Source organism: Elephas maximus, chromosome 25, assembly GCF_024166365.1.
Source record: "Elephas maximus indicus isolate mEleMax1 chromosome 25, mEleMax1 primary haplotype, whole genome shotgun sequence".
NCBI classification, from domain to species: domain Eukaryota; kingdom Metazoa; phylum Chordata; class Mammalia; order Proboscidea; family Elephantidae; genus Elephas; species Elephas maximus.
In genome coordinates this window covers 36,606,613-36,743,811 of record NC_064843.1, presented here as the reverse complement: position 1 = coordinate 36,743,811, position 137,199 = coordinate 36,606,613, and the positions used below count along the sequence as shown (strand labels likewise).

The 137,199-nt window shown below is 45.2% G+C and overlaps 2 protein-coding genes across 5 annotated transcripts; both read left to right on the top strand.

Annotated features, from left to right (window-relative positions):
• The first annotated feature begins 1,921 nt into the window (after positions 1-1,921).
• MAPRE1 (microtubule associated protein RP/EB family member 1) lies at positions 1,922-32,922 on the top strand. 4 transcript variants are annotated; one of them, XM_049869096.1, is made up of 9 exons: positions 1,923-2,022; positions 4,868-4,956; positions 5,064-5,187; positions 15,634-15,779; positions 19,359-19,566; positions 23,944-24,065; positions 29,378-29,530; positions 31,192-31,295; positions 32,198-32,922. In XM_049869096.1, exons 3-8 carry the CDS (start codon positions 5,067-5,069, stop codon positions 31,246-31,248), a joined length of 807 nt encoding a protein of 268 aa, XP_049725053.1. In that variant the 5' UTR covers positions 1,923-2,022; positions 4,868-4,956; positions 5,064-5,066; the 3' UTR covers positions 31,249-31,295; positions 32,198-32,922. The 4 variants fall into 4 exon arrangements, with proteins under 4 accessions (XP_049725051.1, XP_049725053.1, XP_049725050.1 ...); XM_049869093.1 differs by having other exon boundaries at positions 31,192-32,922; XM_049869095.1 differs by lacking the exon at positions 1,923-2,022 and adding an exon at positions 2,208-2,535 and having other exon boundaries at positions 31,192-32,922.
• Positions 32,923-41,167: 8,245 nt separating this feature from the next.
• Positions 41,168-126,362, top strand: EFCAB8 (EF-hand calcium binding domain 8). The gene is made up of 26 exons (XM_049869548.1): positions 41,168-41,620; positions 42,134-42,302; positions 45,214-45,332; positions 47,204-47,307; positions 50,507-50,642; positions 53,614-53,719; positions 56,580-56,664; positions 57,282-57,406; positions 60,025-60,098; positions 61,644-61,774; positions 76,212-76,279; positions 76,609-76,760; positions 78,222-78,356; positions 79,584-79,697; positions 80,656-80,883; positions 81,590-81,660; positions 82,437-82,641; positions 86,172-86,375; positions 88,270-88,401; positions 94,035-94,256; positions 94,847-95,005; positions 99,322-99,490; positions 122,988-123,108; positions 124,328-124,532; positions 124,622-124,720; positions 125,780-126,362. The coding sequence occupies exons 1-26, from the start codon at positions 41,429-41,431 to the stop codon at positions 126,017-126,019; spliced, it is 3,765 nt and encodes a 1,254-aa protein (XP_049725505.1). The 5' UTR covers positions 41,168-41,428; the 3' UTR covers positions 126,020-126,362.
• The last annotated feature ends 10,837 nt before the right edge of the window (positions 126,363-137,199 follow it).

The following is a 137,199-nucleotide window of genomic DNA, read 5'->3' as shown; positions in this document are numbered from 1 at the left end:
CCAGATAACCTTAGTTTGCTTCCTCCTTACAGAAGGGAGTGGACTCTAAGCAGCTCAATCTATTTGGGAGCTCTCCTGGGAGGGCAGATGAGGTTTCTTTCTGAGGCCTTTGCTCAGAAGCCTCTTGTGACTTCCTGTGTCTCCAGAAGCAGGTCCAAACACTTTTGCCTAGTACTTGATGTTCTTGGCTTCCTTGATTGATCATATCTCCTCACCCCCATCCAAAATGGCCATCCAATTAACTGACGTTAGGGGGTTTATTTTGACATTTGCCAAAAGGATGAATTACTAGCAATCAAAAATCACTAACATTTATTGAGCATGAACTATATGCTAGGAGTGGTCTAAGAACTTTACACACATCTCATTTAATTGTAATTCCTAACAGAGCCAGGATTTGAACCCAGGTCTGCTGGCTATGTCACTTATGAAAGTCACAGACTCTTGGAACCTTAATATGTCTTCATGTGTAAAATGAGGGTAACACATGTCGACATAAAAGGATTACAAATATCTACTCAATGTTAATATTATTACTTTAATTATTTGGTAATAGGGCTCTTTGCTGTTGCCTCTTGCAGACAAGGTCACCCTTTGTTATTCCAACCCTTTGACCTGGTAAACTCACCTTTTAGGACAAGTGTCATCTCTGGAAAACTGGCACTGCGCAGGTGAGGTCAGGTATCCTTGTGATGTGCTCTTTGAGGGACTACCAGCAGTACTTGTGGTTAAAATAATTGGAATACTTCTGTACTGGCCAATAAACAGCTCCTGCCTCAGGCCCCTACTCCACTCTTCTTTGAACACCTCCTGGGGCTTCACCAACTAATTGGGTGCAGCCTGACTCAGAAGGACACTCAAGGACCCTGCTATCATGAGATTATAGGTGCCATCATTCCATTCCTGTCTAGCGCTAAATTTGGCTTGTAATTAACCAGTTATTTGTGTCAATTATTTCCTCTGCCTCCCCTGCAACACTGGAAAATTTTAAGAGGTTCAGAGGTTGTGTGTGGTTTTTTAAAAAAAAAAAAACTCAGTGTGGTTTTTGCTCACCATAAAATCCTCAGGCCCCGATCTGGAAAAATAAATATTGAATACATGAATAAACGCTATCTAGACAAGTAAAAAAAAAAAAAAAAAAAAAAAATCTAAACCTGGATCTACCTCTGTAATACTGGGCAAGTGGATTGACTTATGTAAAATGCGCGTAATTCATTCTGTTGAGAACTTATACTCGGCAATAGGACCAAGGTCCTTGCTTCCATGAAGCTTACTGGAAATAAAGATATAAACAAATAAGATGACTGTAATATGGTACTAAGGAAGAAGTAAATGTATGACGAGACTGGAGGGTCTTTACAGATCCCTAGAAAAAGATGGCAGTCTGCTTCAGTAAAGATTAAAGCCTTGGAAATCTTATGAGGGCAGTTCCACTCTGTCCTGTAGGATCTCTATGAGTCGGAATCCACTGGTGAGCACGGTTTTTTTTTTTTGATAGGGTTGGAGAACACTCCACAGCACCTGGTTTTTACAGAAAGGGTGGCCACAGAGTGTGTCTCCGAGGTGACTGTAAGCCTTTCCCCTAAGCGCCTGTCAAGTACCTTTATTACCCGATAATCCACGTTTGTAGAGATTCTTTGTAAAACCAATATTTCTTTTTTTGCCACCACCGAGGACAATTTGTAAGTAGAGCCCTCCTTCTACAGGGAGTCACGCCCGCCCCAAGGCGGGACTTCATTGGCTACAGTCAACCACGTGACCAGTGTCCGTTCCGGCAGTCCGCGCCCCGCCCCTTATTGGTCCAGCCGTCAGTCAAGGGCCGGGCCCCGCCCCGCGGCGCACAGCCGAACCCCTCTCTATAAAAGGAGCCAGCGGGCGATGACGAGCCTTTACGTCGGTGCGTAACGGGGGGTGCGTGTGAGGTCATCGCGCGGACGGGCGGGCGGGGTAGGGCGGTTTGAACGAGACGAAGACGGAACCGGAGCCGGGTACGGACACTGGACGCGGTTCAGCCGAGACCCGGTGAGCTAGCTGGCGAGGAGGCGCGGGGCCGCAGCCATGCAGGCAGCCGGGTGGGCCGCGGGCCGGGCAGGCGTCGGCGAGTCCTGGGTCCGAGCGCCCCATTCGGCGTGCGGTTCAGGCCGGGTGGGGGAAGGGCGGGGCTGTGACCCGACGCGTGCGGACTGGGCCGGGGGGCGCGCGCTCCGCTCCCCGTGCGGGCGGGGCCTCGGGCCGGAAGTGGGGGCTGCCCCTTAGCCGCGTGAGGGCTTCTGGGCTGCGGCGGAGGTCCGCGGCCGGAGGTCCCGGGTTAGCCAGGCCAGTGTCGGGTGTGCGTGGTGAAGGTGGGCGCTGCTAGAAACTGAGGGTCCCCACTGTAGGAGGCCATATCACCTGATCAGAGTGTGGGTTTGGGATTTAGGCCTGGGTTCGATTTCCTGCTGCGCGACCTTGGGCGGGTGCTTTAACCTCTGGGGCCTCAGCTTCCTCATCTGTGAAATGGGACAATGATAATACTGTTGAGAAAGCTCTTAGTAGGTGAGTGACAAAAGTAAGCCAGGTTGTTGGACTCTTCTTCCTTCTTTCAGCAGATACTTGTCGAGCGCCTACTAAATGGTAGGCACCGTGTTAAGTGCCGGTTATACACCCGGGAACAGGAGGGCAAAGGCCTGCTCTCTAGGAGCCTACTTTTGGTGGGGAGGCAGATAGTAAATTAAGGAAATGAATACGTGGGCAAGGTGATTCCATATAAGTATTAGGAAGACAGTAAAGCAAGGTGATGTGAAAAATGCTCTGCCAGTCCCTGCCTCTGAGCAGCCCTCTGGTGCTGCAGGGCAGAGCTTGGCGTCTTCCCCTTCCTATTTCGCCTCTCCCTTTTAGGGAAGAGAATCCTGAGGAGGAGGAGAGTGGCACCAGCAAAGAGCTATGTGACCCTGGCTATACACCCAGGAGCAGGGTTAGACACCTCACCTCTCTGGGACACACACTTGGCACACACTGTTTCCTTGAAAGCAGTAGGGAGCTTGTCAACCAGCATTGCATTAGAATGCTTTGTGAGCCTAGTAGGAGAATTGAAGGAAGAGAGATACCTGGGTAGGCAAGAGGGGGCTTTTTCAGGGCAGTCGAAACCTGTATCAAGCTGTCTTGTAAGGGTGAGGTTTGTGTGGTAGTCATGGGGTCTTCCATTGAGGCCAAGTGTCGGAATTGTTATGGAGGAAGGGTGAGCTCTAGCTGTAGCTCTGAGAGCTAGGCTCTGTTTTGACTGCCTGGAAGAGACAGTGGATGTTTATTGGATATCCACAGGGTGCCTAACTCCAGGTATTTAGTGGCTGCAGAGTGTTTGGAACACATGGGACTGTGTATTAATGCACTGCTAATGAAAGAGTTTTAAATTATATGATGGTGTAAGACCATTAACGTTTTTCTGAGCTGGGGTGTGGTCAGGAGACACACGTGGCTTTACCATCTGCTTGCATTTTATGGTAGCGTGACACACACAGTACCCGATGTATGTATAAATATGACCAAAATAAATTCCAGGCGCTCAGCCTGGGACTGTGTTTTTTTGTTCGAATGTGTATCTCCTTGATAACCTGATAATAGCATTTTGTACACAGTATGCATTTCATTCATTCAAGGGACTTTGACAGTGGAGACACTTGATCTGACATATGATTCAGAAAATTCTCTCCAGCTGCTGTGTGAATAACAGCTTGAGACAGTGAGATTAATTTGAAGGCTGTTGTAGCTGATCCCAGTGAGAGATGGTAGTGCAGTTCATGGGCATTCTTTTTGGCACTGGGCATATGAGAGTGAGACAAGGTTCCTGCCCTGGACCTTGTTTGTTTAATACCTCGTATGTGTTAGATACCATGCCAAATATATATGATCTCATTTAAACCTCACCATGATCCTTTTCAGCTAGGGGGTAGCCTCATGTCCGTATCTGGTGGTCCTGGCTTCAAATCCTCAGCGCTGCATAGGCCTGATCGCCTCCTGGCCCAAATCTGGTCCGGGAGTGGTTTGGAGATGAAGTGGTAATAATAGTCTACTATGAATAATGCCTATTGCAGAGGTATACATGAAGTGCTTTGGGAACACAGGAGGGATTAATTTCCCAGTGGAGCCAGGAACTAAGTCATGTTGGCCTCTTGCATAACGTGGTTTTATTGACTGAGTTTGGGAGTGTAAGAGCGTTGATGGTTTGCTTTTCTGGGGGGGCGGGAAATATATATGTGTATATATATATACATTTTTCTCTCTTTGAGACTGTCCTGCCAACCTGGAGATAAGTAACATTTATTGAGTGCCTGTTTGCAAGGCACTGTGCCAAGTGCCATGGGAAATGTGAGGGCACAGACCTGGTAAGTCGCTCACCTCTTTAGACCTGTCACCCTTACTCACAATAAGGGGATTGGGTGGGCAGATCTCAGAGGCAGTGCTTAGTAGGCTTTAGATGCTTTCCCCTGCTCAGATGGCTCAGCAGAAAATTAGTACCAAGGACTTACCACTGTCAGGTCATTTACCATTAGTGCCTCTGTAGTACTTAGGTTATTGAAAAGCTTGCTTGCTTTTTCAGTTACAAAAGTGGGTAGAGTCTTTAAAGAAAAATTTGGAACATAGTGAAAACTGTTACAAATTAATAACGGCCCACCATCTGAAGAAAACTGGTGTAGACATTTTGGTATCTTGCTAGGTAAGCTTGGACTGAATCATTTTCTAAACAGAGAAGGTTCTTGTTTGTGCATAACCCTACCTCCATAAAGCGCCTAATCATGCCTTAGGTCTCTCATAATTTAGAATTTTCTGTCATTTACATTAAAATGTGGCCTAAGCTTTAGTCTGACTGGTATTGGGCAATCCATTTCAGGTTGTACTTATGCGTGGAGATCCAGGCCTGTGGCTGGAATCCTAGTGTCTCTGGGTTGGCCTCTCTGGAAAGAAGGCGAGGCTTAAAAAGTGAGTGTTCCCACAAGTCTGCTCTGGGTGACTCTCCAGGAAATGCTTGCCCTCACTTCATGCCTGATATAACGTGAGCTCACTTCTCTCTTCCTTGCATGCTGTAGAAGATGGCAGTGAACGTATACTCGACGTCAGTCACCAGCGATAACCTAAGTCGACATGATATGCTGGCTTGGATCAATGAGTCTCTGCAGTTGAATCTGACAAAGATCGAACAGTTGTGCTCAGGTGAGAGAAATCTACTAGACCGCTTTTCTGCGAAACCCGGCTGGTCCTTCAGAAATGCTTAGCCCTGTATCTGAGTGCAGAAACCACACAGAGGTTCAGGATCTGCCTTAGGGCCACTGTGTGTTTCTTCCTTTTGGTCTACTTCCTCTTCTGAAAGGAACTGTAGCTAAAAGAGACTGCTTCTGGCCTGTACGCCCACCATCTCCTGCTGGAGAGATGAGATTGTGAGGCCTGCAGCTTAGTCCCAACTTCCTGGCCTGTACTCTTGGGCATGCAGGTTTGAAATGCTTTATTTGGAGAAAATAATTGTACAGTTATGTGTTGCTTAACATACATGGTATATTTCTGTGGAGTAGGACATTATGTGACTTGGACATTGCATGAAACCATATTATGAATGAAGGTCCATTCAGACGTTTGCTTCCAGAATAAGGAGGTTTCGATCACATTAAAAATTTGTGGGGCAAATAACATCTCTCTACAATTAGTTTATCTCAGGTTTCAACAAATTCTTCTGCTGCCTTTGCACCAACACTTGAATACTCATCACTCACTTTCACATGAATGCAGTGAGAAATGTTTGAAGCGCTTAAACCGCCCAAAGCTAGCACTCAACTCAGTAATGTAGTCTAGTCTTGCTTTTTCTTTAAGCATCTTTAACAAACGTCGTGTCTTAGCAGTACTGAGAGGGATTCGCTTTTGTGTTTGGTCCTCAGTCCACGTCGTTAACAATTTATCTGATAAAGTTTGCTCTCACATTTTCGTTAGCCTTGTAGCTTTCGGTGGAGCAGATCCTTTAACAGCTTGGAGAATTTTTTTCTTTGTTTTTGAGGATCGTTGGGATTGTCAAGTTTGACTTGCCTAAATCCACTACATCTCATTGTTCAGTCGAGATTTCTAAACTCTTTTATAACCTTTTGGGACCAGGGATGTATATAAGTTTGGGTGTTGCCTGAACAGGTGTCATGCGGTGCATGGCTGTACTACTGTTCCAGTTTTATATTAGTTCACTGGTGGCTTTATTTTTCCCAGGAAGCACAAGACCAGACTCAGGCGGATGCTTTTCTATCATGATTTTATTAAACTACTGTTTAACAGCAATTTGACAAGATAATGTTTTAAAAAACAATGTTTCGTTTCTGCTAAAAAAGTAGTGTGTACTATATTGTATAACACTTAGAAAGCTAGAAAGAAGATTAAATGCCTGTAATTCCATTATTGAGAAAAAGCTACTATTTGCATGTTTTTTTCTGTCCCTTTTTTATGTTTGTATATATTACAGCATTTTTTTGTTTATACAGTGAATATTCACTGTGTCATTAAATATCTTGAAATTAAAAACTAGTTGTCAAGTTGACTCCGACTCATGGCAACCCCACGCGTGTCAGAGCAGAACTGCGCTCCACGGGGTTTTCAGTGGCTGGTTTTCCAGACGTAGGTCACCAGGCCTTTTTTTGGAGGCTCTTCTGGGTGGACTCAAACCATCAACTTTTTGGTTAGCGGCTGAACATGTTAACTGTTTGCATTACCTGTGGTCGCTAATTCATTTTTAAGGGCTGTGTACTATTTCTTTCTGTGGATATGCTGGAGTTGTTTAATATCTTTAGTTTTTTGTTATTTAAATTTGTTTCTAATTTTTCCACTGTATGAATTATGGCTAGGTTGAGTATCCGTTAACATAAATCTCCTGTTTATTTCCTCAGTGATTCCTAGAGGTGGAATTACTAGATGAAAGGGTGTGAACTTGAGGCTCTTGGTAATTATTTTCCAAGCTGTTATCAGTTTAAACCCCATTGATGTGAGATTCTGACTCATAGCAACCCTACAGGACAGAGTAGAACTGCCCCATAGAATTTTCAAGGCTGTAAATCTTTACGGAAGCAGACTACAGCATCTTCCTCCTGCAGAGTAGCTGGTGGGTTTGAACAGCTGACCTTGTGGTTAGCAGCCGAGCGCTTTAAGCACTGCACCAGCAGGTCTCCTTGTTACCAGTTTACACAGCCTGTAAAGACTTCTTGTCCCACCTTTTAAGTTCTACTGACTGCCTCTGTTTTGACATGGTAAGGAAACGGTTAGGGTTATCAAAACTAGATCTAACACAAATAGAAGTTAGGTCAGAAATACGCCAGAAGGAATGATAGTATATGTATTCTGCTGGTATTTAAATTCTTGTCTTGTTCATGGGGTAAAGAATCAGAATCCTCAGCCCTCTAGTAATAAGAACAATAATTTAATTGAACATTTATGTTCCGGGCATCGTGTAAATGCTTGTCAGACATCTCCTCATTTAATTCTCGTTGTACCTAGGTATGGTTATCAACCCCATTTTAAAGATGAGGAAACAGGCTTAGAGAAGTTGAGTAACAGGCCTAGGGATATGCAGACAACAGAATTGGTGTTTGAACCTTCTTCTAAATCAAGAGCCCATGTTGTTCAGCTCTGCACCCTGTTGCCTCTTCAGACTTCCCTTCAGACCAGTGCCATTTGGATTGATTTAAAATTATTACTATCATTTGTATGATTCTTTTTTCCAGAGTTGAGCTTTTGTACTGTCTTCTGTTATAGTTGGGTCTTTGATTCATTTGCTTGTCTTATTTGCTCTGTAAGTTTTAATCTCAGTTTTGCAGATGGACAGAGGGAGAGGCTACTTGTGAAATTGTGTAGTAAATCAGTGATGCCTAATGGTGATTAAACAGTAATTACTTTTTAAATAGTGGGCACAAGTTGTTAGCTTTGGATTTCTGCTACCTTTCCACCGTTTTCTATTCTTTTCCTTAACTTCCATCTCCATACCCCCGTTTGCTTGAGGCTTAAAGCATGTATTTGTCCCATGATGTCTGACTAATGTGGGGATGGGGTCATCTTAGTTTTCACTGAAGCCAGTTTTTTCACCAGTAATTTCTCTCTAAAATTTACCTCTTCCTATAAATATACCCCAAAGTATATTTCACTTAGTTAACTTGAAAAATAAGATCTCTCTTTTTTTTTTTTATTTTGAAGTAAGATATATATTCAGTTTGGGGGAAAAAAAGCACAAAGAAGAAAATGGTAGTCATATTATGCAGTGATACAGCTGTTAACATTTGGTTTGCCTAATTTTAGCTCCTTTGAATACACATATGAATCTTTAAGTAGCTCTAAACTAACCTGTCATTTAAAAAAAAAAAATCCTTATTGTGCTTTAAGTGAACGTTTACAAATCAAGTCAGTCTCTCATACAAAAATTTATACACATCTTGCTATATACTCCTAATTGCTCTCCCCCTAATGAGACAGCACACTCCTTCCCTCAACTCTCTGTTTTCCTGTCCATTCGGCCAGCCTCTGACCCCCTCTGCTCTCTCATCTCCCCTCCGTACAGGAGATGCCCATATAGTCTCATGTGATGAGACCTCTTTTCATGTGTTGTACATGAGCTGCTCAAGTTTATCTCATATAGGCAGGGAGCTGTCACGGTTAGTCAGGACTGGGCATCAGAAGGCTTCAGACTGCTCTGAGCCCTTTGACTTTAGAGGAGTTCCTTAATGTCTGTTTCCTCATCTGTACTATGGGGTAGCAGTACTTGGCTCATCTGTTGGACTGTTGTGACGATCAGCTGTAATAGTGGCTCCCAGCTAGATCCCGTGCCAGACTCTGGAGGTGAGTATAGATCCTCCCAAGGGAGGGCACACCCTCTTAAGGATGAAGGACAGTGCCCATTGGGTCATGGTTTCTGCATTTTAGAGCCTGGTTTTCAACTGAAATCTTTCTGACCATGCAACCCACACTCTTTCTGCTGTGTACATGTTATATCTTTTAGAGAAACTTTTGAAAGAGGATTAAATGTAAATATGTTTAAATTATATATAATTAATTACAATGATATTGTCTCATTAAAAATCTGTGAAGTACTTCAACTTTACCTGATGCCAGTCTCTTTTCTTATCCCACATAAAAGTGTTTTTCCTCAGTAGAAAATGGTAAGGACAGGACACTTAGCTGTGATTTGCGATTTGTAAATAAACATTTATTCATTCATAACCCTTTCTTCTCTCAAGAGCCTTTGTTGGAGGGTTACGAATGAATGTACCATATTTTTTCACAAATAAAATAACACGCCCACACATATAAAGTGTGTAGTGTGCTTAGGAAAATAATGTGCAAGGGGACACAGTTGGCAAAAAAAGCGCTTATTGTTTGCATAAAAATACAATAGATGGTTGCATTGTATTTTATATTAGTGTTTAGAAAACCAAGTCTCAGCTTCCAGTACGAGACCAAACAGTATGAGCTGCAGACACTGTGTCCCTGAGGAAGGCCTGCTTCCAGGGGATTGAAGTCATAGGGGACATAAGGCTCCTCAGCTCCTTGCGTTTATTGAGGCCCAAGGACAATCCCAATAGCCTTTTGTACCGGTGCCTGGTCCTTCTGGTTTCACCTCTGATGCAGAGGATTAAGCAGACCAGAATTTCCCACCAAGTAGAAGGCAGGAATAGGTCTTTCCCTTGAGTAGGCAAAGCGGTGACCTCCTACACTGTTAATGTGTGGGCTGCTTGTGAAATGTCTGAGTTTTGATAGCATCGTAGGCTTCCCCTGCCCAGTACTGGAAAGAGCTTTTGCTTGGCTCTTATCATGAGATAAGGCAAGGATAATTTTCAGTAACAGAGTGGGCACGTTGTTTCGAGATTTATTATTACATCCATAGCTCCCTGTTTTGGAGAGCTTGTTGCCGTTGTTAGTTGCTGCTGGGTTGGCTGTTGACTCGTGGTGACCCCATGCATAAACTTCCGTACAGAGAGGAGCCAGCTTCCAGGGAAAATGACCATCCTCGGAAAAAATCTGTTACTGTTGTTAGCTGCCATTAGGTAAGCCCCTGACTCATGGTGATCCCATGCCCAATGGAAGGAAGTGCTACCTGGTCCTGTGTCATCCCCGTGATCGATTGTGGATTGGATTGTTATGATCCCTGGGGTTTTCATCGGCTGATTTTCAGAAGTAGATCACCAGGCCGTTCTTCCCAGTCCATCTTAGTCTGGAAGCTCTGCTGAAACGTGTTCACCATCATAGCAACACTCAAGCCTCCACTGGCTGTGCATGAGGTATATTGGCCGGGAATTGAACCCCAATCTCCTGCATGGAAGGTGAGAATTTTACCACCAGACTACCACTGCTGCCTTTGTAGAGCTAGTCATTAAGTATTTTGGAAAAATAATCATCTAGGAAAACAAACAAACAAACCCAAAACAACAACCTGATTACAGAGAATGATCCTGACAAGGAATTGTTTGTGTCAAAATGGGGATGCCAGTTGCCTTTTGTTGATTCCCTCTTTGCTCCCAGTTCCATTCCATGTTCAAACCCCTGTACATTTTTGCCATGGCCTGCATGATGCTTAGCGCACGTAAAAGGGCCTTCAGGGAATGTCCTCAGCTTCTCTCCTCTACTTGCACTCTCTCCTCCAGTCTGCTATATAGTTACTGCATTGTGAAGATTTGGAGAGGTGCTCAGATGCCCCCAGACAAATGTTAGGCTTTCTTTTTCCTCAGCACATTGTGGGACCCAGACAGCCCTTGAGTTTATAGACTTGTTCTGGTTGTCTTGTACTGTCTTGTTTGTATTACTCTTGTTCATGTTGTAAATGGCTCAGTCCTGTAGGATGTGACCGTGCCCCTAACCATGTCTTTCCCACTTTGATCTGCCCTGGTGTTTCTATCCATAGGATGCTTTTGGCCCACTTCTAATTCCCTCAGTTCCAACTTTGTTTTCTCCTCAGGCTGGCTTCCTTTCCCAGGTACTCCATTTAGGGCCGTGAATCCACCATTCTTCTAGTATCTCTGGCCTGAGAAGCATCTTTTGAGTCTGGTTTCCCACAAAGTTGTCTTCGTCTTGTGAAGGGTCTTTTGATCCAGCCCCTTCTCAGTTTGCACACTGCTGCGACAGTGGCCTCTTAACTGGGCACCAAATTCTAGGTTCTCCAGGTCCTACCTTCTCTCATACTGCATCAGTCTGCAGCCTTTCTAAGAGACCGTCTTCATTAAGTCACTGTTCTGCTCAAGGACCTTCAGTAACTCGCCAAACTTTTTTGTCTAACTCTTTAAGCACCTCCTTGATTTTTCTTTGCCTTACTAAAAGCAAAATAAATGAAAGAGGGGAAACTTATTTTCTTCTGATTATAAATAGTTAGTTCCTCATTATAGGAACGTACTAAGAAATTCACAATCCTCTGTAATGTTACAAGTTAACGATAGTCCTTGTTCTCTTTTAGCTGTGATTTTTTTTTAGCCTAATCATGGCTTCATGTATTGAGTACTTATGACAGGGCAGGCATTTTCCAAAGTGCTTCGGTTATATAATCTGGAAGGTAGGGACTATCATTCCCACTTTACAGATAGGAAAACTGTGGCTCAGAGAGGTTAAACAACTTAACCAAAGTCACTCATTTTAGCTGTCCTTTTTCCCAGTATTATAATATAGCGTGTTGCTGTTGAGTCTATTGCAGCTCATAATGACGCTTATGTTAAAGTGTAATTAACATGCTGTATATACGTTTTTATTTCTTATATAACCAAAATTCTGAAAATGGTTTAAAATTCAAAAGAGACAGATAAACAGTGAGAAGTCTCCCTCTCACTCCCATCTACCAGCTATACAGTGCACTTCTCAGGGGTAACCAGTGTTATCAGCTGGGTATCCTCTAGAGAGCATATGTACATACAAGCAAAAACGTGCATATTTCCATATTCTGTGTGTGTGTGTGTATTTTCCTCTCTTTCACACAAATGGTAGCATGTTCAATCACACTGTATATTCTGGAGAGTGTTCCATATCTGTGTAGCACGTGCCACTTGAGTTTTCTTTTATGGCTGTGTAGCACCATGATTTTTTTTGGTCAGTCCCCCATTAATGTGTATTTAGGTTGTTTCTAGTCTGTTGCTATTACAGACTGTTGCAATAAATATCATATATAATCACATGTGTAGTACAGTTTATTTTCTGCTTTTTAAATTAAACTGGTATTTTTCCCATGTTAAAATATCTTAACGTGGTTTTTAATGCCTGCATTAATGACTCTTCACAGCCCTCTATTTTCAGATTTTTCATCCTTTAACACCCAACTCAAGCCTCACCCACTCTTGAAAGCCTGAGCACTCTTAACATTTAATAGTCAGTGTGTAAAACCCTGGGAGTTCCTAATCTGGGATCTTCTGGTTGGGGAGCATTCTGTGCAGAATGGTGGCTGTACGTTGAATCTACTTTTCCAAGGGACCCTTGATAAGAAAGAGTTGAGAGCCAACACAGAGCCTGGTAGAGCGGAGCTGTGGCGGGCACTTGTAATCGATGCAGTGATCCTACCCGAGTCTGTCTGCAGCCTCCTGCTACATATTGTTGGGCCAGTGACCATGCTTGTGTTTGCTCTGGTCATGGCCACACTAGTTATTAAGGCAGAAATTGGAAGGGAGGCTCCTTTTTAGCCTGTTCTTCACCTATTTGAGTCATTTACAGGCTGGAGTTTTCAGCTCTTTTTCTGTGAAAAGTGGTTGATATACTCTTTTTCCTTTTAAGACTTTACCCTTTTTTGTTTTCTGATTATAAGAGTAATATGCTTGATCATAAAAGGAATATTTAAAAAAAATCCATTGTTGTCGATTCTGAATCATAGTGACCCTATAGGACAGAGAAGAACTGCTCTGTAGGGTTCCCAAGGCTGTAATTGTAATCTTTATGGAAGAAGGCTGCCATGTTTTTGTCCCATGGAGAGGTTGGTGGGTTTGAACCACCGACCTTTCGGCTAGCAGCTGAGCACTTAACCACTATGGCACTAGGGCTTCTTATAAAAGTAATATAGAAGTACATAATTACATATTTAAAAAACAATGCATTCAGTACCACCTCCCATAAATGACTGCTCCTTGACCATGTATCATCTACAAAAACAGAAATTCCATATGGTTTAACCTAATATATTATTTTCTTTTAGTCCTTTTTCTATACGTATAAAGATATTTTTACATGTAGGAGAATGTAGATACGTTTTTATACTTTGCTTGTTCTTTTATCCATTAAATCTTAAGTTTTACCCCAGAAAGTTTAAAAAAGTATTTTGAGTGCTTGCATAATACTGTGTCACGAGGATAAACCAAAACCAAACTCTTTGCCATCAAGTCAATTTTGATTCAGTAGCGACCCTATAGGACAGGGTAGAGCTGCTTCTTAGGGTTTCCAAGGAGTGGCTGGTGGATTTGAACTGCTGACCTTTTGGTTAGCGACCAAGTTCTTAACCGCTGCACCACTGGGGCTCCATCATGAGGATACACATTGCTGTCAAGTTGATTTCATCTCATAGCGACCCCATAGGGCAGAGTAGAACTGTCCCACAGGGTTCCCAAGGGATGGCTGATGGATTTAAACTGCTGACCTTTTGGTTAGTAGCCAAACTCTTAATCACTGTGCCACCAGGGCTCCATTGTGAGGGTAGGGGTGCTAAAATTTATGTAATTGATCTCTTGTACTGTTGGAGATTTAGGTTGTTTCCAGTTTTAATGCCTGTGAATGAAGTTGTGATAACCAGTTTCATGCATGTATCTTTGTTCTTTTAAAAAAAAAAAAGTCACTTCCTTTGCCTGGGCCCCCGTGTTTGTTAGTCACTTGTATTTCTTTGAATTGTCCAGTTGTTTTGCCCATTGTTATTGGTATTTTAATGTTTTTCTTAATGAATTAACTCTGTTTCAACTAGCAGCATGACATATTTCTTCTGACCCAGGAAAAGCTACTTTACTCAATTATAGGGCGTTATCAGAGGGAGTTACTGTGTAAGAAAGCAGTGAACTGGGAGTCAGGATACCTGGGACTTGTCCTAAGAAGTTTCTGGCTCTGTGGCCTTGGGCAAGTCACTTTATCTTTGGTCCTCAGTTCTTAATTTTCAAATGGCTCTAAGGATTCTTCTAAAATAAAAACAGTGCTAGTTCTTCATGCAGACTTTTTCTGAGAAGCAGGCGACTCTTGCTTTTAAGTGGTTTTGCTTGGTTCTACCTAGAATCCCCCTGGATGTTTTGAAAATACGGTGATTTAAAAAATGCACATTATTTTTCTGTTTGAGAAAAAAGTCTTTCGTGTATAATAGTGCCATGGGTGTAGACACTTAATAGATTATCTCTGTAGTTTTTTTTTTTAAGTTGGTTTGTATCAGTTTCTAAACAAAGTGTATACATTTGCATCTGGTAAATTATAACTCTTAGTGGCTAAATCTCTTTTAAAACATAACAGCCTCGTCCCTCCCCCATCTGTGGTTGAAGAAACTAGGTCATTGTCCTCTACAATTTAGGAAGTGTCCCTGTTTTTAAAAATGTAAACATGGCTAATTCAGTGCCTGGTACATTGAGTGCCCTCAATATATTTTCATTGCATGAGTGAATAAATCAGCCATCTCAAGGCGTTCACTTTCCAAGGCTCCTTTTTATGCTAAGAATGTCCCCCTGCTCGCTGAAGTGTTTCTGCTCTCTTTGAATCTTCTTTCTAAAAATAATCTTTATGCTGAACCTAGCAGTGAGCCAACTTGCCTAGGTCTTAAGTCAAGTATATATTCTATGGTGGCCTTGAGTGTTGTGGAACACTTACTGTTTAGTCCCTGGGTTTCTTACCTCTTTCTCTAGCTTGTTTTCGATGTATTTGCCCTGAAAGAGCAGGAAGTACACAGAGAAGCCTGGCCTGTTAGGAGAGTTCTGTTTGGTAGGCATTAGAGAAATAGCATTTTTAGAAAATTTAAGCACTGAGAAAAACACTTTTTTGGGGTGATGGAAAAAAAAATGGGCAAGAAAGGAAAGGAATAAAATTTGGTGAGCAAATGGGATGCAATATGTGCAATTATTTCTCGTAGTACCCATTTAAGTATTTTTAATGGAGGGACATAAAAATATTGTCTATTCAGCTTTGTTGCTAAAATGATAGATTAGGGTTATTTACAGATGTAAAAAGTCCAGGGACACAAATGTTTTAGAAATTTTTTTTTTTTTTTTTTTTTTGGCTAGAGGATAGATCTCCGAAATACCTGGGGCATTCCTCTCTCCTCCCCAGTGAGGAGGAGGGTTTGTCCTTTTGAAAAATCAGAAAATGTCACCTCTGTTTTCCTCCTTTCTAATCTAGACCCTCACTTATCTCTCTAGTGGTCATTTTATTGTTGCGCTGGTTTCTAATAAAAATTGGGAGTTTTAAGCTTTCTTCTCGTTTTAGGCTTCCAGATTGCAAGTATGTTGTAGAATTTATAAAGCTCCACAGCTGTGTTTCAGATTTTTAAAAAATGACTTTAGTGTCAAGTAGTAATGAAGCTTTTGGGTTTTGTAGTCCGCTTTACAACTTTTTAAATCGTACTTGTGTTAAGTGGGTCTGGGAAGAAGTTCAGACTGTGCCTTTAATAGTAGCATGAAATGACCTAGTTTTAATCTTATTTTTTTGTTGTTGTCATTCATTCAGGGGCCGCCTATTGTCAGTTTATGGACATGCTGTTCCCTGGCTCCATTGCATTGAAGAAAGTGAAATTCCAAGCTAAGCTAGAACATGAATACATCCAGAACTTTAAAATACTACAAGCAGGTTTTAAGAGAATGGGTGTTGACAAAGTAAGTATGTTTTATTGTTTCATTTAGGTTAAAGTTTCTTTACTGATGATTGTTCCAAGGATACAAATGCTAGCCCATGACTTTGGGCTTTTCTTTTCCGAATTTATATGGGTATCTTTTCCTCAGTTGGCACAGAATTTACTGGGAACAAAGCTTCCCTTTATCCTCCCTACCCCTAGTTCCTTTGCCGTCTTCGCCTGTGACTTGGTGCCTGTTAGGAGGAGTTAACTAGTAAATCTGTCCCAGTGCATTTTTTAAAAATATTACTGTTTAATTTCTATTAGCCTGAGATCTAGTCTCTAAAGCTCTGGATTTACTTCTGTGAAGCGTAGCATATGTAGGATAGTTAGCTCCAATAGGGAAGATTCTAGAAATACCTGCTATTTCTGGTCACAGGAGGATCCCTGGTGGGTGCTGTGAAGTTCCCTCCTGTCTCCAAGGTTATTTGAAGGTATCAGAAATATGGTCCAGTAGGCCTCATTAAACAGATATTAGCTCTGCTTTAGGGGGTAGTAGATTATTGCAATATTAGGCAGACTTTATCCCTACCCTCCATCAGAAGGGTTTATTCGTTTAAGCCATTCTTTGGGGGTAACATTTTTACTAAAAAACTTTTAATCATCCCCTAATTAACTTTCTGTTGGTATATCTGGTTTTATTTATGGTGAAATTTAGTTCAGTTTGTATAATGTATAAAATATGTATTTGTATTGTAAGAATACCATTTAGTTGCCAAACCAAAACCCACTGCCGCTGAGTCGATTCAGACTCATAGAGACCATATAGGACACAGTAGAACTGCCCCATAGGATTTCTAAGGCTGTAAATCCTTACAGAAGCAGACTGCCACATCTTTCTCCCCAGGAGTGACTGGTGGGTTTGAACTGCCGACCTTTTGGTTAGCAACCAAGTGTTTAGACCACTGCACACCAGGGCTCCTTATTTAGTTGCCAGGCACAGTTTAAACTAGGTATAGCTTATCATATGTAGTAGTTTTTAAAAAATGAAATTACATTTTACTTTTTTAAATATGGAAATTTTCTAACGTATGCATAAGTAGAGAGAATAATGGTAAGATCCCCTGTGTATCCCAACTATTGTCAACTCCTGGTCAATTTTGTTTCAGTTACAGCCCTACCCCACCCCCTGTGTTACTGGACTATTTTGAAGCAAGTTCCAGATGTAGCATTTTATTTGTAAATGTTTCAGTATCATACAAAATATTCAAAAAATTTGTATTTATTTGATCAGAGGGGTGGATCTAGTTAATATTATTACATTTATTTTTTTTTAAGGTTTAGTTTAATTTGTTATTCATAAAATCTTTATTATTTTAGAAAAATCTTGGTTTAACATGTGATCAGTAATTTTGAAGGTCTGGCTCTAAATGCAGTTTATTTTGGCATTAGGTTTTAAATGACAGTCACATAGTTTAATTTTAAAGAGAGGTAGTAAAAGATACGTAGATACAAATGGAAGATATGCCTCACTAGCATGTTAAAGCATGATGCTAATATGTTTAGTCTCACCCACCAGTCATGTCTAGAAAATTTATGTCTGTCCTAATGTCAGTCAGTTGTTGTGTTCAGAGTAATCAGAAGGTACTTTAGTTTTATATTTTAAATAAATAGCTTCAAATCTGCTGAAATGCTTCACTTGGGAGATTTTAAAATAGATTAGAACATTTTGTTTCCAAGTTGAAGTGTGAAGACGTGATACTGTTGGCAGGTAATATGTTTTTGACAACAAAATCACAAAACAACAGAGTCGTTTTCTGAAAGATCTCTCTACTGCTTGAGTTTCTTCTGAAAAGTAGTTATGATCTCTGACTCTTTTGGAAAGGCATCTTTACTGAAAGGAAGAAGTTAAAGATGGGACTGGGAAAACACTCCCACCTACTCTGGCGTTCGTGTCAGCTCCGGCAGTTTCTCATCATTGACTTGGGTTTGCATTGTCAGTGTTCCCTTCAGCCTGCAGCTCCTTTGCAGAAATCCTTTCAAGCGTAAATCCATTGCATGTTTACTTAAAACTAGGTAGGCTGTAGCATTTGTAAAACCACTTAACCAGTTACACGTAAACTGCAGTGAATCACAGTATGTCAAAAAAATAAGACTGAGTGAAGCGCCACCATCAACCCCTGTGGATACTGGGGCTCCAGCTCTTCTCTTAGGACCAAGTCACATGGGGTCTAAACTATGGACTGAGTGAAGGTACCACTGTCAGAAAGAGTAACAAGCATTAGTAAAGCTTCTTTTTCTTTTAACTTCATTTAAAACTCTATTCCCTTTTCCTTGATCGTGCAGTATTCTTTTCCTTTTTTTAAAATAACATTGTGTTTCAGGCAGAAAGTTTACACAGCAAATTAGGTTCCCATTTAACAGTTTCTGCACAGATTATTCAGTGCTACTACTTAGATTTTTCACAATCTGTCATCATTCTCATTCTGCTCTGGTTGTACCATTTCCAGTACTCTAGTTTCCCTGCCCCCTTACCTGATCACCTTTGCTTTAATTTTTGACCATTTGGTCTCACAGATGATTTTAAAGCAGCTCGTTACTCACAGGTGATACTCATTATTTTATGAGCCAGTCTGTTATTTAGCTAAAAGGTGACCTCAAGGTCTAAAGAGTATCTCAGGGTGACAGTCTTGGGGAGTCTTCTAGTCTCAACTGGTCCGCTAAGTCTGGACTTCTAAAGAATTTGAGTTCCTTTCCACATTTTTCTCCCATTCCGTCAGGATCCATCTATTGTGTCCCTGAACAGAATGGTCAATAGCGGTAGCTGGGTACCATCTAGTTCTTCTGGTCTCAAGGTAGATAAGGCTGCGGTTCACGTAGACTTTTAGTTCCATAGACTACTTTCTTCTCTGAGTCATAGGTTTCCATCTTTCTCTTTTGTTCTGGATGAGTAGAGACCAATAGATGGCCCCTCACAAGCTTTTAAGACCCCATATACTGCGCACCATATAGGGATGTAGAACGTGTACTTTATGAGTTATATTATGCCCATTAACTGAGTTGTCCCATGAGACCATGTTCCTAAGCCTTTAGACCCAAAAAACCAGTCTCGTGAGGTGTTTGGTTATGTCTAAGAAGCACCTGTAACTGTGTCCCCTGTGTGGTTTATTATATATATGGATATACATGCGTGCACACACATACCTAAGAATGTCCAGTTCATTGTAGATGCCTGTATTGGTTTGTGCTGTGGATTTCATACTTTGCTACAGGCATGGTGGCTATGCAAGTTACATGGTGGAGGGGTTTACCCTTTACAGTGGAGTGACACCTGTGTCACCTCTCAGCATGTGCTTGGTGTGTGTACGTGACATGTATATGGATACTTGTTCTTTTTTTCATTTTGGTTGCAGACTTCCTTTTCATAAATTTGATGGACCTCCAGATGGGTTGGTATGTGTAAGTACTGTGTGGAAGGCAAACTGGATGAAGTTTGCATTATAAACTTCTAGGGGCTTTTCTCCTTTTCACAGAGCTTTGTACTGATTTGATGCCTTTACAAGTTTAATGCTTGCCAAAAGCCTTTAGCTCTTGGCTAAACAGTCTTCATTTTTCTCTGCAGATAATTCCGGTGGACAAATTAGTAAAAGGAAAGTTTCAGGACAATTTTGAATTTGTTCAGTGGTTCAAGAAGTTTTTTGATGCAAACTATGATGGAAAAGACTATGACCCTGTAGCTGCCAGACAAGGTCAAGAAACTGCAGTGGCTCCTTCCCTTGTCGCTCCAGCTCTGAGTAAACCGAAGAAACCTCTCAGTACTAGCAGTGCAGGTAAAAGGAAAATCACTGTTTCCAAATAATAGTAACCCAGGCATTCATTCATTCATTCAGTATTGAACTAGAATTTGTTGAATAGCCATAGGCTCTGCTTTTAGGGGGCATAATCCCACTGTGCTGCCTCTTTTCAGGGTCGTGAGGCCATGTGGCAAGAACATGGATTCTGGCATCGGGCCTATTGGTGTTTGTTCTTAGGTCTCTGTACCCCTGTGTGAGCCACTTCATTTGCTCTAATGCGTTGCTTTGAGGCCTGAATGAGCTATTGTATGCAATTTTGACAAGGCTTTTTAGTTGTATGGAATAGAAATCCCTTCAGGCTCACATAAAGGGGAGCTTTAGTTTGAACACTAGGGCATTTATTTCACAAAACCCTAGAATGAGAATTTAAACCAGGCCTGAATTCCCAGGAACGGAAGGAGCTTTCTAGGTCTCTCAGGGACTGTTCTTTGCTGTCTGCATCATCATTCTGTTGACCAGCTTCCTACACTTAATCATGGCTCTTTTTCCCCTCCCTAGAACTTTAGCTGGTAAGTGGCTTTGGTTTGCTATGATGGTAGCTGAGTCAAGGAGGCAGGGAAAGGCTGTTTTTAGAGACCTTCAGAAGGTTTTGGCCTGGGTAAGTTTTCAAAAATGTGTTTGTAATGGTATAATTATAACACGTGTATACAAATTCTAATTCTTCCTTTTCCAGAAGGTGGCACGAGCATTAGTTAATGTCTCATAGTACCTTGAGAGAGTCTGATCCATCTGGTAGGTGGAGAGGGATGTTGAGTAGTTTTTATTTTTAGTAGTTTTATTGAGATATAATTCACATGCCGTACAATTCACTAGTTTTTGGTGTATTCACAGAGTTGTGCTGCCATCACCAAATCAGATTGCGAACATTTTCATCACCACGGAAGAGAAACTCCATGGCCATTAGCAGTCACTTCCCATTTCCTCCTAACCCTCCAGCCCTAGGCAGCCACTAGTACACTTTCTGTCTTTATAGGTGTACGTATTCTGGACATCTCATATAAATGGAGTCATAGAATGTGTATTCTTTTGTGATTGGCTTCTTTTGCTTAGCATAATGTTTTCACGGTTTGTCCATATTATAGCATGTATTAGTATGCCATTCATTTTTATTGCCAGATAATATTCCATTGTATGGATTCATCTCATCATCATTAAATTGGCAATTGGCTTATGTCCACTTTTTGGCTGTTAGGAATAATGCTGCTGGATGTAACATTTTCGTTTCTCTTAAGTATATACTCTTGGAGTGGAATTGCATGGTCGTATGTTTAACCTTTGCAGAAATGCCTGTTTTCCAGAGCGGCTGTACCATTTTACATTCCTGTCAGCAGTGTATGAGGGTTCTGATTTTTCCAGCTATCGAGTAGTGCTTTTATTCCTTAGCTGTTTAGAATGGGTCCAGTATAGATAACCATGTGCATTTCATGTTTCAGATGCTGCTGACAATCTAGTTGAGACTTGTATTCAGCATTTAGTCTTTGGAATGAGCATGTAGTAGGGAGGGCCATGCAAAGGAAATGGCTGTTGCTATGGGTGAAAGGCCTGCGGTTATTGAATTTGAGGTGTCAGGAAGATCACATGTTCCTAAGCCTGGTATGTGGTACAAGCTTTACAAAATGATTGCTGAATGAATGAATTAAACCATGAATAATGTGTTTACGTTGAAAGTATTCTTGATTATTCTCACTAGTAGATAAGTTGGCCACATTACTGGTTTTTCATTGTCTTTGCCAGCTTTTGGCCGTTATTTTGAGAAGCCCTTAAATCCTAGACAGTTCAATGCTTTTCTGTTTAAGCCCTTCTAAACGCCTTCAAAAAGATGAGCAAAGTTTCGAAGTAATTAGTGGTAAGAGCAGGCTTTAACACCCTTATGGATTCCTTCCCCTTCCAAATCCATGGAGTCTGAAGTTATGAATTAGGAGGCATTTTACTTTCCAGATGGGGAGCCTTGCACACCTGGCAACACCTGGGACCGTTAGCTCACTCCTGGTGTGAAGGTTGTCTTAGCTCCATGATGTGACCCATTTGTGGATTTGGCTGGAGGAGTGTTAAGGCAGATCATCTGTTGTACCTCTTTCAGGTGATAGTCCTCTTCACCCCAGTGGAGAAAAGACCTCACCGAAGGACTTACTTTCAGCACAAATGATCGTGGCTAAAATTGGTACTGAACTCTGCTGGCAGGATAGAAAAACCTACCTGGGCAAATGTGGGCTTGCTGTCTTGCATGCTGGGGCTCTCTAGCATTGGTTCCCTTCACTGAGCACCGTGGACAACAAGGTGCAGCTGCCTAGTCGGTCACAGTCTCCCCTTGTTGTCTTCTAGATTCTTTTTTGTCTTTGAAATTCTCATCTTAAAAAATTCTCTGCTCCCCCAAAGCGATGTACAGATTCAGTGCAGTCCCTATCGAGATCCCAACAGCTGCCTTTGCAGAAATGGAAAAGCCAGTCCTCAAATTCATATGGAATTGCAAGGGACCTAAGTAGCCAAAGCAATCTTGAAAAAGAACAGAGTAGGAGGAGTCACACAGTTCCCAATTTCAAAACATACTGTAAAGCTGTTACTGGTACAAGGATAGACTTACAGACCAATGGAATAGAATTGAGAGTCCAGAAATAAACGTGTATGTCCATGGCCAGTTGGTTTTTAACAAGGGTGCCAAGTCCGTTCAATGGGGAAAGAATAGTCTCTTCAGTAAATGATGCTGGAACAATTGGATTTCACATGCAATTGGATGAAGTTGGACCCATACCTCACACCATAATGAAAATGAATTCAAAATGAATCAGTAACTTAAATCCATAAAACTCTTAGAACAAAAACATAGGGATAATTCTTTGGGACCTGGTTTTTGAGAATGGATTCTTAGATATAACACCAAAAGCATGAGCAACAAAAGATAAAATATATAAATTGGACTTCATCAAAATTTAAAATGTTACACATCTTAGGACTTTATTATCAAAGTGAAGAGATAACCTAAGAATTGGAGGTATTTGTAATCATATATATGATAAGGATATCCAGAATATATAAAGAACTCTTACAACTCAGCAGCAAAGACAACCCAGTCAAAAAATGGACAAAGCACTTTAATAGATATTTTTCCAAAGAAGATAGCAAATGGCGAGTAAGCACGTGGAAAGATGCTCAGTTTCATTAGTCATTAACCTGTTGCCATAGAATTGATTCTGACTCATAGTGACCCTATAGGATAGAGTAGACCTGCAGATAGGGTTTCCAAGGCTATACTCTTTACAGAAACAGATTGCCACATCTTTCTCCCACACAGCAGCTGGTGAGCTGGAACAACTCATGTTTTGGTTAGTAGCGGAGCAGTTAACCACTGCACCACCAGGACTCCTTCATTAGCCATTAACCAAAAACCAAACCAAATCACACCCATTGTTCTCAAGTTGATTGCGCTCATAGCGACCCTATAGGACAGAGTAGAACTGGACCATAGGGTTTCTAAGGAGTGGCTGGTGGATTTGAACTGCTGGCCTTTTGGTTTAGCAGCCAAGCCCTTAACCACTGTATCACCAGGGCTCCTCATTAGTCATTAACCCAGCCCAGTGCCATTGAGTCGGGGAATGCAAATCAAGACCACAATAGATAACACTTCAACTCCACTAGAATGGCTTTTATCAGGAAAATGGAAAATAACAAGTGTTGGCGAGGATATGAAGAAATTGGAACTCATGCCTTGCTGGTGGGAATGTAAAATGGTGCAGCTGTGGAAGACAGTTTGGTGGTTTCTAAAAAAGTTAAACATAGAATTACCATATGATGTAGCAATTCTACTCCTAGGTATATACCCCGAAGACTTGAAAGCAGGGACAGATAGCTTGTACACCAGTGTTCATTGTAACATGAACCAGAATAGCCAAAAGGTGGGAACAACTCAAGTGTCCATCAACAGATGAATGAAAAAACAAAATGTGGTATGTACATACAATGGAATATGATTCTGTCATAAAGAGAAACGAAGTCCCGATGTACGCTACCACATGGACAACCTTGAAAACATGCTGAATGAAGTAAGTCAGGCATAAAAGGATGAATATTGTATGATCTGACTTATATGAAATACCTAGATTAGGCAAATGTATAAAGACCAGATTTTTTTAGTGGTTTCCAGGGGATGGGGCCATGGGGAGTTACTGCTAAGATGTAGTGAATTCCTGTTTGAGGTGATACAAAACTTTTGGAAGTGAATAGTGGTGATGGTTACCCCACATGGTGAATGTAATTAATGTCACTGACTTGTACACATAAAAATGGTTAAAATGGCAGATGTTTTGTTAGGTATATCTCACCACAGTAGGAAAAAAAAAACCTCTGCTCCTCTCTCAGCTCCACAGAGGCCCATTTCAACACAGAGAACTACTGCAGCTTCTAAGGCCGGCCCGGGTATGGTGAGAAAGAATCCTGGTGTGGGCAACGGGGATGACGAAGCAGCTGAATTGATGCAGCAGGTAGGCACCTTCTGCATCTAAGACACAGGTCACTTCAGGGGATATGCCACTTGCCGCACCGCTCGGGAGACTTGTCTGTGTTCTTACAGGAGTGCCTGTGTTGTCTCATTGGCAAAGTAGTCCTGTAGAGTCTGTGTGTCTTCTCCTGAGAGCACCTCACATGCTGTGAGGGGAGCATGGGGGTGTGTGTGGAGGTGGAAGAGGAGAGCTAGGCATTTCTGGAACCTGTTCAATTGGCAGAAACCAAAACCTATAACTTTAGAAACCGACCCGTAGACTAGAACCCTGTTGGATGTTTTCAGGATGCCATCAGGGTTCTGTGGGATTCCAGAGAGTATCTCTTGAACTTTGGCTCTGACAAAAGATAAATGAGGATTCTTTTCTGAATAGTAGTAATAGTAGTAATACAGTCACTGTGCTGAATCCTAATTGTGCCACTTACTTCTACCTGGTGCAAATCAGTTAACCTCTCTGAACCCCAGGTGTGAAGTGGAACTAATTCCACAGTCACTGCTGAGTCACCAGATTGGAGTTGACATTGAAACTGGTGCTGTGATTTGAAATGTCTTGCTTATTCAGGATTAGTTAAATATCCTTAAGGTTCTGGTCAGGGGTCTCTGGATCAAAACAAATTTTGGATTCTTAGAAATTTTCTTGTTAAACCTTATAGTCACTTTGTTTGCTTTTGGATGACTCTCTGGATTCCAGTTTTCAAATCCTGGATGCCCTGTGAATCTAGTGAAGTTGGGATTGGACCTTTTTTCCTTTTCTAAAAACCAGGTCCTAAGAACTGGAAGGAACAACCCTAGTTCAATCCAGAACCTTTGGGCACTGAGACGCGTGATTTTAGGAGATTAGGAACACGAGAGCCTGCCCAAAGGTCACATTTTTTTATTTTCTCGTTTTTGTGTGCCCCACAGTTCTAGGTGCTTTGGGAGTATCATGGTAAATAGGTCACCATCCCTGTCCTTGGTTGACTTAAGCACCCTCTGGGCACTGTCACTGTGGAGTACTGAAGTCCTAGAAAATAAAGAGACTTCCCTATAACTATGTATTTTGAAGCATGGGTGTATACAGGAGGTAGTTTCAGAGAAAAAACACAAAAGTAAGGAATCGTTAATGCCGAGGCAAGGTGACCAGTGAGTTGATCTTGTGCTCTCAGGAGAAGATGCACAGATTGCACGGGACTGCTGCTCTCCACTCAGCTCTGTCCCGTGTTGCATAGATTTAGATGTCCTGACTGTGCTCCTTCTACCGGGGGCAAGTCAGATAACTTACCTGAACCTCTTGCCTCATGTGTGAAGAGGGGCTAATACTTTGGTTACAGTTGTTGAGCGGATTACATGAGCTGATGTATGTCATGTACTTAGAACGGTGTTTGGTACCAACACCACTGGGGGAAATGGCAGTTGTGATTCCTATGGTCTTGTCTGTGGTGTTGGTAGAGTGAATAGGTTCTGAAGCATTGTTCTGAAGTTCAGCTTCTTTTGAGGGGGCTCAAGTCTGACATAATTAGAAAAATAGCTAACATTTTTAGGGTGCCTATGCCATGAACGGTACTAAGCACCGGGATCTCACTTTTACAGCGACCCTGTGAGATTTTACAGATGAGGACCGTGCGGCTCAGAATGGTTAAATAACTTGAGCTGGGATTTGAACCCAGGTATACCTGGCTCCAGAGCCTAGGCCAGTCATTGCTAAATGGGGAAGTGAGTGAGTAGAGGAAGTTGTGTGGCTTATCTAGGGTAATAGAGAAGGTTCTTCCTTTCCTCATACTTACTGTTAGAAATTGTAGTTGTTCACCAATTAATATTGAATAATATTGAAGGCTTACACTGGGCAAATTACTGCTAAGCACTGGGGAGACTATCAAGGTGCAGAAGACCTGGTCTAGGTCTGGAAGGGGCTTTTGATGTAGTTGGAGAGGACTGACTTAGTGGCAGCTGGTGTAGTTGGAGTCTTTTCAAACTTTCTTCCCTGAGGGGGTGACCAGAATTAGCTGGTTTGAATGGTCAATGCAGAACTTTAGTAGTTGAGGTTGGAGTGTTTATGGCCTTAAAGGGAAGGTAGAAGGTTTGGTACTCTGTGTGGTTGCCCGTCTCCAGCAGTGCTTTACAACAAGGGTTCTAGAGTTGAGGAGGGGAAAAAGGGGGCCAGATTTGGTTGAGAGGCTGGAAGTTCACTAACCAGGTACTTCATTGAACTTGTAAGACTGGGGTCAAAGGCTTGTGAACAGCTGATCCATGCATGCCACAGAACTACTTTGTTGGGGCTGCGTAGGATTTTAATTAAAAAAAAAAAAAAAAAATTAAATACGAAGGATTTTAGGCTCTCTCTAGGTTGCCAAAGTCCTGACCCACACTGTTACTTAAACCTGACTATCTTGGCTCATTTACATTATTTCTTGGTCTTGAAAGTGTTTCAATTTGTGGCCTTGATAAAGGTGTGTGGATCTGGGAGAAGCGGCTGATGCAGGAACTGAAGCCAGATGGGCGTGTTATGCTAAGAAAAGAACAATGCGTTCTACACGAATTACTTTGTAGCATTCCTGTGCATGGGAAATCTGTGAGAACCTCACATTCTTAAGTCATCCAGAAGAAATTTACTTTGAGTTAATTTTAGTCCAATGTAGTGCTGTCCAACAGAAGTAGAATGTGAACCAGAACTGTGAGCCACATCTGTAATTTAAAATTTCCTGGTAGCTACTTTAACAAAAGTAAAAATAAATAGGTAACAATAATTTTAATAGAATATTATCCAGTATATTCCAAAAATATTATCATTTCAACGGGTAATCAAGATAAATAATGATCAGTGAGGTATTTCCGTTTGAAGACTGGTGGTGCTGGATCTGTGAGATCTGGTGTGTGTTCATACTTACAGCCCATCTCAGATTGCACTGGCCACGTTTCGGGTGCTCAGTAGCCACATGTAGCTCATAGTTACCCTGCTGGCCAGTGCAGGTCCAAAGCATCCTCCTTGAATAAACCTGCTTTACTCCAAAGAAGGTTCTAAGGGTAACATTGATTACTAATGACAGATTTCATAACCTTATGAATTAGCATTTAAAGGAGTTCTAGGTGAGAGCCAGGGATTTAGTACTTGTTTATTGTGGGTACAGAGTTTACTAGATTTAGTGGAGTGATAACAGACGGATGGAAGACACTGTCCTCATGGCGTGAGTTTGTGGGCTTGTTGAGGAGATAAGACTAAAATTTGAGAGTGGTTGTCTGGTGACTTGTGAGTTAAGTATATAGCTTTTTTAACATTTGATTTCTTAACATGTAATTCTTCAGGAATTAATATCTATTGCAAAGAACAAATCACTTGGTAACAGATGTTTGCCAGAATATGCTTGGTGCCTAGAAACCAGAAGCTACTTAGACTTTTTGACAGGAAGCTAAAAGGTGTCCCCCCATCCCTCAAGAATGCTGCTTTGGTTCCACAAGTGGGATCCAGAAGGCTGGGTGTCTGCTTTGGTGCCCTTGACAATTGTAGGCCAGAGAAATTTTTCATGGTTTGTGAGGGTGGCACAGTGAGCTGTGAGCATCTGGGTGGACTCCAAGCTAGCATTCCATTTTAAGCTACTTTGATTTCCCTCTCTTCCTCAGTCACTAATGCCACCAGACATGTAGTTAGAAGGTCTCTTCTCTGCCTCTTGGTTTGTGGAGCTGAAGCTCTGGAGCAGCTCCCTACCTCTGGGGCTAGTCAACTCTTCCCCTCCTGTACCCTTTTTGTACCCCACTTTGGGGCTAGCCGATAGTTTAAGGAAAGGCAACAAGTAGTGGCAAAGCAGGGATAGGGAGAGTGGGGAAAGATGGGTGATTTAGCTTTGCTGGTCATCAGGCCATGGTAGTACTTTTTTGGAACTTTAAATTATTTTTAAAAGTGATTGCTGGGACTGATAAAGGGATAGTGAAAGACTGTTGAGCATTTTATCTAGAATAAGGACTTTGGTGATGAATTTGTAAGTTAAGTGTTTGACAGAATGGGCTCATTGGCCCCAGTCGCCTGCTGCTCCTCCATACCTTGATGCTTCTTCACTGCAGGTTATGAAGGGGGAGCTTCCTTCCGCCCTTGGACAGGACCTCACCCCTCTGTCGTATCAGGCTGTTGGGAAGCTTTGGCTTTGGCAGCTCTAAGTTCAGAAGGTTGGACTAAATGATTTCCATGGTGCCTTCTGGGTCCCAGAATTCCCTGCTACCCAAACTATCCTCAACTGTTGTACCTTTGATTTCCTGGTTTGGTCTTCCATGCTGCTCTGTGGCCTTAGCTTGTAAGTCCTGTAGGGATTTTATGCTTCACTGTGTGCCATGTAAGAGTTCAATTCAATTCACTTAGCATAAGTTGGAGTACATTCAAGTGAAGATGAAGATGCATCTTGGTTAAAATACACAAAGGATCGCGAGGGTTATTATTTTATTGCTCTTGGCTAGATAGAGTCCTGGCCTAAGCACTGTACCCTGAAACATGCAGGAACTTCTCAGGGATTGAGGAATGATCAAAGGGGGTTTATTTCTTCACAGCCCCTTTGTGGGAATTGTAGCCCCTCAGGGGGCTCTTAGAGGATCCCACTGCATGTGTGGTGAGCCGGTGAGATACTCTATGGAGCGAGCAGTGGAATGTGGTTGGATCTGCTCCTTGCGTCTGCTGTCTTCTCTAGACTTTTTGAAGACTCTTTTGAAGAGTCTGTGAAAGGGAGACAGGGACCAGGAACCTCTCCTCAGATTGATGCTCTTTTAGAGCCATGGATAGCCCTTATCCGCAACATACGGGGAGGGAAAAAGAACCAGGGAGTTTTCCATGTCCAGGCCTCCCTCAGTCCTAGCTGTCTTTGGCTACTATTAGTCATCTTTAGCTAGTCTTTCCCTCCCTGCTCACCCATTTCAACTTTGCTTCTCTGTTCCCCCTGGGCCAGGCTCTCCATTTCAGTGGGCTAGATTGACCACAGTCCTGTTACAGACTCAGTATATGATTGTCAGCCACCTTGTTGGACTGGGTTGTGGGTTCTACTTCTGTATTTGTCTCAGGCTCCCCTGTATTTTTCCCCTTTACTCCTTCCTCAGTCATTGAGAAGTTCCTGCATGTTTCAGGGTATAGTGTGCCCTTTCTTGGGAGCTATTATTTTGGTCAACATTGCTGTGAACAAGTCCATTTTATCTGGGGCTAAAGAAAACTGACAAACTGAAGTGGATCTTTGTGGGTATTAGTTTGGTCAAAGACCACATCTCCTTTTGGGTTAGAAGTTTGTATGATATGTTACTGATACATTAATGTCAGGTGTGTCTCACCCTTTTTAATATCCTGTGCAGGTCAACGTATTGAAGCTTACCGTCGAAGATTTGGAGAAGGAGAGAGATTTCTACTTTGGAAAGCTAAGGAACATTGAATTGATTTGCCAGGAGAATGAGGGGGAAAACGACCCGGTATTACAAAGAATTGTGGACATTCTCTATGCCACAGACGTACGTGTTGACATAAGGATATTTTCTTTCCATTTTGCCACCTAAGGGGAAATGACATTTGATCTCTTGGTGTCGGCAAACGTTTTGCTGATGCTTGTCGTGCTCCAGTGTAGCATTCATCAAAAGGCTTCATCTCGCAACCTTCAGAGTCAGCTAGGTGGCACTTCTGCCCAGCTGTAGTCTCTGCCTTGAAGTCTGTGAGCCTTTGAGGCAGGAATAGGACAAGGAGGTGGCTGGCTTGCCCTGCTTCTGTAGTTTGTGGCCACTGATAGGTGGTGAATGCCATAGACCACACCCTCACCCTACTCCCTCACCCCCACAGCTGGGACCCCTCAGCCTGAGGTGCTGCCTCCATTTTAGCAGGGCCCCAGGCGTGCCTTGGAGAATGGGGCACATGGCCCCTTCTTCGTTGTCTACTTCCCATAGCTGTCAAATTGCTCCTTTGCATCTTCCTCCCAGGGGCCCGCCTGGTTCCTGTTCCCTCAAAGTGCTTTGTGGTCAAGTTCTGTTGGACCTATGTGTGTTACACAGCGGAATCTGCTGGTACTAATCATCACATGTCAGCTGCTCAGGGAAGACTGACGTGTCTTAGCTTTAGGATTTGGTATCCTGCTCTGTCTGCTACTTAATGGTCTTATTTATTTACTTATAATGCTCCTGCGTGCCTGGCAAGGCCTGGAGGACCAAGCCACAGTTTTGTAGTTTGTAGTTGCGTGGTGCACTATATAAATATGAGGTAATATTAATGCCATTGTCACTGTCCTCTAAACATATCTTGTGAATTTTGGGAGAATAAGATGACTGAAAACTTGATAGTAAATATTTAGGGCTTGCTCTGTGCTAGATAACAAAAACAAAGATGATAAAGACAGGGGTCCTGCCAAGTAACTTGGTCTAGTCTGAATATTATTTTAGTGGAGTTACATCTTAAGGAAATGCATCCATAGGGATTCAGTTTAAAAAACAACAAGAAGATGGGTGGTTGAAGGAGAAGGCTAATTGTTACTGTAGTCTAGTCGTTCCCTGCAATGAGGACATGCCAGAATGCCCTGGAGTGAGTGTGTGTGGTGGGGTGTGGGCAGAGGGAGTGTGGGGTCAGTTCCACTCCTGTGGGCATTTTTGGTAAAACATGATTCTTAAGTACATGCCAACAGCTTCTGATGCTCACCCAAAGGACTGAGTAAAGGAAGAGCTGGCTGTGTAGGGCTTATTGAGAGGAGATGGTATAGTACTGAATTTCATGGGTGACTTTTTCAGGGATTTTTGTGGATAAGTTTTCTTTTTTTCTTTAAACAGCTTTATTGAGGAATAATTGACGTATGATAAGCTTCACATATTTCAAGTGTACAGTTTGATAACTTGACATGTGTGAAATCATCTCCGTAGTCAGGACAATGTACATACCCATCACCTCCAAAAGTTTGAGAGTGAATTTGATTGTGCCCAGTTTTTGCCTTACTTGAGGTGCGATTCCACTGCCTAAGAAATAAAATCTTGGCTGCCTCGCCTTGTGTGGTTAAATGCCAAGTGCGTGGTCGACAAAGGAGGAACCTTGGACTTTGAGAGGCTTTAAAAACGAGGAATGTGAAGCCACAGTAGAAACTAGTCCTTCCTTCGGTGTGGAGTAATAATAGCCTTTCCCTCTCCTTTTCCCATTGTAGGAAGGCTTTGTGATACCTGATGAAGGGGGCCCACAGGAGGAACAAGAAGAGTATTAGCAGCCTGGACCAGCAGAGCAGCATCTGAATTCTTCACTCCAAATCATGTGCTTAACTGTAAAATACTCCCTTTTATGATTCTTAGAGGACTCACTGGTTTCTTTTCATAAGCAAAAAGTACCTCTTCTTCAAGTGCGCTTTGCAGAAGTCTCCCTCCTTTTTCCGTAGGTTTGAGTCCGGAGCGTTTTCCTTGTAGCGGAGCAGTATTAACATCTAGTTGGCTCCCCTAGGGCACAAAGAGGCGGGCTGTGGAGCTCGCCATGTGGTTGCTGGAGGAAGGTGTCAGTAGAGAAATGTAAAGACTGAATTAATTTTTAAGCTAATGTGAGATCTTGGCAGAGAACGTTTAATAAATAAATGCCTTAAGAGTATTTAAAATATGCTTCCATATTGCAAAATATAAAGTGTAACATGACAGGAGATTTTGTGTTTGACATTGTTTGCAAAGGAAGGGCCAGACCTTGGCACCTTTGTTGGGACCTGCTGTTGATAGGCTTTGTAGAGCTGCTTTGAATCCTTGGAGGCCTAGACGTTGGCCCAACAGGAGAGTTTAAGTGTTGCTCTGTAAAGCTGTGTGATGTCACTGACCAGTTGCATCCCTGCTAAAAACAAAAATCAAGAGGCGTTGTTGCCCTGATGAATAGAGAGTGTGTTTCAGCCCTGAGATGTTGAGTTGAAGAGCTCGATTTTCAGTGAGCATTTCTCCTCATGATATTCCCAGTAATCCCTGAAATTTCTATGTATTGTGGGGTTTTTTTGGGGGGGGTGGGGGAGGAATAAGGTGTGTCCAGCTTTTCAATCTAACAACTACTTTTGGGGACTTGCCCACACATGTGGGATTTGAATGGGGACTTGTCCCATTTTACTGTCTTTTAAGTTTACATTTAACATGTTTCTTCTCTCTGTTCCCCTTGCCCACTGGGGACTCCTCTTTGTTGGCTCCTTAAAGTTTTCTGCTTAGGGAGGAAGTACAGCAGGCAGGCGATGATGCTGCAAGTTCTTTCTGGACCTCTGGCAAAGGGAGTGACCCGCGAAGGCCGTCGCTACCATGGGATCTGCAAGGCTCGCGTGTCGTCGGTACTTGCTGACCACAGCTCTCCACTGTTAACGGAATCTTGGCCGGTGCACTAATCTCTTTGGAGATAAAATTCGTTAGCGTGTTACTAAATGTTAATTTTCTTTTGCAGAAAATACAGTACCATGTCTGATTTAATTATTAATATTTAAAATATTTCATTGCTTAACTCTCCCTCATTTGGTTTGCCCATGGCCTATTCAGTCCCTTTGTTTGGCAGAATTCTGCAAAATGTGTGTCACCCACTACTGAGACTGTTCAGCCCCTGATGTGTTTGTATTGATTTGTTTCTGGTGATAGCGTGTCCTAAAATGTGTGTAGAACACAGGTATTTTATGATAAAATTGTTGCGTAGTGCATGCTTTGTGTGGAATTCAGAGGAAAACACAAATTCAGTGATTAACAATGCCAAAAAAAAAAAAAAAATGCAAGTAATTAGCCATTGTTCAAATGACAGTGGTGCTATTTCTCTTTCGTGGCCTTTTAGACTTTCGTTGCCCTAAAATTCCAGTTTATTGGGAACCCATTTTCCACCTGGTCTTTCTTGACAGGGTTTTTTTCTACTTTAAACAGTTTCTAAATAAAGTTCTGTATTTCAAGAGTGTCATGTCTTCTGAAATTTGTCTTGCCGTGTTGTTGTTGTTAGGTGTCATTGAGTGGGTTCTGACGTATAGCCACCTCGTGTACAACAGAATGTAGTATATGCTTTGTAGGTTAAGTGATACGGTACCCGTGCTTTCTTATATTTGGGCTGACCTTTTCAGTTCCTTCACTGTTTTTTCAAATGTGTGTATTTCTAAGGTTGCTTCCTGTTTGCTTTATTCCTCACATTAGATTTCTCAGCCTCTCACTGTTTTAATTTCTCATATTACTCTGAAAGGCTTTTCCTCACAGAAGTCTGAGGCTTGGCCCAGCTGCCCTGAAGCCTCCTCATTCTGTTTGCTCCTGAGAAATGCAGCAGCACAGTGCTTGGCACGTGACCATGGGGAGGTTTTCTTTTGTTTTTCCCGTAGTATGTTTCAAAGGCAGTGAACACAATCTTAGTCTAGAAAATAAGATGATCACCCTGGACTTTTTTCCTCCCTGTTTCAATTTTATGCCTTTAAAAATGAGTTCAAGAGTTCAAAAGGAGAGTTGCTGCCATTTCCCGTATTAAAGTTAAATGGGGAGAAAGTTGCTGTTCGTAAGGCCTTTAGAGGACCTGACACAACTGTGGATGCTCTGTAAACCCGACTTGATGATTTTAACTAGAGTTAGATCTGCATTACTTCCTCTAGAAGTTAATGGTTTGATACCTTCCTTGAAATGTTAATGCACTTTCATAAGGAATTTGTCAGCTTACATGTTGGTAATCTACAAGAAGATACCTCCAGGCGGGCATGGAGTTTGTGAAGATATTGGTGGGTGATGTCAGCTGAGACGTTAACCTTGGTAAGGAGTGAAGCAGATTCTGCGTGCACCTTCAACCTGGCGCTTCAGGCTGAGTCACATCAAGTCTTCTGATGTGACTATTTCAGGTTAGGTCATCGGTGCAGTAGATTTGGATAAACTGCTTGGTTTGCTTGGCAAAATCTGTGTTGCAGGGAAGATAGGTAAGCAAATGGGAAGTCCATCCCCAGAAATTCTGAGTCAGGAGATTCAAAATCTGCTTTTTATTATGTACATCAGGTGACCTGGGCCTTGATGTCCTCAGTCTTAGACTTTTTGAGAAATACTGGCTTAGGCGTTACCAGATACCTGCAGCTTTAAGTCTTAACTCTGGCAGGGGGAGCACTAGATTTGAGTCCTTGCAGGCTCCTCCCAGCTGTGAGCTACTCTCTCCACCTTTCTTCTTGTTCTTAGCAGCAAAACAGAGATGATGTTGGCTGAAGTTCCTCACTGGTGCTTGCTGGGATCAGAAGGAGCTGACAGACCAAAAAAGCATCCACGGTGTTAGAAAGCATTGGACAGATGGGAGGATTATGTATGGCACGGGTTCTCGAGGTCCAGTCTGAAATGGTTTACAGATTAGGAGAACTTTAGGACAAGGTTTTTGTATCCTGAGAAGGCAGGAGGGCACTCCTGAGGATAGGCTTTAGGTATTTTGTAAAGTAAATAGCTAGGTCCTTTCTGTCTTCAGACTGTACTTTGATTTTTGTCCTGCTTTTCTCAAGTGAAATTGAGTTCTAAACACTTTTTTTTTTAATGAAGACCCAGTGATTGGATGTTTCAGTGATTCAGATTCATTGATTCAAAAAAACTTGTTTTTTCTTTAAAGTTTATTCTCTTGAATATAAGAATATAAATGGTGTTGAAAAGTAAGCTTTTTTTTTTTTGCTGTAACCGAGATGGCTCTAGAGAAATTTTCCTTTAAGGGTTTTCTTGTAAGTTTTAGTACAAACGGCCCCGTTCATGCTGTGGCCGTGGTGCACAGTCTAGTCCGCGAACAAAACCAGGGCCTCGAGCCTGATGGGCCTCATCAGATGAACTTGCTAGTATGTGGGGTGACCCAGATCTGTGACCATTGTCAACAGAGTGGAAGTAATTGCTTTGAACCAGGCTGAACCCAAGCTTGTGGTCAGTGTTCCTGAATCACCAGTCATTTTGCTGGGCTGGAACTGTTACTGTTGATTTAAAATTAGGAATATTCCATACTTCCGCATTTACAGTTGGATTTGTAAAACTTTAGAATGAGGTGAGTTCATATTTCTGTATCTTCACGATGTTTGTCTTAGTTTTCATGTGTGAATGTAGCTGCTTGTACAGAGTCCCTCATTAAAAGAAAGCCCAAGGAGGGCTTCTCTACTTTTACAACAAACTTGACTGCAGTTAGAACCATTAACCGGGATGGCTAAACAGTCGGCCAGATTGTCATGCAGCTGCCCTTTGTGAAGACTTGTTTCCCTTTTGGCTTAATCTGAATTGGAAAGTAATGCTCCCTTAATCATCCCGAGATTATAGAAGCTTTCTGTCGAAGGAGGTAGTATTCAGGTAGCTTCATTGATTTAGTTTTCTGGGGGAGCAGGCCTAGCCTTAGTCAAATTTCTAGGCCCCTCAGTCCAGAACTTTAAATTTTGGTATATTTTATTTTTATATATATATATATATTTTAATTAAAGTTTAAATAACTCAATTTTCTTTGTATCAGAAAGATTGAGATTCTGAAATGTAAAATGGAAATGGCTTTCAGAGACACGTTCCTGAGTATGGGAAGTATGGGGAGAGGCGATTCTTGGTCCTGTGACCATTTGAAAGCAAAATGATTTATCAGCAGTTTGGAAATCAGTAAGATGTATCACTTTGTATACTTTTATTTGTTTCTCCCTTTTTCCTGGTTTACTTTCAGTTTTGTTTTTTTTGCAGTCTGTGGGAACTGTTGGTGAAAGATAGGAAGCTGGGTGCAGGTACTGATGTCTCTTAGTTTAACTTTCAGTGTGGGCAGTGGAATGAGATTCCGGAAGCTTTGGGTAGATGAGATCAGTCTATAAGAGTAAGTCTCAACAAAGCTGGCTTATGGCTGCTTCTGGTCTCCAGCTGGGGCAGAGCTGAGTTTCTAGGATACCGCCTTGATAAATTATTCACAAAGTACAGCGTAGACTGTTAAAGTCCAAGGTTGAGCATGTGGGGCAGGTGGCTACAGCGCCCCTCTCTGACCTCTACCAAAATCAATGAGGGAGACACGCCATCATGGGAAGGCCATGAACCAGGAGTTGAGACCAGGGTCGTTCTCCAGGCCCTGCATCCCAGTTAGGAGATAGGCATGGATGGTTTCCCCAAGACCTCTTCTGGTTCAGAAAATCTTACTCAGGTCTGTAAAAGACAGTAGGGTAGTAGGGTGAGAAAGAGTGGAGAAGTGCAAACTTCCAACCAGTGTTGCCTCTGGAGGTCAGTTTTGGTCAGCTGATGGGCAGTTTAGGTTCAAAATAAAGTACAGTGTTTCTCATTATGGGCTGCATGTATCTTTCATGTGGGAAATTAAGAAAGGCTCACTAACAATGAAATCATTTGGGAATCTCGTAAACCGTAAGAACTTTTGTGTTTTAATGAAAGTACTTTTGATTTTGGCTCTAAAAGGGGGCTTTGACAGAAATGAGAAGTGCTTCAGCACATGAGTTTTGACTTTTTTTCCACAGGCTCTAAGCTGCAGGGAGAATTTTGCTAATATATCCATCCCTGAATTCTACGTGTTCATGTTTTACCCACAGTCTGTCATGGTTTATCCTTATCTAAGCTTGACAGACCTTCAGATTTCTTCTTTGTCTTGCTTCTTAGTTGTATCGTCATGTTCATATTTATATTTCTCATAATGGCCCATTTATGTATTTAAAGTAGTTCTAGTGATTTTAAAATCTAGTATAGCCTCAAGGTCATCTGGATTGTAGCATTTCACTTAATTTTTCTAACTTGATACTGCCTTGTTTTTAATTTTATGTGTTTTTCTACAAAATAATGTGAGAATTAAACATATATAATTATATATGATTGTTGTTTTTACTTTGAAATTTTAAACCGTGCTTGGGCGAATGGAATAAGCTATCAGTGTTTTTTACAGGTTTTTACAGACTAGCCTCGCTTGCCTGTGTGTGTAAACCCCTTTCCCTGAGAGAGGAGGTAATAATTACAATCAATGCAAAATGAAATAAAATATTTTAAAGAATTTCCTAAGAGTTTTGAACTCTGACTTAATATCATTTCCCCCCTATAGTTTTTTTTTTTTTTTTTGAGACAGGTGAGTAGCTCCCCAACCATACTGAGAATCTGCCTTTGTCTTGAGTCATGGGTTTTGATATCTTTGGTGTTTGAACCTAGAGTTCTCTTTGGCAGTGTGGTGTGACAGGAAGAACAGGGTTTTAAATGTCCTGTAAGCTGGGTTGTTGACTACAACTTTTTGTTGTTAGGTGCTGTGGTGTTGATTTTTGACACATAGCAACTCCACGTGACAGTAGAACTGCCCTTATGGTTTTCTAGGCTATAATCTTTATGGGAACAGATTGCCTAGTCTTTCTCCTGCAGAACTGCTGGATGGGGTCGAACTGTGCCAACCTTTTGCCTAGCAGATGAGTACTTAACTGTTGAGCACCACCAGGGCTCCTCAGACTTCATGCTACTGCCAGCTGAAGGTATGATCTTAGATACTACCTCCAGGATCCTCTTCAGTTCCAGAGTCAATGACTTCCATCTTGTCTGAAACGGAAAAAGCTCCTCTTGACTATCAAGTTGCATCTTAACTTTTGACAAATTATATAGAGCTGAGAAAGATATGTTTCGACATATTAAAAGCCAGTGTTCAAGCTTGAAAGGATACTCGTCTGCGTTGCTTCTAAGTGGGGGTTCGAGGAGGTGCCTTCCCTATAGCAGTTAATTGTAGCCTTGGTCTACCTGAGTTGCTCCCACCTGGCCACATCCTTTTATTAGGGATTAGAATTTCTTTAGGACTGGAAGTGATGCCTGAATGAGTCTCAGGTAGGACTTTAACCTTTTTCTACAATTATCTTTGTAGGGAGGTTTATCTAGGAGATTTTTCTTCTTAATACTTTCCCTCCTAGGTCTTTTTTTAAAAAACAAGCTGTTCATGATCAAATTTTCAGTTGTTTTAGGTGGAAATGTTCTCAACTTTTCCTTAACTAAAAAAGTTAATATTTTAATATTTTCCCTTTTTTCTTTTATTTCTTCCCAGAGAGGGAAAAAATATTTTTACTATGATAGAATTTAGCATGTTTTAGGGCATGTCGCTAAAGTTACTGATCAGTGAAGATAGGTTATACTGAAAAAATATACACTTTGATTAGTAAATACATTGTCTTTGGAAAAATGCAGGACCTGCTTTAAGTAGAAATGATAGCATTGGATGTGAAAGTGAAAGAATTGAACCAAAAAAAGTGGGAAACACGTCAAATTTAGGGCCATCGGCATGGATTTTTTTTCTTAAATAAACCCTCTAGTATATGATTTAACAGGCCTTCTGTCCCTTTCTTGGAAACCCTGGTGGCGTAGTGGTTAAGAGCTACAGCTGCTAACCAAAAAGGTCGGCAGTTTGAATCTACCAGGCGCTCCTTAGAAACCCTATGGAGCGGTTCTACTCTGTCTTTTAGGGTCACTGTGAGTTTGTTTTCTGTCCCTTTCTTGACATTTCATATAACAACCCTACTTCTTATGTCCTACAAGATGACAAAATCCTATGTCTCCATTATTAATGAAACAGGAGCTGAGGTTTTGCTCTGTATTGTAGTAGTGGTGTGTGTTTGTGGCATAAGTCCCGGAAGAATGTCTTATTGATGATCAGTTAACATTTTGGTAACATCTTGTTCATCATTAAGTGTGAATTAGCTGAGTGTCTTTTTAAGTTTGGAATCCGTGCCATTTGTTGAAGTCTCCCCAAGAGATTTACTTTTCACCAGCTCATCCTGCCATATTTTGCCATGGAGTAAAGATTGAACAGTGCTGACTCTGCTCCGAGGTCTGGATTTATAAGACCGCCATCTGATACGCAGTGCTGTTACAGCCTTCCTCGCCTCAGAGAACTGGAGCTCACGCAGAGGGAGGGTTAGAGAGCCGCTGTGCCTGGCACTGGGTCAACTGTGGGAGCCAGTTCGTCTTTTGGTCTGGTGAGCCCTGCTTTTATCATAGGGCTCCTTCTAGTTTTCTCATGACGTAGGTTCTCTGTGCCTGTACTTGTCCTGTGGATCATTTGTTCTCATACTTGGCTTGACTATTTGTGCTATATAGCTCTCGTCACTGTCTGCTGTAAATTCAACCTCGTCAATAAAAAGAATGTTTCAAATTTGATGAAAATGGCTCTGATTATGGTTCATGGGCTGGATTCTGATGATCCATTTGTGTTCTGCACTTGGAATTCCGTCTCATTTCCCTGGTTCTAAATGTGGCCAGCTGATTCTGCATTCAGGCGGAAGCCCTCAGAGTTCCACAGCTACCTCACAGACAAGCTGCCTTGGACTTGGGACAGCTACCAAGATGCCTCAGTCGAGACTGGTATCAAAAACCAATAAGCCTCTGAAAAATGTAGCCAGCAAGATTAGCTGGGAAGATCAACGTGGGTCAGAGTGAGTGAGGGTTTGGGATTAATGTCCTCCAAAAGATTGGACTCCTCAGCCTTAAGATTGTTCATCCCTCTGAAGTCCCCACAACGCATATCAACACCCTAGTGTATATCCTGCCGTATTTTTCAGTGTACTGATAATCTTGTATATACTGACATTACCTCCCTTAGACCCAGGCAAGAAGAACGCTTGCCCTGGACCCTGAGCTTTCCCGGGTCCCACTTTTCTCCCTCCTCTCTGTCCCTCTCCAAGGGGTGAGAAGTCCAAGGACCTAAGGGGCTGTGGCCACACAGCAAACTGCCCTCCTCCTCCCATGCTCTGAGTACTCGAGACCCTGGGATTCCTTGCCAAAATCACGTTGAACCTGATTCCAGGGTCTGTGTGGGCCTGTTCCCCATTCTATCATTTTTGAAGGCAGTCTTCTTGAGGCCTGAGGGTGCCAGGGAGCAGTGGATGTGAGGGATGGAGGTGCAGCTTGGATGTGTTTACTGGGACATTACTACATGTGCCATGAGCCCCTTGAGCAGGACAGAGAGGGGGTCAGGGGATGGGTAGAAGCTGGAGGCTGGCTCTCCCCACATTGCCAAATTCTGGCACTGAATTCTTTACCTCTGCCAACATATACACAAAGTTATATTACAAATATACTTAAGCTGTTTTTCACCAATGATCTCTCTTAAAATTGTTGGAAATATACACAGCAAAACACACCAATCAACAAGTTTCAGATGTATAATACAGTGACATTGATTACATACTTCAAATTGTATAACCAAATTTGCCCTTCTTTTCAGATTTGTTCTCTATTGACATAAACTCGCTCCCCCCTAAGCTTCCTATCTAACCTTTGGAGTTGGCTGTTACCAAATCACTGGTGATCTCTCAATTGCCATATTCAGTGGCCTCTTCTTTCCCTTATAATCTTGGTGCACCCTGAAGCATCCTATCTCCCCACCTGTCTGACCCATCCTGTCTCTTGTGTGTTTCTCCACCTCTTCGTATTCTCTCAATATAGCCACTCCTTTTTAAGGTTCAGTCCCCATGTTTCCAGGTCTTTATTTCCAATTGGATAGCCCAGATCACATGCATTACAACACTTTTCCACCTTATTCCTGTTTCTGGTACAGGTCCTAGTGTTTCCCTCAGTTACCCTGGCTCTTGGCTTCCAAATCTCCTTTGGTTCTTCTCTCTCCTTTGATTCTTATATCTGAGGTGTTGCCAAGGCACTGTTAAGTTGCATTGGCAAGTCTTCACTCTTGCTCTCCTCTCTTTTGTGCTGATGAATATTTATAATTACCTTTGTTCAGACTCTCTGGCCAGATATTTAAGATTCTACATTCTGTTTCCAGATTTTTTTTTCCCCAAACTTCTCTCCAACTATTCCCTCCTGGTACGCTTTGGTCAAGCCAAGCTGGTTCATTTGGTCAGTCCCCTGAGCATGTCTTGGGCCTATTTCTCTGTCATCCCCCTGCCATCCTAGAGTGCTCTCACAACTTCTGCCTGGTAGGACTTGGCGGTTGAGGGGATTGGTGCCCTGGTAATCCTGACAACGTGCTGTCTTCCGTCTCATGGAGTTGCCGCTGACCAGTAGAAACATGCTGTTTCTGTTCTCACAGCAGAGCTCAGTGGAACATCCCTCTCCCACACACTCTTCACCTGAGCATTAAATTGAGGAGAGTTTTCTCAGCTCTCTAGAAGAAACCCTGTTCCCAAGGGCATTGGAGGGTAGGGAGGGGTGCCCTCTACCTCTGGTGCATTCTTTGACCCTTTGGGCATGGCTTGTCCCTGGCCCTCATTTTTCTCATCAGTGAGTTGTAGTTGTGTTGCATGGTCTCCTAAAAAAAAGACCCTTCTAATTCAGTAAAATTGTGTCTTCTAAGACTGTTCTAATTGAGTAAAAGTGTGTCTCCCTTTAGGAAGTCTCTGGTATTGAGCCAAGAGGAAAGTAACTTGAGAAGTCCCAGGGCTTCAGTAGGACAATTCTTTTCCATCAGAGGAAGGGTTAGGTGTAAGCTTGGGAATAGCTCCCTGCTGGAGAAGCCTCTATGGGGCAAGGGATGCTCATCAAATGCATGCTCAGGGCATCTGTGGGCAAGGGGCCTCCGCCTTGACCTTGACTTCTTTTCCCTCTATCTATAGCTGGGCTAGGTCAGCCTCCTACATGGTCCTTACAACAATTAAAGTGACTATGATTCTTCCTTCTAGGTCAACAGTAGTGTCTTTTGAGAAATTGTTAAAAGAGAGCCCTCAGCCTCAAAAGGTAAGGAAACCATCACAGTTAGTAAAGGGAAGTGGTTTGTTCATGGAAAGGAAGGAGAAGGAAAAGCCAAAGACATTGCTCAGATTTCTAATTTGGGGCCTGGATGGATGGTGAAGCATTAACTAGTTCATCTTTTGGGCTCCATGAAGGCAAAGACTCCCACTTTGTTCACTGTTGTAGCTGTAGTACCTGGCATTCAGTTAATGTGGGTAGACAATGAATGAATGAAAGTTCACAGCAGGATGAGTCCAGCGTGCTCTTTAGGCGGGCTCAGGGTGAGGAGAGTGAACGATTAACTCCCCAAAGTCAGGAGAAGCAGTCTAGATTTTTCTTGATTCTCCTAGGCCTAAAAGTGGTTATGAGCTTTATGTTTGCATCAGTTAATAACACCATAAGACTACATACCCTGTCCTTCTCTAAAGAGCCTCTCTTTAAAAAAGAGGTGCTTAAAATTGTTCAGCTCAGGAAATTAACTCTCTCAGTCCCTGGTTCTTGTTGTCATCTTTGCTCCAGTCGTACACCCAAGATGGATCCCAGAGGAGCAAGGAGGTCCTTAGCTCCCCGACGCCATCTACCGCCCCTGCCCAGATAACCGACTTCAAACACGGGTTTGAGCTCTTTGCTGAGCTACAGCTGTCAGAGATGGAGAAAATATTTGAGGATGCTGCTGACGTGACTGGAGGTAAAGCTATGCTGAGGGCTCAGTCTCTGTGGCTTCTGCATGAGGCGACTGCACCTGGGGTGTGTGCAGAATTCAGACTTGACAAGCAAAGTGTCTCCTTTAAATTTTTTTTTTCTTTTTTAAATCATATAACTATTGTGACTATATTGGCGGCTGTTTGAGATCTGGAAAACAACACCCCAGTGTAACCACTGTTAGTATTTTGGAATATTTTCTTCCAAAAAAATTCCTACGTATTATCTGCTGCTGTGTAACAATATTTACACAAACTTAGTGGGTTTTTAGTGGCTTAAAACAACACGTGTTTATCATCTCACAGTTTCTAGGGGTCAGGAGACCAGGCATGCTTTACCTGGGCCTCTGCACAGGATCTTATAAGGCTGCAATCAAGGTGTCAGCCACGGCTATGGTATCCTCTGAGGTTGTCCAGGCTCACTCAGATTGTTGGCAGAAATCCTCCTTCACAGGATCCAATTGCTTCTATAGTGCTAACTCTTCCTCCGTTCCTAGCTGTTCTCCCGGCTTCTCCTCAGACACCAGCTACTCTCACTGGCTCGTTCCTAGCTTCTGCTCAGACACCAGCTACTCTGACTGGCTCATCCACACACCCTAATTTATTTCCAGCCCTCAAGAACGTTCCCTCCTAGTCTGTTACAGGGCAGTAACCCCCTTCCCAATGTTTCGGAAGCTGTTAGCTTATCATTCAGCTTGAGATGAAAGAACTCTTCCTTGTAGAGGTGATGAGCAGAGGAACTAGCTAATAATAAAAATATATATATATATATATATATTTTATTAACTAGCTAGCCACCACAAATTACATTTCCATTCCAAAATACCTTTGTGTCTATTTTCTTGTTATTCCAGAAAACATTTTAGTAGAATGTTTATAAGAAGAAATATATTAGTATGGCAGCAAACAGTACATAGTTTCTTAACTGCCTATGAAAGGACTCTATTCGTATGCTACGATCAAGAAGAGTTTATTCATTAAACACTGCACCAAGGCAGTTTTGCTCCCAGCACTCTCCCGAGGGGAAGTCCAGTGCTCATGGACTGTCATCTGACTCCTATGCTAAGGTGTCTGGCCAGGGCTGAATTACCCAATAAGCAAGGTATGCACGGGTTTACCTGTGCGTACTTACTAATCTGTAGTGCATCATTTCACTTGTTTTTCAACACACCAAAGATGTGGTGAAACCCATGTAAAATGGTGCACTACAGATTAGTAAGTACGCACAAGTAAGTCCCTGAATACCTTGCTTACTGGTTAATCCACCTCTGCATCTGGCCCATCTTCTAACACAAGAGGACCATTAAGTACCACTCAGAACTCATAGGCCTCTTGGCTGTAGCTTCAGGTGATCTTTTCTCAAGCAAGGCATGTTTTGCTCAGGCTTTCGTTTGTTCCTTAGTCTAGCAGTAAATAATAATGACTGCTGCAGCTCAGTGCTGGGTGTTTTCCCCGAGCACAGAGTAGGGTTAAGAGCATGAACTCTGGAGCCGGATTGCTTGGGTTAGCATCCGGTGTTGCCACTTGCTAGCTGTGTGACCTTGGGCAAGTGGCAGCTTCTCTCTGTGCCGCAGTTTCCTGCTGAATCCCTTGCTCGTTAGGCATTAATATGTGTAAACCACAGAAAACAATGCCTGGCAGGCAGTGCTGTCCCCATCACATCCTGGTGCCCATAGAAACACTCATGGGACGCAGGTTTGCTGAGTACTGGGGACACAGCAAAGGGCAAAACATGCTCATACCTGTACTCCCAGAGCTCAGAGTCTGAAAGTGGGAGACAGTAGACAGACAGACAGCTAAATCAGATATGTCAGGTAATGAGGCATGCCGGGAAGAACAGTGAAGATGGGTAGCGGGCGGGGTGGCCTCCTGAGGTAGTTCCTGGGAAGGCTTCCTGTGGAGGGCCATGCAGACTGGGCAAAGGTGGGAGAAACAGTGAGGAGACCATGATGGTTGGAGCAGAGCATGTGAAGGGACAGTAGTGGGAGGTGAAATCTGAGAGGAGCCAGATAATACTTGGCCTTCAGGGCCACTGTGAAGGTTCCAAACGTTTGTAGGAGTGTTTAGGAACACTTAAAAAAAAGTGATGCTTATAAAAACAGATTTTAATAGGGGTTATTGATGCATTTGCAGACAGATTCCCTTAGAGCCATGACACCCAGCACGGGGAGAATATTTTATCCGTGCTGTCTCCTCCTCTCCCCTTCCCATCTTTCCCTCCAGCTGAAGTTTGCATCTTGATAATTGCCTTTAAAAGATGTACTTAGCACCTCCTTCTGTTTGTTTGAAATTGTTGTTTCTTTGCTGCCATTGTTTATTTTTGCTTTTCTTTGGAGAGCTTCCGTCAGTTGCTTTCTTCGTCTCAATGCCTGGTCTGTCTTATTTGTTCAGAAATGGCATCTGAACTATTTTTGGTAGCCCCTCTGCCCATCCACCACTGCTGCAGGGGACCAGCCCAGTGCCCCCATGTAGTAGGTGTTCAGCCAGAATTTGTGGGATGATTGGATGTTGGACTTATAAGATGCAGAAGGCAATCTAGTGATGATGGTAGCTTCAGGAATCCAGCCTAGGTTAGGGTGAGGGTGAGGGGTCTATCAGAGACAGGAGGGAGGGTAGACAGGGCCAGCCGAGTGACTGCATTTGAGGGGTTGGAGAGAAGATACCTTATAAGGCTTCCTCGTCTCTGGATGGAGCCCATCTCCTCTGTCTCCCCTGCAGTGGTCCCAGCTCACAGGTGTGGGGGAGGCTGCAGAGAGACTGCCTCCAACCGAGGACACTGGGTAAATGATCCTTTGCATGCCCGCTTCAGCATCCAGGCACCCCCGAATGTCCCGGCCAGTGATGGGGCCGAGTGGCTCACGATCACGTGGACAGTGTTCTCTCTTCTCTCTTTCAAAGCTCTGAACATGAAGGCTTTTCTTAAGACCATGAAGAAGGCTCTGAGCAATGTGTCAGAGGAGGTGCTAGAGGCGATATTTTTGAAGGTGGACTCAGACTGTAGTGGCTTCGTCACCTGGGTGAGGAGAGTGCCCCTGCTGCCTCAGGTGGCTGGGGAGGGGGGAGGCTGGTGGGGTACAGTCCTTGGCAGATCGGTTGAGCAAATGGAGGGTCAAAGATGGGGGACAGTCAACCCATCAGAAAGCCTTCCTGTGGATTCTGGCACAAGCTGTGGCACTTGTGGAGGAAACCCTCAGTGTCCTTGTGGCGTTCCTCCTGAGGTACCAGACTCATCACAGCTCATTCCCCTCCTGTGTCGCAGGGAAGTGTATGACAAGTGCCAGTGAGCCTTGCGTGAGACCTACTAAGCATGCAGCAGGGAGCAGCCATTTCCCCCCTCACCTGCCACGCAACTCTCCTGTGCACCAGGCTCCTGCCTACTTGTGGGGTTTGACTTGGTGCCTCGAAAGAAGTATTAGCGACCATCTCATGGTCCTCTGAGGTCATTCAGAAATAGGCAAACCTTTGACCATTAAGGAGTCCCTGGGTGGTGCAAATTGTTAACATGCTTGGCTGCAAGGCAAAAGGCTGGAAGTTTGAGTAAACCCAGAGATGGCTTGGAAGAAGGATCTGACGGTCTACTTCTGAAAAATCAGCCGTCGAAAGTGCTGTGGAGTACAGTTCACTCTGACACACGTGGGGTCGCCATGAGATGGAATCAGATCAATGGCAACTGGCTTTTTGGGCTAGGTGACAGTTGAAGCCAAAACGTCAGCGTAGTAATTAGTTATTTTAATAACTAATAAATAATGTATAGTTATTATAAAAAACAAAACGTCTTGCCATTGAGTCGATTCTGACTCATAGTGACCCTATGGGCCAGAGAGTAGAGCTGCCCCCACAGGGTTTCCAAGGAGCGCCTGGTGGATTCATACTGCCCACCTTTTGGTTAGCAGCCATAGCTCTTAACCACTGCGCCACCAGGGTTTATGGTATAGTGATAACAATGCTTTTGTATGTTTCTGATCCTGAATGTTCTACAAGGAACAGATAGCATTTAAACGTACAGGAAAGTACGAAAACTGGCCTGACTGCTTCTGTAGTAATGATGGCAATGATAACTAGCATTTATGCCAGGCATTGTGCTAAGCACTTGCAGTATTATTTTACTTAAACCTCACAGGAATCCTATGGCGTAGGTGCTATTACTTAGCCCCATATGATAGACTGAGAAACTGAGGCATAGAGAAAAAAGAAACTTGCCCCGGGAACAAATCTGGAAGTCTGGCTCAGGAGCCCATGTGTTAGCTGCTGTACTGTATGCCTTTTGTTTTGTTTATTTTAGCTGTTCTTTCTCTTAAAAGTTTATAATAAACATGCTTCCAGTATTCTCTGCTGTCTATATGATGGTTCTTTTTAATCAAGTTCCCTGTTTCTATAATCAGATAGCTTCATATGGTAGTGTGTCTTGGCCTCGACTGTATTTTCATGAGACTAGTCAGTGGAGTCTAGAGTTGTCCCGGTGGCCTGGGCTATGGTCCTCTCCTGCTGTTAACTTGATCTGTGAGCTTGGGCAACTCATATATACTTATGTGGGCCTCAGTCTTACTATCTATAAAGTGGGGTGAATAAACAGATTCAAAGGAGATGCTGGATGTGGAAGATTTCTGAAGATGTACCCCGCGTTAGAGAAACAAGGTAAGGAGGGAGGTGTTGCTATGCTCTTTTCACAAATGCTTGTAAAGGGCCCTTCATATACTAAGGTTCAGGAAGAGGCCTGTCGCACAGCTGCTTCTTTGGCCTGTGCTTAGGAAACGGCTCCTACGGTCCCTCGGAAAGGGCTGGAGAGAGACGAGGAAGGACACTGGAAACCAGGCTTGGGTTTGCAAAGCCTCATGCTGAAGCTGCTTTGCCAACATCCCTCCTCCTTCACCTTTTCTTCCCGAGGCAGCAGAAGTACGTGGATTACTTGGTGCGTGAGTTCCGGGGAAAGGAGGCGATGAGGAGGAGCCAGTACCGCCTCCGCTTCCACCTTCCTATGCGGATCATCCCCCAGTAAGGAGCCTCTTCCCAGACCGCAGGGGGGCACGTCTGATCAGCTGCTGGTGTCAGCCCTGCAGTGAGCCCTGCCTTTCTGAAAGCCACCAGCCACTCTTTACTGGTGTTTCCCAAGTGTCTGGCACTGGGCCTGATGCTTGATACACCTTAGCTCCCTTTGTCGTCACAACTCTGCAGGTGTTTGTGACGATTAAGGGAGATGATTTGTCCTCCTTTTACAGATGAGGAAACTGAGGCTCAGCCGGAAAGTGGTGGCATTGGTCTGTTTGACCCTCCCAGCCCCTACCCTCGCAGTGTACTACGTTGCTCTCCTGCTTCCTCTGGCAACCTGTCTGTTAACCACTGTGTGCCAGTGGGTTTGGCAGTTCCATCCACAGGGGCACAGATGGTTGTGTACCTCTGGGAGAGTGCTTTCCTGTGAGGTGGCAGGGGTAAAAGCCATCGTAGGAAACTGCACCTTGAGCCCATCCAGGCCTTGAGGCCTCAGCATTGCTGCGCCTCCGAGAGACACTCCATTTCTCTGTCTCTGCCTTGACTTCTGCCTAATCCTGCCTGCTTGCTCTTTTGTTAGGCTCCTACTGCCCACTTTGCCCACCGGGCCTTGGCCTCTTTCTCTTCCCATGTCTTCTGTGTGTTCCCCCCTCCAAACTCTGGGAAAGAGGAGTGCTCCAATGGGTCTGAGCTACTGTCCCAGAGCAGACCCCCTGCAGTCAGAGCTCCCGACTCCTGGAGCTCACCTTGAGTGGAACACCAATTCCTGCCAGGTGAGGTGGCCGGGGCCTGAGAGCTGGGTCCTGTGGTACAGTGTTTGGTGGTCTCCATTTGTGGCATTGGTTAGGAGGGGGCTGTGGGCGTGTCTGTTCTCAGAGGACGGCACCCAGAACAGTAGAACAGGGAAGACAAAGAACTAGAAGGTAGTCCCTGCCCTCAAGCAGCCCGGGGCTTAATAGAGAAGAGGTTTAACTGAAAATCCATGAAAGAATAACTTGTAAGTACTGACTTCAGGTGACACCCAGCAATTTCACTCCCAGGTATATACCCAAAAGAACTGAAAGCAGAGACTCAAACAGATACTTGTACACCAGTGTTCATCACAGTGTTATTCACAATAGTCAAAAAGTGGAAACAACCCAAGTGTCCATCAACAGACGAATAGGTAAACAAAATGTGGTATCTATATAAAAATATACAATGGACTTTTACTCAGCCATAAAGAGAAACGAAGCCTGATATATGATACAACATGGATGAAACTTGAAAACATTATGCAGAGTGAAATAAGTCAGTCACAAAAGGAAAAATATTGTATGATCCCACTTATATGAAATATCCAGCATAGGCAAATGCGTAGAGACCAAAATAGATTGGCAGTTACCTGGGGCTGCGGGGAGAGGGGGGTGGGGAGTTATTGCTGAAGGGGTACTGAGTTTCTGTTTGGGGTGATGAAAAAGTTTTGGAAAGAGATATTGGCAATGGTTGCCCAACATGGTGAATATAATTAATGTCACTGTATTGTACACTTAAAGATGGTTGAAATGGCAAATTTGATGTTTTATATATTACTACAATAAAGTTCTAAAAGAAAAGTAGGCTCGCCTTTACTGAGCCTGGGCCAGGCTCACCAGACGCACCATCTCGCTGACCCTGCAGCAGTGCTGGGAGGTGGAAGCGCTCTCCTCCCCATCGTGGAGAGGGGACACCGAGACTGTGCTGAGAAGACATTTCCGTATGGGCTCCCCTAACTTTTCATAGCTTCCCCACCTGTTGTGTCTGTCCTCACAGTGGCCTGTGAAGCGACAGTGAAGACTCTTATCCTTTTTAAAGTGAGAAAGCTGAGGCCTCTTGGCCCTGGCAGAAGTGGCAGAATTGGAAGTGACAGAGAAATGACTGAGAATATCAACCATGACCTGTACGGAGCTGTGGGCAAAGGGCAGGAGAGAACGTGTCCAGCTGCAAGTTTTGCTCCTCTCCTGCAGAGATTCTAGTGGCAGTAGAATTTCACAGTAATGTGATTTATCCTTATGCCATAGGTCAGTTATGTCCACGCGACATCTGAAAAAGGCTCTGGAGTAGGGGTCAAGGTGTCTGCGGTCTAGTCTTAGCTCTACTGGTAACTCAGGACATGTTGTTGTTGTTAGGTGCCGTTAAGTCAGTTCCGACTCATAGTGACCCTATGCACAACGGAACGAAACACTGGACATAACTCCAGACAAATGATTACCCCCTGGGGTACCTGAACAGTGAGGTAGCATTACCTGCCCTGCCTGGGCCCAGAGATATGGGCCCATCAAGTGGGAGGTGTGTGCCGTGCCACTGCAGAAGTCAGAATGGCCGTGACTCTTACTGGCCAGAGAGCTGGCTTAGCCAACCTTGGGGCAGGAGAGAAGCCACTGGAAGGTAGCACGGAAGCACTGGGGGGAAGGCTGTACGGTGACATCCTATGAGGCCAGGCCTGCCTCAGGAACTGTTTACAGTGTTCAGTACTGTCCTTGGGTTCACACCATGTCCTCATTTCTCACGGTCCCCTTGTCTACTTTTCTCTCTCTCGGGCTCTACTCCTGCTCCACCTCAGAGCACGAGAGCAGTTGCTGGAAACAGTGTTATTTCACAGTCATCAGTCACAAGTTCCACTCTACTTGCCCTCTGTGGGTGGCTTTTCCTGTAAAAGAAGGTTTGCAAAAGGTTGCTGTCCTGGCTCCTCTCTCTGATCACACATGAGGAAGCTGGAATGTTCTTTCACAGGATAAACTTACTGCCTTTGGACCCCGTCTCATACCTGCATCATACTTGGGTCTCTTTCTTGGCCATTGCTGATAATCCAGGAGCCCTGGTGGCTCAGTAGTTAAGAGTTCGGCTGTTAACCAAAGGGTTGGCAATTCGAATCCACCAGCTGCTCCTTGGAAACCCTATGGAGCAGTTCTACTCTGTTCTATAGGATCACTGTGAGTTGGAATCCACTCGATGGCAATGGGTTTTGTTTTGGTTTTACTGATAATCTAGTGGAAATCTGCGTGGAGAAGGGGGCAGAGTCCCACGTCTCTTGTAGCCCTGGGCAGTACCTTAGTTGTGAGTGTGTGTGTGCATGAAGCGTCTCTTGCTTTGGTCTTTCCTCTTCTGTGGCTCTGTTTGATGGGGTGCACTCTCCTCTCTGAATTGTTTTTGTTTGGGCTCTTGACTGTCTTATCACCTTCCACAGGAATCATGGTTGTGAAATTGTGAAGGTGGAGTATTTAATCCATCGATTCAAGAAGATGGGCCATTTCCTGACTGTCACCAAAAACGGAACCCTACAGTTCTGGTCTGAGTCCTTCTTGCTGCTGAGTTCCTTTAGGGTGAGTGGGGCCTGTGGAGCACATGCCGGTCATTGAAGAGCCTGATTGCAAAGTTGGCAGAGACCCAGAGCAGGAGTGTTCTCAGAGTTCATGGCCTAAGCAGCCCTGGACGCGATGTCACAGGGCCGGGGTCCAGGCTCTGACTTCACAGTGTGTGACCTTGCACCTCACATTTCTTTTCTGCCACTTGGATGGCCTGCAGACAGCTCAAACCCAGTTTGTCCAAACAGAGTGCCACTTTGGCCTTCCCCACCCACCTGGCTTCTCCTTCTGTGTCCCCATCTCACTGAATGGCGTCAGCATCCACCAAGGTTTCCATGCCAGAAATAAGCCTCTTTCCCTTCCCCTGTCACATCCAAACCATCACCAAGTTCTGCTGACTCTGTTTCTACAATGACTTTCAAATCCTTGGCCTGAACCAGGCAGGAAATCATGGCGATTGTGAGCGTAGGCTCTAGAGTCCCACTACCAAGGTCAGAATCCCCACGGCACCACATACCAGCTCTGTGACCTTGGACAAGGTACTATAGTTTTTTGTGCCTCAGTTTTCTTTTCCATCAAATGGGGTTAGTAATAGTACTCCCTCACAGGCTTCTTAGGAGGATTTAGTGACATAATACATGTCTAGTGCTTAGAGTAGAGCAAGGCACTCACCAAGTACTCAAGAGGTGTAAGCTGATGTCATTTTTGTCTTTGTGCTGCCAGCTCCTGGCCAAATGTAGTAAGTGATAAAACACTCAGGAAAAGCCACTATGCACTTATTGTTGCCAGGCCAGTCCAGAATCCTCCAGCAAGTGAGGAAGGCTCAGCTCTCCAGAGAAGAAAAGCTTATTGAGAATGCTGCCAACAGCTTGAAGGGTTTTGTAAACCGTGTGGAACCGCAGAGGTTTTTATAATTGCATCAAGTGTCATTCCTTGGTGGAGGAGGGGCTCTGGCAGTATCCTCCCCTGCCCTAGTTGCTTAGGGAGGGGACTGAGGCTGGTGGAGTTCAGTGACTCTCCTGGGTGCCCTTGGTAGCCCAGGACCAAGTGGGATTCACATCCATGTTCCTTAGACTTGCGGTTCTGACACCACCCCACCTCTTTTTCTGTGTGTGTGGGGGGCGGAGTGCATTGCAGCCTGACCTCCTGGTTTGGGCTGCTACATAGTCACCATGCCCCTCAGGGGTCAAAGGTCAGGAGGATGGTGGAGGGCAGAGGAAAGCTCCTGGGAGGGCCTGAGTTAACCTGGAGATTCTTCCTTGAGGAGCTACTTTGGCAAGTAGGTTTTGGTAAGAATGAGCCTCCAAGTACCACCCGTGGACACTAACTGTCTGCCCATTCTCATGCAGATGAAAAGCCTGGGAGTTTGGGGTGACCTTGGGCAAGTTGCTGAAAACCCTAGGGCTCCATTGTTCAAATGTTTTTCATTTGAACAATGCGGGGTGTGTGGGTTAAACCCTAGTGTTGGGCACAAGAAAGGGCGTCTGGGGCCCCTAGCCCATTGTCCTTGCTGCCTGAGCCATCTTGGGGCCCTGGGCAGGCCTCCCTGCTCTTGAGGCTGTCTGCATCCTGATGAAACAGTTCACTTCCTGCCTCTGTCATCTCTTCTGAATACGGAGGAAATGCCTTAAAATGACTCCTTACGCCCCCCCCCCCCATTTCTTTTTCAGATCATACTCCTTTCTGCCCCAGTTCAGAGCCTGTGGCCTTATTCAGTGAGCAAAATACAAATTCCCTAGCTGGCCATGCCTAACTCTTCTGCCAGTCTTCCAACCCCAAGTCCTATATCCCCTGGGCATAGCAGCTCCTTCCTCCCGACGTGCCTGTGGCTTCCCCCACCTGGAGCGCCAGCCCAGACCCTGTCTTCATAGGTGTCATGCGAGACTGGCACCAGAATGAGGCAGGGCACTGGTATTTCCTGAGCCCCTGCCAAGTGCCAGGCACTACACCGGATGCTTTAGCTTACCTTATTCAACTCATTCCTTGAAACCTGGTGGAAGGATTGCCCATTAATAAGCTACTTTGACTAGATGATGTCTGCAGATGGTAAATGAGGTCCAGACATTCAGAGGGGCAGGCAGTGGACTCATTCTCTCTTCCCAGCCCCTAGACCCTAGATTCTCTCCCTAGAGGCAGCTGCTGAGACCAGTTTTGGGGTGTTCTTCCATGGATGTGTTTACCTGTAGGCCCCCTGTTTTTTAATTGTGAAAACACACACAGCAAAACATTTGCCAGCAGAACTCCACCCTTCACAGTCCCGTGATGTTGGTTACGTTTTTCACGTTGTGCCTCCATTATAGTTATCCTTTTCCAAAACAGTCCTCTACCATTACCGTAAACTCAGTGCCCCCAACCAAAAAATCTTCCTTTCCCTTTCCCTCTCCCTCCCACCCCTGGTGACCATTAATAATCTTTGTCCTCTCTCTTTTTTAAAAAATATACAAATGACAGCACATAATGGTGCTTTCAACCTTGCTTTTTCTCTTAATATCTTAGTCTCTATTGGGATGTACACAGCTCTCTCGTCCTCTCGTGGTGTGGATTTGTTTGAGCTGTCCTCTCCTGATGGCTCTCAGGTTCTCTCTGGCCTGCTGCTGTCCCAGCAGGGCTGCCATGCCGCCCTTGCGTACATTCTTCTATGAGTACCTGCTAACACATCCATGGACAACGCCTTAGAAATAGAATACCTGTATCAAAGCTATGCATATTTACAATTTTGCTAGGTCTTGTCAAACTGCTCTAAAAAGGGCTTGTGAGGATAGGTGTTTTTTAAGCCCATTTTACTGATGTGGAAACTAAGACTCAGAGATGTTGGGGAATTTATTCAAGGCCGAGTTGGTGGTGGTAGCTCTGGGCTCCACACTAGGTCTGTACCTGGTTCCAGGGTCTCGTAGGGCAGGAGAAGGTTCACAGGGACCTTGTGCCCATAGCTGTGCTCTGCTGGGCAAGCATTCCCAGCTGTGGGTCTCCTCTGCTCTTCTCTGGTCAGCTTAACCAGATCCAGCGACCCTACAACCAGCAGATGTGGGTCATTGACATGGTGTGTCTCCACAACATGGACCTGATTGCCATTGCGTCTGCTGACCAGAAGATAGGTGAGTCCCTGGGTCTGCTCTTGGCTACCAGTACCGTGCATTTGCCCTTGGGAGAGCTCTGTCGGCCTAGCCAACCACAAGCATGGGTTGGGGCCCTCTGGGGATATTTGTGGGTGTGAGGCCTTAGTAATCAGGTGGTTAATGAGGACCAGCTTAGCACCAAGTGCCACAAGAGGGGCCAGGAGGGCCAGGTCACTCATGTTGTTGGCTGTCCAACTGCCCCACATGGTGTCCTGATGGTGAGTAGGCAGAGGGTACATAGTGAATGCTTGAATGACTCAGGACTTTTGAGCAGCTCCAGATTTACAAGCCAGAGGCTGTCACCGGCCTGTCTCCAAGTCCTGTTTCTACCACCTATCTCTTGCCATGCCTTGTCCAGGCCACCAGCACCTCTCTCTCGACAGCAGGAACGGCTTCCCCACTGCTCACCACACTAGCCCCACAGAGCAGCCAGGATGAGCTTTTAAAATGCCTCTCTGCTCAAAGCCTTCCACCCACCTCCATTGCTCCTAGAATGGAGATTGGATCTGTAACACGGTATACGAGGTACCCAAAGGTTTGGCCCTGTTGCCCCGGCAACCTCCTCCTCTACTCATCCTCTCCCTTTCTTGTGAGGCCACTGTAGCCTTCTCTCACCTCCTCTAATGAGCAGTGTGGCCTCTGCCTGTGAGCTGTGCTATCCCTTCCACATTCCTCCCTGCCCCCATAGCTTCTGCTTTTCCTTTGGCTCTCATTCCAGTTGTCACTTCCTCCAGGAAGCCCTCCCTAATCACCTAGTCCAAGTCAGGTTCCTCTTTTCAAAAGGCCCTCATGAGATTGAACATCTTTCCTTCAAACCCTTTTTATTCAGTGTGATCATACATTTATTAGTGTGATTCTTTGTTTAGTATCTGTCTCCTCTTCTAGGCTGTAAGCTCTATGAGGGCAGGGACTGCACCTGTTTTGCTTCGTTCTGTATCTCAGTGCCTAGCTCATCCTAGAGGCCCAATGACTATTGAATGGAACGATGGATGAGTGAATGACCAATGCTTCTGACTGAACAAACTTACAAAGCGGTCAAGGAGACAAAAGTAATATATGAAGCTGTAGCCAATGATGCAAGACTAAGTGGGAAGAGAGAGCATGGGCTGTTCTGGAATGAGCAGGGCCTTTGGAACCAGATGGGCCTGGGTGCAGACCCTGGTCCCGCCACTCTGTAGATGTCTGACTTTGGGCAATCACTTTGCCTTCTTGTGCCTCAGTTTGCCCAGATGTAAAATGGAGCCAATAATACATACCTCCAGGGTAAGTGTGGCGTAGTGGTTGGGTATGTGAATCCCCTGGCATGGTGCCTGGTACATAGTAGGAGCCAAATCAATATTAACATCATTAGAAAGTAAGTTGTGCTACGCAGGGACAGTGGTCAGTCACCAGCCATGGCTAGAGCGTGCAAGAAGGTGTTTGTGACCCATTTGGAGCTTCAGTTGTAACACCCATTTCCTGAGGACCTGGCGCTGTTCCGACTGTTCTCTCTTTGTCATCTGCAGATACCCTGAGAGTTGGTGTTATAGCCCATTTTAGAGATTACCGTAGCACCATGGCTGTCCCAACTGAGCATCTGCCGTTTGCTCGGAGGCACTCAGTTGAGGCCACAGTGGGTGGAAGTGGCGCCGCATGGCCATCTGCCTCTGTGGCTCTGGCTAGGCATCCTTCCACCTGTGACCCACAGCCCTTCTTGAGAGGCAGTGCAGGCCGTGAGGGTGTTGGCTCATTAGACAAGTGGAACTGAGGCTGGATCTACTGGAAGGAGCCAGATTCTTGAGAGAGTTCAGATTTGAAGCAGTGGGTACAAGGGCATCATTGAAGGCTTTTGACCAGGATGAAAAGAATGTTTGTGAAAGAATAATCTGGCAGGGCTGGTGCAGGATGTTGGAGGAAAGGGGTCATCCTGCAAACGCAGTTTCTGTAATCCATCCCTCACAATGCCTCTGTTTAATCATCTCCCCTTGTCTCAGACTTGCCTGGAGTTTTTTGCAGTGGGGATGGTGGGACTGGGGTCAGATCGGCCTGAGCCCTGACGCAGGTTCTCTGCTTCCGTCTGCTCCCAGCATCTGTAGGGAGGCACAGAGAGCAAGAAAGAACTAGGCTGAGGACGGAGGGGACAGAGGTTCTCAGGTACCAGTAGTGCCTGGCTCTTAGCATTTGCTCACTCCTTTGCTTGTTACCCTCACCCTCATTCAGCTTAGCTCCATGGAGCCCCAGGTGCTGTGCTAGGCCCAAAGAATACCATGGGGAATTGTACAGACATGCTCTCTGTCCTCATGGCATCTACATTCTGGAAGGAGAATACCCAAATACCTAAATACCCAACAAAAAATAGAGCCTGAGATATGCGCAGTGGAGGAAACCAACAAGATGCAGAGAGAGAAGGGCAACAGGGTCCTGGTTTAGACAGGGTGGGGGAAAGGTGATGTTTGAGCTGAATCTTGGAGGACTCTGTCTGGGAAGTGCCATGAGTGTTCTAGGTAGGGGAATAAAAGTGGAAAAAACCCTGAAGTGGGACGAGCTTGATGTGTTTGAGAAACTGAAAGGCCAGTGTGGCTGGAGCCTGGAGAGCCAGGGTGCAGGGTGGTGGAGGAAGGGGTGGGATGGGGGGACAGTGGTGTGAGATAGGATTGCAGAGGTCCACAGGGGCCAGGCTGTGGTTGGGAGCTGGATTTGGTTCTTGCTGCAATGGGAAGACAATTGGAGAGTTTTTAGCAGAGTGCTCCCTGGTGGGTTTACTTTGGGAAAGGCCTCCTCTGGCTGTGGTGGGGAAAGGACTGATGCGGCTGCCCTCTGTCATCCAGAGACACCCGAGGCCCCTCTGTCTCTTCCCCAGAGTTCTTTGATATTAGTAACCACAAATGTGACCGGGCCTTCACCTTCATCGAGCTGGATAGCTGTGTTCTGGTCATGGACTACTGGTGAGTCTCCTGGAAGATTGGTGCAGGGTCTTGGCCTCGGCCCCATCACGTGGTGGGGTTGGGCCCCCCAGAAGGCCTCTCTTCAAATGGCCCTGGAAACATCCCTAGCCCGTGGATCTGAGGCCCCCTTGGAGTGCTGGTGAGTGCTGGTGTACTCTTTCATTGCAAGCCTGCTGCTCTTGCGGGCCATCTTTCGTGGTCACTCAGACCATGGAGTCATTGCCATTGAGCCCTCTTCCTCTTCCTTCCCCACCAAATCAGCCAGGAAACCCTGGGAGAGGCTGGTTCTGCTGTGGCTGAGGACTCTGGGGACCCTAGAAGTCGTGGTCCATTGATGGCAGGGGTGGGGGAAGCTTGACAAAGCACAGCTGGAAGACTGGGCACTCATTTATTTTAGTTTAAGAAAGTGCTGATTTCTTTTGGACCCAGTCCAATGATAGTCTGGATCTGGGCCCCTGAGCCCGTGTTTGTCAGCTCAGCAGATGCTGAGGGCAAGGCTGGAAAGTCTTGTCAGAACTGCCTTTGCTCCAAGGTGGAGGAAGGTTGCAGAGGGGTAGAGAACAGCAGGTGGGTACCCCCAGCTGGTACCTAGCCTCTCTGTCTCCATCTTTCCCCAGGTCTGACTATCACAGAGGTGTGTTCTGCTATGGAGATACCAAGGGCAACATCTTCATTTTCATCTCCGACAACATGGCGAATGGGCTGTTCAACCCCCGCATCCTCCCCAGGACATCCAAATGGGGTGGCTAAGAGGCTTGGGAGTTGGGCAGAGGCCTGGGCAGTGGGCTGGAAGAGGGTGTGGAGATCCTGTGGTCCTGAAGGCTGTCTCCTCACTCCAGGCCTCCTTGCTCTCCAGCCTCTGGGAAGGCAGGCTCCTTGAGAAGCTGGCATGTGGAAGGGTGTAGGAGGTGGGGTGACAGCAGAAGGTGGTAGGTTGTGAAGTAAGGGTGGGGGCTTCAGGACCCTCCTCATCCCGGGGAGAATGGGCCCTGGGAAGTCACTCACCCGCTGAGGCTCAGGACAGTGCTGATTTCTTAGATGGCTTCTGCCCTCCTTGGCTCTTGGGCTGCCTTGAAAGGGGCGGGGGAGGGGGGCGGTGGTGAGGTGGAGGCTGCACTGAAGGTGGCTTGATGGGGCTTGGAGGAAAATCTGGCTTGACAAGAACAGGAATAAACACCAAGTGCTGTGTGCTGAGTACTTTGGACACCTCATCTCCTGGGAACCTCCACCCACTGCCAGGGGCTGGTACTGTTATCACAGCCAGTTAGAGGAGGAATGGAGGTTTGGAGGGGAAGTCACTTGCCCAGTCCCCACAGCTGCTAAAATCTCAAGTTAGGCAGTCTGCCCCTGAGGCGTCCTTTTTTAACTACTTGCTGGGCTGCATCCCAAGTTGATTAAATGTTGAAGGAGTATTCTTAGAACTGCTCTGCCAAGGGACACCTATATCCCAGGGCTGTCTGGGTGACTCATCTGAGCTGGCCCCTGCCCTGACCGAACCCTAGGTGTGCGTACACTGTGTTGGAAGTCCAGGCCCCTCCACATCCAACTAGAGGGGACCCAGGCCAGTAGAGTACCTGTAGGGACACGGAACTTCCCTCCATCCAGGATACTAGGGCTGCCCCTTGGACTTCCAGCCAGGGTTTCAGAGCAGGACACCCTCCAGAGGTTCCCAGGTGGTGGTGACACTCTTCTGCCAACTTGTTTGGGGCAGCAACCCCCACTGGCAGGGCAGAAGACAGATCCTACCCTGGACAAAGCAGTGGCTGGCACCCTCGTCTGGCCTTCCTCATCATCCTCTGCCCCTAGTGGCTGCCTTGCCCTGGCCCAACCCACTGAGCTGCCTGGCCCTGGGCACTCACTCCATGTCACCCTGGGAATTAGGATGGGAGGTTGTGGTGGTCTTTGAGCTGAGTGGGGGATGGGACACGAAGGGGGGCAGATGAAGCTGGAGTGTTGGGCAGGGTCCTTCTATACCACCTGCTGATCGAGGGCTGTGCTGAGGGGAACAGACTGAGGACAAGGTGGTTCCAGCATGTTGAATTGGGAGGAGATGGACAAACCCAGATATGCATCTCAGCCCTGTGTGACCTGGAGCCATTTTCTTAACCTCTCTGTACCTCAGCTTGCATATCAGTCAAATAGTTCAGGGGCTTTGCTGTAAGCATGGAATAAGAAAGCATGCTGTTAGGTACCTAGTATGTGCCCAATGACTCTGCTTTCCCTACCTGCCCTGGGAGCTCAGCCCCAGAGGAGAGACAGGCAGGTAAACAGCTTGTAATAAAGCTTTCTCCTGTGCCCATGCTCTGCCTGCCCTGCTTTCGCAACCTTGAGCAACATCCCACTCCCTTGACACTTCCTTTTCAAGTTTCTTCCTGCCCTTGGAAGATGGAGCTGGTAACTTTGTAGCAGTAAAATGCTTGTCATGAGCCCCCAGATTCCCTCTCTCCTCTTTGCTGCATGTTCCCCTGTCAGACTGTTTTGGCACTTCTGACCTACCTCAAACTCTGCTCTGAGAGTGGACCAACCTATGCTTGCCCCCTGGCACTGTTGGCTCCACCCCTCTGTGTCCAAGCATTTAGCTCACATCAGGTGGCATAGTGGTTAAGAGCTATGGCTGCTAACCAAAAGGTCGGCAGTTCGAATCCACCAGGCGCTCCTTGAAAACCATATGGGGCAGTTCAACTCCGTCCAATAGGGTTGCTATGAGTTGAAATCGACTCGAAGGCAACGGGTTTGGTTTGGTTTGGTTAGGGACCATATAGTGCTTTCCCTGGAGATTCATCAACTGTCTGTCTTGGGTAGTTTCAGTGGCCAGGAGAGTCTAAGCCCCATGAGGGCAGGGCTGTGCTCAGTGCTGTGCCTGGCACATAGCAGTTCCTTCAAGCATACTTGTGTTATGATAAGTGCGTGCAATTTCTTCTTGGAACTTGTGTTTTCTGGACAAGGAGCCCTTGTAGTTGGGGGCATGATGGCAAACTCCCAAATGATAACTCTTCAGAATGAAGAGAGCCTAGGATCTCCATTCCTTTACTTCAGCAAAGGTGGCGCCTCAGAATGGATAATCAATTTAAGGTTTCAGTAGTTAGGGAGAGTGAGGAACCCTGAATTCTGGTTCCGGCTCTTCCATTAGCTGGCGCAGGGGACTCTGGGCAGAGAGTTAGTCTGCCTGTGTCTGTTACCAGGGGGAGGGAGGCACCCACTGAACTCACCAGGGTGCAGTGAGGCTCAAACGAGAGTTTGGATGGGAAAGCCTTCTGAGTAACAGAGGAGTTGCAAACCATCTCAAGGTGTCTTCTGAGGGTTTGCTTGTCTGGCAGAGGGGAAGAGCTTCTGAGCAGGACCTCGGTTTCCCCCCAACAGATCATTGGATCGCAGTTTCTATGCAGAAGCTCTTAAATGAGAAGTCCACTTCACATAAAAGTTACCGACTAAAGGTAGGTGTTACCTTTCTTTGGCCTGTCATCATGGTAATTATCCGTGCACAAGCCCCACCCAAAAATAAATGCAAACAGTGGATGTCCCCCCGCATTCAATCGTAGGCCTTGGTGCTTGGTCTTTGGGAAGAGGGCCGAGGCAGCCGTTGGACCTGCCAGCTCTATCTGCATAATACGTACACATCCCAGGCGTGGCCCCTTCTCTCACTCCCTTCCTTGCTAAGCCCTAGTCCTGGCAGCATCACCTCTCTCCTAGACTGCTGCAGTGCCTTCTAGTGGATTCCCAGTTCCTTTCTCCACCCAGTGCTTTTTCTACTCAGCAGCCAGAGGAATCCTGAAATAGAAAGACAGCCATGTCACTCCCTCGCACAAAATCCCGCTGTACCTTCTTACCTTGTTTGGAACAAAACCTCAAGCCCTTGCCATGACTGTCAGGACACCAGGGAACCCGGCCCCTGGCTCGCTCTTGGTCTTGTTTTCTACCTTTCTTCTCCTATTCGCTTTGCTCCAGATACGCAACTCCCTTGCTATTCCCTGAACATACTAAGCCTTTTCCCACCTCAGGGCATTGGCACATGCTGTGTGTCCCACTCTTCTTCCTCAGGTCCCTGCTGCCTGAGTTGGGTGGCCCAAGCCTTCTAAATGTTTCTTTCTGAGCAGGCCAGGTAATTCAGACCCTGAATTACACTCTTAATAAATCATGCAGTAGCACACCTCTTTTCCATCTTCTGTGTGAATCTCACCTTGGGCTTGGTTTTCCCTCCAAGGTGTTGTGTCCCCATTTTAGTTCAGTACCTTCATTAACAGACTATGCCAGGTACTTGGTGAGGTAATGCGTGTGAAGCCTAGCTCAGGGCCTTGCATATAGCAGGGGGTGAAAAATATTTGGTGACCCCTCCAACTTACCCTCTCACCCTCTCTCCTCCATTCTTCTCCCAGAGAGGAAGATCTCCTATTTGGGAGGCCAGGCACTGGCTTGGATCACCGAGCTGGTGCTAGTGAATCAGAGCCTGTCAGGCCAGGCCAGCCCCTTGACTCATGTGTCTCATCCTTTTGGTGCCCAGGTTGCAGGAGATAATATCCTCATGCACTGCACGCTCCCTGGAGCCAACCGTGCTCTGACCAACGTGGAGGGTAGCACTAGGGCCAGGAAGCACAGGGTTATCTGTGGCGGGAGCTCCCTGTGGACTATGCAGACTCAAATCCATCCTTTCTCCCTCCTTGGAATACAGGTGACAGAGAATGATATTAGTATTGTCCTGATCTTGCCTATCTTCTAACTTATAAAATAGGAAATCAACAGTAGACTTAGTGCTTTTAAGTTTTTTTGTTGACAAGTGGTAGTCACACACCCCTGGTCACAGGACCTGGACTAGAACTGTAGGGCGATAGCAGTTTGTCAGAGCTATGATTACTAAGAGAAGAGCACTAGACTTGATGATCTCTGGGCTCCTCCAGTCCCTAACACCTGGCCATGTTCTGGGTTCTGGGCCTAGAATGCTGTCCCTGGGTTGAGTCTCCCATCATTATCCCTCTCTTTTGCAGGCTGTCCATCCCAACTGGTGCCAACAGATCAAGTTCATTCCTCAGCTGAATCTGGTGGCCTCCTGTTCAGCCACTGAGAAGTCCTCCCTGGTGCTGTCAGTATTGCCATCCAAAACCCCTGACAACCTCAAGTAAGAACTATCTGAAGCAGTGGGGTTGGGAAGGAGGTGGGTAGTGAGCATACCTTGGGTGGTTCTGGCTTCATATGGGCCACGTGTGGATGTCCTTCCCAAGAGTGGGCCCACTTCTTAGTCAGTAGCGTCTCCGATGGACAGTGTCGTGCCCTGTGGATCATGTCAGGTCCAAGGAAGCACTCCCTGTCCTATCCAGAGATAGTGGAATCTGGTCCTTACAGCATGGCTTCAAAAGTTGGATTTAATCATCTTTCTGGTCTTGCCACTAGTGGTGACACTTATCTACCAACTTATACCCAAAACTCAGCATAGAAGCTGGCACATAGTAAGCAGTCAAAAAAATTTTTTGAATGAGGGAGTGGAAGTGAATTACTTTGCCTCTCTGAGTCTTAGTTTCTTTGTGTGTAGAAGGGGGATGATAGTAGCACCTACCTCACAGGATTGTTCTGAGGACCACTTGAAAGAATGCTTTACTACGTGGTTTGCGTTCAGTAATTGGTAGCATTTATTATTATAAATGTATCTTCTTTGGAGGTGGTTCTTACCTATTTCCTTCTGAATTCCTCTACCCCAGAGTAAGCTTTCTTTTTTTTTCCTTTCCTTTTCTTTAAAAAAAAAAAAAAAAAATCAGTTGTTAGTCACACATGCACACACACATAAAAATCAAACCCATTGAGGTCAAGTCAATTCTGACTCACAGCCACCCTACTGGACAGAGTAGAACTGCCCCATAGGATTTCCAAGGAGCAGCTGGTGGATTCGAACTGCCAACCTTTAGGTTAGCAGCCTGAACTCATAACCACTGTGCCACCACAAGTACTAGGTAAATGAATTGCCCCGTGAATAATTAAAACATTGTAAATAAGGCTGGCCCCCACGTGTCTGTCAGTTTGCCCTACTGTGGGGGCTTGCGTGTTGCTGTGATGCTAGAAGCTTTGCCACCGGTATTCAGATACCAGCAGGGTCACCCATGGAGGACAGGTTTCAGCTGAGCTTCCAGACTAAGACAGACTAGGAAGAAGGACGCGACAGTCTACTTTTGAAAAGCATTAGCCAGTGAAAACCTTATGAATAGCAGCGGAACATTATCTGATATAGTGCTGGAAGATGAGACCCCCCAGGTTGGAAGGCACTCAAAAGATGACTGGGGAAGAGCTGCCTCCTCAAAGTAGAGTTGACCTTAATGACGTGGGTGGAGTAAAGCTTTCGGGACCTTCATTTGCTGATGTGGCATGACTCAAAATGAGAAGAAACAGCTGAAAACATCCATTAATAATCGGAACCTGGAATGTACAAAGTATGAATCTAGGAAAATTAGAAATTGCCAAAAATGAAATGGAATGCATAAACATCGATATCTTAGGCATTAGTGAGCTGAAATGGACTGGTACTGGCTGTTTTGAATCGGAAAATCATATAGTCTGCTATGCTGGGAATGACAGCTTGAAGAGAAATGGTGTTGCATTCATCGTCAAAAAGAACATTTCAAGATCTATCCTGAAGTACAGTGCTGTCTGTGATAGGATAATATCCGTACGCCTACAAGGAAGACCAGTTAATACAACTATTATTCAAATATATGCACCAACCACTAGGGCCAAAGATGAAGAAACAGAAGATTTTTATCAGCTGCTGCAGTCTGAAATTGATCGAACATGCAATCAAGATGCATTGATAATTACTGGTGATTTTAATGCAAAAGTTGGAAACAAAGAAGAAGGGTCAGTAGCTGGAAAATATGGCCTTGGTGATAGAAACAATGCTGGAGATCGAATGATAGAATTTTGCAAGACCAACGCCTTCTTCGTTGCAAATACCTTCTTTCATCAACATAAACGGTGACTATACACATGGACCTCGCCAGATGGAGCACACAGAAATCAAATTGGCTACATCTGTGGAAAGAGACGATGGAAAAGCTCAATATCATCAGTCAGAACAAGGCCAGGGGCTGACTGTGGAACAGACCATCAATTGCTCCTATGCAAGTTCAAGGTAATACTGAAGAAAATCAGAGCTAGTCCACGAGAGCCAAAATATGTCCTTCAGTATATCCCACCTGAATTTAGAAACCATCTCAAGAATAGATTTGATGCATTGAACACTGGTGACCAAAGACCGGACAAGTTGTGGAATGACATCAAGGACATCATACATGAAGAAAGCAAGAGGTCATTGAAAAGACAAGAAAGAAAGAAAAGACCAAGATGGATGTGGGAGGAGACTCTGAAACTTGCTTTTGATCGTCGAGCAGCTAAAGCAAAAGGAAGAATTGATGAACTAAAAGAACTGAACAGAAGATTTCAAAGGGGGGCTCGAGAAGATAAAGTATTATAATGACAGGTGCAAAGACCTGGAAATGGAAAACCAAAAGGGAAGGACACGCTCTGTGTTTCTCAAGCTGAAAGAACTGAAGAAAATATTCAAGCCTCGAGTTGCAATAGTGAAGGATTCTATGGGGAAAATATTAAATGACGCAGGAAGCATCAAAAGAAGATGGAAGGAAAACACAGTCATTATACCAAAAAGAATTAGTCGATGTTCAACCATTTCAAGAGGTAGCATATGATCAGGAACCGATGGTACTGAAGGAAGAAGTCCCAGCCTCTCTGAAAGCATTGGCAAAAAACAAGGTTCCAGGAATTGATGGAATATCAACTGAGATGTTTCAACAGACGGATGCAGCACTGGAGGTGCTCACTCATCTATGCCAAGAAATATGAAAGACAGCTTCCAGGCAAACTGACTGGAAGAGATCCATATTTATGCCTATTCCCAGGAAAGGTGATCCGACCGAATGTGGAAATTATAGAATATTATTAATATCACACACAAGCAAAATTTTGCTGAAGGTCATTCGAAAACGGCTGCAGCAGTATATCGACAGGAAACTGCCAGACATTCAGGCCGGTTTCAGAAGCGGATGTGGAACCAGGGATATCGTTGCTGATGTCAGATGGATCCTGGCTGAAAGCAGAGATTACCAGAAGGATGTTTACCTGTGTTTTATTGACTATGCAAAGGCATTCGACTGTGTGGATCCTAACAAATTATGCATAACATTGCAAAGAATGGGAATTCCAGAACACTTAATTGTGCTCATGAGGAACCTTTACATAGATCAAGAGGCAGTTGTTTGGACAGATCAAGGGGATACTGATAAAGTCAGGAAAGGTGTGCGTCAGGGTTGTGTTTTTTCAGCATACCTACTCAATCTGTATGCTGAGCAAATAATCCAAGAAGCTGGACTATATGAAGAAGAGCAGAGCATCAGGATTGGTGGAAGACTCGTTAACAACCTGCATTATGCAGATGACACAACCTTGCTTGCTGAAAGTGAAGAGGACTTGAAGCACTTACTAATGGAGATCAAAGACCAGAGCCTTCAGTATGGATGCACCTCAACATAAAGAAAACAAAAATCCTCACAACTGGACCAATAAGCAACATCATGATAAACGGAGAAAAGATTGAAGTTGTCAAGGATTTCCTTTTACTTGGATCCACAATCAACAGCCATGGAAGCAGCAGTCAAGAAATTAAAAGACGCGTTGCATTGGGTAAATCTGCTGCAAAGGACCTCTTTAAAGTGTTGAAGAGCAAAGCTGTCACCTGGAAGACTAAGGTGCGCCTGACCCAAACCATGGTATTTTCAATCGCATCATATGCGTGTGAAAGCTGGACAATGAATAAGGAAGATCGAAGAAGAATTGATGCATTTGAATTGTGCTGGCGAAGAATATTGACTATTCCATGTACTGCCAGAAGAGCGAATAAATCTGTTTTAGAAGTACAACCAGAATTCTCCTTAGAAGCAAGGATGGCGAGACTGCATCTTACATACTTTGGACAGGTTGTCAGGAGGGATCAGTCCTTAGAGAAGGACATCATGCTTGGCAGAGTACAGGGTCAGCGGAAAAGAGGAAGACCCTCAGTGAGGTGGATTGACACAGTGGCTGCAACAATGAGCTCAAGCATGACAAGGACTGTAAGGATAGCGCAGGACGGGGGAGTGTTTCGTCCTGTTGTGCACAGGGTGGCTATGAGTTGGAGCCGACTCGATGGCACCTAACAACAACAAATAAGGCTGGAGTTCGATGTGATGTTCTTAGCCAGTCCCCATTGTCCCACTCCCTTACGGAAGTCCCCACTTTGGTCATTTTAGTGCATTCCTTTCACTATCCATTTTACTGTTGATACGTTCTACCTGTAGGGTCGCTGTGAGCCGGAATTGACTCAACAGCACAAAACAACAGCAGCATCTTCTACCGAGGATTCTTTTAGCCGTTTCCTTGAGCATTGCGTTCCTTTGGCTGCCTCCTAGATGTCCTCTTTACTTTTGTTTTTTAGCAGTTTGAATCTAGGGATTATTTTTCTGTTTATCCTATTTGTGGTTCTCTGAGCTCCTTGGACCTGTTTTTGATTTCTTTCATTCTTTTCAGAAAATTCTAGCTATTATCACTTCAAATATTTTTTCTTTCCCATTCTCTCTTTCTCTCTCCCCTCTCCTCGTTCTGAGATTCCAGTCACATTCTCAACCAGTCTTTGAGATTGTCCCACAGCTCTTGGATGCTTTTTTGTTTTGTTTTGTTTTTCGGTCTTCTTTCTTTTTTTGCTTCAGTTTGGGTAATTTTTATTTACCTATCATCAAGTTCATTGATTCTTTCTATGACCTGTCAAAGATGTTCTTCATCCCCGTTACTGTGTTACTTATTCGTAGCATTTCCATTTGACTCTTACAGTTTCCATCCTTCTGATGAAGTTCCTCACTTGTTCATGCATGTTGTCCATCTTTTTCACTAAGGTCTTTAGCATGTTAATCGTAGTTCTTTTAAATTCTCTGATAGATCTAACATCTGAGTCATCTGAATTTGGTTCTACTGATTGCTTTGTATTTTGACAGTGGACTGTTTTTCTTTGCTTACTTTTGATGTCTCATCATTCTTGATTGAATATTGGACATTGTAAATAGACTATTAAAGAACCAAAAAACCCCAAACCTGTTGCCGTTGAGTCAACTTGGATTCATAGCGACCGTATAAGACAGAGTAGAGTTGCCCCACAGAGTTTCCAAGGAGTGGCTGGTGAATTCGAACTGCTGACCTTTTGGTTAGCACCCGAGCTCTTAACCGCTGTGCCACCAGGGCTCCAGTAAAGATAGGTAAATAGTAATTATGCCTGGAAATGGCATGCCTCTTCTTTTGCTAGGCTGTCAGTATGAGAGGTAAAGTCGATTTAGTCAGGAGCTGACCTGGGTTTGGATTTTGTAATTGCTCTGGTTACCCTCACTGTGCCACCAGTTCCAAATTCCTTTAGCTGTTTCTAGAGCTTAGAGTGGAGGTTGGGGCTCTGTAAGTTTTTTCTCAATGTCCTTATTCCCTTGTATGTCTGCACCACATAGAGGATCTCTCTCTGTGATCTTCCTCCTCCCCCAGCAGTAGATTGCTGATGTGTGTTACTCAGCGCTTGCTAGCCTGGTAGTGGGAGACAAGAGAAGGGGATTATGACCCTGGTCCAGCCTCAATCTTAGGCAGGGTCTCTGGGTGGGGTCTTCTCAGTGAGCCAGTCCCTCCTCCCCATGGCACTCAGATCCTGCCCTGTACCTTTGGCAGATCTTGTGAAGGAGAGTGTTTCTTGTCCTTTCTTCAGAGGTAGTGGACCTCAAATTGTCAGAGTCCAGGGCTGTTTCCTGCCTCTTTCCCATTTCACATTCCTAACAGTAGTGTTTGAGGGTTTCCATTTCTCCACATCCTTGTCAACACTTGTCATTATCTGCTTCCTTCGAATTCAGATTCAAGACCAGACCACAGGGCAGCCAGGAGGCTTAGCTGAGAGTCCCAAAGCTTCCCTGGCTCCTCCCAGCTGGCTGGTGGTTGGTGGGATCTCCTGCCTTTGTGAAAGTCCTTTCTGGGGCTAGATTTCTCTTGCCTCTGCAGTCTTCCCCCTGCCCTTGGTCTTTACCCGCTAGAGACTTTGGGTCTGTGATATTTTGGTCCTGAAAAAGCAGAATAATGAGCCTCAGGTGAACGTTCTTGGTTGGGGGCACAGCAGGAGATCTGAGGACTGTATTTCATTCTGTTGTGCATAGGGTTGCTATGGGTCGGAACCGATTTGATGGCACCTAACAACAACAACAACAAATTGAGAGAACAGCTGGGTGAGGCAAAGGGGGAATACTGAGGGCCATTCTGTCAATCCCTTTCTGTCCTAATTGTTTTCAGAGGGAAATTCAATCCTGGGTGTTAGGGCTAATTTAACTCAACTGCTCATTTTACAGATGGGAAACTGGAGTCTTAGGGAGGGGAAGTGCCTGTCCTAGAGCAGACGTCTGAGCTGGGGTTTGATCCCAGACTTCATTATCAGTTCGGTGCCTTTTTAACCAAAAAGTACTCTCTGCACATTCCTACCCAGGCCGTGGAACTAACTGCAGGTTGCAGGAGGGGGCCTCCGAGAATGTCTGGTACGATAGGGAGTTTTTGTCTTGGAATCAGTGCTTTGAATTGGGGCAGTGTGGCAGGATTTTGCTTGGAGCTGGTTTGCTGAGGTTCATCTCTCTGCTTTGATGGTGGTATTACCTCACGTCTAGTATGTGTTTCATTCGGCTTCTTGTTTTATCAGATCCTGACAGGAGGATGTCAGGGAGATCCCCTCACTATGGTCATGAGGACCTCTGTGGTCTGGCCCTCCTGCCTTCCTCATCTCCCCTCTTCCACCTTCCCACTTGAAGCACGCCCTGCCTCAGGGCCTTTGCATTGTCTTCTCTCTGCCTTGTATGTTCTTTTTATTGTTGTTTCTAACATTTTTATTAAGGAAAACTTAAGACATATCCAAAAGTATAGGAAATAGTATAATTCCTTAAACACCCAGCCCCAGTTTATATTTCCTCATATCTCAAAAAGTGTCTCTTTACAGACCAGACTTAATGGGCTGACTGATACTAGAAGGACCCCGGAGGTTATGTTCCCCAGACCTTCTGTTAGCCCAAGACAGGAACCATTCCCAAAGCCAGCCCTTCAGAGAGGGATTGGACTGGACTATGGGATAGAAAATGATACTGGTGAAGAGTGATCTTCTTGGATCAAGTAGACACGTGAGACTATGTGGGCAGCTCCTGTCTGGAGGGGAGATGAGAGGGCAGAGGGGGTCAGAAGCTGGCCAAATGGACGCGAAAAAAGAGAGTGGAAGGAAAGAGTATGCTGTTTCACTTGGGGGGAGGGCAACTAGGAGTATATAGCAAGGTGTGTGTCTGTAAGGTTTTGTATGAGAGACTGACTTGATTTGTAAACCTTCACTTAAAGCACAATTAAAAAAAAAAAAAGTGTCTCTTTACAGAGTTTTGAGTCAGTTCTAATCAAGGTTCCAGGATGGTTTTGAGCAGAGGAATGGCGATCTGACTTACACGTAAGAGCATGTCTCTGGCTGCTGTGTTGGAAGTAGAATGTACATGGGAGGCAGTGGGAACGTGATGAGGAGGCCACATATGATGGCGGCCTGGAGTGGAGTGGAGGAGATGGAGGTATTTGAGATTTGGGCGGGGGGTAGGCTGGACCCCCCTACACACATCCTTTTTGTCCAAATGCAATACAACACACTGGCCGGCAGGTGGCACCATTGACCACCTGCTGGTGTCCAGTTCTGGGAGATGACTTTAGGGTGTGGCTTCTGCCTCGGGCTTGGCAATACCAAAGACAACTCTGCTGCTGGAGTCAGCCTAAGCCTTCATGGCAATTTGGGATCTGAAGGCCTGGCTTTCCAGCAGCTGGCGTGATCTGAGTGCTTCAGACATTTGGAGCCTGGCAGTGAACCTATGGGATGGGAGTGGAGGCGTGGTGGGGGCGGGTTTGGGGGGGTTCTGTGTGGAGTGGATGCTGACAGGGAGTGTCTCCCACTTCCTCTCCCACTTCTGTCACTTCTGCCGCCACCTAGTGGAAGCCTCCGTCATCTCCCACCTTAACCCTCTCCGTGGTCTTCTTACCCGTCTGGCTATGTCCCTTTGGCTGCCTTCCATTCCTTTATCTGCGTAGCGGCCATCAGCCAGTGTGATCCAGTCAGGATCCTGCGTGACAGTCCTTTGGCTCCTCGTTGCCCTCAGTTCTGCCAGGGCTATGTGGTCTGGCCCCTGCCCACCTTTCCCACCCCTTCTCATGCCACTCCCTCCTTGCCCACCCTGCTCCAGCCACATGCTGCCCCCTCAGTCTGAAACCCCACCTCCTGCCCCAAGCTCTTCCCATTGCTGGTTCCTTTTCACCTTCAGCTTTAATGTTCCCTCCTCAGAGAGGCTGTTGAAAGTGCGCCTCCTTCATTTATCCTGTCAAGCCACCTGTTTGTTTCCCTCACAGGACACCGTAATTTGTAAATATGCATCTCTCTGTCTCTCTGTTTATGTACTTGCTTATGCTGTTTCCCTCCAGAATGAAAAGTCCATGAAGGCAGGGCCATTGTATCTACCCCTCTGGTCATCCTGGCACGTAGCAGGAGCCCGCAGATATGTATGGAATGAACAAGTGAATCAACCTGAAATAATCTCTGTGGACCTCTTTGTGATCATTCTCCCAGAATATTTCTCCCCACATATACACGTGGAGGGGGATGTATCTGGTTTTACCATAAATGAACTACATGCATTGGAAATGTTCTTGAAGTTTTGCTTTTTAGAGAAATCCTTCTGGCTCTAGAGTGGAGAACAGATTCAAGGGGAGGAAGACAGGAGGTTGAGAGACCAGTGGGGTGGCTGTTACGGAAATGACGGGGCCTGGACGAAGCAGAAGGAGCCCTGGTGGCACTGTGGTTGAAGTGCTCGGCTGCTAACTGAAAGGTTAGCAGTTCAAACCCACCAGCTGCTCCACAGGAGAAAGGTGTGGCAGTCTGCTTCTGTAAAGATTAACAGCCTTGGAAACCCTATGGGGCTGTTCTGCCCTATCCTCTAGGGTCACTGTGAGTCGGAATCGACTTGACAACAACGGGTTTGGTTTTTGGTTGAGGCCAGGGTGGGATGGGAAGTGGGCAAAGAGTACCTGGGGCCCAGCTGAGTGATAGTAATGCAGGAGAGGGAGCCATCCAGACGGTACCCGGGTGTCTGGCCCAGGCCCCTGGGGAATGGCAGTACCATTGGCTAAGAGGGCGGGACAGCAATTCGGGATCAGGGAGAAGTTCAGCGTAGGGCATGCTACCTTACAGGGCTGGGACTCCCTCTAATGGGGGGCGGGGGTGGGTGGAATTAAGTTTTGGTTTTTTTTATTGTGGTAAAATATATATAGCATCAAATTTGCCATTTTAAGCATTTTTAATTATATAATTCAGTGACATTAATTACATTTACAATGTTTTACAACCATTACCACTATCTTTTTTTTTTTAAACTTTTCCATCTCCCCCAGAGACTTTGTACTCACTGAACAGTAACTCCTCATTCCTCCCTCCCTCTGGCTCCTGGTAACCTCTGATCTACTTCCCATCTCTGTGCATTTGGCTCTTCTAGATATTTCATATATGTGGACTCATAATAATATTTGTCCTTTTGTGTCTGGCTTCTTTTCATTTAGCCTAAGGTTCATCCACGTCATAGCATGTATCAGGACTTCATTCCTTTTTATGGCTGAGTAATATTCCCGAGTTGAGTTTTGAAGGGAGAGGTTAAGTAGAAGTTGCTGGTGGGCAGGATGTGTGGAGAGGAGGAGGTGGCATGCGCAAAGGCGCAGAGCTTCCGGGGCTCTCGGGCCTGTGAGGGGCACTGGGCCCTGATCTTCCTGGAGCTCCTGCCAGTCATCGCAGCCCCTCTGCCGCTTTCTTTCTTTCCTGGATCTGCGCAGCTGAGCCTCCTTTCACTTCTGGCCACATCCACCCTGGGTCTGAATTCTCACCCCCATTTTTGCTAGCTGTGTGACCTCGGGCAAGCTCCTTAACTTCTTTCAGTGTCTGAGAACACTCTTCAGAGTGTGAGGGGCAAACCAGGGACCCCCAAGTCAGCGGCCAGTACAGGGACTGTCACATAGTGGGAGCTTCTTCCCTTCCCCTGGCTTTTGGAGTCTGTTTTTCTTCATTTGTGTTGCTACAGTTAAACAACTCCCCAGAAGCCTGGACAATGGTGCAAGACTTTTGGGTCTTATCATTAAATATATCCCTGCAAACCAACCTCATGAATCCCTCAAGAATCTCCCTTCTTTTTTCCCAAGGACTTTACTCACTTTGAAGTATCAGATGGTACATGTTTAGCCTAAACGTTTCTTTTTCCCAAGACCTGTATCTGTGAAATTTTGTATTTTCCATGTGACCTGTTCTTCTGTATTACTGTATAACCTTCAAAAAACTACGTGTACATTCTTTTATCCAAAAACAAACAAAAAGAAACAAACCAAACCTACTGCTGTTGACTCAATTCTGACTCATAGCGACCACAGGACAGAGTAGAACTGTCCCTTAGGGTTTCCAAGGAGCAGCTGGTGGGTTTGAACTGCCGACCTTTTGGTTAGCAGCCTCACTCCATTCTTTCATTCTGAGATTGTAAATGACATATAAGCAAATATCCACTTTGTGGCAGTCACAGCCGTTTCTCTAGAACTGACTGCCTGTTTGCAAACGTCTTTCTCACTCTTAATAGTTGATCTCTTTTATTGTCAGTCTTAATTAATGTTTTTTTAATTTTTATTTTGTTTTTGAGAATATACACAGCAAAGCTTACACCAGTATAGCTGTTTCCACCTGTACAATTCAGTAACACTGATTATGTTCTTTGTGTTCTGCAACCACTCTTGCCTTCCTGTTCTGAGTTGTTCCCCCCGTTACCATAAACTCACTGTCACCTAAGGTTCCTGTCTAATCTTTCGAGTTGCTATGGTCACTTTGATCGATATAGATAGTTCTTAAAAGAACATAATGCTCAAGGCAGATATTTATTACTAGTTAAGTTTTTTTTTTTTAAGCTAAACTATTGTTTGGTGTTTAGAAGACTTCAGGGTTTTTTTTTTTTTTTTGGTTTAAGTTTTAAAATTATCTCGGATCAGTAGCTCCAGGGGCTCATACAGCCACCATGGCTCCAGAAAGTCTGAAGTCCATGAGAGTTGGAAATTTTGTTCTGCATTTTCCCCTTTTTGATCAGGATCCTTCTATAAAATCTTTGATCAGTATATTCAGTAGTGTAGCCAGGCACCATCCAGTTCTTCTACTCTCATGGCAAAGGAGGCAGTTGTTGATGGTGGCAGTTACCCACGCATTTCATATCCCCCTTTTATTCCTGACTCTCCTCCTTCCTCTGTTGCTCTAGGTGAATAGAGACCAATTGTAGTGCTTTGGATGGCCACTTGTAAGCTTTTAAGACTCCAGGCACTATGCAGCGAACCAGGAGGTAGAACAGAAGCACTAAACACGTTATTAGGTCAATTAACTGGGATGTGCCATGAGACCAGGACCCTAAACCTCCAAACCAAGGAACCAAATCCCATGAGGTTTTTGATTGACTTAAGCAGTCTCGGCAACTACTCTTTTTTGTTTTTGCTGGTGTACATATATCTATCGCTCAACTTTTGCCAGTTCAACTTTTTACAGGTGCACAACTTATTGACAGCAATTACAATAATCGGCTGTTAATCACTGTTAACTCCCCCCTTTCCCCCTCCATTCTACCCCTGGTAACCACTCATAAACTTTGGTCTCTATAATAGCCTTTTTTTGTCTATTTATATAAGTGAGGTCATACAATATTTGTCTTTTTGTGATTGACTTATTTCACTCAGTATAATGTGTTCAAGCTTCATCCATGTTGTAGCGTGTGTTGGTTTCTTCTCCTGGTTGAGTAGCATTCCCTTGTATGTATGTACCACATTTTGTTGATCCATTCATCCGTTGATGGGCATTTAGGTTGTTTCCACCTCCTGGCTATTGTGAATAGTACTGCAGTGAACAGTGATATACTCTGTTTGAGTCTCTGCTTTTAAGTCTTTTGGTTATATACCTAGGAGTGGACTTATTAAGTCACAAGGTAGTTCTAGTTTTAGTTTTTTGAGTAACCGCCACACTCTTTTACACAATGGCTGTACCATTTTATGTTGCCACCAGCAATTGATAAGGGTTCCAATTTTGCCACTTTTGTTATTTTCTGTTTTTTTTATTTTTTATTTTTTAAATTGTACTTTAGGTGAAAGTTTACAGAGCAGATTAGTTTCTCATTCGATAGTTTGTACATAAAGTGTTTCATGCCATTGGTTTCGTTCCCCACAGTATATCAGCACTCTCCCCATTCCTGCCCTGGTTTCCCTGTTTCTCTTCATCTAGATTTTCTACCCCTTTCCACCTTCTCATCTTTGATTTTGGGCAAATGTTGCCCTTTTGATCTCATATAATTGATTGTTCTGAGCACATTCCTCTTGGGTGTTATTATTTGTATTGTGGAACTGTCTATTGTTTGAATAAAAGGTGGCTTCTGGGAATGGCTTCAATTCCAGGTCAGAAGGGTGTGTTAGGGCTGTAGTCTTGGGGTTTCCTCCAGTCTGTGTCACACAGGTAAGTCTGGTCTTCTTTGTGAATTTGATTTTTTGTTCTACATTTTCTCCTCCTCTGTCCAGGACCCTCTATTGTGATCCCAGTCAGAGTGGTTGGTGGTGGTAACCGGGCACCATCTAGTTGATCTGGTCTCAGGGTTGTGTGGGCTATGGTTCATGTGGTTCACTAGTCTTTTGGACTATTGCTTCCTTGAGTTTTTTTTTTTTATCTTAGCCATCCTAAAATTCGTTGCCACTGAATGAATTGCAACTCATAGCAACCCCATAGGGCAGAGTAGAACTGCCTCATGGGGTTTCCCAGGAGTGGCTGGTGGATTCGAACTGCCGACCTTTTGGTTAGCAGCTGAGCTCTTAACCGCTTCATCACCAGGACTTCTTAGCCATCCTAATGGGAGTGAAATAGTATCTCGTTGTGGTTTTGATTTGCATCTCTCTGATGGCTAATGACATTGAGCATCTTTTCATATGTTTGGTGGTCATTCGAATGTCCTCTTTGGTGAAATGTCTATTCAAGTCCTTTGCCTATTTTATGATTGGGTTATTTGTCTTTTTGTTAAGGTGTTGAAGTTTTAGATATATTTTGGTTATCAGATTCTTATTGGGCAAAATCTTGTTGTTTTTTATTTTAATTTATTTTATTGTGCCTTAGGTGAAAGTTTACAGCTCAAGTTAGTTTCTCATACAAAAATTTATACACATATTATTATGTGACCCTAGTTTCAATCCCTGTAATGTGATAGCATACTCCGCCTTTCCACCCTGGATTTCCTATGCCCGTTCAACTAGCTCCTGTCCCTTTCTATCTTCTCATGCTGCCTCTGTGACAGGAGCTACCCACTTAGTCTCGTATATCTACTTGAACTAAGAAGCATACTCTTCACGAGTATTATTTTATGTTTTATGGTACAGTCTAATCTTTGTCTGAAGAGTTGGCTTTGGGAATGGTTTTAGTTCTGGGTTAACAGAGAGTCCCAGGGCCATGTCTTCAAGGGTTCCTCTAGTCTCAGTCAGACCATTAAGTCTGGTCTTTTTATGTTAATTTGAGTTCTGCACTCTACTTTTCTCCTGCTCTGTCAGGGACTCTCTATTGTGTTCCCTGTCAGGGCAGTCATTGGTAGTAGCCGGGCACGATCTAGTTCTTCTGCTCTCAGGCTGATGGAGTCTCTGGTTTATGTGGCCCATTTGTCTCTTGGGCTAATATTTTCCTTGTGTCTTTGGTGTTCTTCATTCTCCTTTGCTCCAGGTGAGTTAGGACCAATTGATTTATCTTAGATGGCTGCTTGCTAGCTCTTAAGACTCCAGTTGCCACTCACCACAGTGGGATGCAGAATATTTTCTTAACAAACTTTATAATGCCAGTTGACATAGATGTCCCCCAAAACCATGGTCCCTAGACCCCTGCTCCTGCTACTCTGTCCCTTTGAGTGTTTGGTTGTGTTCAGGAAACTTCTTAGCTTTTGATTTAGTCCAGTTGTGCTGACTTCCCTGTATTATGTTATGTGTCCTTCCCTTCACCTAAGGTAATTGTCTACTATCTAGTGATGTCATGAGTGGGAGGACACCTGTCCCAGTAGAGTGGATACAAAGATTAAGTTAAGTTTGTCCTTCGAATGATGCAAAATGTTTTACAAATATAAACAGTTGCTCCTGCGTTGGGGCTGCTGTCACCTCCAGGCCAGAGGTGTGTGCGTCCTCCATGAGCTGTGGCTTTGGGGCTGAGACCCACAGTGGCGGCATTGCCTGGAACGCTTGGCCCTGACTTGGCCCAGGGTGAGCCCTGCAGCGTTTCTGGGTCCCTCCTTTCCTTGCATGGAGGGGTAGTGTGGTGACTTCTCCCCGGGCCTCTGGCGGCCGTGCCTCTAGCTCTTGCCTACCCAAGAATCCATCTCTGAGGCTCCCCTAAGGCTGCCGCATCTAGCCCTTTTCCTTTGATGCTGTAGGTCACCTGTGCTGAATTTAAGGAGAGGGATTCTTTGCTTCGATTACTTCCCAGACAAAAACTTCCTGGGTAAGTAATCTTCCCCTCAGCCAGAAGCTGCTGGTCCTGTGGAGCTGGAGTGAGGGCTGCAAGGGACATGGGGTCATCAGAGCCAAGAGAAGGCTCTGTAGAACCCAGCCTTTGTCTGACCTCCCCTCCTGCCTCACTTGTCCCAGGGTTGATGTGATGAAAAGGCTGTGTTTGGGGTGGCAATGGAGGGGATGGGGGTGGGAAGGGCAGAGTGATTGAGCAGAGTGACGCCTCCCATCAGCAAAGCCTGGTTGGGGTCCCAGATCTGGCCCCAGGAGAAGGTCCTCAGTGTAGGCTGCTGGTGACCGATATCCATTTCTTGGCCATAGTGACTGGTGGCTATGACCCCCTCATCCGCCTGTGGAACCCCTTGTTCTCGACAAAGCCTGTGTGGCTGATGAAGGGTCATCAGACCTCAGTGACGCACATCCTTGTGAGCAACACGAACTACAGCATCCTCATCAGCATCTCCAAGGACAAGGTGCAGCCCTCATGGACTGTGTCCCTCAGGGCTCCCCTCACCCAATTCCTGTTTCTCAGGAAAAACGCTGGCTCCAAGGGTGATAATCTAGCTCAGCCAGCCTCATGGTCAGGCAGCTGACCATGAGAGGAGCCAAGGCCCAGAGGAACAGTGTGAGCTCCCTGCCCATGGTCCCTCACCTGGCTAAGGGGCTAGAGGGGGTGCCTCAGGTGAGATCACTGGGAGGGAGACTGTGGGTGTCTGAGCCCAGGCTGAGCTGCCAGCCAGAGCTGGGTGCCTGTCGAGCTCAGCCTGGCTTCTTACTCTGTGGCCCTGGGCAAGACCCTCCCTTTTCCTGAGCCTCAGTCTTCTTTTCCATAGAATGGGTTGTTGAGTGGTTTAAGGGAGACTTGGCAGGTAAGAGAGCCGTGCAGGGTTGGGAACGTTGTAGGTGTGTAATGCATGCGAACTGCTCCCTGCACGCCCCGTTTCCCAGACCCAGACTTGCACCTCTCAGCTCTGCTTCTAGCGACCCCTCATGGGCTGCCTGCCCATCACGTTTCTCCAGCCCCCCTCAACTCCCCTGCTTAGGGCCTCTGTCACTTTGCTCCTCTGTGGCTACTGGTTCAGGGTAGTGCCCCACCTGCCAGACTGCTGAGGGTATCCCAGCCAGAGTGGGGATACGGGCCAGGGGTTCCAGGTGGGCAGGCTTTTGTTTTCAGGGACTCAGTAGGTTGAGAATTACGAGGGGCCTTGGGGCCACCTCTTCACTTGTGCTCTTCTATGGAGTTCTCACTGCAGCCCTGCGAGCTGGGCGTCACCACCTGTGGTGAAGGAGCGGAGGCTGGAGGGGTGGGAGACAGGAAGGATTTGCTGAAATCCTCATGGTCAGCGAGGAATTGGCAGAGCTAGGATGTGGGCCAGAGTCTGGTCAATCCAAAGTCCATGTTCTTTCCAGCACACTGTGATGCCTCTGAGCAATGAAGGTCCTGGAACAGACTTCCACTGGGTCTCTAGGGAGTTTCTGAACCCAGAGTGAGTGTGAGGGGCTACTCTTGGTACAAGCAGGCCTTTATGGCTACTATGTTGGTTGCCACTGTCTTTGTGTCTCAGGCTGGCTTTGCCTCACTGAGGCTGGGCTGAGGTGTGGCTGCCGCAAGTGAGGACCTGGTGGGGGAGGGGGGAGATGCTGCCTCCGGGCCTCAATGGTCAGCTGCTCGTGCAGGGTAGGGGCCATGAGTGAAGGCTCTGCAGGGGACGCTGTGCTCTGCCACCCACTCACTGTGTGCCTGGGTTTCCTCGTCTGAGCAGTAAGAATGGCATCTCTGTTGCTGGGAGACACTGAGCACAGAGGATGTGCCTTAGGAGAGGCTTGGACTGTGTGCACCTGGCCCTGCTTGCAGGGAGTGTTCACAAGGGCTCAAGTGCCAGCTGCATCCCCCAGGTCCACCCTCGGCCTCTTTGCCTGTTTTGCACCCCTAGAATATCCGTGTGTGGGACATGCAGGACTACGTGTGCCTCCAGTCCTTCTGCGGGAAGCTCTTTGCCCTGGGGAACTGCCCCATCACCAGTGCCTACTTCCACAAGGACGACACGCTCGTCTGCAGCACCTATTCAGTGAGTGTTGCCCCTGGAGGGTGGTGGGTCATGGCCGCAGAGTATAGAGGTGGCTGCAGTGGCTGGGTTCTGATGTCTCATAGGGCCCCCAAGGGAGGGTGACATCTGCCTGTCCTAAGAATACTCTTCACCGCCATTGGGATGAAGCTGCTGGACTCCATTACCTGGCCCCTGACGCTCTCATCTCTTGTGATTTCCTGAAAGACTATGTGTAGGCCCCTTTCCTGTCACCCCTGTGCTGTGGCTGCTGCTCTCTGCCCATTTTCCTGCCTACATATGCTTCAGGCTGTCCTCCCAGAAGCCCACACGGGCCCCCAGGCTGAGTTAGGAGCCCCTCCTCCGTGCTTCCTTGGTCCTGTGACTTCCCTGGGTCACCGCCCTTATTACTCTGTATTATCACCATTACATGACTGTCTTTCCTGCTAAATCGTGAACTCCAGGAGGCAGAGGCCACACCTGAGCAGCCTCTTCTAAAGAGAGAGCCTGGAGAAAAATGACATGATGACCCTCTGTGAGCTATGACTTAGCTGGTGTCCACGTGAAGACCACCCTGACCCTCATACGGTCTGCTGGCAGGCCGTCCTGGCAGCAGCACAGACACAGTCCTCGTGCACTTGGCTGGCTCTCCTGCAGATGACAGTTGTTGAGAAGTGGGGCTGGGGGTGGACTTCATCTCTTTACTGAGTGCCAGGCTGATGGCCAGCATTGCTTGAATTAAATCGGCCTTTGAAGTTTATTTTAGGTCATTAAACTTTATCAACCCCCTGCTCTTTGACAGAAGCTGAGAATATATTAGACACTGTCCCATCTCTCAAGGAATTTACAGGGTAGAAAAAGAACAGATAATTTTAGTAGAAAGTGCTAAATGTTTTGATAGAGTTGTATGCTTTAGGGAACACAGACAAAGAATCGTCAGCCTAGCCTGGGGCGGGGTGGTCAGGGAAGGCTTCCTGGAGGAGGAGAACACTTCACTGAGGCATTAAGCTTCTAAGAAGTCATAAAGTGAGAGGGACCTTGGGCTAGACTTGGACTTGGGGTTCTAGGAACACTATGGTTTGGGAGGCTCAACCCCAGGGAGTACAGTTAGGGAGTAGGGGTGAGGGGTGTCAGCAGGTCTATGTGCAGTCAGGACATCTTGATGTCTTGAGGTATTAGAAGTTCCTCTCTGGAGCTGGCCACTGAGGCAGAGACCTTCTCTGCCCAGCTGTCTGCCTTCCTTACCTGCAGATTGGAATCTTAAATGGGTACTTGGAGTCCCAGGGGCCTGAGAAAACAGGGGAGAAGACCACAACTCACAGATCCCCGCTGTGTGCTGTCCTCTACAGCAAGACCTTTAAACAGGTGAGTGGGCCAGGGCTCACCTCTGAGGCTGGCGGGAGTGCCGGGTGACACTGGGCACAAGTGCCCTCAGCTGACTGCCGTAGGTTAATTCTAAACAGGCAGCCATCTTCAGAAGCCCTGTGAGATTGAACACTGGTAATGTGAGGTGCCCTGCGAGGTCCCAGTGTGGGTGCTGCTCCTAAGCACCGTCTTCCAGAGAAGCCATAGTTCGGCTTAGTCCATTGTGGGAAAGGAGGAGGGAGGCCGGGCAGCACCCTGGTCCTGAGTACAGATCTCTGAGTTGCGCAGGACAGCCAGGTACACAGAATTGTTCCCCAGGTGTGGGAACAGAAAGGGACTGCTAGGGCCTTGGCCTACTCCCATCAGGACCCTTTTTGTGGCCTGGGCTCTGGGCAGGGCAGCCTTTGGCCCCATGAGGCCGGAGTTACTTCTCTGGGCTTATCTCCCATTCTGGCTCCTGGCACCACCATCCCTCACTGCCTTGGAGCTCTTCAATGCTGTCAACAAGTTTTAAAAAAAATATTTTCCATAGCCTTTCTAGATGTTCTCAGCAGGAAGGCTGGCCTGGAATAGCAACAACAGCAGCAAAATGGGTCATTGGGTGGAGGGGCCATCTCAACATTCCCCTGCAAAGCTCTGCCTTGGGGGTAGCTCATTTCTTTTTTTGGCCACAATGAATGACGCTGTAGTAAGCGTCTTTGCCAAATCAGGGATTACATTCTCTGGAGAGATTCTGATAAGTGCCATTTCGCAGTGAAAGGGGACTTTCACCAAATGGTTCCTTCTAAAAGAGCAGCGCAAGTTTGCACTGCCCATGATGCAGAGAAAGGTTTGTTTTCAAGAGTGACCTTATCCTGCAGCAGGAGGGGAGGGGAGGGAGGGGAGACGCTGGAGGCCACCCTTGGAGAGGGGCTGCTATCCTCTCTGGGAGCCCCCAGTCGTGTGTGCTCCCCCACAGGTGGTGAGTGGCAGCCTGAAGGGCATGGTGAGTGTGTGGGAGGTCATGACAGGCAGGAATATGATGGAGTTCTCTGTGGTGAATGCCCGTCACGTGGAGCTGACCGCCATGGCCCTGGACGAGTCCGAGCGGTGCCTGCTCACGGGGTTGCGTGATGGCACAATTAAGATGTGGAACTACAACAATGGCGAGTGCCTGCGGACCTTCCCCAAAACGGACCAGCTGGAGGTCAGTCTGATACATCAGCAGGAGCCAGGGAGGGCCTCTTGAGCAGCAAAGCACAACTCCCATGGCCCTGGGATGCACTATCTTGTACCTTCCTGAAGGCCATGCAAGCATAGTTCTCAAAGAGTGCAGGCTCTGGAGTCAGACTGCCTGGCTGCAAACCTCCCTGAGCCTGTGTCCTCATGCATAGAATGAAGGTAGTGAGTAACGGTGCCTATACTAAGTAAACTTTCCACAAAGCTTAGTTACTCTTACTCTTTAATTATATAACACTTCTTAACCCACGAGATTGGAATTTTGGATTGCCTGTCTACCCATATTCATCCCTATTTGGGAAATGCCTGACAGGGTTATGGGTGTGGCCTAGAGCAAAGCCAACCACCCCACTTTGGGACTTGACCTATTACCTTGACCTCTATGACACAGTTCTTTACTCAACTCACAAGGAGAACTTGACCAAGAAGCCAGGGATTGAGTAGTGGTCTGGATTCCTACCACTGAGTAGCCATTTGACTTTAGCCAGATCTGTTCCCCAGTTTTATCCTCTATAAAATGGACTTGGATACTTAGTCTAGCTGCCTCGTCTAAGTACATCAGTGTCCATGAGATAATGGGATGGAAGAACCCTCTGAAAAATATACGATGGTATCAATTAGAGGAATTCTTATCATCATTGAGTATTCTGACTGCTTTCTTTCATCTTCAACAGATTAGTGGGATTATCCATATGAGCCAAGTGTTCTACGTGACAGGATGGAGTAGGAGAATCACTTTTATGAGGTAAGTAGGGTGTATGTTCTCTCTTTATTCCAGAGGGGTTCCTCTATCCCTAGCTTTCCTGGTGGCTGGAACTCCAAGCAGGGAATTAGTAGTGGGTAATGTCCATTGTTATACTGTAATGTCCATTGTTCCATCTGCTCATCCATTCATCATTCATTGAGGATAATAAGTTCAAGCTTTGTGCTAGATGCTGGGCATGGATATAAACAACAATTACGGAGTCTCTGTCCTTCTGGATCTTAATAGTTCAGTGGGGAAGGCAGACACTAGTCAAATAAATTTCATTTATAATTACGAAGTATGTTGAGTGCTCTGGAAAAAAAAGTATAGGTTTCTATTGAGAAGGGAGGGGAACCTTGTTTTGTCTTGCGGGGGTGGTCAGAAAAGTGAAGGGTCTGCAGGGGGAGATCTTGGTGGAGCAGTGAAGGGATGTGACCAGCATTTCCAGGCAGAGGAGACAACATGTGCAAGGGCCCGTCCCCTTTAGGCCGTGGTTTCCCTTTCTTTAGACCTTAATCCTTACTCAGGCATCTCGGGTAGATTAAGGTTCATTACCTATAAGATTAGGTTATATAAAGGTCTTCAGACAGGGCCTTTATAGTAGGCATCTCGCAGGTGCTTAGTGAGGTCAGCAAGGCAGGGCTTCACCCCTGCTCTGACACCTAAGGGTATCCTCATCTGAGTCCAATCCCAGAATCCTGATGGCCTTGGTGATCCCCCCAGCAGACCATTAAAGGCTGAGCTCTCAGCCCTCCTGCCTCTGACCATGTGCACAGGTTCCATAAGACCAGGCCGGTGCTTGTGTGCCACCATTGGCAGACCTTCCACACGGAGGACGTCCTGAGCATGGCCAGGTACCAGAACCAGTTCCTCGGGACCTCCTCCTACAATGGGGACATCCTCTTCTGGAACGTCAACTGGTTCAAGCCCATCTTGAAGTTCAATGCCGCTGAGAGCCCTTTGCCTTTGCCACCCAAGAAGGTATGGTCAACAGGAGCATATTCTCCTCTTACCTTTTTCTCAGCTGTGGGCCAGAATCACATAGAGCAGGGGGTAGAAAGAACCCCAGGAAATAGAAGAGATGGTGAGGGCTTTTTCTGGAGGGAGCTGGGGGTTCTATTCTATCTGAAGTTGGGAGGTGGGCACCAGCCCGAACTCTGTCCATGCGCAAAGTTTCCTCCTCCCTTTAAAAGAACACAGACTATTCCTTGTCCCTCATCAAGGCCTTTGACCACTGTGTTCCTGCTGAGCCCCTAGTGTTACAGGGAGACAGAATCTGGGCTAGCGTTAGAGGGATATAGAGGACCCTGATATTTGCGAACCCTACCCTCATATATACCTGCTCTTCACTTATCGACTGTCTTGTTATCCAGCATTTACTACAATAGTAAAAAAAAATCTGCTATCTGACTATTTTGTGCATTAATGACATAAGTCTGGCAGTAACCCTTTCATGACCAGTGGGATAAACAGTGCCCACCTCATTTTTCACTTCTTGGGTCCAGAGGGATATATATGTCCCACATAATTAAAAAAAAAAAAAATTTATTGTGCTTTAAGTTTACAAATCAAGTCAGTCTCTCATACAAAAATTTATATACACCTTGCTATATACTCCTAGTTTCTCTCCCCCTAATGGGACAGCATACTCCTTCTCTCCACCCTCTATTTTCATGTCCATTCAGCCAGCTTCTGACCCCCCTCTGCCTTCTCAACTCCCCTCCAGACAGGAGCTGCCCACATAGTCTCATGTGTCTGCTTGATGCAAGAAGCTCACTCCTCACCAATATCATTTTCTATCTTATAGTCCAGTCCGATCCCTGTCTGAAGAGTTGGCTTTGGGAATGGTTCCTGTCTTGGGCTAACAGAAGGTCTGGGGACCATGATCTCCGGGGTCCTTCTAGTCTTAGTCAGACCATTAAGTCTGGTCTTCTTATGAGAATTTGAGGTTTGTATCCCACTGCTGTCCTGCACCCTCAGGGGTTCTCTGTTGTGTTACCTGTCATGGCAGTCATTGGTTGTAGCTGGGAACCATCTAGTTCTTCTGGTCTCAGGCTGATGTAGTCTCTGGTTTATTTGGCCCTTTCTGTCTCTTGGGCTCATAATTACCTTGTGTTTTTGGTGTTCTTCATCTTCCTTTGCTTCAGGTGGGTTGAGACCATTGATGGCCCCACATAATATTTTGTGATCTGATGTGGTCATCTCCCATTTTTGCGTAATGCCAGTTTTTGCATAATGACCTGAGCTTTGGAACTTAACCATGTAGATAAGTGAAGAATGGGTGTAATTGAGTCCCTGGAGGAGACAGTACTTAGCATGCAGTAATGGCAGTAGGTGAGGGCAGGTTCAGTGGTAGTATTCTCACCTTCTATGTGGGACATCCGGGTTCAATTCCTGGCTTACACACCTCCTCACAGCCACCACCCACCTGTTAGTGGAGGCTTGCATGTTGTTATGATGCTGAACAAGTTTTAGCGGAGCTTCCAGCTAAGATGGACTAGAAAGAAAGGCCTGACGATCTATTTCTGAAAATCAGTGAAAACTATGGATCACAGCAGTCTCATCTGCAGCTGATCCTGGGGGTGGTGCAGGACTGGGCAGCATATCTTTCCATTGCGCACGGGGTTGCCATAAGTTGGAGACTGACTTGGTGGCAGCTAACAACAAAATACCCCCACGCATTTCTCGGTTTCTCGTACTATGGGGGCTCGTGTGTTGCTGTGATGCTGGAAGCTATGCCACCGGTATTCAAATACCAGCAGGGTCACCCATGGTGGACAAGTTTCAGCTGAGCTTCCAGACTAAGACAGGCTAGGAAGAAGGACCTGGTGGCCTACTTCTGAAAAAAATTAGCCCGTGAAACCTTATGAATAGCAGTGGAACATTGTCTGATATAGCGCCAGAAGATGAGCCCCTCAGGTTGGAAGGCCCTCAAAATAGAACTGGGGAAGAGCTGCTTCCTCAAAGCAGAGTCGACCTTAATGATGTAGATGGAGCCAAGCTTTTGGGACCTTCATTTGCTGATGTGGCACAACTCAAAATGAGAAGAAACAGTTGTAAACATCCACTAATAATAGGAACGTGGACAGTAGAGGGTCAGCAAAAGAGAGGAAGACCCTCAACAAGATGAATTGACACAGTGGCTGCAGCAGTGGGCTCAAGCGTAACAATGATTGTGAGGATGGCACAGGACTGGGCAGTGTTTTGTTCTGTTGTACATAGGGTCACTATGAGTCAGAATCGACTCGACAACATCTAACAACAACAACAAAATAACAATGGTAGTAGATGTGAGTCCTTAGTGCTGTGGGGGCATGAGTGAGGAAGCAGATAACTCTGACAGGAAAGAGATTTTCTTGGGGGAGGCTGGAGGGCTTTAAGGAATTATTTTCTGTTTTTAGTTAGTAATAACAAGAACACCAATCACAACTAAAATATGTTGACTTCTTGCACACTGTCTGTCTGCTTTATGTGTACAATATGGTTAAGCCTCACAGCAACTCTGTGTGGTAGGTTCTATAATTATCATCATTTGAACAGATGAGGAAACTGAGGCAGAGAGAGGTTAAGTACCTTGCCTAAGGTCATACAACCAAGAAGTGGTAGGACCAGAATCCAAATCCAGGAAGTCCAATGTGTTAGTCCTGTCCTCTTTAGTAGATTACACCTTCCTAGAAGATGGTTCGGAGCCACGCTGGCACAATGGTTAAGCATTCAGCTGCTAACCAAGAGGTCAGCAGTTTGAATCCACCAGCAACTCCTTGGAAGCCCTATGCGGCAGTTTCTACTCTGTCCTATAGAATCACTGTGAGTCAGAATTGACTCAAGGGCAACAGGTTTAGAAGATGCTTCATTTCATTTTACCACTATTAACCATTATTGCTCACTGGGCTCATGGTAAAAACCCACCAAACCCATTGCCGTCGAGTTGATTCCTACTCATAGTGACCCTATAGGACAGAGTAGAACTGCCCCATAGGGTTTCCAAGGCTGTAATCTTTGTGGGGGCAGACTGCTACATCTTTCTACCGTAGAGCTGCTGGTGGGTTTGAACTGCCAACCTTTCAGTGTGGTCTCTGAATTACTGAATCTTAGCAGATTACAGCTGGAAGGGACCTTGGGGTCACCTCATCCAGTGGTTTTCCGACAGTGTTGGGTGGAGATGCTTGGTGGCTACTGTAAGGGTCAGGGGAGGTTCTGGTGGGTGGGGCTTCCCCCATACAAGCAGATCAGCTTTGATCTGTTTTACCCTTTGGAGCTTCCCTTAAGATAGAAAACAACCTCAAACATATTTGGAAACCACCATGCATTTTACAGGTGAGGAGAGAGTTCTTCCCGGGAGCAGCACCCTGCCTGTGGGTACTTTAAGAAAGCCCAGTTTCTGGGAAGCAAGCCCTAGGATGGTTGGAAGGATCCATGATGTTGTCATTCTAACCATCCCAGACCAGGGAGGCCCCCAGTTCCCTCTGGGGCATTACAACACCTCAGGGGCTGCTTTCTCCCTGGTGCAGGTGCAGGGAACGGACGACCGCCCTTCTGAGAACTACAGGGCCAGCAAGCCCTGTGTGGAGCAGCAGCAGTGGGCATACAAGGCCTCCCCACAGCACATTGGCAGGACTGTGGGCAATGCCATCCTGCGGTGGAGCCTGACATCGGCCCCTCCGGCGATGAGACACTTGAGAGAAAAGCAGCATGATAGACACAGGCCCCCACAGGTGGGAGTGAGGGTCAGACCAGGTGGCCACCCTGGTCAAACATGTGTGTTTGTTTTCTTATTTGAATGTACTTTTTCCAGAGTGCCTTCAGGTCAGTCAACTCACTTATTTTGAGCACTGCAGCCCCTGGCAGGGTACCTCCCTATTTTGGGCCCAACAGTGGTGACGGCAGCAGCTGCCACTGTACCTAACCTTCTCTGCTGCCTTGAGTCTGGGCATGGTGCCTTCCAAGAGCACCGCTGATACCAAGTCTGAAAGCTTGGGCAGAACCAGAAGGGAACACAACCCAGAGAACTTAAAATTGGATATTCGATCCTGTATTACTTTCTCCATCCTCAAGCTCAAGTCATTTGGCTCTGGCCCTGCCCACCCAGGTGCAGAGAAAAGCTGCAGGGACCTGCCCACCTTCCCCCAACAAGCCTCACCTCCCTGGAGACTAGGCTCCAGTGGCCTGAGGCCCAGAAAAGGCAGGCTACTTTCCTTCTCCTCTGGAGTCCTCATTTCTGCCCCAGGATTAACCCTTCCAAGGGTGATTGAACTTGCATCCCAAGGGTGAGCAACCCTCTCCCCTCTCACAGGGGATGGCTTGGCCTCAGACCTTTGGCAACCCAATTCTGAGTACCCCTTGTCTGGGCTGTGGAGGAGCCAGATGGATTGTTTCTGCAATCGAAGCCTGATTCCCACGCCTGGGAGTTAAGGCTTGAATGAGAAAACTCTTACTTTCTCAAAACACAGTCATTGACAGGCATTGGGCCGTCTAGACCTAGATCCAGCATGACCCGCTAGGACATAATTCTGCTGTAACATGCACAGAATTTACATGACTGTAAAAAAAAAAAAAAACACTTTTTCCACAAGACACTCATACCGTCTTAGTCTGAATCATCAGAGACATGTCATTGCATTCAAAGTCCTCTAGACATAATTTGGATGTACCGTAAATGATTACGCCAAGGCTGCCCAAGACTTTAGACACCAACTAAAAATTCAGGGGTCCCCAGAACACCCACACTTATACCCTGCTGGCTACAGATTTAGGGATTTCCACTACATCCCTGAGTTTGATAATTTGCTAGAATGACTTACAGAACTCAGGAAAGTGCTCTACTTATGATCACGGTTTTATCATATTAAGGATACAAAAGAAGAGATGCATAGGAAAGAGCTGAGAGGGTCCCAGTGTGGAACTTCTGTCTCCCTAAAGATGCATCACCCTCCTGTGCATCCCAGTCTGTCACCAAGCAGGAAGTTCACCTGCGCTTCAGTGTCCAGAGGTTTTTTTTGGGGGGGGGTCTCATTATGTAGGCAATGATTGCCCATGTGGTTGAACTCAATCTCCAGTTTCTTCCCCCCGCTCTCCAAGAAGTTGGGCTTTTATCACATAGTGCATCTTCCTAGGATGGCCAGCCCCCACCCAAGATTTACCTCATTAGTATAACTTGTCCGATGTCATAGGAAAACAAAACCAAACCACCCCAGTCACTCAGGAAATTTCAGGGTTTGGAGGTTACCTCTTAGGAACTAAGGACAATGACCAAATTTTGTGGGAATAGTAATTCTTCACCCCACAGGTATATATATACCCTTTTATCCCCACCTTTAACCAGGGTGGCCTCTTCTAGGACAAAGGAAGGATCTTCCTCAAAGGCAAACCCAAGGCTCTGCCCTAGATAGCAGAAGTGCTGGTAACCTGACATGGAGACTTTCCAGCATCCAAGCGTTTTCAGGCCCAGGATCCACTAGACACCAACTGTACTTTCCACAGGGTGATGCATCTACCAACTAGGCTGTGGGATAGCTCCCCTTTCACTGTCTGCTTCTGATTTCTGTTCCCCCTTGAGGTGGAGAGACACCTCATAATGACCTGGGCGGGGGGGTCCATTTTGCTTTCCAGAAACCTGTCAGTGCTGACAGCTCCAGGAAACCAAAAGTCTTTCATGATAAACAGCTATTTTCCAGAGAGACTGAAAAGAGAAAAACGGAACCCCGGAAGAAGATGGTACCTACCAATACATCTGTGGAGAAGGTTAGCCGTGTTCAGCCAGGGTCTGGGATGAGAGCCACGAGTGAGCAGTCAGGATGGGGCTGGGAAACACTGTGTCCTTGAGCCTGGGGGGGCCTGGGCTAGGTACCCAGCCTGACTCCCCCTAGAGACCCTGGAGGTGTGGTAGAGATGATGGTGCCCCTCAGAATTTGGGTCTCAGGTCTGCTGTGTCTGGGGCAGCCCCCTGAGAGTTGGGAGGGCAGGCGCTGTCTAGAGAGGTGAGCAGTGTCACCTCCTATTTGGTAGGTTGGGCTGGGAGGTAGGAGAGGTGGCATTTCTAGGATCCACAGCTAAAATGCCCTCTGTTACCATGTGGGGGTGGGGGGAAGTATTTTGTGTGACATGCAAGTGGGAATTGGTTCATACCTATCCTTCTGTCTTTCTCCTGTACTTGTCTTCTTTCTGACCCTGGATGCTGCTTACTGTAATACTTACTCTCCCTCCTGAAAATATAGTTTTGTTAGGTGGCAGGGCTGCCCCAATACCTAGCTCCAGGGAATTGGGACTGTGTCCTGTGGTGGTGGGGTAGAAAGCCTGAAGTGGCTGGATATTTTCTCGTCCAGTTTCTGAGTGTTTTTTCCTCTAATTAATTAAAAGAAACCTTAAAAAATTTAAAAGTAATACATACTAAATGATGAAAAAGAATAAAAGTGTATAAGACAAAAAATAAGTCCTCCACATTTCATTCCACCCTGCCGCTCCCCACAGTCCAACAGTAGCTACTGCCGAGACTAGCTTTAGCCTTTTGTATTTTTTTTAGACCTGTGATATAAAATTATGTGATGTGCCATTCGCTTTTATTATTTTTTTTAACTTAATAATATATCATAGATTAAGTTACTGGTGTTTTGTACCAATAATTTAGATTTATCTATTCTTTGGTAAGTTATTATATACTTCTTACTAATTGCATGCCAGTACCGGTTGCTGTCAAGTCTATACCGACTCATGGTGATCCTTTGTATGTCAGAGTAGGACTTGCTCCATAGGGTTGTCTATGGCTGCTTCTCAGAAATAGATGGCCAAGCTTTTCTTCTGAGGTGATTCTAGGTGGACTCAAACCTCCAACCTTTCAGTTAGCAGCCCAGCATATTAACTGCTTGTGTTACCCAGGGCCTCTAACAACTGCATTAAAAAAACCAACCCCGTTGCCATCAAGTTGATTCTGACTCATAGCGACCCAATAGGACAGAGTAGAACTGCCCCATAGGGTTTGCAAGGAGTAGCTGGTGGATTTGAACTGCTGACCTTTTGGTTAGCAGCTGAGCTCTTAACCACTGCGCGCCACCATAGCACCCCATAATTTGGATGTCAGAAATGATTAAGCCAATCTCATATTGACAGGCGTGTAGTTGTGTTCCAATCTGCATTGTACAGCCTTGTACATACATTTTTAAGTACTTGTGTGAATAGATTGAAAGACTGGTTCTGGAAGGCAGAATTGCCAGCAGACCCCATCCCTTTAAATTCACGAATCTGATGTTACCTTACTGGCTTGGGAAGCAGAGGTAGCAGGTTGGATGGTGCGGTGTGGAGTGGAGGTGGGTGTTTGTGCTGCACCACGTGATGTGCTTCCGGAAAAGTCCCAGATGTGGTGCAGGGAGAGCTAGTCCAGTCTAGGCAGCTGGGGACCCAGGGTGACCGTCTTGTACATCCCTGTAATCACAAGCAAGAATTTCAACTGCTCTGACTGACCATGTGTACCAAACATTATTCATCTGCCTCCAGTCTTCCTGGTGGCTCTGCTTTCACGCCCATCCCTCTTCCTGAAGTGGCTTCTTGGGCTTAGAGAGGACATTCATTTACATTTCCTGAAACTGGAGCCAGGAAATGGTGTTTTCTTCCAGTCTTCTCCACTGTAAAGTTAAGTATTTTACCCTTGAGAGATGGGGCTAAATGACAAAGTGCGCGGTTATTCCCATTTATCCCCCAGTAACTGACCCACTGAACAACGAATAAAAACAAACACAGACTGAGATCTCAGAACTCTGGATGGCAGCTGAGGTGTGGGAGAGTCGAGATGAGTCTAGAAACGGGAGAGAAGGAGTGGGGGTGACACAGAAGCTGGGAGAATCTACCTGCTAGAATTTGGAGCACTTTCTCACTATGGCCATTTTGGAATGGGGTCAGGCAACACTCTGAAAAAAGAACATAGAATGGGAGCTAAACTGAGGAAGCTGTAGCCCTATTTTTAAGGCTATGCAGATAGGCTGGGGGAGTTCATGAGCCATGCATTCGGGAGGAGTGAAGGGAGATCATGGTGCTGAGAGAGAATGCTGTTGAATTTTACCGACATGAGCTGGACAGGCACTAGGACCAGGAGGAGCTGAAAAGGCACCTATAGATGCATACTTCAGACAGGCAGCATGGAGAGAAATGGCTGTCTCTGTGCTCACAGTGAGATACCATGGGAAAGCATGTTCAGGGGTGCCCATAAGGGAAGGGCATAGAGTGCTCCCCACTTTTGCCATGGGAAAGCCAAACACTACTGCTTACATTAGTGTCTGCGGCGAGTGAAAATCCCCCACGCACGCATATTGAACTCCAGAGGCCAAGCACCCAGAACTCACGAATCAGTGCTACAAAAACCCCTAAGGATAAGACTGCCCTCTAGTGGTTCTTAAGAGAACATACCCAAAAAACCCAGTGCTGTCGACATAAGAGAACATATAAAAAAAAAAAAATCAACCAAGCATGATCAGGAAATTCACCACAAAAATCAGAAAACAGAATTTAAACTATTAAAAAAAAAAAAAGATATCAAAATGGCCCAAGTTCAACAAAAAATAGTAAAACACAAAATCACAAGAGACGAAGGACCCATCAAAAGGAGAACCTGAAAAAGAGGAAATTTCTTCTATGAAGGGCAGATTAATGCAAAAAATAGAAAAATTTCAGACAGTGGTGCTAAATATGTTTACAGAAAACAGAAAGTACACAGAAAACAAAATAACGGGCATCAGAAAACAAATGGAGGAACAAAATTAGAGGCTCGCCAAGGAAATTGAAAACATCAAAAAACCCAAACGGAACTGCTAGAACTGAAGAATATAAAACAACTGAATTAGAAAAAGCAAGAGAGAAACACTCAACAATAGAGTCTACCAGGCAGAAGTTATAATAAGTGAACTAGAAGACAGAATAACTGAATTTATCAAGTCTCAAGAAAAACAAGAGGAAGGAACAAAGTGAACAAATCCAAATGGAAATACTGGATTCAATTAAGAAATCTAACATTAGAATTATTGAAATTACAAAGCACCGTGATAACAATAAAGGCACAGATAGAATTTTCCAAGAGGTAATCAGAGAGAATTTCCCACACCTGAACAGAGAATCAAGCCTGCAAATGCGGGAAGCTACATGGACCCCAATTAGAAGAAATACAAAAAGATCAACTCCGTGCCACATCCTAATAAAATTCCCAAAAACCAAAGACGAGAGAATTTTGAAACCAGCAAGAAAAAAAAATATATATATAACATATACCAAGTGTCTTCCATAAGAATCAATGTGGATTTCTCCCTGAAACTCTAGAGGCCAGGTGACGGTAGAGCAACATATATAAAATATTGAGCCAAAATAATTGCCAACCAAGAATTCTTTACCTAGCAAAGTTGTCATTCAAAAACAAGGGAGAAATCAAGATATTCCCAAATAAACAGAAGGTTTGGGAATTTGCCATTACCTGACTGGCTCTTCAAGTATTATTCAAAGGAGTTCTCCAAATGGAAAGGCAAGAACCTTAAAGAAATACTCAATTCTATACATGGGGGGAAAAATAAGAGCTGGGAGAGATCTCCAAAAAATGCTACAACTCGAGCAGTCGTAAGGACCAACAAGTACAACATATTTTCAGGGAATAAACTCAATAATATTATCCTGCATACTGTAGAACATCAAGTCTGTGAGAAATAAGTAGAAAGCAAACCTAAGAGATCTAGGATGTTCAGTGATGTTAACGGAGACTCACTGTTATAGATTGAATTGTGTCCCCCCCAAAATGTGTATCAATTTGGCTAAGCCATGATTCCCAGTATTGAGTGATTGTCCACCATTTGGTTATCTGATGTGATTTTCCTGGGAGCATTTGATATCTTTGTGCAGCTGCTTGACCCCCTGCCTTCCTCCCTCCCACTTTTTTTTTTTTTTTTTAACTTAGCAATATATTGTGAACAACTTTTTCTCTCAGGGTGCTCAGACCGATCTATCCCATTCTTTTTAATAGCTTCACATGAGGCCTCCTCTAGGTTTTTTGGTGATTCTTTCTGTGTATTTGGGTTCTGTGGGTGATTCTAACTTCTTCATACTTGTGTAAAGTGGGGAAATGCTTGCCCTTTGTCATTGGTTTAGGGGCTCCTGGTTTGTGACCCTGGCACTGGGCCAACCAAAAGCAGGTTGAGCATCTTATTTTGGACCTCTGTGAAATAAGGGTAATTGAGAATTTTTTTTTTTTTGGCGGCATGTTTCAGGGACATATAAGCCCCTACACTGTAAAGTTCTGAGCTAGCAGCAGTCAGGGAGGCTTCCAATTTCTTCTTCCTGGCCTGGCTTCTCCACAACCTGGCTATACTCTCAGCCTCATGCAGGGCCTAGCACACAACTCTTTTCTCAGGCTGACCACAGAGACCAACTTCCCATGTGGCCTCCCAGGACCACAGGGGTGACACACATAGGGTAAAAAGTGAGCAGAGGTGAGAACTGGCAAAGGACTTGATCAAAACAAGACTTGAATGAGAATTTGGTTAAAATGCTTTCTTGTCTTACTGGCTGGAAAATATGGACATTTTGCTACAGATAGCTATGAAGGAAATGAGTTTGTCCTCCAGATCACTTTGAGTTGAGTAAAAGGTCTTAAAAAAATATTATTTGAGACTTATGGCAAATTAAATTTGTATGTGCTCTTTTATTTATTCAAGAAACATTTATTTATCACCTACTATATGTCAGAAGGAAACCTTGGTGGTGTAGTGGTTAAGTGCCACGGCTGCTAACCAAAAGGTCGAAGTTTGAATCCACCAGGTGCTCCTTGGAAACCATATGGGGCAGTTCTACTCTGTCCTAATAGGGTTGCTACGAGTCGGAATCAACTTGATGGCAATGGGTTTGGTTTTATTTTTTTTCGTTTGTCAGAAAAAAAAGTCCCTTGGTGGCGCAATCGGTTTGCCATGAGCTGCTAATCTAAAGGTTGGCGAGTTGAGCTCACCCATTGGTGCCATGGGAGAAAGGCCTGGCAACCTGCTTCTGTAAAGATTATAGCCAAGAGAACCCTATGGGGCAGTTTTACTCTAACACATGGTGTCATGAGTCAGAATTGACTCGACGGCCACAGGCATGGGTTTGGTTTACTATGTGTCAGGCACTATTCAAGTTGCTGAGGATAAGCAGTGAATGAAAAATCACATAAATCTCTGCCATTAAGGAGCTTGTATTCCAGCAAAATATTGCTCCTCACCAGCTAGTTCGGAAGGGTGGCGTCACCGTCACCATCTTACTGGGTATCAAGGAGATTGAGGATCAGATGAGTGTGGTGGCTTACTCTGGGTCCCTTAGAGTGTTACAGCAGCTGGGCTGAGCCTCTCACAGCCCTACTGAGCTGGGCCTCTCTTGCACAGATCCTCTTCCTGCAAACCAGACCTCGCCTGCCACACACGGCTGCCCTGCTGAGCAGCTGCATCGATGGCTACATCTACGCCTGGTCCGTTCATGGGAATGGAGGCCTGCTGGGGAAGTTCCCTGTGGATTTCCAAGACACAGGAGATGTGGTTGTGGGCGCCATGGCCACTGACGAACATGACTGGATTCTTGTCACAGGGGATTGCAGAGGACGCATTAAGGTGAGGAAGAACCGGCACCAAGATTGAGGGGCTGGTGTCAGTCAAGCTTCCGGCCACCCCTTTGTGACATGTGGCCTTTGCCTAGCCTCTCTTCCTCTGGGCACTGGTTTCATTTGTGAAACAGTGGGGGGTAGGGCGGATCACCTTAGAAGTTCTCTCATGCTCTGGTGTGCTCAGCGAAATGAGCAAGAGGCTGCTTTGTTTTTGTTTTTGGCTGGCTTGAAAGACTCATCCAAAAAGCCTTCCTAGTGAATACCATGCTCCGTTGTTCTCTGCTTACAAGTCCCTCATCCCCAGCCACGCATCCAATCTGTGATCAGCTATCTCAGGAACTGATTTTGTGCTTTGTGATGAGACACGAGGCAGAAGTATCTTGTTCTTGGGCCAGCTACACCTTTTCTGCCTGCTAACTCAGAAATGGTCTCTAAGACCCCTCTGTCTCCGAGAGTCTGCGTGTCTCAGAGGGATGAGTAAGATCCATCCCCAAGGTGAAGAGGAGTGGTCTGGGAGGAGCATATAGCATGAGTTGGGGTTGGGGTTGGGGTCAAGATTGAGAGGTGCTGGACCACTAACCCATATTTTGTACCTAGATCTGGGACATCAAAGATTACTGCATATCCACTGACCCTCGGCTGTCCCGAAGCAGTGGGGGAAAGGCTGTCTCTGAAACAGAGAACAAATTCCAGCTCTTAATTCCTAAGCAGTTCTGGGTCAGCCCCTCCAAATACGTGTCCTTGGAGGAGAAGCAGGTAGGATGATTACTGGAGGCCTGCTCCCCAACTGGGAACCATGGTTCTCGTGCTGAGATTCTAAGTCTTGCACGTTTCCTGTTCAAGGTTGTCTGGCTGATGTGGAAAAGTCTCTGTTAACCAGAAGTCTCCATTAACCAGTAAAACACAAGTATATACATACCAAACATACCCTTATGCACATACAAGCATACACATGTACATGTACACACACCCACCCCTTCCAAGGGCTTTGACCTTTGCAACAGAATCATGCATTCTTTGTAAAAATAATTCAAATTGTAATGTATTTTCTTGCAGAAAAAGCTCCTAATATTTCCCTGAGGATAACGAAGTTGAGCACCTTTTCATTAGTCATCAGGAGAAATGCACATTACAACCAAAATGTGATACCTCTACACCCCCATCAGAAAGGCTAAAACTAAAAAGGCAGGCAACGGCGAAAGCTGGAAAGCATATAGATCAACTGGAACTCATACACTTCTGGTGGGAGTGTGAATTGGCATAATCACTTTGAAGAACTCTTTTGCAGCAGCTTACCCTACGACCTAGCAATTCCACTCCTAGTTTGATCCCCAGAGAAATTTGTGCACTAAAAGATACAAATAAGAACGTTCATAGAATTACTATTCCTGGCAGCTGCCCAGTAGAAACAATTCCAATGCCCATCAGCAATAGACTGGAGAAATAAACTGTGGCATGTCCACATGACAGACTAATACCCCCCAATGGAAATGAATGAGCTGTACAACTACTCAGTGTAACACGGGCAATTCTTCAAACAATTTAAGCAAAAAAAGGCCAGCCACAAAAGAGTATGTATTATATGTTTTACGATTCCATTTATATAAAGTACAAAAACAAACAAAACAGATCTATACTGTGAGAAGTGGCGGTGGGAGTACAGTGACAGCAGTGGGCCAGGAGGAGGACACCTGGAGGCAGACGTTGTTCTGTTTCACCATCTGGGTGCCGATCATATAGTCACGTTCAATCTGTAGACATTTATTCAGTGGCACATTTATGATACGTGTGCTTCTCTGTATATCTATTACACATCAATGGAAGTTTAAAAATATCAAGCAATATAGAAAGGCTTACACCGAGGAGCCTTATTTCTATTCCTGTCACCTCAAAAACCAGTTCTTTTTATTCCTTGAAGTAACAGTTCTGTTGATTTTTGGTTATTTTTCCAGTATTTGTCCGAACATAAACGTGTTTTTTTTTTTAAACGTGTATTTTCCGTGTATTTTTACATGAAGGTAGCATAGCATATACACGGATACTCACTTTGCTTTCCCTCATCATATGTCTTGGAGATCTTTGTATATCAGAAGATTGTTTTTTACGGCTGTTGGATGTTTTCAAGGTTCACCCATGTCATAGCATGTATCAGAATTGCATTTCTCTTCATGGTTAAGTGATATTCCATAGTGCGGACGCACTGCATTTATCCATTCATCTGTTGATGGATATTTGGGCTGTTTCCGCCTTTTGGATATTGTGAATACGTTGCAGTGAAGAGTGGTGTACAAGTGTCTGAGTTCCTGCTTGAAAGCCTTTTGGGTATATACCTAGGAGTGGAGTTGTTAGGTCATATGGTAATTCTATGTTTAACTTTTTGAGGAGCCCCATGCACCGTTTTACATTCCCACCAGTGATGTATAAGGGTTTCAGTTTCTCCACATCCTCATTAACACTTGTTATTTTCTGATAATAACCATCCTCTTAGGGGTGAAGTGGTATCTCATTGTGGTTTTGATTTGCAATTTCCTAATGACTAATGAAGGAGCCTTGGGGGCACAGTGGTTAAACACTCAGCTGCTAACTGAAAGGTCAGCGGTTTGAACTCACCAGCGCTCCATGGGAGGAAAAACCCAAACCTACTGCGGTTGAGTCCAATTCAGAGTAGAACTGCCCCATAGAGTTCCCAAGGAACACCTGGTGGATTTGAACTGCTGACCTCTTGGTTAGCAGCCATAGCACTTAACCACTACGCCACCAGGGTTTCCTGGTTTTCCATGGGAGAAAAGACATGACAGTCTTCTCCCGTAGAGATTACAGCCTAGGAAACCCTGCAGGGCAAGTTCTACTCCATCCTATAGGGTTGCTCTGAGATGCAATTGACTCTACAGCACAGAACAATGACTAATGGGATTCACTGTGTAGTGCAGATAGATGGTTAACATGCTTGCTGCTAAATGAAAGGTTGGTGGTATACGTTCACCCAGAGGTACCTCAGAAGAAGGGCCTGGTGATCTATTTCTGAAAAATCGATCATTGAAAACGTTATGGATCACACTTCTACTCTGCCGCACGTGGGGTCGCCATGAGCAGGAATCAGCTCTATGGCAACTGTTTTTTTTTAGACTGTGCTTTAGGTGAAAGTTTACAGCACAAATTAGTTCCTCATTCAAAGATTTATACACAAATTGTTTTGTGACATTGGTTGCATCCCTGCAACGTGTCAGTACTCTTCACTTTTCTCCCCTGTTTCTTTTTTGAATGACTGATGATGAATATTCAAGTGCTCATTGCCCTTCTTCTTTGGAGAAATGTCTATTCAAGTCTTTTGACCATTTTTAAATTCAGTTGTACGCGTCCTTTATATATTCAGATATTAAACCCTCATCAGACATATGGTTCTCAAATATTTTCTCTGATTTTGTTGGTTGTCTTTTCATTTTCTTGATAAAGAAATCTTGGATCACAAATGTTTATTATTTTGATCAAGTTTATTTTCTGCTTTGCTGCTTGTGTTTTCGGTGTATATCTAAGACTCTATCATCAAAAACAAGGTCTTGAAGTTTTACCCCTATGTTTTCTCCTAAGAGTTTTATGGTTTTCTTATATTTAGGTCATTGATGCATTTTGAATTAATTTTCATATACAGTGTGAGGTATGGGTCCAGCTTCATTCTTTTGCATGTGAAGATACAATTGTCCCACCATTATTTGTTGAAAAGACTATTCTTTCCCCATTCAATGGACTTGGCGCCCTTGTCAAAAATCAATTGACCATAGATGTATGGATGTGGTAACCATCTTTGGTAAGTGATGTATAATTATTTTAAAAATATGTGAAGATAGTAACCCGTTGTCTGTCATATGTAGTTCAAACATTTCCCAGTGTCATTTGCCTCTTAATTTTATTTGTAGTGATTTTTAATTACAACATTTTCATTTTCTGTGATCCAGTTTTTCTTCCCATCGTGATGTTTCTCATTGCCTTCTATCACTTTACTATTCAGAGATAAGACAAATATTCAGTCATAATTTCTTTTAGGTATCTTATGGTTTCATTAAAAATAATTCTTCAACCCTTCTGGTATTTATTTGGTTGTAAGATTGTCAGTTAATGATGTAGATTCTCTTAATAGTTAGTCAGCTCATACTCATAGTGACCCTACAGGACACAGCAGAACTGCCCCGGAGGGTTTCCAAGGAGCGGCTGGTAGATTCGAACTGCTGAGCTTTTGCTTAGCAGTCGGATGCCACCAGGGCTCACTTGATAGCAATGGGTTTGGTTTGGTTTTCTGGTTAATAGTTTAGTCAGGTGTTTCAGCACCATCTGTTTCCTATAACCATGAGTTTTGCCGCCACTCTTATATCAGAGTTTTACGTGTGTTTGGGTTAGTTTCTGAGTTCTGTATCGCTTCCTTGCTCTGTAAGCTTATAGTTTGTATCATTGTGACTTAACACACTTGAATATGGTTGGATAAGTCCCCCTTAATTAATCTTGTTTTTTAAAAAATGGGCATGGTTATTTTTGCTCATTTTCCGGTTAAGTAAAGCTTGTTCTGTTATATGTAAGTTTGCTATGAGTCGGAGCCGACCTGATGGCACCTAACAACAACAACAACAACAAAAATGTGATGTATTACCTGCTTACTCTCCTTATTCATCTCCCAATGCCCAGCTGAATAACCTTAGAAGGCAAGAAAACCTGGGTTCTTGTCCTGGCCCCATCTCTTTCTAGCTGTGTCTCTTTGGGTCAGCTACTGAATGTCTCTGACCCTCATTTCTCTCCTCTGTAAAATGGTGAGAGTCATACACATTCCATAAGGTTGTTGTGAGGTTCGAATGGAATAATGTGTGCAAAAGCACTTCGGTAAACAATATAGCAAAGCCCAGAGAAGTGCCAGGACCTACCTCAGGTCACCAGCAAGTTAATGCAGGAATATATCCAGAACTAAAACCCTGGCCTGCGTTCCAGGGCCCTTCCACTAGGCTCTGCTGCTTCCAGTCCTGGATGCTTTCTGATGAGCCTGTGTGGTGGTCTTAGTAAAAATAGTTTTCCTGTTCTGTCCCCTGTAGGTTGTGGATGGCCAGACCATTTCTCTGACTCCCCCCACGCTACTGATTACCTGGAAGGGCCATTTGGAGAGTGTGGAAGACATCCTGTATGTGGACAGCTTCCAGCTGGTTATCAGTGCTGGTCTGGACCAGAACGTCAAGGCTTGGAAACTCTATGGCGATGCTGTTGGTATGGGTCCCGCTGAAGCTCAGCCATGCCCCATGGCCCTTCCTGGCCCCGTCCCTGTTAGAACATAATATGGCATAGATCTTATACCCCATGAGGAGGGGAATTCAGACCATGGCAGCTGTCTTTGCTTAGTAGGTATAACAGGGTGTGAGTCCATGCAGCAGTCTGCCTATTCATCCATCCAGCTGTCAGTCATCCATTCATGCATCTACCTATCTACCCAACATTATTGGCCTCTGTATATTTTTACAAATCACAAACATGATAAGGTATATTCTTTTCTCTCTTTAAAAATAAACTTAATTGTTGCTGTATGACATAAAGAAAAGTATACAAATCAGAAGTATACAGGTTGGTGGATTTTCGGAAAGTAAACATAGACCCCTATAGCCACCCTTCATATGAAGAAAAGAACATTACTGGCACTCTAGGGGCTCCCCTCATGCCCTCCCCCCACCACTACCTACCCCTCTGCAAAAGTAACCACTATCCTGATTTCTAAGTACATAGGTTGGTTTTGCCTGGTTTTGAACAGCACAAATGAGATCACACGTTACATTCTTGTTTGTGTTTGTCTTCTTTCTTTCAACATTACGGCACACCATTATGCTTGTGAAATTTATCCATTTGTTGAGTGAGGTAGTTCGTTCATTCTCATCGGTGAATTGTATCCTGTCATGTGATATACCGTAATTTATTTCTGTGTGCTACTACTGTTGGTGGACATTGGGGTTGTTTCTGGTTTGGGGCTATAAAAAATAATACTATGAACATTCTCACACGTATCTTTTGGTAAAAGAAATGTATGCATTTCTGTCGTGTGTGTACCTAGGAATGGAATTGCAGAATCTTAGCGTATGCTTTATGTTCAGCCTCAGTAGATACTGTCAAACGGTATTGCAAAGTGGTTACCGTTTTTCATGCTTTCACTTGCAGTGAACAAGAACTCCCATTGTTGCATAATTTTGCCTACATTTGGTGTTGTCAGTGTTAATTTTAGCCATCTCGATGGGTGCGTAGTGGCATCTCATCGTGGTTTCATTTGCATTTCCCTGATGACTATGAGATTGAACATGTTTTTGTATTTATTGACCATCCTGCTACATTCTTTTGTTAAGTGATTATTCAAGAATTTTTCCCATTTTTCTACTGGGTTGTCTTTTTCTTTTGGCTTTGAGGAGTTATTTATGTCTTGTGGCTATGAGTTGTTTGTCAGTTATATGTTTTAAAGATACCTTCTCCCGTTATGTTACCTGCCTTTTATTCTTAGTGATACCTTTTGATGAGCAGAAGTTCTCAATTCTAATGTAATCTATTTTATCAGTCTTGTCTTTTGTGGTTCATGCAGTTTATATCCTTTTAAAGAAATATTTGACTACTCCATAAATAATCTTTGGTTATCCTTTAGAAGCTTGATTGTTTTTAACAATTAGGTTTATTGAAGTATAATTTATATACAGTAAAATGCACCTTTAAAGCGTACAGTTCTATGAGTTGTGACAAATGCAGGCAATTGTGTAACTACCATCACAAGGTATAGGACGTCATTCGAAAAAGTTCCCTCATGTCTCCTTGTAGTAAACCCTCCCCCTTCTCCTGGAAGCCTCTGATCTCTTTTCTGTCCCTATAGTTGTGTCTTTTCCAGAATGGCATAAAAGTGGAATCATAAACCTTTTGAGTCTGGCCATGTTCACTTACCATATTGGATTTTAGATTCATCTAGGTCGTTGTATGAGTCAGTAATCTGTTCTTTTTATTGCTGAGTATTATTCCATTGTATGGCTATCTCATAATTTGTTAATCCATTCACCAGTTGAAGGCCATTTGGGTCATTTTCAGTTTTGGGTGACTATGAATAACACTGCTGTAAACATTGTTTTCATTTCTCTTGGGTAAATATCTAGGAGCGGAATTGCTGGGTTGTATGGTAAGTGTATTTTAGCTTTGTAAGAAATTGCCAAACTGTTAACTGAAGTGACTGTACCATTTTTCATTCCCACTAGCAGCATATGAGAGTTGTAGTTCTTCTGCATTCTCATCAGCATTTGGTATGATCCATTAAAAAAATTAATAATCCACAATTAGAGTCAGTGATTTCAATACTGCTTTCAAAAATTGATAGAACAAGTATATAGGAAATCATTAATGACACAGAAGATTTGAACAAGAATTTTATCTAATTGACATTTGTAGATCAACATAATCAAATACATTCTCTTTTCAAGTACACAGAGAACATTTACCAGGACAGGGCACATTCTGGCCATGAAACGAGTTTCCGTAGTTATAAAAGGGTTTAAGTCATACAAAGTATGTTCCCTGATCCCAGTAGAATTGGATCAAAAATCCATAACAGAAAGATTTTTGGAAAATCTCTAACCACTTGGAAACTAAACTAAATAATCCGTGGGTCAAAAAGGAAATCCAGAGTGAAATTAGAAAGTATTTTGAGCTGAATGAAAATCAAAACACAACGTTCCAACATTTGTGGACTGTCAATAAAGCAGTAGTTGGGGGGAATTTATAACACTAAAGGTCTATATGAGAAAGGATGAAGTTAAAGAACTTCAAAAAAAAAAAAATTCCTGACTTAATGGACCCACTGAGACAGGAGGAATCCCTGAGACTGTTATCTTGAGATTTTCTTTAAGCCCCGAACTGAAACTATCTCCTCAAGTCACCTTTTAGTTAAATAAATAGCAGGCTAGCTCATAAAATAAGGAATATCACCCTCGAGTACTGCACTCTTTTAAAAAAACCGTCTATATGAGACCAAATGGTTAACAAATACTCTAAAGGATAAATGAGAAGGTTGGGGGGCTGTGAGATTAGGTCATTGGGAATGGGACAACTAGGATGGAAATAATAATGAGAATGTCGATACATGTGAAGAATGTAGCCAGTATCACTGAATGTGATATGTGTAGAAATTGTTGAATAGAAACCTGTTTTGCTGTGTACACTTCCACCGAAAATGTAAGAAAATGAAATTATTATATAATTTAAAAAAAGAAGCTGAGGTCAGTGATTTAAATCATTGACCTCAGCTTTCACTTCAAGAAACTAGGAAAAAAAAAAAAAAAAGAGTAAATTGATCCCAAAGTAAGTAGAAAGAAAGAAAATGATAAAGATCAGAACGGAAATCAATGAAATCAAAAATTGGTTTTTTGAAAAGATCAGTTGATAAACCTCTAACCAGACTGACAAGGGAAAAGAGAGAAGAAAGAAATTGCCGACATCAGCAATGAGAGAGGAGACATCACTACAGATTATACAGATACTAAAAGGAAAATAGTTAACAACTTTATGCAACAAATTTGAGGACTTATATGAAATTGATAAATTTCTCAAAAAAGACACAAACTACCAAAGCTTACTTAAGAAAAAAATAGATAACCTGAATATCTCTCTGTCAAAGAAATCGAATTTATAGTTAGAAGTATTTCCACAAATAAAACTCCAGGCCTAGATGATGACTTCACTGGTAAATTCTACCAACTATTTGAGGGAGAAACAATATCAATTCTGCAGAAACTCTTCCAGGAAATTGAAAAGGAATGCTTTTCAATGCATAAAGCAACTTGACACCAAAACCTGACAAAGACATTACAAAGAAATAAAACTGCAGACTTTCATTTTGTATGAACATACACAAAAATCTTTAAGAAAATTTTAGCAAATAAAATCCAGCAGTATATAAAAAGAATAACAGCATGAAGAATAGGTTCATCCCAGATATGCAAGGTTGGTTTAACATTTGAGAATCAGTCAATTTAAATCACCATGTTAATGAACTGAAAAAGAAAAACCATGTGCTGGGGTGTTCCCTTTGCTTTTGTGTTTTACCTCTTGCTTTCTGCACCTCCGAAGACTTCTCTTCACCCTGCTGCCCTGCCCCTGCTGTTGGAGGATTACCACAAGGCTGTAGATGAATGACTTTAGTGAGGTTTCCCTTGGTTTACCTGCCCCATACCCATCTCAGTGAATAATTTCTCCTTATAAGGATCAGCACAAAGCTGGTTCCTATGAGGTGGAGGCTAAAGATGTCCCAAATGTCCAACTTTTCCAAGCTGCCGTATCACTCCATCATCTCTAACATCAACTACTCCCTCTCCCCTCAGTACTCTCCCTCCCCGTCCTTGGTCCTTGGTTCCCTAATTTGCTGCAGAACTTACCAACCGTATAAAGGAAGTGGCTCCTGCAGTTGTGGAGGTTGACAGGTTCCAAATTTGTGGGTCAGGCCTAGGCTTCTCCTGACCCACGAGGCTGCAAGAGCAGATGAACCCAAACAGGCAGCTCAGACCACAGGCTGCTGGCTCACAAGGCTGCCAGAGCCGGCAAATCAGTCACATGATAGGCTGCCAATGGACTGTGGAGGCTGGCAAATTCCACTCAATCACTGTGTGTGAATCATGAAGACCATGGCTAGAAGGACCATATTAAGTAATTCATTGTACTGCGCAGTCCTTCGGCTGGCCACTGCCTTGTATTTGCAAGGCCCTGTGGGCCTCAGAGGGTTTCTTGCAAGTCTCCTACCCGGCCCCTAGCCTTTGGCATAAGATTCCCTTGCCCTTGGTAAAGACCTGGTGCCTTTGAAGGATTTCTCTTAGTTCTTCTGCCCTAATTCCAGCTTTCCACATGCTATCCATACCTCATCCCAAGCCTTATCCCCAGCTTTTCTCCACCATTGCTTCAAACAAAGTAAAGGTCTCTAAGTGTCCCAGAGGAGACTTTCAGCTCTTCTGCCCTGCCCACAGCTTTTAGTGTACTGCTACTATACACTTTGGGAATACGGAAAGAAGAGTTGGCAGGTGACTGAAGACTTGATCTGTGGCTGGAATCTCCTGGATTCTAATCTCTCATGCCATATGAGACTGCTAAAAGTTCATTAAACGTTGGTTAGTTTCTCCTTACCTTGTCTATGGAGGATTTCTCTTCTTCCCACTACTGCGTCAGGGTTGAAAGCAGCCATTAGCTCCTTTTTTCCTGTTAAGGGCTTTTTACTTTCTGAACATTTAGTTCATCTAGATTTCTTTGCATTTTCAGCTCTTTTATGGATTTAAAAAACCTCTTAAATTATTTTTAAATTTATTCCTGTTCTGTGGTGAAATCCTCATTTTGTACTTTATATTCTTAAACGTATTAGTCCAATTTCTTTTAAAGTCCTTTTCTGTTAATTCCAATATTTGATTTACTTCTGGGTCTATTTCTATTGTCCATCATTTCTGTTGGTTCAAGGATGATGGAGTAACAAGGGGGGGAATTATACTCCCACTTGAGACACCTAAACACCTGAACCAAATATATGAAACTGTTTTCAGACATTGAACAACAGTAGTAAAGGACATTAATCCCTGAAAGAATGTAAATAAATAAAGTACAGTTGCCCCAGTTTATTGCCTGTAGAGAGTTTCTAGGCTATAGCACAGGGAGGGGAAACCCAAGTAAAGCCTAGCAATTTCTTTAAGCTGAGGAGACAGTTTGGAGTTCAGAGAGGGCAAGGCAGCTAGACTTTATGGGACAGAATACCAAAGTGAAAGACACTGTAGGGAGAAAGAACATTCTGCAGAGGATTTCCCCTCAAGTCTTTAGCTTACTACTGCATGTGAGGAAACTACTGTGACTGGGAAAAGAAACACCAGAAAGCAGTAGGCAGAACGAGTTTGAAGCTAACCCAGGACTGTGAATAGTTTGTCATCCTTTCAGAGTGAAAAGACCTCTTAACACATGGGGCATCTAGGAAAGTCCTCAGAAGGGTATTGCCTTAGGCTATTCTGCACTTATCTGACAAAGCTCAAAAGCAAACCTCAAAAGGATAAAATTATTTCCAGGTAACTTAACTGAGTCCCAGAACAAAGCCAAAAAATATTTAAAGGAGTAAAAACTAAACAAGAAACTTAGGACGCAACAACGTAAAATTCACAATATCTGGCATACATTAAAAAAAACCCTGCAAAGAAGGCAATACGACTGAGAACGAGGAGGAAGATCAATGGAAAAACTACACAAACAATAGGATTAGTATTATTTTCCTGTGGCTGTTGTAACAAATTACCACAAACTAGGCAGCTTAAAACAAAACAACAGAAATTTATTCTTTCACAGTTCTGGAGGCCAGAATTCCGAAATCATATCACTGGGCTGAAATCAAGGTATTGGCAGGGCTGCGCTCCCTCTGGAGGCTCTAGGGAAGAATCTGTTTTCGGTGGATTAATTGTTTTTGTGTGTGGCCTTTCTAGCCATGGTCTTGTAACGCCCACCCCGGTGATTGTGAGATAGGATAGTTGTGGCCCACCAAGGGTATCGGTCAATTTTGCCTTAAAAGAGAGCTAGTTCCAGAGCAAAGGGAGGCGCCCACCACCAAGGAAGGAGAGGCCCAGCAGCAAAGACCTGGCAGCAGGAGACGGCGTGTTAGGCTTTCCAGCCTGTGAAGAGAGAAAGCTGAGTGCCTTTGGGCAGAGACTGAGGGCCAGGGAGAGGAGTGCCTGCGAGCACAGCCGGGGAGAGGCTATCCTGAAGGAAGAACTGTATCCTGAGTGTTCTTGAGCCTGAATTGTAACTGTTACCCAAAAAAACCCATTGCTGTCGAGTCAATTCCAACTCATAGTGACCCTAGGACAGAGTAGAACTGCCCTCTAGAGTTTCCAAGGAGTGCCTGGTGGATTTGAACTGCCAACATTTAGGTTAGCAGCTGTAGCACTTAACCACTATAAAAAACAAACAAACCAGGGTTTCTGTTTTAACTGTTACTTCCCTAATAAACCCCATAATTGTGTGTATGGTCTGTGAGTTCTATGTGGCCACTGCAATGAATTATCGAACCCAGTAGAGAGTGCTGTGGGAGAGACGATTGATGTCAGAGTTGGTAAAGATAATGGAGAGAGGAGGCATGTTTGACCTCTGCTTTATAGGAATCAGCCTTGGGCTATTGATCTTGATTCTCCCTCCCCCTTGGGAAGTTAGAGGAGATCAGACACTGCCCCAAGCCATTTTTACACCATTTCTTATTTCTTTCAACTGGCATTCCTTGGTTGTTGCCACACCACCCCAATCTCTGCCTCTGTCTTCACATTATCTTCTCCTCTGCATGGGTATAAAATATTCCGCTGCCTATCTCTCTTATAAGGACACTTATGTTGGCATCTAGGACCCACCTGAATAAGCCAGGGTAACCTCCTCATTTCAGGATCCTTAACTTAATCATATCTGCAAAGAATCCTTTTCCAAATATAGTAACATTTACAGGTTCTAGGAAATAGGACCTCATATCTTTGAGGTCCATTATTCACCCTACTATAGTCGACAAGGGTGGTAAGCAGCTGTTATAAATATACTTGAGGTGTTACAGAAGGTAGAGGAAAACATCAGCATGGAAAGAAATGGAATATGTACAAAAAATACCCAAACTGATTTTTAGAGATTAAAAATAGCAGTGTCTGAGATTAAAAATACATGGGATGGAATTAGCAGATGATTAGGCACTGCAGAAGAAAAGATGAATGAACATGAAGACATAGCAACAGAAATATACAGGAAAAAAAAGTGTGAGTGAACTATGGGAACAGCATCAGCTGACCTGATGTACATGTAATTTGACTCCCAGAAGGAGAAGAGAGAGAGATGAAAGACATAAAAAAAATAGTTGAAGAAATAACAACTGACAGAATTTCCAAATTTAATGAAAACGATAAGGCCACAGATCCAAGAAGACCAAAGAATCCACAAGCAGAAGAAACATGAAAAAAACAACACAACACCAAGGCATATCATAACGAAATTGCTGAAAACCAGTGATAAAAAGAAAAATCTTAAAAGCAGCCAGAGGAAAAAAGATATGTTACATACAAAGGAACAAAATAATGACAGCAGCGTTCTTGATAGAAACAGTGTAAGCCAGACAGTGCGGCAACATCCCTAAAAGAAAAAAAAAAATGCAAACCTGGAATTCCACACCTTGCAAAAATATCTTTTAAAAAACAAAGATGAGAAGGTAAGGGGACAGGGAAACTAGATTAATGGAAACAGAACAACTAGAACACAAATGATAAGAATGTTCACACATCGTGAATTATGTAACCAATGTCACTGAACAATTTGTATAGAAATTGTTGAATGGGTACTCAAACTGCTGTGTAAACCTTCACCAAAAACACAATAAAATCTGATTAAAAAAAAGTAAAATACAGACTTTTTTCAGACATACAAAGCTGAGAGAATTTATCATCAGTGGACCAACATTATAAGAAATCTTAAAGAAAGTTGTTCAGTCAGAAGGATTATGATACCAGATGAAATTGGGGTATACATATAGGAATGAAGAACAACAGAAATGTTGAACATGTGGATAAATGTAAAAGAACTTTTCCCAAATCAAATAAATCTCTTTAAAAGATAGCTGATTGCTTAAAGTAAAAGCAAAAACAATGTATTTTGGGGTTTATAACACATGTAAAAGTAAAATGTATCACAATGATATTACAAAGGCAGGAGAGGGAAATGGAAGCGTACTGCTGACAGGTTCTTACACTATTCCAGAGTGGTATAATCACTTGAAGGTAGACTGTGGTAAGTTAAAAATGTGTGCTGTAAATCCTAGAGTAACTACTAAGAAACAAAACAAGGTAGTGTATAAGAAGCCAAAAAGAAGATGAAGTAGAATCATATTTAAAAAGTAATCCAAAACAAGGCAGAAAAAGAGAACAAAGAGCAGATGGGACAGATAGAAAACAAATACTAAGATGGCAGATTTAACCCCGACCATATCGATAGTGAAATGAAATGCCGAGCATGTTAAATTCAAGGCTCGAGTTGCAGTATTGAAGGATTCTATGGGAAAAATATTGAATGATGCAGGGAGCATCAAAAGAAAATGGAAGAAATACATAGAATCACTGTACCAAAAGAATTGGTTGACATTCAGCCATTTCAGGAGGTGGCAGCGTATGATCAAGGATTGATGGTAGTGAAAGAAGAAGTCCAAGGTTCACTGAAGGCATTGGAGAAAAACAAAGCTCCAGGAGTTGACAGAATACCAATTGCAAAGTTTCAACAAGGGGATGCAGCGCTGCAGGTGCTCACTCATTTACGTCAAGAAATTTGGAAGACAGCTACCTGGCCAACTGACTGGAAGAGATCCATGTTTGTGCCCATTCCAAAGGAAGATGATCTGACAGAATGTGGAAATTATCAAACAATATTGTGAATATCACATGCAAGTAAAATTTTGCCGAAGATAATTCAAAAATGGTTGCAACATGTCAGATGGATCTTGGCTGAAAGCAGAGGATACCAGAAAGATATCTAGCTGTGTTTTATTGACTATTGGAAACCCTGGCGGCATAGTAGTTAAGAGCCACAGCGGCTAACCAAAAGATTAGCACTTTGAATCCACCAGTTGCTCCTTGGAAACTCTATGGGGCAGTTCTACTCCGTCTAATAGGGTCGCTATGAGTTGAAATTGACTCGATGACAATGCGTTTTATTGACTATGCAAAGGCATTTGACTGCGTGGATCATAACAAATTATGGATAACCTTGGAAAGAATGAGAATTCCAGAACACTTAACTGTGCTCGTGCGGAGCCTGTACATAGACCAAGAGGCAGTCGTTTGAACAGAACAAGGGGATACCATGTGGTTTAAAATCAGGAAAAGTGTGTGTCAGGGTTGTATCCATTCGCCATACTTATTCAGTCTGTATGGTGAGCAGATAATCTGAGAAGCTGGTCTATATGAAGAAGAATGCAGCATCAGGATCGGAGGAAGATATCTGACAACCCGCAATATGCAAATGATACAGCCTTGCTTGCTGTAAGTGAAGAGGACTTGAAGCACTTATGGATGAAGATCAAAGACCACAGCCTTCAGTGTGAATTATACCTCAACATGAAGGAAACAAAAATCCTCACAACTGGACCAATAAGCAACATCATGATAAACAGAGAAAATATTGAAGTTTTCAAGGATTTCATTTTACTTGGATCCACAATCAACGCCCATGGAAGCAGCAGTCAAGAAATCAAATAATGTATTGCATTGGGCAAATCTGCTGCAAAAGACCTCTTTAAAGTGTTAAGGAACAAAAATGCCACTTTGAGGACTAAGGTGTGCCTGACCCAAGCCGTGGTATTTTCAATGGTCTCAAAAAAAAAAAAAAAAAAAATTTTTTTTTTTCATATGCATGTGAAAGCTGGACAATGAATAAAGAAGACTGAAGAATTGATGCCTTTGAATTATGGTGTTGGCGAAGAATATCGAATATACCATGGACTGTCAGAAGAACGAACAAATAGGTCCTGGAAAAAGTACAGCCAGAATGCTCATTAGAAGAAGCAATAGATAATTTGAGGCTTCGGCTAATGTTATAGGTCCAGAGAGGATTTACTTTGCTTCTGGCGGGTAGACAGAGTAAAGGCAGACACCTCAATCCTGTCTGCAGTGGAGCTGGTTTGAAGCTCGGTTCCAGACTTTTATGTGATGACTGGTCTAATTCACATTTACCCTTCCTTTTGTGGGACAGCCCTTCCAGGGTCTCATTTGGATATCTGGGGTGTTTAGCAGGCTTTCTCTTCCTCATCAAGCCAGGCCTCCATGAAACTGATGTCTTCTTAGCTTCTATGCTCCCCTGATGCTTTTGAACCATTAAGTGTGATGTAGAATATTTGGCTCACTTTTTTTTTTTTCTGTGTACTTCTCTTCAGGATTCTGGCCCCTCAAGATCTGGCTGCCATGTTAGCTCTCCACCGCCTTCAAACTTCGTCAGATTTTGTCTAGCTTTTCTAGTTATTCCCTGCGGGCTGGTAGTCTATGACAAGCTATTCTACCATTAATGGAAGTGGAAAATTTGAGTGTGTCTTTTTGATTGTTTTATTTTCAATTTGGGATTATTTCAGATGACAGCTTTTCATGTAATTGGATTTACTTCTACTGTTTTATTTTACACATATGCTTGTTATGCTTTTTCTTTGCCCTGTTCCCTCTTTCTGCATCTTATTGTCTCTACCCTGTCCCCCCCTTACCAGTTTGGAAAACAATATGCATTTTCTTATGTTTTTAGTGGTTAACTTTGAATTTTTATTATCTGTGCTGAACATTGTATTCTTTTAAGAAAGACTAAAGTTAACGTCTTCACTTTTCTCAGGATCAAGGCAAGGACCTGGGTAAGCAAGCTTTAACTTCTTTTGAACTTCCCCTTCCTGCGTTCCATATTTTTGCGTAATATTCTACCTGTTTTTAAAATACAGAGAATATATTTTTTATAGGCAATACTTATAAAAATTTATGAAAATATTTTATCAATTTTTTGATCATTATTTCTTCTTGCATTTTATTCCAAGGCTTAATTTTCTTTTTCCTGGAGTACATACTTTAATGGTTCTTCCACCAAGACACTGAAAATATTAAACTCTCTTGGTCTTTGTATCTTTAAAAAATGTCTTTATTTCACTCTTGCTCTCAAATAATGGTTTAGGTGGTATCATGGATTGAAATGTGTCCCCCCAAAATGTGTGTCTGTTTGGCTAGGCCATATTCCCAGTATTGTGTGCTTATCTACCGTTTTGTGATTTGATATGATTTTCCTGTGTGTTGTAAATCTTATCTTTATGATGTTAATGAGGCAAGATTAGAGGCAGTTATGTTAATGAGGCAGGACTCCGTCTACAGTATTAGGTTGTATGTTGAGTCAATCTCTTTTGAAATATAAAAGGGAAAAGAGAGCAGAGAGGAGGGGGACCTCATACCATCAAGAATGAAGAACCAGGAGAAGAAGGACCATGTCCTTTGGACCCAGGGTCGCTGCACTGAGAAGCTTCTGGACCAGGGGAAGATTGATGACAAGCACCTTCCCCTAGAACCTATGGAGAGAGAAAGCCTTCCTTGGGAGCTGACCTTGGACTAAATTTGGACTTCTAGCCTCCTAAACTGTGAGAGAATAAACTTCTGTTTGATAAAGCCATCCACATGTGGTATTTCTGTTACAGCAGCACTAGATAACTAAGACAGATGGTGTGGTGAAATGAGTTCTTTAAGTGGCCTTTTGCCTTGGTTCTTAGGAAAAATAACTTGAGAGATTTTACCTAAAAGATCTAAGGAGTTACTTTTGTCCTAGTTTCTACCCCAGAGGGTTTGTTTTTTTGTCCAGGCTGATTGACATTTCTTGAATAAGCCGTAAACAAGATGGTTTGATAATTTTTGCCTCACCCTGGGCTGTACCCTGCCCTGTGATTGGTATGCGCCTTGCAGGGATTGGTCAATAGGCTATGCAAATGAAGTATCTGTAGACTACTATGCAAATGAAGTATCTGTGGCCTACGAGAGGGGATTGGTTAGTTGGTGGCCCCCCTGCTGGGAGGGGCCATGCCTTGAAATTGACAAGGAGTTGTGTATATATAGAGGAGCCCTAGTGGTACAGTGGTTAAAGGGCTGAGCTGTTAACTGAAAGGTCAGTGGTTGGAACCCACGAGCTGCTCCGTGGGAGAAAGATATGGCTGTTTGCTTCGGTAAAGATTTACAGTCTAGGAAATCCTATGGGACAGTTCTAATCTGTCCTATAGGGCCACTGTAAGTCAGAATTGGGTTTGTGTTTATATATATATGCAGCCAGCCCCACAGAGGTTTTTCAGACAGGAAGAAGCAGAAGAGAAGCAGAAGGAAGAAAGAAGAAGCAGAGAGAGAGAAAGAGAGGAGGCAAGGAACCTCCTAAAAGAGCTGTAACATGGGTCAAGGGCTGTAACACTGAAGACAGTGAGAGGCCTGGAAGGGGCCCAGTGGCAGAGTTAGTGGTAACAGACCCCTCAGGGGTCCGAGAGGAGGCCTGGACAACCAGGAGGAGCTGAGAGAGCTGTCCTGCACTGAAGAAGGGAGCCGTTGCTTACATGCTTTCTGATCCTGATCCTGAGTTGTAGCCTGTTACTTCCTTAATAAAACACTTAACTATATGTATGATCTTTGAGTTCTGTGTGGCCATTGCAACCGATTATCAAACACAGCAAAGAAGTAGAGCGTGCTGTGGGGAGGACGGCTGGTGTCAGAATTGGTGAAAGGGTTGGAGGGTAAAGGTATGTCTGACCTGCACATTGGGCTGATGGTAATTCTCATTCCCTCTGAAGTTAGATGGTTCTGATGCTACTACTACTACCATTTTACAGGTGAATACGGAATTCTGAGTTGAAGATGATTTTCTATTACATTCTGGTGTAATGTTTAAAACAAATCTGTGGCCAGCGTGGTAGTAGTTCCTTTAGAGGTAATCAAGCTTTTTCTCCAGTAGCTTTTATGATTATCACTTTATCCTAGCTATTTTGAAGTTTGACTACAGTTTGTGTAGGTATGAATTTATCTCTCTGGCCTAGTGTGATTTTAAAATTTTAAGCCTTTTAAGTCTTCAATTCAGCAACATTCTCAGCCATTATCTCCAAGTAACACCTCTGCTGGAATGCCTTTGAGAGATATATTGGAATTTGTTATTTTGTCTTCTCTGACTCTTGCCTTCTCTTTCATATTTCCTATATTGTTGATCTGTATGCTGTATTTTGGGTGATAATAGTTTTATTTCCCAACTTATTTGTTATCTCTTTAGGTGTGCCTAGCTACTGTTGTGTTTTTAAAAACTCACTGACTTCTCAGTAGCTTCACTAAGGTATAATGTATACACTATACTTCACTTATTTTTAAGTGTACAGTTGGATGAGTTTTAGTAAATTCATACAGTTTTCCCCTCAATTGTATATCTGGTCTGGGTCCTCTAAGGGGCTTTTTGGTTTCAAATCACTATCTCTGATATAGTTCTGGGTTCCCTTTTCATTTCTGGCACTTGGATATTTGCTTTTCTTGCTTCGGAGCTAGGTTGTATATTAAAAACAAGCTCTTTTTCTCTCCACAGTCAATATTTCAGTATGTTTAGAGTGAAGTGGGTGTTGGAGTGTATATGTGTGTTTATCTGATTTGCTATCTTGACTGGACCTATATTTATTTTTCTCCCAATTGGTGACAAAGGACCACTGCCTTCAGATGCCACATTTTAATTTAGTCCTTGATAGAATTTTATTGTGTTATGGCCAGGGATTCTCAAATACCCAAAGCCTTCTTTGTCCTAGACACCCATCCTCCCACAAGGGGAAGTGGCCAGTGAGAAATGAAAATACCACTTACCAAACCCAAATCTTATCACAGCTGGGCACTGGAGACAAGAGATGAGAGCACTCACGCACACTCCTCTGTGTGCTTCCTCCACGTGCATTTAAACAAGTGATCCCATTCACTAACAAATGTGGCCCACACAGTATTCTAGAGTCCAGCCTGTTCAGATAAGCAAATGATCTGTTCTTGGAGAGGACCCAAGAAGAGCTTGAGAAGAAGGTTGAGAGCCTTCCTTCTCTCTCCAAACACCAACCATCTGTCTTCTGCTCGGTGTCCTGACCTCACACAGAGGTACATACTGTCAGCCTATAAGAAGAGAGGGAAAATGGTTGTTTCTCTATTTTTCTGTTTTAAAGAAGCTTTGAACCTATCTATGTCCCTATATTTAAATGTGTTTCTTGTAAGCAGCATATAATTGCATCCTTTTTATTCATTTCTCACTGATAATCTTTGTCTTTTAATTGGATGCTTAGTCCATTTAAATACAATGTAATTATTTATACCTCAGGTTTGAGTCTGCCATCTGGATACTTGTTTTCTGTGTACCTTATCTGTTATTTGTTCTTTTATTCTTCCTTTTCTGCCTTCTTTGGAATAATGAAGTGTTTAAAAAATTATTCTGTTTTTCTACTCCATTGGGTTTGTAAGTGTTCTTTTTTTTAAAAAAAAAATTTATTATGCTCTAAGTGAAAGTTTACAAATCAGGTCAGTCTCTCATACAAAAATTTATATATACCTTGGTATCTACTCCTAGTTGTTCTCCCCCTAATGAGACAACACACTCCTTCTCTCTACCCTGTATTTCCATGTCCATTCAGCCAGCTTCTGTCCCCCTCTGCTCTCTCATCTCTCCCCCAGACAGGAGCTGCCCACATAGTCTCATGTGTCTGCTTGATCCAAGAAGCTCGCTCCTCACCAGTATCATTGTCTATTTTATAGTCCAGTCCAATCCCTGTCTAAAGAGTTGGCTTTGGGAATGGTTCTGATCCTGGGCTAAAAGAAGGTCTGGGGATCATGATCTCCCAGGTCCTTCTAGTCTCAGTCAGACCATTAAGTCTGGTCGTTTTGTGAGAATTTGAGGTCTGCATCCCACTGCTCTCCTGCTCCATCAGGGATTCTCTGTTGTGTTCTTTGTCAGGGCAGTCATCCGTTGTAGCCAGGCACCATCTAGTTCTTCTGGTCTCAGGCTGATGTAGTCTCTGGTTTACGTGGCCCTTTCTGTCTCTTGGGCTCATAATTACCTTGTGTCTTTGGTATTCTTCATTCTCCTTTGCTCCAGGTGGGTTGAGACAAATTGGTGCATCTTAGATGGCCTCTTGCTAGCATTTAAGACCCCAGACACCACTCTCCAAAGTAGGATGCAGAATATTTTCTTAATAGATTTTAGTATGCCAGTTGACCTAGATGTCCCCTGAAACCATGGCCCCCAAACCCCTGCCCCAGCTACACTGGTCTTTGAAGCATTCGGTTTATTCAGGAAACTTCTTTGCTTTTGGTTTAGTCCAGTCATGCTGACTTCTCCTGTATTGTGTGTTGTCTTTCCCTTCACTGAAAATGGTTCTTGTCTACTATCTAATACGAGAAGCTGGACCGTATGAAGAAAACGGGGCATCAGGATTTGGAGGAAGACTCATTAACAACCTGCATTATGCAGATGACACAACCTTGCTTGCTGAAAGTGAAGAGGACTTGAAGCACTTACTAATGAAGATCAAAGACCACAGCCTTCAGTATGGATTGCACCTCAACATAAAGAAAACAAAAATCCCCACAACTGGACCAATGAGCAACATCATGATAAACAGAGAAAAGATTGAAGTTGTCAAGGATTTCATTTTACTTGGATCTACAATCATCAGCCATGGAAGCAGCAGTCGAGAAATCAAGAGACACATTGCACTGTGCAAAGGACCTCTTCAAAGTGTTGAAGAGCACTTTAAGACTTGAAGACTAAGGTGTGCCTGACCCAAGCCATGGTATTTTCAATCGCATCATATGCATGTGAAAGCTGGACAATGAATAAGGAAAACCAAAGAAGAATTGACGCCTTTGAATTGTGGTGTTGGCGAAGACTATTGAATATACCATGGACTGCCAAAAGAATGAACAAACCTGTCTTAGAAGAAGTACAACCAGAATGCTCCTTAGAAGCACGGATGGCAAGACTGCGTCTTACATACTTTGGATATTTTGTCAGGAGGGATCAGTCCTTGGAGAAGGACATCATGCTTGGCAAAGTACAGGGTCAGCGGAAAAGAGGAAGACCCTCAACGAGGTGGATTGACACAGTGGCTGCAACAATGAGCTCAAGCATAACAACAATTTTAAGGATGGCGCAGGACCGGGCAGTGTTTCGTTCCGTTGTGCGTAGGGTCACTATGAGTCAGAACCAACTCAAGGGCACCTAACAACAACACTATCTAATTAGTGAATACACCTCTCCATCCCTCCTCCCCACTCTATAACCATCAAAGAATATTTTCTTCTCTGTTTAAACAATTTTTTGAGTTCTTATAATAGTGGTCTCATACAATATTTGTCCTTATGCAACTAATTTCATTCAGCATAATGCCTTCCAGATTCCTCCATGTTATGAAATGTTTCATGGATTCATCATTGTTCCTTATCCATGCACAGTATTCCATTGTGGGAATATACCATAATTTATTTATCCATTCATCTGTTGATGGTCACTTTGGTTGCTTCCATCGTTTTGCTCTTGTAAACAGTGCTGCAATGAACATGGGTGTGCATATATCTATTCGTGTAAAGGTTCTTATTTCCCTAGGATATATTCCAAGGGGTGGGATTGCTGGATCGTATGGTAGTTCTATTACTAGCTTTTTAAGGAAGCGCCAAATCGATTTCCAAAGTGGTTGTAACATTTTACGTTCCCACCAGGAGTGTATAAGTGTTCCAGTCTTTCAACAACGTCTCCAACATTTATCATTTTGTGTTTTTTGGATTAATGCCAGCCTTGTTGGAGTGAGATGGAATCTCATTGTCGTTTTGATTTGCATTTCTCTAATGGCTAATGATCATGAGCATTTTCTCATGTATCTGTTAGCCATTTGAATGTCTTCTTTGGTGAAGTGCCTGTTCTTGTCCTTTGCCCATTTTTTAATAGGGTTGTCTTTTTGTTGTTGAGTTTTTACAGTATCATGTAGATTTTAGAGATTAGATGCTGATCGGATATGTCACAGCTAAAAATTTTTCCTGGTCTGTAGGTAATCTTTTTACTCTTTTGGTGAAGTTTTTGGATGAGCATAGGTGTTTGATTTTTAGGAGCTCCCAGTTATCTTTTTCTTCTGCATTGTTAGTAATGTTTTGTATGCTTCTTATGCCGTGTGTTGGGGCTCCTAGCATTGTCCTTATTTTTCTTCTATGATCTTTATCATTTTAGATTTTATATTTAGGTCTTTGATCCATTTTGAGTTAGTTTTTGTGCATGGTGTGAGGTATGGGTCTTGTTTCATTTTTTTGCAGATGGATATCCAGTTATGCCGGCACCATTTTGTAAAGAGACTGTCTTTTCCCCGTTTAACTGACTTTGGGCCTTTGTCAAATATCCGCTGCTCATATATAGATGGATTTATGTCTGGATTCTCAATTCTGTTCCACTGGTCTATGTATCTGTTGTTGTACCAGTACCAGGCTGTTTTGACTGCTGTGGTGGTATAATAGGTTCTAAAATTAGGTAGTGTGAGGCCTCCCACTTTGTTCTTCTTTTTCAGTAATGCTTTACTTATCTGGGGCCTCTTTCCCTTCCATATGAAGTTGGTGATTTGTCTCTCCATCTCATTAAAAAATGTCTTTGGAATTTGGATCGGAATTGCATTGTATCTATAGATCTTTTTTGGTAGAATAGACATTTTTACAATGTTGAGTCTTCCTATCCATGAACAAGGTATGTTTTTCCACATATGTAGGTCTCTTTTGGTTTCTTGCAGTAGTGTCTTGTAGTTTTCTTTGTGTAGGTCTTTTACATCTCTGGTTAGATTTATTCCTAAGTATTTTATCGTCTTAGGGGCTACTGTAAATGGTACTGATTTGGTGATTTCCTCTTTGATGTTTCCTTTGTTGGTGTAGAGGAATCCAACTAATTTTTGTATGTTTATATTGTATCCTGATGCTCTGCTGAACTCTTCTATTAGTTTCAGTAGTTTTCTTGAGGATTCTTTAGGGTTTTCTGTGTATAAGATCACGTCATGTATAAATAGAGATACTTTTACTTCTTCCTTACCAATCTGGATGCCGTTTATTTCTTTATTTAGCCTAATAGCTCTGGCTAGGACCTCCAGCACAATGTTGAATAAGAGTGGTGGTAAAGGACATCCTTGTCTGGTTCCCGTTCTCAAGGGGAATGCTTTCAGAATCTCTCCATTTAGGATGATGTTGGCTGTTGGCTTTGTATAAATGCCCTTTATTATGTTGAGGAATTTCCCAATTTTGCTGAAAGTTTTCATCGTGAATGTGGGTGCTGGACTTTTGTCAAATGGCTTTTCTGCATCAGTTGAAGAGATCATGTGGTTCTTATCTTTTATTTTATTTACACGATAGGTTACATTGATTGTTTTGCTAATGTTGAACCATCCCTGTATACCTGGTATGAATCCCACTTGGTCATGATGAATTATTTTTTTGATATGTTGTCGAATTCTACTGGCTAGAATTTTGTTGAGGATTTTTGCATCTAAGTTCATGAGGGATATAGGTCTGTAATTTTCTTTTTTTGTGGTGTCTTTACCTGGTTTTCGTATCAGGGATATGGTGGCTTCATAGAATGAGTTTGAGAGCATTCCGTCCTTTTCTATGCTCTGAAATACTTTTAGTAGTAGTGGTGTTAATTCTTCTCTGAAAGCTTGGTAGAACTCTCCAGTGAAGCCATCAGGGCCAGGGCTTTTTTTGTTGTTGTTGTTGTCAGGAGTTTTTAATTACCTTTCCAATCTCTTCTTTTGTTATGGGTCTATTTAGTTGTTCTGTTTGTGTTAGTTTAGGTAGGTAGTGTGTATCTAGAAATTTATCCATTTCTTCTAGGTTTTCAAATTTGTTAGAGTACAATTTTTTGTAGTAATCTGATAAAAAAATCTGATAGCATTCTTTTAATTACAGTTGGGTCTGTTGTGATATCGCCCATTGCATTTCTTATTCGGGTTATTTGCTTCCTCTCCTGTTTTTCTTTTGTCAGTTTGGCCAATGGTATATCAACTTTGTTAATTTTTTCAAAGAATCAGCTTTGGTCTTTTTAACTCATTCAATTGTTTTTCTGTTCACTATTTCATTTAATTCTGGTCTAATTTTTATTATTTGATTTCTTCTGGTGCCTGAGGGTTTCTTTTGTTGCTCTCTTTCTATTTGTTTAAGTTGTAGAGATAATTCTTTGATTTTGACCCTTTCTCCTTTTTGTATGTGTGCATTTATTGCTACAAATTGACCTCTGAGCATTGCTTTAACTGTGTCCCAAAGGTTCTGATAGGAAGTATTTTCATTCTTATTGGATTCTATGAATTTGTTTATTCCATCCTTAATTTCTTCTATAACCCAGTCATTTTTGAGCGGGGTATTGTTCAGTTTCCAAGTGTTTGATTTCTTTTCCCTGCTTTTTCTGTTATTGATTTCTAGTTTTATGGCTTTATGGTCAGAGAAGATGCTTTATAATGTTCCAATGTTTTGGATTCTGTTAAGGCTTGCTTTATGACCTAATATTTGACATATTCTAGAGAATGTTCCATGAGCATTGGAAAAGAAAGTATACTTGGTTGCTGTTGAGTGGAGTGCTCTGTATATGTCTACGAGGTCAAGTTGGTTGATTGTGGCATTTAGATCTTCCATGTCATTATTGAACTTCTTTCTGGATGTCCTGTCCTTCACTGAAAGTGTTGTGTTGAAGCCTCCTACTGTTATTGTGGAGTTGTCTCTCTCAGTTTTCAGTGCTGTTAGAGTTTGTTTTATGTATCTTGAAGCCTGTCATTAAATATTTAATATGGTTATATCCTCCTGGTATATTTTCCCTTTAATCATTACATAGTGTCCTTCCTTACCCTTTGTGGTAGATTTAACTTTAAAGTCTGTTTTGTCAGAAATTAATATTGCCACTTCTCTTTTTTGATTGTTGTTTGATTGATATATATATTTTTCCACCCTTTGAGTTTTAGTTTGTTTGTGTCTTTAAGTCTAAGTTGTGTCTCTTGTAGGCAGCATATAGACGGATCATGTTTTGTTTTTTTTAATCCATTCTGCTACCCTCTGTCTCTTTATTGGTGCATTTAGTCCATTTACATTCAGTGTCATTATGGATAGGTATGAGTTTAGTGCATCATTTTGATGTCTTTTTTGTGTGTTGTTTTATATATTATTTTTTCATCTTATTTGTTATTGTTGGTTTTGTTTTTGCTGAGACTTTATGTTTTTCTTTTATTTTATTTTGATGTATAGGATTGTTAGTCTCCTTTGTGGTTACCTTAATATTTAGCCCTATTTCTCCAAGTTTAAACCTAACTTTTATTTCTTTATATTGCCTTGACCTCCTCTCTGTATGAAAGATGCATGACTCCATTTTTTTAGTCCCGCTTTATTGTTTTAATGTCACCATCTTTTACATAATGACACCATTGTTTCCCTGTTTTGAGCTTTTTTTAAATCTTGATTTGTTTTTTTAATTTCCCTGTCTGGGTTGATATCTCGTTGCTCTGTCCTATGTTCTAGTCATGGGTTGATATTTGATATTGTTGATTTTCTAACCAGAGAAGTCCCTTTAGTATTTCTTGTAGTTTTGGTTTGGTTTTTACAAATTCCCTAAACTTCTGTTTATCTAGAAATGTCCTAATTTGCTTTCATATTTGAGAGACAGCTTTGCTGGATATATGATTCTTGGATGGCAATTTTTTTCCTTCAGTGCTTTATATAAGACATCCCATTTCCTTCTTGCCTGCATGGTTTCTGCAGAGTAGTCTGAGCTTATTCTTATTGACTCTCCTTTGTAGGTGGCTTTTCGTTTATCCCTAGCCGCTCTTAAAATTCTCTCTTTATCTTTGGTTTTGGCAAGTTTGATTATATGTCTTGGTGACTTTCTTTTGAGATCTACCTTATGTGGGGTTTGATGAGCATCTTGGATATCATCTCCTTTTTCACAATATCAGGGAAGATTTCTGCCAACAAATCTTCCAGAATTCTCTCTGTATTTTCTGTTATCCCTCCCTGTTCTGGTACTCCAGTCACTCATGGGTTATTTCTCTTGAGAGAATCCCACATGACCCTTAGAGTTTCTTAATTTTTTAAAATTCTTTTATCTGATTTTTCTTCAAATATATTGGTGCCATGTGTTTATCTTCAGTCTCACTAATTTTGCTTTCCACTTCCTCAATTCTGCTCCTCTGACTTTCTATTGAGCTAATTCTGTAATTTTATTGTTAATCTTCTGAACTTCTGATTGCTATCTCTCCATGGATTCTTGCAGCCTATTAAATTTCTCATTATGTTCTTGAATAACCTTTTTAATTTCTTAAACTGCTGTATCTGTGCATTCTTTGGCTTGTTCTCCATTTTGCCTGATTTCCTTCCTGATCTCTTGAAGAGTTCTGTATATTAATCTTTTGTATTCTACATCTGGTAGTTCCAGGAATAAATCTTCATCTGGAGGATTCCTCGATTCTTTGTTTTGAGAGCTTGTTGAAGCAGTCATGGTCTACTTCTTTATGTGATTTGATATCGACTGTTGTCTCCAAGCCATCTTTAATTTACCGTATTAATTTATTTTATGTTTGCTTACTGTATCCTAGCTTCTTGCTTTGTTTTGTTTTGATATGCCCAGATAGGCTGCTCGAGTGAGCTAGCTTGATTATTTTCACCTTTGAAGCTCTAACGTTCTGTCACCAGATGGCTAGAGCTGTTACCAGGTATATGAGCCTAGGAGTCCATTAGCTTTTCTTGTATGGATTCATCTCAGGTGTTCAGATAGTTGGTCATCAGGTGTGTGGTACAGGCTCTGTCCTACAGTCTTAGGGGACAGGGGTGATTGATGTAGGCTCAGGTATCTGGTTGCAGCAGGGGGCACGTTCTGAACAAGGCAGGGACCTGACAACCATCCCCTGAGTGTCTGTGAGGAAAGCACATCCCTGTTCCCTAGAGCACACAGGTGGGTAGGTCCTGCAGCTGGACCATGGGCAGCCAATGCTTTTGGTTGTAAGGACTGGGAAGCACCACTTATCCTTGGACCTCTGCTGTGGGTGTCTAGGTACAGCATGTGGAGCCACCAGTCCTCAATCCCCTGATGTGGGTAGGTGGGGACCCTGTATAATAGGCAACGCAGTGTCAAACATCAAAAACCCACCTCTTCACCACGCAGATGAGACCGCTCAAGTCAGATCTCAAGCACATACGCACCGTTGCCATCAAGGGCTTAATCTCCTGAAATGGGCCAACACAGGTCCGTGCAGGGGTGAAAGGTGTTCAAAGTCTGTGGACTGTTTGTGCCTGGACAGGAGCCGCTTCTATTCTGAGCTCCTCAGCTTAGTGGAGCTGGCAGATTATCATTTCCCCCAGTTGTTAACTTAGTCCTACTCCAAGACTGGGAGAATGGTTCAGGTTGTGCAGCAGGTCCTATCTCAGGCCCAGGGAAATTGACAGCCACTGAAGGCAGCTTGGGGCTGGGGGCGCAGTAAAATAAATACAAGTACTTAGTTTTTGCCGTGAGCACTGTTATTCTCTGGTTCCAGAGGTGTGAGTAGACTGTGTGGCTCACCATCTCTCCCTGAGGAAACCACGTCCCAAACGCTACCACCACGCTGCGGTCACTCCAGGGGATCATGCCTGAGGGACGCAGGTTCCCACCGAGTCAGGTCCAGCAACTTCTCGCCACTTATGAAACGTGTCTCCCTCCCCCTGCTGCTCAGTCCAATTTCCTAACTTTGCCTTTGATGTTCAGGGCTCCTAGCTTATCATATATATAATTGTTTCACTTGTTTTTTCGGGGCTTTATTGTCAGAGGGATGACTGGAAGCGTCTGACTACTCCACCATCTTGGCCCTGCCCCATTACCATTGTCATTTTATACATAAGCTACTTGAAGCTTGACAGAGGATCATTTAGACATTGCCTGTCTCACTCTATACTTGGGGCAGTATGTTTTAGGCCTATGCTACAGGTATCTCCTGGGCCTGGTATATGATTATTCCAGATATTGAGTATCCAGTGTAATGCTTAGCATATGGTGGGCACTCAATATTTGGTTAGATATATGGGCTGGTAATGGGTGTAAGGGGTCACTGGCTGCCTCTTGAGGATGGAGGGTGAGGGGCAGGGGGGCAGAGGAGGGGGGCATGCCAGTCCTCGTTACTCAGCAGGTTCTGGTTAAATCTCAGGGACGTTTGGCTTGAGTGTTTGGAGTAGACTGCAGGATGCCACGCTGGGTAGTGAGCACGAACAAGACGAGATGGCTGCCTCCAAGGATGCCATTCCGAAGGTCTCCAAGCTGGAGTTTCAGTGAGTTATTCCAGCCCACCCGGTGTCCTCTGGGCTGGAGAGGGGGATGCTGAGAGTTTCCCCAGGTCCCAGGAAGCCTGAATCTGGGTGGGTGGTCCTGAGCGTGGTGGGTGAGGGCCCTCAGAAAGCTGGAGACTCAAGACCTGCAGGCAACTTTACTCCACAGATGGCATCTATGGCTTGAGGGCCTGAGGCCCTGTTCTACCTCAGCTTAATTGAAAGATTGAACAGTAAAAGGGGGGAAATACAAAAACCTAAGTTCTTAGATTGGGTCCAGCCCAGAGCAAGGCTCATATTTTCCAGGGAAGGCTTCCCTGCAGAGGCCGTTTCTAAGTAGCTAGAGGCCCCTTCGCAGAGCTCTGGTTCTGAGCACACACTTGTGCTCTTTCCTTGATTCATGAGGAAGAGCAGGCTGCTTTCTACTTGCTCCTTCCCCTGCAAGTTCCTTCCCAATCTACACACCACCCTCATTCCTGACCAAGTCTCAAATAATTTTAGTTCATTCAAAAATATTTATTGAGATCCTGCTGACTGCCAGACCCTGTGCCAGGTCCTAGAGATCTAACATAATACAGACACTGGTCCTGCCTCAGAGAACCCACAGTTCACTAGGAGAGACGGACATGCAAACTCATCACTGCAGTTCTATGTGATAAGTGATGGAAGTATGAAGAACAGCAATGGCTCAGAGGATAATCCACCTGATTGGGTAGATCAAATAAGGAAGGTGTCATAGGAGAGAGATTCTGGAATTCTGTTTTGATTTATAAGTAGGAGTTTGCCAGGCACCCACAGAGTCTTTGTGGCTCCTATGCTGCCGGTCAGGGATACATCTTGACAGTCCTGTGGAGGAATCTCAAACAGATTGGAGGTAGGGTTTCCTAGGAAGGAGAGGATGTTTATATATTCTACAAGATGAGGTTCAGGTAAGGTCAACATGGAATGGGTAGATGGAAGGGGCGTCAGGCCTCCATGGAGGAGAGCTCAGGGTGGTGGGAATGGTTGCAGGACTTGGCTGGGGGCTAGCTTAATGTGGGCTTTGCTAACGTTAATTGAACACTTCCTCAATGATGGGCCCTGGGCAATATGGCTGTGAGGTAGGGATAAAAAGGTTGGAGAGAATCAGGCCTAGGATGGGGAGACCCTCTCGGGGTTTCTGTGAGGGCCACCCTACCTTCTGGGGGGAGGAGATCTTGTAAAGGAAATCCCCTCATGGCAGGGAGGAGCGGGATCTTGCTGAGGCCCTGGCCTACCAGCGGCGGGAGCAGGTGGTACTGATGAACTTCCTGCATGGGAAGGAAGACACAGAGGCTGAGGCCTGGGCCAAGCTGCAGAGGATGGCCATGATGTCACCTTGGGCTAGAGAGCACTCCCCAGAAGACATCGAGAACAGCTGGCGCAACTGGGAGTCCAAGGATAAGCAGGTTAGACTGGTGGAAGATGTATGTGTGGCGGGGAATGAGGGCCCCAAGTCTCAACCCTGAGCCTTCACTCTGGCCTGTGACTCCTGCAGGTGAGCAAAGTCTTGGGAACTGCATATAAGCCCAAGGAACGGTTGCGGAGTCCCGAGCTTCCGTCCACCGATATGCAGTATGCCTGCATAAAGCAGCAGGTAAGGCAGGGTCAGTGGCTCCCCAAGATGCTGGGGCTGTAGCCATCTCCACCAGGGGCCACCCTTGTGTCCACGTGGTCCCTGAGTCGGGGTGACAGGAACACCCACCCTTTAACAGGATTCTGGGCTACAGAGAGTCCTGGGATGTAGCTGGTCTGGCTAGCTGGTTTGGCAAGACCCTGGTTGAGGTCACAGAGACAGGTTTTGTTTTTGAGGATAAACCTCACGGGGCCTGTGGGAGTAAGTCCTCCTTGGGCCTGTGCCTGTCTGTAGCCTTCGAAGCACTTACCGTGTATTCTGCAGCTACTCATTTGCTTACTAGTGTATTTACGGCCCATGTTTGGGTGCCCACTACTGTGGGTTACTCAAGAGCAAAACATAGGGTCTCGTGGTGCAAGGCACACAGCAAGAAGTGATGAGTGAGTGGAAGGAGAGTGGCTCTCCTTGGGGTGTGAAAGAGGGAAAGGCCAAGTTGAAGTCCCACTGTGACTTCTGCTTGGGCAGATCCCAACTTCTCCCAACCTTGTTTTCTTTGTGTTCCATAGAGGGATTATGGGGGCTCCCCATGCTCCCCCAGTGGTGGGGACTAGAAATAAGCAAGATAATGCAAAGGCCACTTCCTTACAGGACTTCTCGGTCCAGGCTGGGGAGACGGTGGTGGAGAGGGGTTGCTCGCTCAGTATCTCTGCCTCATTCCTGGAGGTGAGCCTCCAGCCCAGCTTGGCAATGCTCACAGAGAGGAAGGAGCATATAGGGGAGATCAGTGCCCCTGAGCCCCACTCAGGGTTCAGCTTGAGGCCTTGTTCTAAGATGGGGGACATTCCTGGTGCTGATCTCACAGGTTTTGTGAGCACCAGATGAGTGTGTGTAGAGAAGGGGCTGAGGATGGGCCTGGTGCGAGTGGGCTCGCGGGTACCGCAGACTTCTTTGTTAGCAATAACCCGGTATCTGGAGACTTCTTCTTTTGCTTGGGGAGACCTCCCTGTGAGCCTATTCCTGGGTGCCCTTGACTCTGATAGGTACCCCCCATCCTATGCTCTCCTGCTCTGTCCCCCACAGATCTCACCTCCAATCTACCAAAGCTTGCACTTCAATGACCTGATGCCTACCAAGCAGCCTGACTTCTCCACGGTATTCGGAGACCAGCCGGGCCAGCGTGTTTCCATGATGCCCTACCACCTTGGAAAGGGCCTGGAGCACAACAGGGAGCAGACTGTGCCCAATCTCTGCACCAGCATGCCAGCGGCCACCTCCCCGCCTCCGTCTCACTCTCTCCCTCAGCCTCGGCCACCTCCCTAAGGCTCCGGTCCTCGCTGAGGCCCTGGTCAGCCATCATGGCCCAGCCCACCCCTTCAGTTCTGTCCCAGGAGTCTAAGTCCATCTCACAAAGGTCAGGGACCCCTGTTTCCGTCGCCTCTGCCCTTGAGCATCACTCAGAGCCTCCAAAGGCCTCCCTTGTGTCCTCTGTGAAGAAGGGCTTCCACATGAGGTTCTGAGGTGCCCACCGCTTCTCTCCAGTCCTGCAGCAGGATGGTCAGGCTCACGGGGTCTTGCCATCGCTGGTGACACCCTGCCAGGCCCGGGGGGGGGGGCTTCCCTTGCTGCCCTCTGGCTGCTTCTCTGTGAAGCTGACTTGTCTTCTTTCTGGCTCCTTGCCAGAAATTAGGAAAAATAAATAAATTTTTTCATATGTTGGGGTCCCACAGGCAATGAGATTGGGGTGTATGTCCAGGGCAGAGAGCCCAAGTCTCAGAGACCAGGTCACATTGCCCTGGCAAGGCCCTGGGCAGGACGCAGAGAGGACAGTCCCTCCCCCAGGAGACCTGGGTGCACTGTTTGCAGGCGACAGGCTGTAGGTCCAGGGCAGGGGCTTCGAGGCCCCATGGTGATGTGGAACGTGGGCCACGCTGCTGGGGCAAGCTGGTTGGCTCCAAAACTTGGTTTGGTCTCACAGCAAGAGCGAGGCCCAGCGGCTAATTGGCAGTGGTGGCTGTTTGGCTCCTGATCCTGCTCCTGCTCTTTCTCTGTGCCATCAACGCCAGGCGGCCTGTGTTTACATGCTGTTTTGGCCGTTTTGAAACGGAGACCCTGAAGTGTGGTCAATAGCTCATTCTCTCAGGGCTCATGGCTCTCCACCTGGCTTGTAATCCTCTGGCCCAGAGGCACCCCTCCCAGGCCTCTGCCCGGCCACCAGCCCTCTTAATGCTGCGACATCCGTTTCTGGGTCCTCCACACACCACCTGGGGCCTGGAGCGTCAGAGCAGCCTGTCACTTCTGTGTGGCATTGACTGTGGTGCCACACTAGACGCAGGCTTCCTGAGCGCATGGGTGAGGGGGTGGGGGGATAGGTTGCAGGCCCTGCGTTCTCAGGGGTCTCTGTAACCTTCTCAGTGTCCCCACACTTGGCCCTTAGGGGTGTACATGTGGCTTCTTTCTCTCCACTCCCAGCTCCATCTCCCTTTCACACTTCACAGGGATGGAAGGACGGGCTTACCTCTTCCTCTCTGGCAGGGAGTTCCCTTACCTCCCCTCCTTCCTGGGGTCACTATTCTCTCTACACCATGGCGGAAACTCTATGATCTGAGCCTCCAAGACCAGGGGGCACTGAGGGGCTAGGGGTTATTGAGGCCAGCTACATTTGTGTGCTGTACTCAGTATTGTCCTCCATTACAGATCCACTTAAATTATCAGGATGTTACCTGAACTGTAGGGGCCTGGAGTGCAGGAAGCGAGGCATGGAGAGTGGCTCTCCTGAGGGCAGAGCTGTGAGGCTGGCCTGAGGCGTGCTGGTCAGACCTGGGTCTGAGCATCATAGCTGAGCCTCTCCGGCCCCTCTGCCCTCTTCTTGCCCAGACCCATCTGCTGGACCTTGGGTTCTTCTCAGAGGCCACTTGGCTTCCTGCTGCATTTGAGACTCGCAGTAACCCAGAAAGGTGGATGGAAAGGACTCCTGCCACCCCTCAGGCAAAGCGCTCTCAGTGCAGTCAGAGCCTCAGGTGGGCGCTTAGCTGGCTGAAGCCTTGCTCTCTCCAGGAGCCCTGGCCTGGCTGCTCCCATGGGAGGCTCCCCTCTGAGAATGCCAGATTCTGCAGGGGTGGGATCTGTAGCTGGGGTGGCCCCTTCCCTGGCAGAGCCATCAAAGCCAGGCCCAAGACAATGAGGCCTGCAGGGAGGGAGGGAATTACAGGGCCATAACCCATATACCTCACCCCTCAGGCCATTGCTCAGTCATGCCCACTGGGAACAGTCACATGAAGGAGACCTTTTGCCATGAAGGAGGGTGCCAGGGGCCTTCCTACTTGGGGAGTCCCAGGATGAGCACTAGGAGTGCCCCAGGGGTCAGCTGCTCTAACCTCCTCATGTGTTTATTTTTTAAAATGGGAAACAGGCTCAGAGAGGGTCCTCACATGGTCACACAGCAAATTAATGACAGAAATGGGACTTGCGCCCAAGTCTTGGAAGCCCAAGACACTATTCCCCTCCCTCTGGTTAAATAGTATAATTATCACCTCATTTAACTGGGGTGCCCAGTGGGGGCACTCAGCCCTGGATGCTTGTGCCTGGGGGCCCCCTGTGATGCCTGTGCAGATATGGAAGTGAGTCACAGGGCTGGGGCAAGGGACACAGCTGGGACTGGGAAGGAGAGGCAGGCTGGGCAGGGCATGGGGCGGCTATGGCCTTCTAGGGAAAAAACTAGATCATTCTCAGCCCAGGCTTTGTTTCCAAAGCCCTCTCCTGCCCATGAGCCCATCTGAGCTGGACAACAACTTTCTTAGGCATTCAGCCCCTTTTACAGAGGGGGATAATGAGGCTCAGGGAGGGGTAAGGTTTCATAGCTAAAGCTTTGATTCGAACCCATGGTCCTTCCACCATGTCTTGCCCTGGGTGGCATCTCAGGTGGAGAACTCAGGAAGTGGGGAGGGGTGTGGATCGGTTCTGTCATTTGGTGAAGAAAACAGTGGCAGCAGGGCCAAAGCTAAGCCCAATGCAGGGACCCTCCCTCCACCCCTACCTGGCCCCAGTCCCTAGCCCAGAAGCAGAGTGAAGGAAGCTAGAGAGAGGAGCGCAGAGTGGGGCAGGGTATGGCAATGACCAGGCCTCGGGGGTTTCTTAAAGATCTCTGCACAGCTCCAACTTGGAGGGTGAAGTCGATGGCAACAGGTTCGGTTTTTTGATTTTAGAGATTCAAGGTCATACTTAAGTGCCATCTGGCTGGACACAGGACAAGGAAGACCAACCTCAGTAGAAGCTTCTACCCAACTCTGGGATGCTGTCAACCCTCCTCACCTGAGCCAGCCCCAGCTAACAATAACCTGTACTGGCATTTGTCCACATGCTTTAGACTTTGGCACCTTGTAGGCACTTAATAAATAATAATAGAGGCTAGTCTCTGGCCACCAGAGCTCACAGATGGCCCCTTCAGGCAGCAGGAACCCATGTTGCAACTTCTTTACAGTTGGGGCAATCCATGGGCCCCAACAAAAGGTGAGGATGAGCTTGGCCAGTGGTAATGGAGGGCCCTCTATGTCACCTGCTGCCCACAGCCCGCTCCTCCTGGCCCAGGCCCTGCCTGGGATGTCAGGCAGACAATTCCAGAGTGTCAGAGACAGAAGGCGCTTAGAACGCAGATGGGGAAATCGAGGACAGTGTCACACAGGAAGTCAGAGTGTGTGAGAGTGAGGCTGGAGCCTGGTGTCCTGCCTCCTGCTCCATGTTCTTCCCCAGGCCCCATTCCCTCCTGTCCCAGGCTCTGTCCCCTCCTCTCGATCTGTTCTCTGCCTTTTGCACCAGTGGGCTTAAAAAGTGATGTAGATTTAGCTCTTTTCTGATTCTAAAAGCACAGGCTGAGTATAGAAAATTAGGAACATACAGAAAAGCATAAAAGCCAATAAAAGCTACCCAACTCTGTCCCCCAGAGATCACTTTCATGCATTTTCTCCTAGACTCTTTTCTGTGTCCTTATGTGCATTGTTTGGGTGCGCACACACTCATACACTCACACACACATTCACACAATCTCACACTCATGCACACATACACTGATTCACATTCATACACTCATTCCATTCAAACCCTTACATGCATAGTCCCATACTCACGCTTATACACACTCACATTCACACACTCACCTGTGATGGCTGTGCTCAGCCCCTCCCAGGGTCATCTTCTCCAGGATCTAGACCTGCTGCCAAGTTGCTCTTGAAAGGAGCAGGAAGATGTCTGCCTATTGTTTGCCCCCTAACAATGTACTGCCAACAATCAGATAAAGGAGCAAATAGCCATTTATTTCCAGTGGAGCGGAAACCCTTTCCTGGGCTGGGCCGGGCTGAAGGGTCACAACTTCCGGCTGGCAGACCAAGGGTGGGCGTCCCTCAACAGGAGATAGGGCACAAGGGCACCAAGGGGAGTGTGGGGACAGCTCTGTCCCCAGAAGCCATCACTGGCCTCATCTGGCACCACTTCCCAAATTGTGCATTTGTTCAACATTTACTGAGTGCCTGCTGTATGCCTGACGCCATCTGGCACTGTGGACATTGGTGTGAAGAAGACTGAGCCCTTTCCTTTTGCAGAACAGGTCATTCCTCCCGAGCATGGAGACGCCTTCTCATTAGCTTACCCAATGGATTACCTTTTTGGGGCACATACTCTGTGCCAACCTTTCAACATTCAAGGGTGAGGTAGACAGGTCTCAGAGTGCAGATGCAGTGGGCACCAGGAAAGCAACCTGGGATGGCTTCCTGGAGGAGGTGGTCTTTAAGTTCAGAGTCAGCCAGGACCTTTGTGTTTGCTGTTCACTCTGCCTGAGAAGGTCTTTCCCCACACCGAATGGCCTCTCCTTCATGCTCTGTTCAAATATCCCCTCAAATGTTCTATTACCCCTACACTCTCTGGCCCTTTGCCCTGCTTTCTTATGTATTTGCATATCATTAGTGCCCTCACTCCAGAATGTCAGCTCCATGAGGACAGGACCAGGTCTGTCTGGTTCACTGCTGATACGCCTGGCATGATGCTTGGCACACAGCAGGTACTGATAACTATTTGTCCAATAAATCATAATGACCATTAGCTCAGATCTTCTGAGACCCATCCTGCCTGGTTTGAGTTAGCCTGGGTCTTCCCTCCTCTGGCACTTGTGTCATCTATTCACCTTCCTGGCGGCTGGATTTTGTATTTGTCATTCCCCAGTGGGGTGGCTGCAGACCTGGTCTCACCTGGTCTCTGAGCTCTGCCTTTGGTGGGGCTGCTGGGGAAGGGGGAACAAACTGAGGTCCCCTCTGGCTCTGGGTATCTGGGATCCTTTCCCGATTCTGTGCTGTGTGGGTCTTGAACTGGGGTCTGGAAGGATGGGCGGGCCTGGATTGGCAGATAGTGGGAATGAGGGAAGCCTTTCAGGCAAGAGGAATTGCAGGGGCAAGGGCCTGGGGGTGGGACAATGAGGAGGGTCAGGAAGGGAACATCCCCAGGGAGTCTCTGCCCCAACCTGGTCTTTTGTCTGGGAGCCAGGTTGGGGTGCATGTGTCTCTGAGGGCCTGACTGGCAGGCAGAGCCCTTGCAGGCGGTTGTGTAGCCCAGGAGGAGGTGGCAGCAGCTGGGTGTTCTGTGTGGCTGTGGCCTGAGGAGCTTCCCAAACCAGGTGGAGATCCAGAAAGGTGAGTGCCCCTTCCTCCACCCCCAGGACACGCCCCCATCCCTGGTGATGGCCAACATCTCACCCAGGCCCCTGAAGCAGCCCTGGGCTCAGAGAGGGTAAATAGCTGCCCAGGGTCGCCAGGGGACCTTTGGTATGACCACTGGTGCATGGACTTTTTGACAACGGTTTCTGAACCACTTCCGGTGGGTCTGTTTTGGGGGAAGTCTGGAAGGGACCTCTCAGCAGGGGACACAAACAGGGCCGAAGCCCCGAGGTGACAATGTGCTTGGCGTTTTTGGAGAACGATGAGGCCGGTGGGGTTCAGCAGAGTGAGCAGGGGGAGACAGGGAACTAGGGGCACGGTCCCGGAAGGGGCGGGGTCCCGCGGGGGGCGGGGTCCCGCGGGGGGCGGGGTCCCGCGGGGGGCGGGGTCCCGCGGGGGGCGGGGTCCCGCGGGGGGCGGGGTCCCGCGGGGGGCGGGGTCCCGCGGGGGGCGGGGTCCCGCGGGGGGCGGGGTCCCGCGGGGGGCGGGGTCCCGCGGGGGGCGGGGTCCCGCGGGCTTTCACTGTGAGGCTCTTTTCTAAGAACGGTGGGAAGCCGGTGGGCATATTAATACAAGGCGTGATCTCACTGGCGTCTTGGGAAGCTGCCCCTCTGGCTGCTGGGAAGGGTGGGTTGTGGAGGCAGGAGTGGTCCCTGGAGACCTGTGAGGGTGGTCGGCCCGAGGGCGGCAGATCCCTGACGGCCGGTAGATGGCGTGGGGGTCTCTGAGCTGCACGGCAGAGGGGTCTGGGGCAACACTGGGTTTCTTTTCCTCAAAACTTTTTATTTCAAGAATTATATATATATACAAAAACCCGTTGCCATCGAGTCGATTCCGACTCATAGCGACCCTATAGGACAGAGTAGAACTGCCCCGTAGAGTTTCCAAGCAGCTGGTGGATTTGAACTGCTGACCTTTAGGTTAGCAGACAAGCTCACCCGAACTCTCTCTCTCTCTATATATAATTTCCACAATTCTAAGGTGTATATTTTTTAAAGTTTTGTTTTTTTAAAAGCTTTTGGAAATTGGAATGTGTCTCACAATTGAAGTGCACATTCAATTCAATGTAATCCTCCCTCACCCCCATGCTTCCTAGAGTGGAAACAAAGTAGTTAGGGGGATCTCCCGTCACAGTCCTGAGTCACTTTGAAAGAGGCGGAAGAGGGGATTCTTTCCCTGGGAGAGGAGGTGGGCTTGCAGAGGGGCGCGTGTCAGCTCTGTCCGTCACCGGCTGAGCTGCTTCTGGGGTGTTGACTCCCCCACATGGCGGCGCAGACAGGTAACGCAGGCTTTGGTGGCCAGACAAAGCCCGCAGGCAGGAAAGGGAGTGTGAACCGATTCAGTGGTACCGCAGGCACCACAGCCCCCCGCTCGGTGGGCTTTGTGATGGCTCCTCCCAGTCCCCAGAGACCCCTGCCTCTGACCATGGGCATTGCTCAGGGCCCAGCTGCCAGGAATCTTGGTCTGCTGAAAGGGCCTCTAGTGTCTCCACATGTTTAAGAGTGAGGGCCTGGCGGGGGGGGGGGGGGGGGGGGTGCTCCGCTCCAGGTTGAGGGACAGCACTCAGGGACCCCTCTCCCTTCCCCTCCAGTGGACTGGTCCTCGGCCCTGGTTATCCTCCCAGGAGGTGTGAGTCCCCAGGCCCCTGGGAGGAGTGACTCAGTTGGGTAGTGGGCCTGCCTGGTAAACAAAAACTCAGATGCTCCACCCTGAGGTGCCCCTCCTGGCTCTCCTTTCCCTGTTTGCAGGGACTGGATGGTGGAGAGCGGGGACCTGAAGAGGCCGCTGAAAGCTAGGCAGCTCCCAACATGGAGCAAGATGGCAGGCTCCTTGGGAACCTGATTCCCATCACCAAGTGAGTTGCCCCTCTGCTCTCTGACGCCAGGCAGGTCTTCCTGGGTTCAGCCCTAATGGCCCAGGCTCTAGGACCTGGAGTGGCCAGCCTCAGGTCACACTTTGGGGCAGGGGTAGTGCCAGGATCCCTACTCAGTCTTTTGCCCTCAGCCCCACCCTTGCTTCCTTCACATCATCTCCCCCACCCAATGGCTTCCCATCCCCCAGGGGTTGGCTTGTTTCCCACCTACTCCAGGAAGGCCTCTCTGACCATCTGGGCCCCCAATCCTGGCCACCCAGGCTCCTCCCGAAGTCCTGTGGAGCCTGCCCTTCCCTCCTACTCCCCCTAGCCAGGACCTGCCTACTCCTTCTGTGTCCCCCCTACTCGCCCCCTGGCCTAGACACTCTCGTTAGATGCTCACTGGGTACCAATTGTCCCTCTTTTTTTTTAAACTAAAAATAACTTTTACTTTTATTTCTTTATGGCAAAATCAACTAAGGCTCAGTCTAAAAAAAAAATAGAAGATGCCAATAAGCAAAAGCATGACAGTAAAAATATTCCACCATTGTTCATTGAGGGCTGCTATGTGCCAGGCGCTGCCTCTGCTGGATCCCATTTGCTCTGCAGCCAGCAAGGTGGATCCCACTGAACATGGCCTTTCTTAGAGAAACACCGTGAGGCTCAGAGAGGGATGTGATCTGTCCATCGCCACACAGCAAAGATTCAAAAAAAAACCTTGACCCCATTCCTTAGTCAGTGTTCTTTCCCCTGCTTAGTGGGTGGTGTGGAGAATGGGTGGGTGGGGAGGTGAGGGGATACAGGGAATCTGGTTGTAGAAGGCTTTGAATGCCACACTGGGAAGTCCCCTGAGGGCCACAGGGAGTTGGCTCCAGGCCCAGCCCTAGAAGGGCCCCTTATGTGGCTAGAAGAACCACATCCTTTTTGGAAAGAATTCCATCAAGATAGAGAGAACAAACAGACACTTGGCACCACCAGAGCTGGGCCCAAGAGGGCAGGAAATTGATGTGGGGGACATAGCCATGGAATAGTGCCTGCCAGCACTCCTGTGACTTCTGATAAGAACTTTGTACCTCTTCATATGGCCCAGGGGGGTGACATGTGGTGAGGGGTGCCAGGCTGAGCAGCTGCCTTCTGCAGGTGAGACCCAGCCATGCCAGGTTGCAGGGCCCCCATGCCACCTGCCTCATCCTACCCTGGGGCCCACAGCTGCAGACTCCACACCTACCAGCCCTTCCTTCCCTGAACACCCCAACAAGAGCAACCCCATCACTAGAAGCCTGGCTTTAAGCTCCAGCTCTATGAGCTGCGTGGCCACATGCAGGCCACCTTCCCCTCTGAGCCTCAGGTCCGCTGGTCGCACCTCCCTGGCAGGGCTGCTGGAGGAGTGGACATAGGGTTGTACAGTGGTGAAGGGTGCTTGTAATTCGTCATTTTTATTGCTCACCCCCTTTGACTGGCCAGAGTCTGAGTGCCTCCGGGATGTCGCTGGGCGGGTCTGGGATAGTTAAGAAAGGCTGATGGGGAGCTCTGGTTTGTGAGCCCTGGAGGGTAGACAGGGCCTCCCACTCCCCTCCTTCTCACTGCAGCTCCCTGTCAAGCCTGAGGGCTCAGTGGACTCAGGGCAGTGTGGGGAGCAGAGAGGCTTACCAATGGGGGAAGGTAGGGGGGTAGCTCAGGCCCCTCCTTCCCCAGGCCACTCCCCTCCTGGAGCCCCAGCTAGAAAGCTAGTGTCTCAGAGTTTAACAGGTAACAGAGAAGGAGGTTATATGCTGGCTGCTGGGAGGCAAGCACAGCTGTGGTGGGGAGTACCCAGAGGCCCCAGAGTCTGGGCCAGTTTCCAGGCCACCTAGAGCTTCCCATGAGCCCCTGGGCCCTGTGGTCAAGAGAAGGTGTAAATGGGCTCCTCGATCCTAGGTTCCCCAGCTGTGACCACGACAGACAAGTGACCAGCAGCCTGAGTCATCCCCAGAGCCCTGGGCAGGGCACAGAGACCTGAAGAATGACTGCTATGGACTGCCCACTGGCCTGGGTGCACGAGGGCCCAGAGGCGGATTTTGATTTGGAGAAATAAAGAACATGACACTTCCCTCATCTTGTGTGAGAAGCCGTTCATAATATTACCACAGCAACGAGGCCTTCCACATGGGGTGTTGGGGGCCTCAGGTCCCTTCCAGCAGGGAGGAGGTGAGGACTAATGGCTTCCTCAAGTCCCACAGGGAGGGAGCACAGGGCATTCATAGGCCCTCACCAAAGGGCCAGTCTCTTACTGTCTGTCCAGGGGTCTCTGGGCCTAGAGCCCTAGAGCAGCAGAAGCCCCGCCTGCCTGCCCCAGCCCAGTGCAGCCTGGCCTGGCTTCCCGGGATTTAGCAGGATTAACTAAATCCTGGGTTTGAGCTGGGTTTATAAGAGGCGCCACTCTGGGGGCCTCGGGGGTGATTTGGCGCTAGGTACCTCCAGCTATGTCCTTGTAACCTCAGAGAGCTGGCTCCCACCCTGGCCAGCTACCTACTGCTCAGCTCAGTCCAGTGGGTGGACTGAGGCTTGGGTAGGTAGCCGGCCTTGTGTGTTGTGGACCTGGGACAGGGTGTGTGCGAGGGAGGGCTTGGGGCAGCCTTTGTTCTTCTGCAGATGCTGCCCTGGAAATGATCCCTCCTTGGCCGGAGCAGACCTTCCACTGCTGGGTGGAACCAGGGTCCTGTTGTGGGACTTGGGTGAGACCTGTGAACTGTAATGCACAACCCAAGTTACCATTGACCTTGGAGGATAGGGGGTGTCTGTGAAGGTGCAGGTAGACGGAAGAGGGGAAACTGATGGTGAGGAAAGGGGAACCTGAAGGTTGGGGCAGGAGGCTGAATCGCAGGTGGGGACGCTGTTCATGTGAATAACAAGACTCCCCATTGATTGGTGAGCTGGGCTCTGGAGTGGGGTGGGGCTATCATGCTGCTCCCAAGGGTGTAGCCGGGTTAGAACCCGTGCATCCTCCTGCTGCACTCACAGTTACACATAGCCAATCCATCCAAACCCTATTAGAACCTGAATGACTTTGGGAAGGGGCCTGGCAGACTGAGTCGGGGTCCCAGCTCCACAATGACTTGCCGTGTGACTTTGGGAACCCATTCCACCTCTCTGTGCCTCAGTGTCCTTGAATCTATGGGGATGTTGTGTCCCTGTTGGGAGGATGAGAAGAGGTGACGGGTGTGAATGCACCTGTGGATTAAGGAACACGGTGGGTGATGTGGGTGTCCACCTAGAACACCTGGGAGAATTAGCCTGAACCCTCCAGAGGGTGGGGATCGTGGAGGGGGCATGTCACAGGAGTGTCGGACAGCTGGAGTTTCCTCCACAGAAGCCCAACCATGGACATGTAACAGAGGGGGAAAGATCTCATTTATAATACCCCTAAAACCAACCAAATGTCCAGGGTTAAATCTGACAGGAAAAGTGCAGAATTTACATGAAGGAAGAAGTGGTGCTTTACTAACGATATGGAAAGAAACTGTGAAGACATGGAGAGAAGATTCCTGTCCTAAGAAGAGAAGAGCTGATGTGGGCAAGAGATCCAAACACTAATCCATAAAACCAGTGCAAGTACAGCAGTGTTTTAAAAATGCACCTCGACAAGCAGATCTTAAAGTTTGCCTGGAAAACAAAGTGTGTGAGAGCAGCCAAGATTTTGAAACAGAGAAATAAAGGAGGAATACTTGCCATAGCGTATACCAAAACATACTCCAAAGCTAGAGAAACCGAAAGAGTGTAACACTGGTGTAGGAGAAGACAGAAGGCTCAGTGAAATGGGAAAGAGAATGGAAACTGTGCACCAACAGTGTTTCCAAGCTACAGGGAAGAGTGTTGCCAAGTTATTTGGGTAGTAATTTAGCAAAAAGTAAATTAGATCCCTACCTCACACCGTGCAAGAAAGAAATTCCAGATACATTAAAGAGCTTATATAC

Bases quoted from the DNA above. Each gene is read 5' to 3' on its own strand.
- MAPRE1 (XM_049869094.1), top strand. From the start codon at position 5,067: ATGGCAGTGAACGTATACTCGACGTCAGTCACCAGCGATAACCTAAGT. The intron at 19,567-23,943 runs GTAAAAGGAAAA...CTCCTCTCTCAG, and splicing joins TCTCAGTACTAGCAGTGCAG to CTCCACAGAGGCCCATTTCA. The intron at 24,066-29,377 runs GTAGGCACCTTC...TATCCTGTGCAG, and splicing joins CAGCTGAATTGATGCAGCAG to GTCAACGTATTGAAGCTTAC.
- EFCAB8 (XM_049869548.1), top strand. From the start codon at position 41,429: ATGCATGCTCAGGGCATCTGTGGGCAAGGGGCCTCCGCCTTGACCTTG. The intron at 56,665-57,281 runs GTGAGTCTCCTG...ATCTTTCCCCAG, and splicing joins GTTCTGGTCATGGACTACTG to GTCTGACTATCACAGAGGTG. The intron at 79,698-80,655 runs GTGAGTGGGCCA...GCTCCCCCACAG, and splicing joins ACAGCAAGACCTTTAAACAG to GTGGTGAGTGGCAGCCTGAA.